The sequence below is a fragment of the Lissotriton helveticus genome, chromosome 2_1, assembly GCF_964261635.1.
Source record: "Lissotriton helveticus chromosome 2_1, aLisHel1.1, whole genome shotgun sequence".
In the NCBI taxonomy this organism is placed as follows: Eukaryota; Metazoa; Chordata; class Amphibia; order Caudata; family Salamandridae; genus Lissotriton; species Lissotriton helveticus.
Window position 1 is genome coordinate 305,311,149 of NC_136059.1, and position 144,179 is coordinate 305,455,327.

Here is a 144,179-nt window from a genome sequence, read left to right on the forward strand (position 1 = left end):
TAGACTCCACGGAGTCTATTAAGAAAGCCAAGAAAACTATTTTCTGGGAGGGAGACAGAGTGGACTTGGACTCGTTTATCACGAACCCCAAGTTCTGAAGGAGGTCCACTGCTGTCTGTAACTGTCGCAAAAGGGTCCTGGGATCCGGCACCATCAGCAGGATGTTGTCAAGGTAAATGATAAGCCGTATGCCTGATGCTCGAAGGCGCTCCAGTACCGGCCTCAAAACATTGGTGAAACACCAGGGATGAACTCGTAGAATTTATCTCGCCAAGGAAACTGAAGGAGCTGGCGATGGGAGGGGAAAATCGTTATGGACAGGTAAGTGTCCTTGAGGTTGAGGTGGACCATCCAGTCGCCCGGCCTGAGAATGTTCCGAAGGAGGTTTATACCCTCCATCTTGAAGTGGCGGTACACCAGCCACTCGTCGAACTCCCTCAAGTTTATTACGGGACGTTGACCACCGTCCACCTTGTCCACCAGGAAGAGGTTGCTGCAGAAAACCCTGGGGTGGGGCCGTGTTTCCACAATCGCCCCCTTGAGGAGAAGGGCCTAGACCTCTTGATCGATCAAAGCAGCTTCTGCCTCGGAAAAACAAAGTGGCCGTGGAGGAGTTACCTGCAAAGGAGTTCCCAGAAACTCTATATGAAAGCCCTGTACAGTCTGTAGAACCGAAGCTTCTCTCGTGGCAGAAGTCCACATTGGGAAAAAAAGCGCCAGACGGCCCCCCACTTTTAGAAGGGAAGAAAGGAGAACACTCACCGGAGGAATTGGAGCCGCCTCCTCCTCTGCTACCACGGTTCTTGCCACGTCGTCCATTGGTGGGATAGAAATTTCCAAAACGGCTTGACCTTGGTTTTGTCCGTGGTTGGAGCCTTGCCCTCTGTTCTGATTTGGTTGGCCGGACGAGCGGCCCCTACCTCGTCCGACCCCTCGGAAAACCAGAGGGTAAAACACTTTCCGAATGGAGGTTTGCGCCCTGTCCAGGGAGGTTAAAAGTATCAACAAACCTCCCGAGCTCCTTGATAAAGGGCTCACCAAAGAGGCCTCCTTGGGCCACTGGGCCCGCTTCGGTGTCAGCTAGATCCCCAAGCTTAGGGTCAACCTTAATGAGGACGGATCTGCGCCTCTCAGTAGAGAGCACGCAGTTGGCAGTCCCCAGGAATATCACCACCCTTTAGGCCCATGAGGAGAGATGTTTGGGAGAAATGAGGGAGCCTGAAACATTTGCTTCTTCCGCCATATCCAAAATGTTGGTGGCAGGCCCCAAGACGTCTAACAATTTATCTTGACAGGCACACCAGGAACTGTCAATACCCTTCTTGGGGTCCTTGACAAACTTTTGTAAAAAGGTAGCCCTCCTGGGGTCAATTTCAGAGCTGGCGGCAACTTTCCCTTCTAGGGAAGGGCGGGGACATTCTGCCCTAAGGCAATTCCTAGTGGCAGGCTCAAGAGGGCGGCGGATTCTGCTGGCCACATATTGGGCGACTTTTTCGGAGGGGGTCCAGTCTGAGGAGTGCGGGTGGAGGACATCGTCCGGATCCAGCATGTCCGCACATAAATAAGTGTCACCAGCAGGTGACGGCTTCGAAGGCAGCCAGGGACAGGACTGTTCAGGAGAGGTGTCTACATCTCCTGGATCTCCGAGGTCCCCGCCCACAGAGGTGGGGGGTAAAGGCAATGGCGCCTGATGGGGGGTGGATGGCGGAGCACAACTGGCCAGGAAAGCTTGTTTAAGGCGAGAGAAGGTGTCGGTACTCGTGCCAGTGTCTCTAGCCCGCGAGGGTGGAGGGGGTTGTGGGTCAGTGACTGAAGCACCGGCAGAGGTACCCGCAGAAAAATTCTGCGTGGCCCTGGCCAACCATTCGCACGCTTGATCTATTTTGCGTGACAACCGCTCCTCAAGAGGAGTCATGGCCTGCTCTACGGCCTTGTGGATAGACTCATCAACAGCGTCGTAGAAGTCATCCCCCCATGGAAGGGCCGCTAAGGGGTCCTCTTCCCATTGCTCATCTTGGTAAGTATCATCATAGGAGGCCTCCATGCTGAATATATAGGGAAACAAGGCCCCAGAGGTAGCTCACAATACAAAAGGCTGGGTGTCAGCTGGGATGTGCATGAGCAGTGCTCACGATTAAGGCTCGAGGCCTGGGACCCAACAGCCCTGGTGCTTATAAAATATAAAAGACAACCTGCTCTGAAATGGTCCCTTAAATAAAAACCTGCTGACTCTGCTCACAGAGCGTTATCGGCCTAATTTATTACAGACCCCCACAGCAGAAAAATATGCGCAGCACTGTCTGACAGCAGGTACAGACCCTTAACCGGGGGTTCAAGGGGGGAGTGAGGGCAGTCACAAGGAACCTGCCTGAAAATGCACGGAGACCCGATGAGGGTGTTAGCGCAGGCAAGAAAGGCTCCCGCAGCGATGCTGCGCTGGGTTCCGTCTGAAGCTTTGAAGCGCGGAAACCCTGACGCGCTTTCCGCGTCGGGACGTTGGCAGACTCCCTCTAGCAGTGCCGACAGAGCACCGCGATCCAGTATCGAGACGGCCACTAGGAAGTTAAGGCGCTCCCACGGCCCAAGGGGGTTGCCGAGTAGCGGTGCCCCGCTAATGGAAAACAAACAAGGATTAAATAACAACAAAGGATCAAATAAATCAGCCGCAAGTACAGGGAACCTGTAAGCGAACTTCAACAAAGTCGGGCGACGCAAGTCAGTAAAAAATTGCGCATGTGCACGTAAGAACCGCGCTGAGGAGACGGCAGTGCAGATCGTTACCACAGCGAACCCCCGAATAAAGAATCACAGCATAGCATTCAGATTAAGCAAATAAACAGTAAATCAATTATCACCAGAGAAATGCTGAGAGAGTAACTCATTAAATACACAGTAAATTATCATTTTTACAAGAGAAAAAGAGGTGACTTATCATGGCTGCAAGCAGCAAAGAAAGAGGAAGCATGGACGTGCACAGAGGACTATCAGAACCCTGGGGTCTCCTGATTGGTGCTCTGGATGGGACGTTCTATATGTGGGCACTCTATTGTTTTTTGTTGCTTATTCCCTTTGATTCATGGGAATAGTAGTTTTTTTTTATTTTAAAGTGGCTGCTGTTAAATAAAGTGAAGAAAGAAAAGCATAATCCTCGCCTCCGGTCCTGACATAGAATTCAACAAACCCGTTTGTGAAATCTCAACCCTACTCCAATACTACCTCTAGAATCCTGAGGGTTACAGAACACCTATCTAATGCTGACATATACGTCCTTATGCTATCATATCACAAAACATTCAAGGATTCAACACCCTAGCACAGCATCATCCAGGTTATTCCCTCCAACCCGCATAGATAACCCAGCCTCAATAACAGATCCATGAACAAGCACAATCTGCTTCAACTCCACATGACACACCATGAGACATTAATTACCAAATTTCATCTCAGATCTTTACTCCTTAATTGCAGATCGGCTATAAAGAATGCAGCTGGCATCACTGATCTCATTCTTGTTCAAGACCAAGACCTCCTTATCTTAACTGAAATAAGGCTCAATGATTCATACCCTCCCATTTTGTAAATACTAGCACCACCCAACTACGACATCATTTGAATGACAGATCTGGAAGAGCTGGGGGTAGCATAGCATGCATTTCCCACTCCAAGCTCACCCTTAAACAATCACAAATGGTTACAATGACATTGTGTGCATACCTAGGTACAGCAATATGGAGGAATAATAAACTTGTCTGTAAACTGCACATAATTTACCACTCTCTGGATAATAACATACCTTTTATTGCACAAATGAAGGAGACCATCTCCTCTAACTCAGACCAACACACCAATCACATCTTCCTTAGGAATCTCAACTTCCAATGGAATTTTTTTAATGTCCCCATTCTTAACATCTTCAAGACCACCCTCATGGACATCAACCTCACCCAATAATGAAATGGCCCAATACACAATAAAAGCTCCACCCTCGACCTAATCATTACCAAGGATAACTTGCATCAACTTGAATCTATAACACCTTGCGACTGGTCTGATCGCTACTTAATCTCCTTCCTTATCCTGGAAAAGGTGTTATCTAGAAAGGGTTGACTACTTAAACCCAGACAATGGTCTAGAGACCTAAGAAATGTTAATCCTACTCAGCTATCTGCTATTAGCAACAACATCCTAACTCCTCCCAGAAACATGATGAATGTAAATGAGCTTACACCCAATCCATGACAGACATGTTGGAATGAATTGCTCCGAAGCAGCTTAAAAGAATAACTAGCAGACAGTCTAAGCCCTAGTTCAATGGCAGTTTAAAGGAGGCAATAGTTTGGAGAATCTCTTCCTCTGGCTCTCATCTCAAGCAATTGAGGGCACTAAGAAGCTCCTACAACAAACACATCAGAAGGTCAAAAGCAAAATAATTTAGATCACAACTAGATAATGCTAAAAACAGACCCCAAAAACTTTTTGAAATCATCAAACAACAAGCAACTTGCCATTCTAAACATCAATCGGTTGACAAGGAGACACTACCTAATAGTGATGAGTTCTCCACACATTTTATCGATAAGACAAGGAAAATTGAATTAGAATTACAACTCACCTCTCAGAATTTGCTCAACATGGCCCAGCCCAGTCTTCCCCTGGTGCAGTTCCGGGACAGCTTTCCTCATATTGGATATACCACAAAAATAAGGGTACTTGATCATCCTTCAAAATCCCTGATGAAACCAACATGGTAGTGTTACCCTGGTGGGCCTCCCGAAAACTTCACTTGCTCCTCTTAAGGCAACACTTAGTGCAGCAGCTAGGCTCATCACAGGTTCTAAAAAGAGTGATCACATCACCCCAGACCTTCGAGCTATGAACTGGCTACCTTTCGAGGCCAGGATGCATTTAAAAATAACTTGCATGACTAATAAAGTGCTGCACCACAACACCGCTTCCTACCTATCCCAGAAATTGACCCTTTCAGGTGGAAACAGAGCCACTAGAAATACAAACACCTTACTCCTCAAGCCACAAAACCGATCCTTCTCTGGAACACAGTGGCTGTTCTGCCGCTAAGGCGGAGGAGCGTTGTTCCACTACTTCTAAGCAGTATAAATAAAGGAAATAAAGGAAAAATAAAATGATAATAATTCTGACAGAGCAGGGGAGGGGAGGCGTGGTTTACACTCCCTAAGTGTGCATGAATGTTTGGCCGACCTTCTAGTGCCAGGAAAATAGCCATGTGCACTTTGCATGTTCTCCACCCAGGTTGCATTACAGCCTGGGTGGCGAACATGCCCACACCCATAATCTCCGTCTGAGCTAGAACCAAGGCGCTCAAACCAATCACAACGCTGCATTTCAGCTTTGTGCTTGCGTGTTACCTGGGTGATCTGTTCCTGTTCCGGAGATGTTAGTGGAGAGAGCGACGAATAGGTACTTTTTTTTTCTTTTCCATTCTTCCCCCACCCTCCTCCTTCCCAACCCGATCTGTGCTAGCCACCACTGCTGGAATGGCCCCAAATCTCTGGAACTCCCTTCCTACTGAGATCAGATGCAACCCATCCACATCCTCCTTCAGAAAATAAGTGAAAAATGTTCTTTCCAACAAAGTCCTCTTTCACTGAGGACTCCCTATGTTACATTTCCGGCGCCTCCCTCCAAAAGAGGCATACATAATTTTGGGCCCGATGTAGGTAATTTAATTTTACCACTTCTTAAATACCGAATCATACCGATTCGGTATTTAAGAAGTGGTAAAATGGAGGGGGGGCGGGGGGGATGTAGGTATTTCAGAATCGTTAAATACCGAATCATTGAGATTCGGTATTTACCGATTCTGTAAATACCGATTCGGTAATGCCCATTGATTTCTATGGGCATTGAAGCCCATAGGAATCAATGGGCATTACCGAATCGGTATTTACCAATTCGGTAAATACCGATTGCAGCAAGGGTGCAGGGGGTGTCACTTTGACACCCTCTAGCACCCCAAATACAGGCATGTGTGCCATGTGGCACACAGACATGCCCTAAGGGCATGTCTGTCTGTCACATGGCATAGGTGTGCATGCACACATGTGCATGCACACCTGGATTCGGTATTTTACCACCCAATTGGATTGGGTGGTTAAATACCGAATCTGAAAGGCCTATGGGACTCAGAAGAGTCCCACCTACATCTGGAAGTTACCGAATCGGTAAAAATACCGATTCGGTATTTTACCGATTCGGTAGATTTACCGTATCGGTAAAATAGGCCCCTACATCCCAATATCCCATTTACCGGTCGGTAACGGCCGAATCGGCCGTTACCGGCCGGTAAATGGCCACCTACATCGGGCCCATAGTATTTTAATACTGTTACCAATGGATTCAATGAGATGACTGAAATTCAGAACCTGCCATCATTGTACATGTATATGGTGCCATAAGTAGATAATCGTTTCTGTTACATTTCAGTTTTCTGCAAAGATTCAATTTATATTCCATCATACCTAAATCCAGTGACACTTGGTTAGAAATACATGTTGAGTCATTTCGAGCAAGCAACCAATTGGCTGTGAAGGTGGACCAAACGGACTACATATCCCACAATGCCTTATTCCAGTAACACACGGTTAGAAATACACGTTAAATTATTTGGAGCAAGCAACCAGTCAGCCTTGATGCTACCAAAAAATAAAGCATATTAGTTCTGGTAGTTTGAAGGTCGAATGAGAGAGACTGAAGATTAGAGGCTGGAAAGATGAAGCCAGTTCTGTGCAAAAGCATTGAGCATGATGGAAAAAGTATGTTTGTATTTACATTTCTGACAGTAGTAGTCATGTTCTCAACGGACAGCAATTCATGCCAATATTAGCTGAAAGCGCTTAAATACATCAAAACAAGATTCCCCCTGAGGTGGAAGGTGTCTATTGTTGTTAATTTTTATATGTGGTAATAGCGCATAACCGATGGGCTTGTCGGTTTGAGCTGTAACACACTTGTTGGAAAACGAGGCAGTATCTGTGAGCCCTGCACAAATAACACGTCACATTTGTCTTTCACTGGGAACCACAGACCCTATTATAGCACTTGACTCTCAGAGGGTAGTGTTGCAGAGCAGTCTAAGGCCTACTCAAGGGAGGTGGTGTGGGCTAGTAATCGCCATTACAAGTACGCAGAAATAACACTCAATAATTGATTGTCCAGTCTATACTTTGCTTCATAAATGTAAGAGTACATTTATTAAACACACACACTACCTAATACTATGCAACAATTTACAAATATACATAAGCTTTTGGAATTATTTTGTGACATTGCATAACATCTCCACCCCTCCCGCAGGGGTGGGTGGGGTCTAGTACCACCACTCCCATGTATGCACATTATCTTGCCCCCTAATGCAGTGGGTTGACATAACCTGGAGCGAGGGCCTTGCCAACTGGCACCATCCCAGTGGTGACGCACCCCATCATCTCAACAAGCATTAAAAATAGATACACCTGCCCTGAGGACACATAACCCTGACTGAGCCTCTCATACTGACCATACAGTATGCACCTATACATCTTGTGGCTAACAGCCTGGGTTGTTCCTCCCCTAACACAGTAGCAAGAATACATGTTTGGGCATTGGTGTCACAGTTAAATTCACAGGATTAAGCAGATACAGCCTGAGGTTCCGTGGTTCTCGGGACCGGACTCCATTTTGTTTGCGTTGTTCGTGACGCCATTTTGTGTTGCCCTCACGTAGGCCGTGGAGGTAAACGAACGAACAAAGTTGCATGGGCCTCATTGTTCATGTATGCATTAACTAGGCCTTTTCGACTTGCGAGTGAACTGCAAGATGCTGACCCCGTCACCTGAAACTGACCCTTTCACAAAGCCAATTTCTCTAACTGATCGTTGTCTAAAATTGCCAATCAATGTTCAGGATATCGTTAACTTTTAGTTTCTTGCACATATCTTATCCTATTCAACATCTGAATTGTTTCTTTCCTTATGACTTTTCATTACATGGGTAGTGCTTTCAATTATGGGTTTGTCCGGCTTGTGGTAATCGAATTTGGGACAGTCCTAATAATTAACTTGTGGGTTGGTACGATGTAAAGTGAGCTTTTTGGAATGTAATAATGTGTGTGAAAATGTATTTCATTCGTCAGAATTTGTCGCAGTGGGTGTGCATTTGTAATGAAGTAAATTCTAGATAAAAAGTGATGTCTTGCTCTACGAAAGTTGAGCAGTCTCCTGAGTTGTACACCGTGTTGTATTGCTTGGCTTACTGTTACTAGCTGCAGCTAATACATTTGATCTCTGACGCCACCTAGAAGTATTCCGTGTCTCTGTTGGCCAGGACAGGGGAACTCGAAGACTTTGGGCGCGTCCCTGGCGCCGCTGGGTTCTGAAAACCCGGTTCTTCAAGCCAGACACCCTAGCAGTAATGTCCAGCAACATAACCCTACTTTGCTTATGACTTCACCTTACACAGGTATTTCACATTACACATGTGACTTTCATTCCTTGTAAAAATAAATAACATTGGTAAATGCACTTCATGTGCAATTGCACCTCTTCACCTCAAGGAGATGCCACTCTCCAGACATCCCCAACTCAGACATTCACACATTGAGGCAGTCCCTAATGTACCCCCAGATGTAGAATAAAAGTTCCAGCCCCAAGATGCTTTGGCTGTGGGCTGACACTGTAGGGGTTATTTCTATGGAGTCCCCAGAGACTCAGGGCGGGAGTTTCCATTTTTGTGGTGGGGGAGAATGCATTGCTCCTGCAGCTCCCCCTGCATCTTTGCACACCAACAGAGGTGGCCCCATCCTCCTGGGGCCACCACACGCCGAAATATGCAGGTTCCCTTGCAGGCTTCTCCATGCCTTGCAAGGCATTATGGAGCGCTTCCTCTATTCCTATGAATATTATAGTTGCGGCTCTCCCTCTGCTTCCGGGAGAGCCCTGGTCACACCGCTGTCGGCCTCATGCCACTTCCAGGCCTCGTGGGGGACCCGGTTGTACCCAGACCCCCAGGTGAGTTATGCAGCTCAGGGAGCCCACCCCAGGCTGTTCATGCTGTCTTCGGGGACCCGGTCCCTCCCGGGCCCCTCGCACCTTCACTTTTACCATTTGTTGGAGAGCCACCTGGGGAGCCCACCCCCGGTTGCTCCCACTGGCTCCCCGCTCAGCCCGCACCCTCTGGTGCGGCTGAGGGAACCGGAGAGTCCATTTCGGTCTGCCTGCTCTGGCGGCCAGACACAGAGGCGGCCTCAGTCTTGGCGGGTCTTCGGGGGAGTGTGACGGCACTCCCCCTCCCTTCACGCTGTTGCGGGGGAGTGTGGCAGCACTCCCCCTCCTCCTCCTTCCATTTGGGGCCCAGAGATGGGGCACAATGGCGCTCCCCAGCTTCAATTTTGATGGGGCCCGGAGTTGGGGGTCCCAGGCCCCTGGAGTACACTTCACGGGAAGCTTGACAGCGCTCCTCGGCTTCCTCTTCTTCGGGGGCCAGGGTAGGCTACTGGTACCCCCAGGGAATCTTCCCGGGGAGCGCGACCGCGATCCCCGATTTTCTCTTCGTCGGGCCCAGGGTGGGCTCCTGGCACCCCGCTGAGGCATTTTTCATGGGGAGCGCAAGTGCGCTCCCTGACTTAACATCTTGTGGGGGCAGCCCCAATGACGTGACCCACTCTGGGGGCACATCTAGGAACGGCAGCGGAGCCCCCGTGCTTCGTTGCTGGTCCCTTGGGAGGTCAAAGGTTGCCTACCTTCTGGGGGGCGTTGCTCGGCCCCCAGGTGGCCAATTTTCATCATGTTGGCCTCTTCCTGCTCCTGGGGGTGCTCTTTAGCCACTGGGAGCACTTTCCTTTGCCCCCCCTCAAGTCAAGGAGGGTGAATTCAGCAGGGGGGTGTCTTCATTGACTCCCTGCACCAACCTTTTGCCTGGCTCTCCTCCTGGGCCTCTCTCCTCCTTGCGCAGAGGCCCAGGCTTCTGCGAACTGGTCCTGGTCTTCCCTTGTGGCGCAAGGCATGGTCCTGGGCCAGTCTGGCGGTTCTTCCTTTCAGCTGCCCATGGTGCCAGGCTCCAGCACCAGTTGTCCTCAGCAGACCACACCACAGAAAGAGAGCTCCTCTTCCTGGGCAAACTCTTTTGAAAGAATTTGGAGGGGGCGGGCAGGAAGTCTCTGTTTGCCCTGTCACACAGTGACACATCACTTCTCTGCCCCTGCTCCCTCCTTCCTGTCCAGGCCTCTGGGGTGGTTCAAGATGGCGTCGTAGAGGGGTCTCATGCCACAAGGTCTCTGAAAGCCCGTTCCCCCCTTTCTGCCTTCTCTCCAGAGGAACTTGGTGCCTGGCACCAGATGACAGCTGCTGATCGATTAACCTGTAGCTGTACCCATCTTCTCTTCTTGGAGAGGAGGCCTTCGCCCTTGGAATGCTTGTCATGCAGGGCTAGGTCTCTGATGGTACAGCTTGGGGAGGAAGGTCATTAATCTGGCCTGGCAGGGTCAGCCCCAGCCATGCTCTGGTTATGAGCGGAGTCAGAGCAATATGACATTTCTGGATGACACAAAAGCAGTACAGATATGGCTTTGGACTCTGCAGACTACTTCTTCTCACGTAAGTTACAGTGAACTTTAATGCATGTCTGGAGTTTGTAGGCCCTAGGAAAGTGAAACAAGCCTATGTGCTCCCCATCCTCATAGGAGAATAATGGAGTGAGAACAGTAAGGCACATTGACTTTCCCTCAAATGTTTCTTCCCTTTGTAGAAAGCCTATTCCATGTCACCACCCAGCGAGTAAGTCGTGCCACACCATTCACTTTGTAGCTGCTCCTGGGCTGCGCACGCCAGGAATTTCCCCTGTGCAGCCTTTACTCTTGTGCACCTTCATTTATACCCGTGTCTGCATGTAACCAGCCCGGTGCCCCTTCCTCCCGCTGCAGCGCAGCGGCCTCGTCTGATCAGGGTGACACGGGTAAAATTCCAAGTGCAGTCTCTTTCATCATGAGTTCACTGTGGGTGAGTCCCAGCTTATGAGGCTCTCCCACAGTAAAAGCTCAACAATTAGGTGTTCAAAAAGCTAAAAATCTGGGTGGCTCAGATGGTCAGAACCTCCTTCTAACAACACTGCATAAGTTGCATTGACCAAGCAGGTGGCAATACACTGTGTAAATAATCGTTTGAGTGCAGAAATTGTAGCAGCTTCCCGTTTTCATTCATGGTTTTTCAATTTTAGAAAAGCATGGTCCAGAGTAAGTTGACATCCATGGCTCACCTTTAAGTGCACAAGAAGTATTGACTTCTGATGACTCGGTGAGTAATACTGGTTTGATTATGAGATTGGTGGAGGCTTTTCAGTATAATGGAGTTCAATGGTAATAAAGCCCATGTGTTTTTTTACAGGCCATTCCATTTTGAAGGGCAAGGAATATTTTCGTTACAGATCATCACGTAAACATCAAGTAGATATGAGGTAAATTTATCAGTAGTCGTAAGTGTATATCAACTTTTTAAACCCTCTAAAAATGTTGAGACGTAAAGACATATATTGTTTGCTATTTTTTTCTTTTTAGGTGGAGCATTCGAGACCTCTTGTATATTCTTTAGTATATACTTATATGTGTACGTACCTTGTGGGCTCTGGAGACCAGCCCTAGGACTTGTCTGTTTCCGCTTAGGGACTTTCTTTTTCTGTTCAACTGCCTCTATTTAACAGTCTTGATAGAAAACGACCAGTAGTGGTCAGTAAAATACCAGAATTGCTTTCTGCTGAGGGACTTTTTATTTTTATTTTTCTGGCAACTGCCTCTATTTTACTTTCTGGATAGAAAACGACCAGCAGAGGTCAGTAAAATACCAAAATCACTTCAGCATTCTCTAAATTCCAGTCCATAAAAATTGTCTTCTCCGAGCACCCGTAGACAATAAAAAAAAATTTAAATCTTGTATTTTTCAGTGATATTACCACCGAAGGCCCTGAATTTATAATAAAAACAGAGCTTTGGACTATACCATTTCCTGCTGAAAGGCAATATTTCTCACCATGTGTTCCCATACCTGGCAAGTCACGCAGTTTGGTGCTTACTTTTTCTCCATGTCAAAGAACAGTAGATGTTTCAGCACCCAGGCTAATGGACTGCATAGCTAAATACATATAAGGTCCCAAAGGCAAGACCGATTGCATTGTAAAAGCTTGTTTCCTAGTGGGAAACAGTTCTGAGTCCTGAGGAGAACCCAAAAATAAGTTCAGGGTTCTAAACGCGTTGACAACTCTGCAACCAATAAAGCACAAAACAATTGGTACTGGTAAATAGGGTGCAAGGGATTTAAAAGAAAGCAAACAATATCCCTGGTTCTATCAGTGCATCATTGTTAGGCTGCTTTACCCTTTGAATAAGGAGTGTATAAATACTTGATGGTTTTTGTGTAAATGACTAAAACCCTCCTATTTGGGCTTTTACAATTCAGAACTGGTATAAATTGTTTGCATATTGTTATTGTTTTTGTCAAATGTTGTGGATGAACAGTAATGTTGGGTCGGTGTAATGTTTTGTAAATAATCAGATATGTTTATACTGTTCTTTTGTGTATGATGATTTTCCCCCCAAAATGCTAAAAGTAATGATTGAGAAAATAAATGGTGACCACCGCTATTGAATATAGGGGTAATAAAAGCAACTAAGAATGTACAAAAGGCAAGTCACTACTGACAATTCTTTTGTGTTTTGAACTTTCTAAAATTGGCATTTTCAAAATGATACTGAAAAATCCAACTTTACCATTAAAGATGGTATGTAATTACAATTGTATAGGCATTAAACATGATATATCTACCAGCTCCCATTTGGAAATTACAATGTATGAAATGTAATAAGGAATCCCCAATGTCCTATGCAAGGGGATTCTTTGCATAGGACATTGGGGCCTCAAAGTAGTGAAAAATTATTTGGCCATTTTTCACTATCAGGACATGAAAAAATTAAAAGTACATGTCCAACTATTTAATGCACAGCACCCTGCCCTATGGCCACTTAGGGTCTACCTTAAGGGTGACTTAAATGTAATAAACGGGAATTTTATGGCTTGGAAAGGGGGCTGAAATGCAAAGTCGGCATGGCAATTTCATACCACCTTCAGGCTGCAGTGCCGGGCCTGGGACATGTTACTTAAGTGGGTGGCACAATAAGTGCTGCAAACCCACAGGTAACATTAAATGTACAGGCCCTGGTTATATGGCTTATATGGTATGACACTTTAAAAGGGACTTTTGAAGTGTCATACCAGATGTAAGCCAATCTTAGCATGTTTTAGGGAGATAGCACAAGCACTTTACCACTGGTTAGCAGTGGTAAAGTGCACAGAGTCCTAAGGCCAACAAAATGAGTTCAGCAAAAATGGGAGGAGTGAAGGCACAAAGTTTGGGGGTGACCCTGCAGTGAGTGCCAGGTCCAACAATGCTATTAGACTAAAATGGGTGGTTCAAAATAAATTAAAGCCATAAAGCAGTTATTCTATTCTATTCTAGTCGATTCTATTCTGTTCAATTATTATAGCAACCATGAACATGCTGATGTGAGGGCCTAATGGCCCTCAAATCTGGGAAACTGGTTTCGAGTCTCGGCGGGGACGCTCAACATCCTATGATTCTGGGCAATCACGTAATCTCCCTGTGCCTACCAAAGCGATAGTGCCCGTCTGTAATGCAACTGGTGCTCTTGTAAAGCGCTCTAATACCTTTGGGTCGAGTTTGCACTATATATAAAACTCAAACAAAGCCAGAAGAACTGCCTGAAGATCTAAAACTCATACAAAGTACTGGATTTGAGCCAGGTCGCAAACTGTTGCCAACTACTTAGAGAATTGATTTCTAGATGGGAAGTGAATCAAAAACTCCTGAAATAAGAATCATTAAATACGTTTATTTTACCTACTGATTAAAAACATATATCAGCAAGGACAACCTCTGCCTGTAATTTCATTTCTTGCTGTTATGTCTCAGATAGTTCTTAGATAAAATAATAGAACTTCATCATCTAAAAAGATAGAAAGTAGTTACAAAGTTTGTAGGAACATATGCTTTCATTCATAATTAAATCAATCTGTTTAATCCTATCTAGCTTCACAGAAATGTTTACACTGGCTTTCATACCCTTTTTGCATTTTGACCCTTTGCAGGAATGTCCAAGAATATGGAACAACATTATCAGAATCATCTAGACCTGAGCGCTAGTAATATTATAAAATTAGTACAAACACAATATGTCCCCCTAGTGCACTAGATGTAATAACGTTTACAAAACAGTTATAAATGATATGTGTGCCGGTTAGTCCCTGTTTGTTGTGCACAGGTAATTATCGGGTGCAAAAACACACCCAATACCCGAAACAATTTTTTTTTGCGTCAGTTACCGGTTTTGCACACAGTATTACAGTCTTGATCTACCCTTTATATGTACATATCACTTAGGCCTTGATTTAATTATTGGCGTAAGGATCCTCCCCCGCGGCGGTGATGGAGTATCCTTAAGGCCGAGAATGCGGTCCTCCTGCCAAATTTATATGCAAGCAGACCTTAGGATCAATCATTTCAGAGACTACTCCGCCTCCGCAGCCATTAACCTCCTCCGACTGCCCTGCTGAGTAAGGGCCATTGGATGCTGACCTGTCATTCCGCCCACCTAATTTAGATGGGCGGAATTGCAGGTCAGTTTTCACTCCCTGTCACCAGCTTGGCATCATTTATAATGTTGACGGGCATAGCAGTCTCTGCCTGGTGGACATAAAGTTATTCACCAAGCCAACGGAGATTACTCCATTCGCCAACATCAAAATTGGGCCCTTAATCCGAATGTACATTCATGTATTACGTCATAGTATTGATTTCATCATTAATGTCACAAAGCAAATTCTAATGCTTGCCGGTTTGGTGAACATTTGAGGAAGATAGGGGGATGGGTGTAGCTGTAGGAATCTTTATGTGACCCCTGATTTCCCTTTTTTTTAGGTCTCCCCTATTCATATTCATTGTGGCACCCATTTCGTCATCCCACAGCAGGGCCGGACTGGGAACCCACAGCAGCCCTGGCACATTTTGTCAGACCAGCCCTCATACGGTCCATAGTGAGTGCAGCGAGTGAGCCTGTCCACTACAAGAAGGGGTTGGGGGTTTCCCCGCCAAGAAAATTTGGGCATGAATGGTGCATTCTACAACACATTTTTCTTTATATGTTCAATTGTATTAGCTTTTAAAGCATATTAAATCATTTTTAGCACCTCTCATACCGTTTTAGGGTGTTGCAGCACTTTACATCAAAGGTGAATGCAGAGACAAGGAATAATACGTGTGTAAATCAAATCAGTGGACAGAACATGTTACAAAGACAAAGGGAACTACAAGGTGTAGGAGTCATATATCATCCATACTGGTAGGCATTTTTAAGAGTGTCTGGTGTAGAGACGCACAAACCCAGGATTCAGAATGTAACATTGTGGTTAGGGTTGGATTTGCAAATAGGAATGTATTTCTACCCACACAAACCCTTATTAGCAATGTTAGTATAATAAAATACTTTTTACCTGTACCATGTAGTTTGCATGTAGCTCTTTGATGACATTTCACTGCTCACTGTGCTCTCTGTGCTAGATTATGATTGTAACTTGCGAACTGCACATTAACCCACTAAGCTATGCACATAAAATACTGTTCTGAGATCTGCAAGGTACATGTCCTTTGTAGCAGGCAGATTAACCCTCAGTGCTACATTAGATGAGTCAAAACTGCCACAAGACAAAACTCTGATCTCTCTCCAGAAGGTTCATTAATCACCAGAGTTATCTTGACACTTTATTATAAACTACTACATATACAAGGAACTCTGCAGCTGGTGCTTTCAGAACTGCAGCACTGCTACAAAAACGCCCCCCGTGACAAAACCAGAGCCCCCACTCTTCCAGCCGCCCGGGTAAACTGCTGATGCCCCATACAGCCAGTCCGGCCATGGTTACAGGCCGGGCGTATTGGTATTGCCAATGCTTGTTATACATTTATTCTGTTCTTCAATTTATAATAGCATTGTTCCCAATACCCAGTGCATTGTCCATAATGCAGGATCCAGCATTCCAATGTTAGAATTGATTTTAACAAGACTAGTGCTATGCTACCATGACTATTGGTGCACAGCAAAGATTGCCTAATCTTTGCATGTCACAAATGTCACAGACCCTTGAGAAACACACCGTATGAAAGTGCACTTAGCATATGATTCTTGTATGGTTTAACAAAGTAATGTAAGTGTTTCACTTGACATTTAGTAAAGAGTGCCTTCACTGTAGAATTAGAGAAATGTACCTACATACGTGTTTTTTCTTAATTTAAGTGATTAATAAAGTATCATTTTCATTTAGTAAAAAATGTATTCACCATAGAAATGAAATGTGACTTTCAAAACGTGAGTGCTACTTCTTGTGAATAATGGGAAACAGTCGGAACACCGCGGCCTCAGCCATGTGTGTTCCGACATCGCAGGCGTAACCACATATATGCACGACCAAAGAATAGCCGTACACTTCAGGGACCATACAGGTCGGGAATCTCACTAATGGACCACACTATGGTCATAAAGACGCTGCGATACTAAGACATCAGGAAGAAACCTCGATGATCTACCAAAAAGATACCTGTTTCTGATTGTTAAAGTAACATCTTTTCTCATAATATAAATTTTTATGATCACCAACAAGAACATTAGAAGAAAGACGTGCATTTTTGTGTTACAATACTATAAAAAAGCCCTGAAGAAATCCCGGATGTGATGAAACGCGTTGGCGACAAGTAATCCTGTCATGTTTTAATGAATTTTGAGAAATAAAGAATGAATTAATCTACAATCAAGTCTTTGAAATTGTCTATCCTTAAGAAGCCATTTTTTCAATACTGTGTTGGGCATTGAAATTTAAGATACACAAATACTTCTATTTACTTTTGATATAAGTAATCTGATGCTGGGTCATCTTGTGTGTTGTAACCACATATATGCCTTAACCATGCACATGCGTGGTTAAAGCAGTGCGCAGTCTAGCTGCTGCCTGCAGCAGGGACGGAAGTAGGAAGACCTCACCAGGAAGTGAGCCGCGGTGAGGTAAGTGGGTCTGGGCTGCGTAGTTTTCTGGGCTGGGGGGTCGGGTAGTTTTCTGGGATGGGAGGTCTGGGCTAGTTTTCGGGGTAGGGCAGAGGCAGTTTTCTGGGCTGGGGCAGTCAGGATTCGTTTTCTGGGCTGGGGAGTCGGGGTAGTTTTCTGGGTAGGGGGATCGGAGGTAGGTTTTCTTTGCGGGGGTCATGGTTAGTTTTCTGGGTGGGTGTCAGGGGTAGGTTTCTGGGCTGGGGCAGTCAGGATTTGTTTTCTGTGCTGAGGGTCTGGGTAGTTTTCTGTATTGGGGGGTCGGTGGTAGTTTTCTAAGTGGGGCTGGGGCATTTTTCTGGGATGGTGGGTCGGGTGTAGCTTTCTGGGGGTCAGGATGTTTTCTGGCCAGGGGGGTCAGGTGTAGTTTTCTGGGCTAGGAGATCGGGGTAGTTTCCAGGGCTGGGGAGGGTCGGGTAGTTCCTTTAATTCGAGGTTAGGGTATTAGGCCTCAGGGCAGTAGAAGGGGATCGGGTCATTTTAGGGACAGCATATGGGGTGGTCGGGTAGTCTTTGGGATATGGTTGTAGGCCTCAGGGGAGGGGACTGGGTAGTCAGAGTAGTTTTTAGGGCTATGTGGAGGACAGGGTATTTTTTAGCGCAGGGGCCGGGTAGTTGTTTTTAAAATAGAATTTGGATTTAAAGCCTATGGGCAGTGGAAGGGGTTGGGATAGTTTTAGGGACAACGGAGGGGGGTGGGAGGGGTTGCATAGTGTTTGTTAAGGGTTAGGGGCTGAGTGGGGTGTGAGAGGGGGTCAGGGTATTTGGACCTCAGCGGGGGGCAGATAAGGAGTTTGTATCTTAAGGAGGGAGGTAGTGACTTTAGCCACATATACCCCTTTACCATGCATGCTTTTACCACAAAATTACGTGGTAAAGGCATGCATGGTAAAGGAATACGTGGTTAAGACACATTTGTGGTTTAGGCTGTGTGGTAGAGGCACTCGTGGTTTAGCCATGTGTGCCTCTATCATACAACTGTGAATAACATGTAACGTCTTGACACTGCAATTAAACACTTCCTAATATATGTAGGCTGTAATCCTACTAGAAACGATCGTTGATTTATGTAATGTGTGCATTGATATTCCATATACTTGCTTTAGTTCTCAGTTATACTTACTATCGAATATTATGATGACTTATTGAATCTAAGGTATTAGAAACATATTCATTTGTGTTTAAATGTGCACACGCATATTAAATGTGCACCATTGAAGTTAATGCTAAGCTTAACATGAGTAGGCCTGTATTTCGCCATGCTGTATAAAGCTGATTTCATTTTTCTGCTATCTCGATTTTTTTTGTGTGTATGTAGATGTATTGTTAGTTTAGAACAGATACGTTACTGTACTAAAGATAGGGGGGACAGGGGCCTGAAAAAGGTAAAAGGAGAAACTGAGTGCTAAAGTTGCAACCTACGAGTGTTTGAGGGAAAGATGTCATTCCCATGTCAAGTGTGGGATAAAGTGGAGATGTTGCAGTCTGCAACATTGAGATTTGTCGATTTCAATGGATCCCTGATGGTGGGATTGAGGGGGTGTCGCCCAATGGACTTTGCATGTTTTAATATACCGTTCCCCTTGGACTGTCACCCAGATCCATTCAGATTCGCTTGCACATGTTTTTCTGATTCCTCACCGACCCTTTAAGATTCTTGCAGACACCTTACCTTACCTTGATTCGCTCCTTCATTGAGACATTGCTAACTTGATGGACTTTGAGAGGTCTTATGCCCCAATGCTTTCACTGATTTTTGCTTGAGTGTGGCTTAGACTCACACTTAATATTGACCCATAGAAGACTCTTGATGGAGCTTCTGAGATGCTAACGTTTTCTTTTTTGATTCCCTTTTTTCCTGGCCTGACCTCCTTCGTGGAGTTCCCCGAAGTTGCTAGAATCACCTTTTTCCCAAAGCATCCTCTAAACTTTGAATATTAGCTTTCTAATGTTTAGGAGAGAGAGTCTTAGATTGTTCCCTGAGCATCAGATCTTAATGTTATTGTTCTGCATCGCAGTCATTGAACAGCTTGTTGCTTGATACTAATTCGCCTTAATTTCTTCCGGCATCTTGGGATCCCTGTTGTTATTCTATATCTTTATAGCATGATACAGAGAATTGTTTATTTGAATTTGATTAATAACTTACAATACACCTATTAACTTGACTACTGATTCCTGGTCCTGTTAATTGAAATTGTGATTGACTGCTAATGCTAGACCCCCATCACCACTCAGATGGACAAAAAGGTCCACCGGAGGACCAATGCTAAGTGTTCTAGATAAATAATCCAAGTTGTAGACCAAGTGGTAAGTTCCAAGTAGTTCCTTTATTAGTTTCAATTGTAGAAGTAGGAGGATAAGAATAAGATGGTAAATAAGATTGAAGTATAGCCCCACCAGGAGCAGTCTCCCTCTGCTCAGCCTCTCATCCTCCAACTGACGCTCTCCACCAGTCCACACACCAACATTCCATTACATCATACAGCATTCTCCAGCCATGCAGACTGAATAGAAGAGAGAGGATTGATGTAAAGAAAGAAGAGAGGAATTAACCATTACAACACTAAGTGGGCCCAGAAAACGCTGGATCACCTGCTTCTCTTTAATTCTTGAGTGTAGAGGTCACATCAGCCCACCCACTGCAGAAAGATTTGTATGCATTATAGTAATGAAAGTTCTGACAATGTACACAGCAGGCGCTTGTGTGCCGCAAAGAGATACAAAGCATTGCAGCAATTTACTTACCAATAAAAGGGCCTATGATGTGCCACGGAAAACTGTGCAGTGCTGTGCGAGCATTCCGGCAACCCTTAATAGCCCTTAGTAAATGTAGAACTTGGTGAATTACTTTAATTTAGTTGGTATAGTATTGCAAATCGAGATGAGAAACATATCCACCCACTTTCTTTGCCAACCAACACTGCGGTTGAAATTGCCATTAATGTGTTACATAGCAATAGCCAGGTCAGGATTTAAAAACATGATTGGTGTAGAATAGTTATATGTGAAAACATAGCTTGAGGTCTTTTCTGTTAATGATGAGAAGGCGGATAAGGCAAACTCAGGACAGAGCCTGCAAAGCTGGACCACTCGGCAGCATGTGGGATTTCCAATTACCTTGGCATTGATTAAAATGTGACTGATGGAATACAGATGAGAGGCATGAAAAACACTAATGAGCATCCTGGCATTTATTCTTGATGGAGTCTGCTGCAGGCATGCTTGATGGGAACGCTATTCAAACTCGCAGTTATGCATCAGCAGTGATGAAAAGCCCTTGCTGCTCCTTGTTTTACACTAGCAACTTGCAAAGCACATTAGAAAATGACTGCGCTGTCAACTAAGGGGCTGCCACAGTATTGATGTGTTATGGCACAAAAGGCTGCTTATGAATAGAAATGGAAGAACTCTACATATTAATTCTAGCGCCCTTTTATGTTATGCTCACTCGAATTTGTTTTTAAAGCACTTTACTAGTGACTGTAAATGTTATTTTATCTTATTTCTATTTGTATGGCAACCCTATCACCCGGGATGCCTTACAAAGGAGGGGAAGCTCCACCTGGGGCATATTGGAAAAAGCAGGTTTTCAATTTCTTGTGAAGTTCAAGGACTGAGCTGGTAGCTCGGATGTACAGGAAGAGGTTATTCCAGGCTTTAGGAGCCAGGTTTGAGAAAGCCCTCCCGCTGGCTTTGGCTTTTCAGATGAAGGGGATCTGGGCAAGTAGGAGGCTGGCTGATTGGGGGATTCTGGTCAGGGTGTGGCTCCTGTTGTGGTGGTTCAAGTAAGTGGCATCTAGATTGTGCAAGGCTTTGAATATATTTGTGAGGAGATTGAAGAGTGCGCATTTGTGAACTGGGAGCCAATGGCGGTTTTTGAGATGTGTGGACATGTGGGCGCAGAGTGTGAGTGTAGCTGCTGAGTCTTGTATGACCTGGAGTCTCTTGGTGAGCTGAGTGGTGATGCTATAGTCTAGCCTGCTGATGATGAGGGCCTCTGTGCTGGTTCTTTGCATGTTGAGCTGTAGCCATTTGGATTTTTTTCTAATTAGCTTGAGGGTATGAAAGCATGAGGAGGCGATCATGTTATTCTGGCTGGTCATTGAGAGGTGATTATCCACCAGTCCTAGTTAGGATGGCCACCGGTCTGAAGTCCACAGAGAGGTGTCTTTTCTGAAGAGTACCACCTCTATCTTGTTGAAGCTGAGCTTCAGACATTTTGTCTTATATCCAGTTGGAGACTTCTGACATGCAAGTAGCGAACAGTATCTGGGTGTTGGGGGTGTTGTTGGCGAGGGAGATGATAAGCGGTGTGTCCTCCGCGTATGAGAAGATGCTGAATCCGTTGGGTCAGATGATCCTGGCGAGCGGTGTAATTTAGACATCGAGCAGGTATACTGCAGATCAATTTGGCAGCAGAGAAGTGTACAAGTTCAGGCTGACGGACTAAGTGCGCCAAATGAGGAAGGAGCTGATCCTTTGGAGGCAGGGTCCACGTATGTCTGTTTCATATACAAGTTGGATGAGAATCAGGTTGGAGACAGTGTTGAATATGACTGAGAATTCGATCGGGATGTCTCCCTTATCCATGATCAGCCAGATGTTGATGGTGGGGGTGACAAAGGTGGTTTCACTGCTGTTATTGGGCTTGAGTCCGAATTGCGAGGGGTCCAGGAGGTATTGTCATTGAGGTGGTAGGTCTGTAATTTATAGACACGTTTTTCCAAGACTTTTGCAGTGTAGGGCAATCAAGAGAATGATCTGTTGCCAGCCAGAATCTACCAGTGTGCTAAAGGTTTTATCTGAAGAGTTGGTATGGTGGTGTGTTTCTAGGCATCCGGCAATATGATGCTGATGGGGTAGTCCCTTGGAGAAGATGAAGTGTGGGCAAGGGCCCTGTGGGCTTGCAGTGGTAAGAGCTCATGGTGGAGATGGTGTTTGTCTGGGTGATGGTGGGTCAGTTGATCATAGCATTGTCTGGAGTGCCCGTATTGTCTAGTTGGAGGGCGGCAAGGATGGAGAGGTCCTGTTGGAGAGCAAAGTTGTTGCATATTATGTTACTTTTGTTGATGAAGTTGTTGAATAGCAGGTTACAGAGATCCTGTGATAGGGTGACAGTTGTAGAGCTGGAGGCGAGGGACTTGAATTTCTTCACTATGGCAAAAAGGTTTTTGGTGTTGTTGGAGCTGTTCTCAGTCTGTTCTGTCAGGCTGAACGTTTGGTGGATCTGAATTGCTTGAGGCAGAGCCGGCGGGCTGATCTGTAGATGCTTGTCACAAATATGACTCGTGTCTCCATTCTTATTCCAGTTGATTTCAATAGTGCTGCGGGACGGGCTGACTTCTTGCCTGTTTGCTTTGTGGCCGAATTCCCCATTGACTCTGTCTACTCTGCCTACTTCTCGCGGCCCCCGCTTCGCGGGAGCCGCTCGAGCTATCGGACCATCACAGGACTCCTAATAACAGCGAGAGGAGCCTTGCAGCGACGCCCAACCCCTGCGGGACTGCGAGGACCAGCGGGCGTTGCGTCTGGAGACTCACCACAGCTGGTCCTCTTCCCGCCACCCTCCCGCCTGGATAAATCTGCGGAGGGCGTTGGTGCTGTGTGTGCTGCGGGACGGGCTGACTTCTTGCTTGTTTGCTTTGTGGCCGAATTCCCCATTGACTCTGTCTACTCTGCCTACTTCTCGCGGCCCCCGCTTCGCGGGAGCCGCTCGAGCTATCGGACCATCACAGGACTCCTAATAACAGCAAGAGGAGCCTTGCAGCGACGCCCAACCCCTGCGGGACTGCAAGGACCAGCGGGCGTTGCGTCTGGAGACTCGCCACGGCTGGTCCTCTTCCCGCCCCCCTCCCGCCTGGATAAATCTGCGGAGGGCGTTGGTGCTGTGTGTGCTGCGGGACGGGCTGACTTCTTGCCTGTTTGCTTTGTGGCCGAATTCCCCATTGACTCTGTCTACTCTGCCTACTTCTCGCGGCCCCCGCTTCGCGGGAGCCGCTCGAGCTATCGGACCATCACAGGACTCCTAATAACAGCGAGAGGAGCCTTGCAGCGACGCCCAACCCCTGCGGGACTGCGAGGACCAGCGGGCGTTGCGTCTGGAGACTCGCCACAGCTGGTCCTCTTCCCGCCCACCTCCCGCTATAAACAGAGAGTGCCGGACGCGCAAGCGGGACGCGCGCGGGGCAAAGCGCGGAGCGAAGCCCAGGCAAAGGGCGGGCCGTTTGAGGCCGTTCGAGGACCGGAGAGACCGGGCCCAGGCAACTCCCCCTGGCCGGTCCCACACCATCGCCTCACTTTCAACGGATTTGGCCCACCGGGAACTCATGATGTCCAGCAGGGAAACGAGAAGCAAATCCGCACTGGCTGGAGCTGGAGTTCCCAAAGGTACTATTGATAATTATTTCGTTAAAGCTGGCTCGCTATTGATAGATGAAATCTCCGTATTAGAACGACGTATCTCTCAAGAGATCGACTGGGTGAGGAGATCATCAATGGGGCCACTGGCTCTGGCTAAGACACCTGAAGGAAGGCCAGAACCACATAATATTATCCAGAAGGGCGCAGAGACAAACCACTCTGTCTCCAATCCAGACCTAACTATGGAGGGTTTAAGGGACTTAGAGGATATGAGCCTCTTGACCTTACCAACGTCTCGGATATCATCTGTTCCACCTCCAACCTCTAGCAAGGATTTGGCTACCCCTTGAATAATCGAGAATACCCCAGATTTACAGAGGGGGGCAAGGGAGGGAGCCATTCAAAAAAAGAAGAAATGGGGATACACTAAAGGCGGTAGTAAGTTAAAAACATCAGAGCCCAAACCTGTGGGCGATGCTGGCATCCTTGGCGGCAACACCCCGGGGCAACCGCTTATGAATATCAGGAACGCTCAAAAAACCGCCTCTCGACCTATAGACCTACCCTCCGCCCAAGTTGACATTTCCATAGACTCCGCAAATGAGGACATTACTCTTGCTGATATAGATTCTCTTATAAGGTCACTTCTAAGCCCATTGGAAGCCCGACTAATAAAGATCGAAGCAAGACTGGTCAATATCGAAAAATCAACAGTCCAGCTTGCAGACAGTCTTAAGTCAGAAACCAATGGAACCAAAATAGGGTTAGATAGTATGTCTAAAAAGACTATAGATCCCACAATCCCGTTGAAGAAAACTGGTCCATCCACCTTGCAAAATATAAAATCTAAACCCAACCAAAATAAGATGATGCAAGCCCCTGTTAGTGGAAGTAAAGCCAGACCACCTACACAAACCCAATCACCCACACAAACTAAGACGCCAACTCCTACGACTTCAAACGCAACTAGCAAATCCACAGATAAGCCCGACCCACCAGACAGAGTTAAGAGCGCTATGAGGCCGTTAGACAACGCCCAGACCAACCTCCGGAAATTCAAACCCATAAACTTACCACCGGAGGCGTCCCCCTACACAGTGATCTTAGCGGGAGTGCCTGAACTATCTCCCAACTCCATCGAGACGACAGCCTCGCTCAAAAACAAAGTTATTAACTGGCTGTCCATATACAGACCCCTCCCGCATGGAACAACTAGCGATGTACTCATGGTGAGACGCGTCGCATGGGTGGGTAACTTGAGAAAGACAATCAGGGGTGACTGTATCGTGGTTAGCCTTGGGGATCCAAGGACAGTTTTGCATATTTGCAGCTGGGCCTCGGACGACCAAGGGAATTTAATCCAGGCTCTCCCCCTCTCGTTCTTCTACCCATCTAGTATCTATTTATCAGAGGATCCTAGATGGGGGCACCATCAGGAGTTATTAGGAGAGTGGGAAAGCAACAGTGCAGGGAGGAGGGAGCCTTATTACCACAGGAACACGCTCCCTGAATACCCACCTTTATATGAAGAGGGGGAGGGGTGGGAGTCTAGCACCAGAAGGAGAGGGGGATGGGGTGGAAGACCGAGAGGAGTCCCTGGCCCATATAGATTGCATCCCCCAGCCTATCTTACAACTTCAAACAGGTATAGCACTTTGGAAATGGTTGATTGACTGTCTAATTCCAACATCAGGGGGGTGGACCACTCTGCTATAGTAAATCACGGCGAGGATAGACCTATCATTGGACGCCAATCCTGGCCACAAATTCAATTAAAAACCACTCCTGACACACTTAACCATCCTCAAGACCACGCTAGTTGCATAGCTGATGTAGGGGACAATATTTTTGATCTAGAGGTTGAACAAGGAGAACTGCCACAAAAGTTAATGGTAAACCCTATTCTTACCCCCACAGAGAACAACCTGTTTAACATCGAGCTACCACCTACAAGACCTGCTGCGCTTAACTTAATTTCATGGAACGTAGCAGGTATTGGCAACAAAATCGAATGCCCCGATTGGCTGTCATTCATCAGCTCAAAAGGAATTTGCCTTTTTCAGGAAACCTGGGCAAGAGAGGAGTTCACATGCCCAGGTTTTGAAGTTTTCTAAAAAAAAGCAAAATGGGGGGGAAGGGACGTCCGTCAGTAGGGCTGGCAACCTTGATTGCCTCCCACCTCGGCTGTAAGGCCAAGTGTTTAGACGAGGATTCTGAGGATATTTTACCCGTCCTCTTAGAATGGCCAAATCTGGCCAAGTTGTTGGTCATAAATGTCTACTCAAGACCCGTGCCCACTTCAGGGGAATCGAAAACGATTGAGGATCTCTCAGCCTTCTTGAGTGATATCCCAAGGGATCTCCCACAGTTGGTAGCAGGAGACCTCAATTCCCACTACGAGCCACTCCCTGGCTTGCTGGATGGAGCTTCCTTAGAGGAGGATGCTAGTTGCCTGATACCAGATACGGTGGCTCCCCCACCAAGAGCCTGGTCACCCCTTGCATTACAGATAACAGCACTGACCCTTAATCATGGCCTAAGAGCGTGCAATGGGCGGACAAAATCAGACAACCCCAGTAAATGTACTTTCAACAAACCAGGCAGTGAATCCAGAATAGATTATATTCTAGTCCAAATATCAAACTGGACACGAATAATTGATTTTAGGGTACTGAGCAGAGAGGATAGTGACCACAACGCCCTTATACTTGAATATGCTATTCCTGGTATAGAGGATACGGATTTGAATAATGGAAATGCGACCACTGGGTTACTCTTAGAGAATAATAGGAGGAGAGTGAGGTGGGGGAAGCTGGCAACAAATGACGTAAAACTATCTAGCCTTTACGCCAGAATTACCCCAGTACTTGAAAAGGCATTTGGTCTTGTGGATAAATTAGATGATCAAGGGAATATAGAATTACTGGGACAAATCCACAAAGAACTATTAAACACATTAGAGTTAGACCTATTCTCAAAAGCACCAGCAAAAAGCAGTGCGCTAAACAAAAAATCATGGTATAATGCCGCATGCCGGGAATCAAAACGAGAACCTTTAGCTGAAATAAAGGCGCATGGATGCCGGGAGGCAATACAAGGGAAAAGACGGGCCTATAGGACACTGCTGGCAAATGCCAGAGCCGAATGGGATTGGAAGCACTGGGAAGATTTATCTGAGGCACTAGTTAACAAAGATTCACGTAAATTCTGGCGAGTGGTTAACCACGGGTCAGAGGATCTTCCCTCTGCTGTTGAACCCAACATTGCTCCTGGCATATGGCAGGAGCACTATCAATCCCTATATTCAATGGATGGCATGCCCCAAACTAATACTATTAGCATTCCTATGACTAGTCAGGTGGGTGAACCCTTCTTGCTAAAAGAAGTCCGTGCCGCAATCGCGGGTCTGGCAGGAGGTAAAGCACCGGGGTTGGACGGGGTACCTTTAGACCTTTTTAAGCAGGAACCAGGGATATGGGCACCGTATCTATTGCTGATATTTAACGCGGTCCTTGGGGGAATGGAGGTTCCAGATACTTGGCTGGGCGCAGAGGTGGTCCCTATATTCAAAAAGGGATCCCCTCTGCTCCCAGCCAACTATCGCCCCATAAGCCTCATTGACGTCTCACAAAAGCTTTTTGGTAGATTAATACTGAATCGCTTGCAGAATTGGCTGGAGGAAACGTGCATTCTCAGCCCGTATCAGGCAGGATTCAGGAGGGGAGTCTCCACAATTGATCAGGTATTTAGACTGAATCTCATATATTGGAGGAGGGCGCTTATCGAGGGCGGCACCCTATACACGGTCTTTGTGGACCTGCGTGCCGCCTTCGACTTAGTGCCAGAGCAAAATTGTGGGAGGTAATGATAGAACTAGGCGTCCCGAAAGATATCCTTGCTATTTTGATTAAATTACATCACAACAATTTCGCAAGGGTCAGATGTGGGAGAAGTGGGAGACTGACTGAAAGTTTCCCCGTTCGCAGAGGGGTGAGGCAGGGTTGTGTGCTCGCACCCACCCTGTTCTGCCTCTTTGTGAACGGGGTAATCTCACATCTGACCGGGATTGCCAATACCGACGCCCCAAAACTGATCGGCAGCAGGGTGCCCGCTATTATGTTCGCGGATGACACCCTGCTGCTATCCAAAACTCCGATGGGCATACAGAGGGTGCTCGATGGCTTCCAGGACTTCTGCACTGAAAGGGGCCTTGAAATTAACCCCCAAAAAACCAAGTTTAGGATCTTAAATCCCAAGTCCCCAAAGCGTCCAAACCCCTTACTTGGTTCAGTACGTCTGGAAAGGGTATACAAAGGGAACCCAGAACAGAAGAACCTGTTCAAGTGTGCACTGTTCCTAGTGGACCCAGTCCACTGCATTTATATCACACTGAATTCCAATTTCAAAATTTATTTAAATTAAATATACCAACAAATCAAACTTGAGTTTATACTGTTTTTTACTTGGTTCTCTGTTTGGAACTTGTACTCATATGACTTATTTTCATAAACATTTCCAATTGGTCAGCATACATTTACATTAAATGAACATCTTATATTCTTGCATTATACATTTCGTCATGTAATCCTATAGTATCATCATTTCTCATATAAACCACAATTTGTTGCTGGCCCAATGCATTTCGGAACCGTGGTTCCTTCCTCAGGGGCTGTGTTCTGAAAATTAAAAAATTGCAATTACTAACACATATCACAACAATAAATGCTGTTGCTTCTTAGGATCTAACAATGCATAGTTAAACATATCACTATGAATCCTGTTATATGTCAAATTCTCTTATTTAGCCATATGTCAAGTATAACCACACTACTATACAGTCTACCTTCAAATTTCCTGCATTGTAAATTCTCTCATGGCAAACTCCTGCCCTGCTTTACAAACAATGTATCTACTATCAACCTCTTTTGCATTTAAACAATTGGCGCTAGATTGTCTAACATATATACATAAAAGAAACAAGTAAATACAAGGTTGCTATGTACGTTAACTACCTATATACATAAATCATGAGAACTTCTATCTTCCCCGGTTAATCCATTACTGTTGTTATTATCATACAGAAATCCTTGTTTAATTTATCATGACGCCCTATATCCACATGCTACAACTGTGTATAGTGTTCTACTCTCACAGTGTGAGTTTCAGAGTCGATAGCCTATAAATCGATCACTTACTCTAATGGCGGGAATACGACTTTTTGTTCGAACTTCACAAAAACTGTGGACTGTAGAAACCCCTTTTCTTGCTTCACGCTGTTCGCGTCCTATCGGGAATAGACGTCAGTATGTAACTATATAGCTAGTTCCTCTTTTTTTTAAAAGAAAGACACGATAGTTTTGTCTCATTAACTTTGCACTTACTTGAGTGCTACAATGTAAACAGACCAAGGATTGGGAATTCCACTGCTTCTATACTCTTGCCGAAAATCGTAAATCAGGTCACTGTTGTATCTGTAAGCAATGAATGCACGTGTGCATTAACATAAGTATAAGTGTGTTTGTAGTGATGTATACCTAAATGCATACTACCATCACTTACTTACAATATCGCTTGAAAGAATCTCTAAGACCGTGCTCTTCACTGCCCTTCGTTAGATGTATTGGAAATTCTGGAACCTCCAAATAATGCGAGTTCTTAAAAATAAAACCGAGAAAATTCCTTAACTCCCTTGCGTGACTAGTTTTAAAACACGACAAGTGTTTTACTATGCAAAATGTAACACTTACTTTCTAGGTTTCAACCGCAGTGATGCTACCGTTCACCCTCCGATACGCCGAATACATCCCATCTTCCTGAGTTCTGCGCCCAACGATGTCGGCTAGACCGTGCTCTTCGCTCCCCTTTGTTAATATGTTGGATATTCTGGAACGTTCAAAACGCTCCGAATTCTTAAAGATAAAACCACAAAGGTTCCTGTAGTTAATTTCCGTCTCCAAATGTAAACCCCGGCTCGTGTTTTAATCTGTTTAGTGTTAACACTTACTTTTTCAGTTAAATCGCGGCGGAGCTAGTTCGTTCACCCTGTAGTACGCCGACTGCCTCCCGTCTTCCTAAGTTTGGCGCCAAACGATATCGGCTTCTATATCCTAGGTCGTATTTGTAAACCCCAGGAATGCTGGGAAATGTAGTGTGCTCGGTGAGGATACTCTACACTCGATAGCAGTGTCTTGTGTCTCCACTGTAAGACCCGGTAAAGCCTAATAAAGTTCACGATACAAACGGATGTATTCCGTCTGATGCTGTGTGCAAACGTTTACGCGGAAGGGTTGGTAATTAAACTAAAGTAGAGATTGCTAACTTTTTAGTATTTCGTAACCCGTTACACTCCCCATGGATCATTTTTACTCATCATTTACAGGGGGTTAATCGGAAGGGGTATATAATGTATGCTAACACCTAAACATGTTTCTATGAGTTCGTGGGACATGGTTGTGCTATGAATAACACAAGTACTAAAGTTACTGTCATCATATAATCCTAACCATACACTGTAGTGCACATTATGCTCATTACCCAGTCTAACATATACACCAGAAACTTGTATCATTTTACCAAAAATGAAATATGCATCAAACTGTACATGAATTGTCCAAAATCACAAGCCACATATATTAGAGTACATCAATTAATTTTTACTGGTGATTATTCAGCCTATAGTGCCAAAAATGCGCATCAACCTAATTCTAAATAAAAGTACTGATTATCTAAGGTTGCAGCCTAGTAAATTGTAATAAACTACTATGTGCACCTGGCACCCCCATTGTTACATTGTATGCTACGGTGGTTGTTACTATTTGATTCCACCTTATGTGGCAATATACAGTGATAAGTTACAGGAAACAACTCATGTCCATTTTTTCATTAAGTCCCTTCGGCTGCATGGTTTCTAGAAACTCAATCCAGAATATTTCCCGCTGTAACAATTTTTGAGTGTTGTCAACTCCATCCACTTTTTTGACTACTTCCACTATTTGTGCTCGTAGTTGGGCTATGGTATGGTTCTCTTTTGCCCAGTGAGTAGCCACACTAGATGTTAAACTCTTCAGTCTTATAGTGCTCTTGTGCTCTGTTAATCTCAATTTGAACTTTCTCTCTGTTTTGCCTACATAGGCCTTGCCACATGGGCATTTCAAACTGTAGATTATATTAGAGGTATTGCAGTCCGATGTATGTCGTAATGTAATTTTGGCTCCTGTGCTTGGATGTGTGAGAAATATCCCAATAATTATATTATTGCAGTGTATGCAATTGTGACATTTTTGAGTACCTTTGTGTTGAACATTTTTATCTTTAGTGGACCCACTCTGTATCATTTCTTGCAGATTTCTGGCCCTGCTGTATGCAAAGGTAGGTAGTTCTTGGAAGATGCCATTAAACTCGGGTTCATTGACCAGCAATTCCCATCTTTTCTTGATAATTTTCTTGATCTGCATAGACTTGTTAGAAAATTTAGAAACGAAGGTGGGAGTCTTTGAGACTTTCTCAGGTCTTTTTTCAAACAGTTCATCCCTCTCCTTCATTTGTATTCTCGCCATATTTCTCTGTAGTATGGTTTCAGGGTAAGCCCTATTCGCAAATTTCTCCTTGAATTCTTCAATTTTTTGTTCTGCAATACATGGATCGGAACATATTCTTTTGATCCTGATAAATTGCGAATACGGAAGATTCTCCACCAGACTACGCGGATGGAAGCTTGAGTGCATCAATGTGCTATTTCGGTCTGTGGGTTTGGTAAAGATTTCCGTGCTTAATTTGTTTTGCTTTTTCTTGATCAGGACATCCAGATAGTGGATTTCATCTTGACTAATGGAAAAGGTGAATTTTATTCTAGGATCCTTATTATTCAGTTGATCAATAAGTTGGATTAGCATCTCCTTTGGCCCAGTCCAAATCAGAAAAATATCGTCGATGTATCGACAGTACTGTGCTAAGCTTTGTGTCCATTCTTTTTGTGTGAGGATATAGTCACTCTCAAATTTTGCCATATAGATGTTTGCGTAGGCAGGTGCCCCCGAAAAACCCATGGAGGTCCCTGTCAGCTGTCCAAAGTAATGTTCCTTCCACTGGAAGTAACTGTTGTGTAGACAAAAAAATAAAAGTTGTAGCAAAAAGATGTTGTGTTCTTGTGTTGTTTCCATCTTCAGTAGTGCCCATTCTACGGCTTCCATTCCTTGGGTGTGTCCTATTGAAGTGTATAGTGCTGTCACATCAATAGTGCATAATAACCATTCATCTTTAACCAAGTATTCAACTGTGCGAAGCTTTTTGAGGAAGTCAGTGGTGTCTTTGACATAAGTACACCAATTTTGCACAAATTGTTGTAAATAGTAATCTAGATATTTCCCTAATGGTTCAAAAATAGAGCTGCATGCCGATACTATTGGTCTGAACGGCGGATCAACAGGATTCTTGTGTATTTTAGGGGTCATGTATATCCTTGGTCTCCTGGGGTTATGCGATGTTAACAACATTCTTAAGTTAAGGTCAATTATACCTTGCTCTTCTGCTTGTGTTAGAATATCTTGTAGAATACTCTGCAACTTCTGGGTTGGATCTCCATCAAGTGCTATGTATGTGTTGCTGTCAAATACATGCTCATTGACTTTTCTCTCGTAGTACTTCGTGTCCATTACTACCCAAGCTCCACCCTTGTCTGCAGGCTTTAGGGTCAGGTCTTTGTTGTTAGAAACATTATATATCAATTGCATTTCATGCTTCGTTACATTGGATGCAGGTTTTTCTTTGTAGTTGATTCGTGCAATATCGTGTTTTACCAGATTCTCGAACATATCTAGCGTTTTGTGCGAACTTGGTGGTAAAAACTTGCTTATTGGTTTCAGTCTCTCATGTACCTCTGAGCGCTCTTTGCCAGGGTCTTCGACGATGTTTGTGAAGTAATGTTTAAGTCTCAGTTTTCTCATAAATTTAAATATTGCCGTGTCAGTTTCAAGTTTTGTTGTTGTGGCGGTTGGCACAAATGTTCTTCCTTTATTCAAAATCTTGAGTTCTTGTGTGGTTAACGGATGTGATGAAATATTGATGATTAAACTAGATTCTTCCCACTTCTTAGTTGTTTTCCTCCCTTGTCCTCTCCTTGTCTTGTAATTTCTGGACCTGTCACTCTTGGTGGACTTCTGTGGATTTGTGGAAGACTCATGGGTGTTTGTTGTAGATCCGTCGCCTGTGACAAAAAAGACGATGTAGATGACGATGTTGTAGCTATTGTGGCCAAATTGTTTGTTGGAGGTTGGTTCGATGACGATTGGGTCGTCACTACCATAGTTTTGGTGACTGGTGGCCTTGTCATAGATATATCCTGTTCCGTAGCTACACTTTCCTCTGATGACGATGTAGTTTTTTTATTTTGAGTAAATCTTTTCCTCGCATAGATCTCCGCCCATGTGTAAACTTCATTGAGCTTGTAGTCCACTGTATCTCTCCGATACTTTCTGATTTTTCCTTCTTGGAGCTCCTTACTGTATTTATCAAGTCTAATCTTCATTTCTTCTGGAGTGGTGTTCCATACTGCAGTCTCCAGTTGGCGTTCTAAATCCTTCTTTACATTAAAGATCTCCTCTTCAAGTTCCCGTATGGTTTTAGACAATTCTTCAACTATCAATAGTATTAAATCTAAAGAACATTTATTTAGAATTGCGAACCATTTGTTCATAAATCTAGCATTTAGGTGGAATCTAAACAGCATCGGACGAATTGCCAATCTTAAACCTCTCGGTATCCGCTGTGCCCTGTGATATTGTATCAAGGTGGAGGCATGTAGCCTTTGGTTCACTTGTCGTCTTGTAAGGTATTCTAATTGTTTTAGTTGTTGCATTGTAGATCCTCCATGTGTATCAATTAATTTAACTTCATCTATTAAAGCATAAATATCAGTTGCTTCAGCGTCTGTGTAGACATGCGTTTCTGCTCTATTATCTGTGATGTTGGTTATAGAATCAAACGTGGCCATTTTAAGAATAATATCTGGAAGGTGCTACCTCTGTTGCCAAAAATTGAGTAACAGTAAATCTACCCACCCGGGGTGAAGAGGCGCACTCTAGTGTTATACTCTTTTTGAACTATTTTAACAAGGGTGCTACACTTGTAACATGTGTTGGCTACACATGTGTATACAAAGGGAACCCAGAACAGAAGAACCTGTTCAAGTGTGCACTGTTCCTAGTGGACCCAGTCCACTGCATTTATATCACACTGAATTCCAATTTCAAAACTTATTTAAATTAAATATACCAACAAATCAAACTTGAGTTTATACTGTTTTTTACTTGGTTCTCTGTTTGGAACTTGTACTCATATGACTTATTTTCATAAACATTTCCAATTGGTCAGCATACATTTACATTAAATGAACATCTTATATTCTTGCATTATACATTTCGTCATGTAATCCTATAGTATCATAATTTCTCATATAAACCACAATTTGTTGCTGGCCCAATGCATTTCGGAACCGTGGTTCCTTCCTCAGGGGCTGTGTTCTGAAAATTAAAAAATTGCAATTACTAACACATATCACAACAATAAATGCTGTTGCTTCTTAGGATCTAACAATGCATAGTTAAACATATCACTATGAATCCTGTTATATGTCAAATTCTCTTATTTAGCCATATGTCAAGTATAACCACACTACTATACAGTCTACCTTCAAATTTCCTGCATTGTAAATTCTCTCATGGCAAACTCCTGCCCTGCTTTACAAACAATGTATCTACTATCAACCTCTTTTGCATTTAAACAATTGGCGCTAGATTGTCTAACATATATACATAAAAGCAACAAGTAAATACAAGGTTGCTATGTACGTTAACTACCTATATACATAAATCATGAGAACTTCTACCTTCCCCGGTTAATCCATTACTGTTGTTATTATCATACAGAAATCCTTGTTTAATTTATCATGACGCCCTATATCCACATGCTACAACTGTGTATAGTGTTCTACTCTCACAGTGTGGGTTTCAGAGTTGATAGCCTATAAATCGATCACTTACTCTAATGGCGGGAATACGACTTTTTGTTCGAACTTCACAAAAACTGTGGACTGTAGAAACCCCTTTTCTTGCTTCACGCTGTTCGCGTCCTATCGGGAATAGACGTCAGTATGTAACTATATAGCTAGTTCCTCTTTTTTTTAAAAGAAAGACACGATAGTTTTGTCTCATTAACTTTGCACTTACTTGAGTGCTACAATGTAAACAGACCAAGGATTGGGAATTCCACTGCTTCTATACTCTTGCCGAAAATCGTAAATCAGGTCACTGTTGTATCTGTAAGCAATGAATGCACGTGTGCATTAAGATAAGTATAAGTGTGCTTGTAGTGATGTATACCTAAATGCATACTACCATCACTTACTTACAATATCGCTTGAAGGAATCTCTAAGACCGTGCTCTTCACTGCCCTTCGTTAGATGTATTGGAAATTCTGGAACCTCCAAATAATGCGAGTTCTTAAAAATAAAACCGAGAAAATTCCTTAACTCCCTTGCGTGACTAGTTTTAAAACACGACAAGTGTTTTACTATGCAAAATGTAACACTTACTTTCTAGGTTTCAACCGCAGTGATGCTACAGTTCACCCTCCGATACGCCGAATACATCCCATCTTCCTGAGTTCTGCGCCCAACGATGTCGGCTAGACCGTGCTCTTCGCTCCCCTTTGTTAATATGTTGGATATTCTGGAACGTTCAAAACGCTCCGAATTCTTAAAGATAAAACCACGAAGGTTCCTGTAGTTAATTTCCGTCTCCAAATGTAAACCCCGGCTCGTGTTTTAATCTGTTTAGTGTTAACACTTACTTTTTCAGTTAAATCGCGGCGGAGCTAGTTCGTTCACCCTGTAGTACGCCGACTGCCTCCCGTCTTCCTAAGTTTGGCGCCAAACGATATCGGCTTCTATATCCTAGGTCGTATTTGTAAACCCCAGGAATGCTGGGAAATGTAGTGTGCTCGGTGAGGATACTCTACACTCGATAGCAGTGTCTTGTGTCTCCACTGTAAGACCCGGTAAAGCCTAATAAAGTTCACGATACAAACGGATGTATTCCGTCTGATGCTGTGTGCAAACGTTTACGCGGAAGGGTTGGTAATTAAACTAAAGTAGAGATTCCTAACTTTTTAGTATTTCGTAACCCGTTACACTCCCCATGGATCATTTTTACTCATCATTTACAGGGGGTTAATCGGAAGGGGTATATAATGTATGCTAACACCTAAACATGTTTCTATGAGTTCGTGGGACATGGTTGTGCTATGAATAACACAAGTACTAAAGTTACTGTCATCATATAATCCTAACCATACACTGTAGTGCACATTATGCTCATAACCCAGTCTAACATATACACCAGAAACTTGTATCATTTTACCAAAAATGAAATATGCATCAAACTGTACATGAATTGTCCAAAATCACAATCCACATATATTAGAGTATATCAATTAATTTTTACTGGTGATTATTCAGCCTATAGTGCCAAAAATGCGCATCAACCTAATTCTAAATAAAAGTACTGATTATCTAAGGTTGCAGCCTAGTAAATTGTAATAAACTACTATGTGCACCTGGCACCCCCATTGTTACATTGTATGCTACGGTGGTTGTTACTATTTGATTCCACCTTATGTGGCAATATACAGTGATAAGTTACAGGAAACAACTCATGTCCATTTTTTCATTAAGTCCCTTCGGCTGCATGGTTTCAAGAAATGATACAGAGTTGTTTCCTGTAACTTATCACTGTATATTGCCACATAAGGTGGAATCAAATAGTAACAACCACCGTAGCATACAATGTAACAATGGGGGTGCCAGGTGCACATAGTAGTTTATTACAATTTACTAGGCTGCAACCTTAGATAATCAGTACTTTTATTTAGAATTAGGTTGATGCGCATTTTTGGCACTATAGGCTGAATAATCACCAGTAAAAATTAATTGATGTACTCTAATATATGTGGCTTGTGATTTTGGACAATTCATGTACAGTTTGATGCATATTTCATTTTTGGTAAAATGATACAAGTTTCTGGTGTATATGTTAGACTGGGTAATGAGCATAATGTGCACTACAGTGTATGGTTAGGATTATATGATGACAGTAACTTTAGTACTTGTGTTATTCGTAGCACAACCATGTCCCACGAACTCATAGAAACATGTTTAGGTGTTAGCATACATTATATACCCCTTCCGATTAACCCCCTGTAAATGATGAGTAAAAATGATCCATGGGGAGTGTAACGGGTTACGAAATACTAAAAAGTTAGGAATCTCTACTTTAGTTTAATTACCAACCCTTCCGCGTAAACGTTTGCACACAGCGTCAGACGGAATACATCCGTTTGTATCGTGAACTTTATTAGGCTTTACCGGGTCTTACAGTGGAGACACAAGACACTGCTATCGAGTGTAGAGTATCCTCACCGAGCACACTACATTTCCCAGCATTCCTTGGGTTTACAAATACGACCTAGGATATAGAAGCCGATATCGTTTGGCGCCAAACTTAGGAAGACGGGAGGCAGTCGGCGTACTACAGGGTGAACGAACTAGCTCCGCCGCGATTTAACTGAAAAAGTAAGTGTTAACACTAAACAGATTAAAACACGAGCCGGGGTTTACATTTGGAGACGGAAATTAACTACAGGAACCTTCGTGGTTTTATCTTTAAGAATTCGGAGCATTTTGAACGTTCCAGAATATCCAACATATTAACAAAGGGGAGCGAAGAGCACGGTCTAGCCGACATCGTTGGGCGCAGAACTCAGGAAGATGGGATGTATTCGGCGTATCGGAGGGTGAACGGTAGCATCACTGCGGTTGAAACCTAGAAAGTAAGTGTTACATTTTGCATAGTAAAACACTTGTCGTGTTTTAAAACTAGTCACGCAAGGGAGTTAAGGAATTTTCTCGGTTTTATTTTTAAGAACTCGCATTATTTGGAGGTTCCAGAATTTCCAATACATCTAACGAAGGGCAGTGAAGAGCACGGTCTTAGAGATTCCTTCAAGCGATATTGTAAGTAAGTGATGGTAGTATGCATTTAGGTATACATCACTACAAACACACTTATACTTATGTTAATGCACACGTGCATTCATTGCTTACAGATACAACAGTGACCTGATTTACGATTTTCGGCAAGAGTATAGAAGCAGTGGAATTCCCAATCCTTGGTCTGTTTACATTATAGCACTCAAGTAAGTGCAAAGTTAATGAGACAAAACTATCGTGTCTTTCTTTTAAAAAAAAAAGGAACTAGCTATATAGTTACATACTGACGTCTATTCCCGATAGGACGCGAACAGCGTGAAGCAAGAAAAGGGGTTTCTACAGTCCACAGTTTTTGTGAAGTTCGAACAAAAAGTCGTATTCCCGCCATTAGAGTAAGTGATCGATTTATAGGCTATCAACTCTGAAACCCACACTGTGAGAGTAGAACACTATACACAGTTGTAGCATGTGGATATAGGGCGTCATGATAAATTAAACAAGGATTTCTGTATGATAATAACAACAGTAATGGATTAACCGGGGAAGGTAGAAGTTCTCATGATTTATGTATATAGGTAGTTAACGTACATAGCAACCTTGTATTTACTTGTTTCTTTTATGTATATATGTTAGACAATCTAGCGCCAATTGTTTAAATGCAAAAGAGATTGATAGTAGATACATTGTTTGTAAAGCAGGGCAGGAGTTTGCCATGAGAGAATTTACAATGCAGGAAATTTGAAGGTAGACTGTATAGTAGTGTGGTTATACTTGACATATGGCTAAATAAGAGAATTTGACATATAACAGGATTCATAGTGATATGTTTAACTATGCATTGTTAGATCCTAAGAAGCAACAGCATTTATTGTTGTGATATGTGTTAGTAATTGCAATTTTTTAATTTTCAGAACACAGCCCCTGAGGAAGGAACCACGGTTCCGAAATGCATTGGGCCAGCAACAAATTGTGGTTTATATGAGAAATTATGATACTATAGGATTACATGACGAAATGTATAATGCAAGAATATAAGATGTTCATTTAATGTAAATGTATGCTGACCAATTGGAAATGTTTATGAAAATAAGTCATATGAGTACAAGTTCCAAACAGAGAACCAAGTAAAAAACAGTATAAACTCAAGTTTGATTTGTTGGTATATTTAATTTAAATAAGTTTTGAAATTGGAATTCAGTGTGATATAAATGCAGTGGACTGGGTCCACTAGGAACAGTGCACACTTGAACAGGTTCTTCTGTTCTGGGTTCCCTTTGTATACACATGTGTAGCCAACACATGTTACAAGTGTAGCACCCTTGTTAAATAGTTCAAAAAGAATATAACACTAGAGTGCGCCTCTTCACCCTGGGTGGGTAGATTTACTGGAAAGGGTATACACCATAGAGTATTTAGGGATAACGCTAAATCAAAACCTGACGTGGGGGGCCCACCAGATAAAAGCTAATATGAAGTTAGCCCAGAAGGCGGGGGGCATTATGCGAATTGTGTCAAAGTCAACTTTCTGCCCCTTGTCCTCCGCTATCCAAATTTACAAAATGCAGGCTCGGGGTGGTGCTATTTACGGGGGGGAGATGTGGGGCCACACGTCATCCTTTAATCTACAGGTGACGGAAAATAAATTTATAAGGCAGTTGACCGCCCTACCATCAAGCACTCCACTCCTGCCTCTGAGATTGGACTTGGCTCTGAGGCCCATTACAGAAGAACTAGGGCTAAAGCCCCTAACATTTTGGCGCCGCATATGGAGCAGCCAGGACCTTATTTCTTATCGTTCTGAGCTGCAGGAATTTTTAACTCTACCCAACGCTGCCAAAATACCTTGGCTAAATTACATTAAGACAACATGGGAGACCCTCGGAATACCAGAACTGTGGTCACACCCAGAAAACACAAGTACCAGGATTCCAAGGAAAGCCCTCTCCAGAGTATACCATGAAAAAATGCTTACTCAAGTCCTGGCCAGTGTACGAGAGGGTTCTCTGACACATTGCTTTACTGTAATTAAAGACTCATACAACTATGAATGCGTTTTGGATGTAATGGCTCCTGCTCTAACAAGGAAACTTTTCTTGCAATGGAGGTATGGGACTCTTCCTCTTAAGACTTTTACTAAAGCATGGGCGGGGCAGTCGTCTACTGAGCTGTGCCCTGCTTGTGCTCATACCAAAGAGAGTGAAGTCCACGTCATCTTTTTCTGCCCAGCCTACCGTAAAAGCAGACAATACTGGTTGGTCCCATTACTGAGAAACCTGGGATTCAGAAGTTTTCTCCCTGCATTCAGAGTTTTAAAAACAGACTTATCCCCGTCAATGGTGTTTGCCCTGGCCAAATTTTTAACAGCAATGTGGCATGCCAGAACCCGGCTTGTAAAGATGGCAGGAGACCATTGAAAATCCTTCATTCTGATACAGTGTTACCCTTGTTTTAATACCTTTTAAAATTTTATATGATTGATTGTTGTATATCTTTTATGATCAATTCGATCGAAATAAAGATTTAAATGAAATAGTGTTTGAATAGTCACGTTTTTTTCTGTATATCATCTGGCTTGCGGTTTGGCTCTTGGGGTGGTGATGGTATTGAGCAGGGTTAGGGTGTTCGCGCAGCTGGTGATCCAGGTATGAAGGTATGGAGCCTACTGGTTAATTATTCCCCTTGTACTAAGATAAAAATGTTGCTGCTTTGGTAAAGTAATTATAGATAGATCTGTAAGATGTGGTAACATGGCCAAGTCTTCCATTTTAACAGGAATCTTTCATTAGTTGACAGAAGTGCACTGCATAAGGGATATAAAGGTTGCAGTACAGCAGTCAACAGAGAAATACATGACAAAACAACAATAAAATCTGGAAGTGAAGAAACTGAAATCTAAACCAAGTCTAGTCTTTGTACATAAAATACAATAAAAGGAATCAGGAGCACCGTCCTACACAAAAACAATCCAGAGATGCGTTTTCCTCTTTCTATGTGTGCTGCAGAATGTAGGATGCAGCACAGATTGAAAGAGTAATAATGAGAAGAAAGAAAAAGATTTCTCCTCATTAGGCCTGCTCAGGGGAGGCGTTAGGTTTTGGTGCTGCCCCAGTTTACGTAATTAAGTAAATCTGTGGCAGTGTCAAAATTCATGGATGTTGCATGGGAAAATCCATTGCAACGCCAATGGAATGCCTCCTTGATGAAGAGTAAGGCAAGGCAGCAACGTGCACTGATTTGTCTTGTTCCATATCTATGGGGCCATGCTAAGCCAAGAAGAGTGGCTTTGTGCTGCCTCATAGATATGTATGAGAAGCTTGCACCACCGGAGCATGAAAGAAATTGAGGCTCCAGCGGTGCAAGCCTCTCATAAATAAGCCCCATAGGTCCTTTACATAAAATTTCCACGCAAGGGGGAAGTGATGGTATTGAGTGCACATTATAGGTAGATGCAGACAACCACTTGAAGCTAGGAAGGGATGATGAAAAATTAGTTATCTGGATAGAAATGACGTTGTCTCATGCTTTTTACATGCTTCTCTCAAATACCTCCGTACACTAAGATGTTGTACCTGAAGTAAAGTACACCAATGATTTCTGTTACCACCTACATATAGCTGAGGCTGAAACAATCGCATAGATCATCCTTTAAACTCTATTTGCACCATCCTGTGTTATAAAAGAAGTGCGGTGTCAGGTCCTTGCATGAAAATCTAACACAAAGAAAACATTGGAATTTGTCACAGTGGTAGCATTTTGTTCATTTAGGAATAATGGTCATTCCACATCTGTTCTTTCAAACTGAATAGCTCTACACACAGATACAGATATTTCAATCAATCTTTTTCGTGTTTCCTTTTCGAGTCAAATAATCTAAAATGTCTGTGGGTTCTGTGATCTATGTTTCTATGTGATTTTTATAGGGTACAAACCCAGCCAAAAGCGAGGTGGGGGTGCTGTCCAGGGTTAAGGCAAAGACACAATATTTGTAGTTTAATCCACAATCTCACTACTCGTTGTGACTGACAAACAGTCTTGATCACATGAGAATACAATCAAACAAATGCAGATAAATAGCTGTGTGACAAACATCAGCAAAGGACATACAAGGTCTACAATGCTCAAAGTCACACAACCTGGCGGCCATGTTGAACTGGGGTCATAATGCTAGGAGTTTTACAAAATTGCATATAATAAAACACAATTACACAGTCCTGAACATTATAGCAACCTGGTATCTGTCTGTTCAGGACTGTGTAATTGCCATTTGTTTCCCAGTATTGGTGCCAATGCCGTTCACAGGTTGTGGAACCCATAATTATTTTTAGCTACCAAGTTCAATAAATCCAAAGCCCTCCTCATGCTGTAAAGATATTTATTACCACAATTTCAGGGATAATATTATATATACATCGATGTTTTCCTGATGGAACATGTCATCATGCTCCCCTCATACCTAAAGGACACTACAGCCTTTTTGAACAGACTGAAAACTGTTGATTGGAATGACCATCAAATTACGGTCACAATAGATGTGACTTCATTGTATACATCAATTGTTCATGGAGACAGTCTAGCTGCAGTAAACAAATTCCTGAAAACACAATCCCTCAGCTATCTAGAACATTCAGAAATGATTATGGACATGTTGGACTACTGCCTATCACACAATGTTTTTCACTTCAACGGGGAGACATTCCTCCAGAGGCAAGGGACGGCAATGGGGACATCATTTGCTCCAACATATGCCAACCTATTTATGGCAGTCTGGGAAGAGAACATCTTACTAAGTAGGCACATGCTGAATATTAAATTGTGGATGAGATACATCGATGATTTATTCGTAATATGGGAAGGGGACCAGCAGTCACTAGAAAATGTCATCCAAAGCTTGAACCAAAACAACTATAACTTATCCTTCACATCCACCTGGAGCCAAGAACAAGTGACCTACCTTGAAGTAGAAGTGTTTGTACAAAATCGGATGCTCTGTACCAGAATACACAGGAAACCCACTGCCACCAACAGTATCCTCCAGGCGAACAGCGGACACCCACAACATGTGAAATGGAGCATTCCGTATGGAGAAATGCTCCGTATAAATAGGAACTGTTCGGAAGCCAATGATATAGATAAAAATCTTGATGACACTGGAAATAGATTTCTAGCAAGAGGCTATCCCTTGAATGTGATTGAGGAAGCAAGGAACAAAGTAATCGAGAAACCAAGCTCAGAGTTACTGAATGAGAGAACAGATGTGGAAAATGAAGATACTATCCGAATCATTCTGGATTTCAATGTGGAAAATGAAAGCTTACGAAATATCCTGAAAAAGCATTGGAACATACTATTGATTTACGAGTCACTGAAGAGGAAACTACCATCAACACCTAAAATAACCTACAGGAAGACTGCATCGCTTGGCGATATCCTAACACAGAGCCACCTAGAAACATCAGAAAAGGAAAATGCAACTTGGTTAACAACTCCAGGATTTTGGAAATGTTCCAAATGCAAGGCCTGTGAACACGGAACAAACACACAATCATATGTACTATTCAATGGAAACAAGCATTTACAATGCAATGGTTTCGCCTTTGGAAAAGTTAGAGCTATTGGCATTGTAAATGACAAATTTTGTATTTATGTGTTGGTTTTGAAAACAGATAAATAAATGGCATTGTCATTTACATTGCCATTAGCTTAATCTCTTGCAAATGTGAGACCTATTGTACCCTACGGACGAGCTCAGCAGACAGCAATTACTACCACACACACACACCCAGAGCCACACACACACACACACCCACCCAGAGCCACACACACACACTCAGAATATTAATATTTGGCTTTTAAGGACTAAAAAGAATGTATTTACGATAACCAGGATTCCGATTTATGTACAAGGTAATGTGAGAATCTGTATTACTTGATCGAAAATCAGGTTCTGAAATGACCAAAGGGGTAAATATTCATACTAATATTCTCCTAGATTATTAGATTACAAGCTTCATATCTATTACCATCAAGACCTGTACCTGATATACTGGATAAGACAGGACATAAAACTCTCGCCGTCCGCTAGCCGTCTATCAAAGTGTTTGTATTAGCAGAGTGGATTACTGCAATGGCCTTCTTTTGGGAGCAAATGAAGGGCAGCTTAAAAAACTGCAGGTAATCCAGAACACGGCAGCAAGGATTGTCCTCAACGTCCCCCCCAGGACCCCCTCCCTCCCACTGCTGACTAAACTCCATTGGCTACCAGTGAGGAAGCGAGTGCACTTCAAGACCTTATGCACAATCCACAAAAGTGTGATAGGCAAAGGCCCTAAATATCTGACCAACATCTTCCTGCCATACGCCCCTGGGCGAACCCTGCGCTCCGGTAGCCAGCAGCTTCTGCAGGTGCCTAGAATAAAAAGGGCCAGACAAGGAGGGCGAGCCCTGGCTTATCTTGGACCAAAGCTTTGGAACTCCCTACCCCTTGAGATGAGATCATTGACCAACCATCTGACCTTTCGTAAGGTCCTAAAAACACACTTATTTCCCCAGTAACTGATCCCCCTCTCTCATAACGCACCATACAACTCTTCACTACCACCCAAGGCTATTCTCACTGGCAAAGCGCGGAGATACCCCTCCGGGGGTCTAGTCTTGCGCTATAGAAGAATATAAAATAAAAATAAATAAATAAATAAATAAAATAAAATATTTCACTGGATAAAAGACTAATATACCACTACATAAAAACACAAAATTAAACAGAATCGATTAAATTACTCAAATCGTATATCGGATATTATGATCGTTTCAAAGAATTAAAGTTTTAATCTACCTGTATGGGTATGCTTGTGTCCTCTGTATAGGGACGATTCCTCCTGATGTGGGGAAATTCTTTCTCTTTTTTGTGTAAAAGATAGGGACCTGTAAAAGGTATGAACACTAATGTTAACTCTAGCTGGCTAAAAGGTATGAACACAAATGTTAACTCTTGCTGGCTAAAGGGTTAGACCGAATGATTTGGTCTTAGCTGTTCTGGTTGACCTGGTTAAGGGCGGCAATATGCTCTTACCTTTTAGCAAAGTTTTAAGCTGCTCTGACGGTCTGTCGGCGAGATTCGAAGATCCTACGGCTGCAAATGCGGGATACAAGGCGACGCAGACATCGAAAACGGTCGCATTTTTATCCTAGCGTGTGGATTAGTTATTGGTTTCAGCTGCAAGTATTTTCGTCTCGTCATTAATAATGCGACCGGGAGTAAGGTGGACGACTAAAAATAAAGAGCGGACTATTCCAGCCTCCTTGTGGTATAAACATAGTCGTCAGTGATAGTCGAAGGGTGAATAGACAACGGACTACTATACTGTGATATGACTGGAAGTAGAGAAGACAACTAAAAATAACAAGCACCTACGAGGACACAGGGGGCGGGAGGAGGGCGGGAGAGGACATGGACGGCGGGAGGGGGCGGGAGAGGACACGGACGGCGGGAAACGTGCACAGGACAGCGAGGGGGGGGGGCGGAAAGAATTATATCACCACGAAAAACAAAAGTTAAATTTTACTTGGCAGCTGCTTCCACAGTCACTCATAGCTGACATTTATTCCCCACTGCTCTGACGTCACAGCTCGAGATCCCACAACGAACAATTATTTTTCCAGGTCCTGTTTCCTAACACAAACAAGCACCTACGAGGACACAGGGGGCGGGAGGAGGGCGGGAGAGGACACGGACGGCGGGAGGGGGCGGGAGAGGACACGGACGGCGGGAAACGTGCACAGGACAGCGAGGGGTGAAAGGGGAGGGAACGGAAAAAACGTAACTCCGCCCAGGGAAAAAATCTCGGGAACGCCCCCGAATCTGGTCCGGCCTTGACGGACAGATCCGGCACTCAATGGCTAGCCTCCATTTATGGAGCTAGCCAATGAGAGCCGGGGGACGGTCCCGAAGTCCTTATTGTCAACAAAGGATTTCACCTGCGCCGAAAAGCTGCGCAGAGCGCAGCCTTCGGCAGGCGAAACCCAAAAAGGAATGGATTACTGCACACATCACGTGTGAATCAAAGCACGTGGTGTATGTTTTAGAATGCCCTTGTAAACAACTTTCTGTCGGGAGTACCATCAACAAACTAAAATTACGGATTTTACAGCATCTGAGAGCAATTAAAAACAAATATCTGGCATATCCGATGGCAAAGCACTTTTCCAAAAAACACCAAGGAAATGCTCAAGGGTTGAGATATTATGGAGCTAAGATGATAAAACTAAAAGAAAGAGGGGGTGACAAAACCCTGGAACTCAGAAGAGCAGAGTCAAAACTCATATTGGCCCTTGGGACTGAAAAACCCTTTGGCCATAATCTGGATTCTGAATTACATGTACACCTCTGAGATATGACTCATTTTTAATCTTTGTGACATGCCTAGAACTTATGAATATAACAGATGCAGATAAGAAAGTAAAGAAGATTGATAAAAGAGTGAATAAATCTCCGTTATGGTACTCTACCGAACTATTGGAAGTTTTTAACAACTGGCGAGGGAAGAAACAAGTTTCTGGGTACTCAAAATGACATTGTTGGGGACACAGGTGAAGATAACCACCATCATCATGTTGAATAAAGAGGGAAACTATCGAGGTGTGAATACAAACTGGGAAAGTAACTGAAGTAACGCCCCAAATGAACACTGATTACAAGTTCCTTAGAATAGAGGAAAGATGGAATATCTGGAGAAAGAGACATTTCTTAAAATTGCAAATTTGCACAACATGTTTGCACAATGCACTTGTCACTTTATATACTGGGTCTTAAAAGGTAACCCACGAGATTGATGAACCACTAGAGTACAGGTCCCGGAAATGTCAATTTGCACAATGTACTTTACAAAAATAATTTTATGATCAATTAATCTGCTTACCTGATCAACTAGAATTTAATATGCAAACTGATGGACGATTACCTTCAAGACCCATGAATGCATATTTTTCACTTAAGCACATGACACTTTCTCTTTCTCCAATGAACAATGAAAATTGTAATCATCTGGTGTCAACTACATTTAACACATGCCCTGAATTTGTACCCTAATTTTACACAATATGATTTTATATATCTTTTATCTCAGAATTGTCTCAAAGTTAATACCATGGGAACAGGGTCCTACACATAGTACTTTACATAGATAGATATGACCCTCCATACCCCATTGAGACATACAAACCTCAGAGATATACACATATATATATAAACATATTTATAAATCCCAGTCACGGCCTGCCTAACAAACATTTCCACTCTACCTGTAACAAAAGAGTACTTTACTAAGAATGGCGCCAATACTGCCCTAAATATAATAAATTATTTAATGAATGCTCTTAGAAAATGGCAACAATCAAACTGCCAACTCACAAATGTTTTTGAGTGGGTGAGTGGTCTAGTCTATTTTTTCAAAAACAAACAAGGGATCAATTGCACTTGTCACTTTAAATAGACTGTCTAGACGGTGGGACTCTATGGTCCAGTTGAAGGCATCAGCCGAAACGCGTCGATCGTCCTTTTGTTTTGCACATGGTGTAGAGAAGAAAAAATAGTAAAGATACCTTAAAGGAAACTGCTGTGCTGTGGATGCTCTGCTGGGATCTGCCGAGTTGCTTTGTAAATATATATATTACCTACTGGCAGTCGCCAGTAGGTATATATAGTTAGGATTTTTTTGAATAGGGATTTCTGAAAATTCTATGTTGAATAACTTTGGCGTTGATGGACGGAATTGGCTGGAATTTTCAGGAAAATGGCACATTTTGTTTCTGAGCGTCCCCTGAAAGTTTGGGGGGGTTTCGTCAAGCGGGGGCCGAGAAAAAAGGGGGGTCCCAAAACGTGTTTTTAACATTGAGTTTTCCATAGGGCGGTTGGATTCACTTTTAGCTCGAACGGCTGAATGGATTTCCACAAAACTTGGCAAAATTGTAGGGACTGGTAGCCCGATGTGCCTTTGCTATGTCTCAAGATATATGCTCCAGTGGTTTTTACGAAAATTAACTTTGAAAAATATATATTGGGCTACATTGGGCTATATATATGTTAGAGCCCAAATGTAGCCCAATGTAGCCCAATGTAGCCCAATGTAGCCCAATGTAGCCCAAAGATGGCCACCAGAGACAAAAAAAACAAATGTAGCCCAAATATCAGCCAGATGTAGCCCAACTATAGCCCAATGACAGAATGTCCCAGAGTGTTCTAAAGAACAACTAGAACGCTAACAGTCTTACTTATGACAAAAGTATGGCACACCTGAAGTCATCTTGATTGGAATAAAGTGGTAACACTTAATACATTTAATTTGAAAAGGAAGAAAATGAGGGGTTTCATTTTGCCATAGAAATGTTATATATATATATATATATATATATATATATTACCTACTGGCGGTCGCCAGTAGGTATATATAGTTAGGATTTTTTCTCTATGGGTTTTTTGAAAATTCTATGTCTAATAACTTTGGCGTTTGTGGACGGAATCGGCTGAAATTTTCAGGAAAATGGCACATTTTGTTTCTGAGCAGCCCTTGAAAATTTGGGGGGGGTTCGTCCAGTGGGGGCCGAGAAAAAAGGGGGGTCCCAAAACGTGTTTTTAACATTGAGTTTTCCATAGGGCGGTTGGCCTCACTTTTAGCCCGAACGGCTGAATGGATTTGCACGAAACTTGGCAAAATTGTAGGGACTGGTAGCCCGATGTGCCTTTTGTAGGTCTCAATATATGTGCTCCAGTGGATTTTGAGAAATTAACGTTTAAAAAAAGATATATATCTGTAACAGCGGACCGGTTAGCGCTCTGGTTCGCGGACTTTTCGCGCAACGGAGCTTTGTGAAGCGAAGCTGATTGGTTCTCCGGCGTCTGTCAACATTCCAAACAGTCCGTAGCGGCCGCCATCTTGTCTCTCGGTAGGATCGAGAGACAAGAGGAGGTCAAAACAAAGGGGGAAATAACTATAAGGGGGCATAGTAGATCCTCGCTGACCCCCTAGGTTTGATGTGGAGGTTTTAAAAGGGCCCCGCGGGGCAAAAAAAAAACAAAATAATAATAATCGAACGGCTGAATGGATTTGCACGAAACTTGGCAAAATATTAGGGACTGGTAGCCCGATGTGCCTTTGCTAGGTCTCAATATATGTGCTCCAGTGGATTTTGAGAAATTAACGTTGAAAAAAAGATATATATCTGTAACAGCGCTCCGCTTCGCGTACTTTTCGCGTTACGGAGCTTTGCGATGCTGATTGGTTCTCCGGCGTCTGTCAACATTCCAAACAGTCCGTAGCGGCCGCCATCTTGTCCCTCGGTAGGATTGAGAGACAAGAGGAGGCCAAAGCGAAGGGGGAAATGACCATAAGGGGGCATAGTAGATCATTCCTGACCTCTTAGGTTTGATGTACCATTTTGCCAAGTTTGGTGTAATTCCGTTCAGCCATTCAGGCTGTAGACGTATGTAAATGTCCTATGGAAAATTGCATGGGGAAAACACATTTGAAAGTGTTGAAATTTAGAACCAATTAAAATGTTACTTTGGTTTCGTATTTGTGTGTGATGAAAGTTAATTGGTTATGTATATATGTCAAATGAGAGGAAACCACAGCCATTTTGTGATACTACTGTCTGAGGTACATTTGTGAGGAATTTTTGGTGGTGAATTTCTGGTGTTTGATTTACACAGTACTAACACTTCTGCTACTTTTAAAAAGGTGAGTTGTTAATTTGTAAGGGGAACTATGTTGTACACTTGAAGATAATTTGAAAAATGTTTTCTGTTATTTATTTGCAGTCCTTCTGTTATACTAAATACTTGATGAAGTTAGTTTTATATTATGTATTACTAAAAACGATAAATGAAAGTGATTATTTTTTTCTGCAATTTACAGCAAGCAATTTCAAAATAAAATGGCTCACAATGAAGAGACCGTGGCAATTTCTTTTGAATTGTCCACTACATTGATTGAAATTGAGAGCACCAATAATGAAATATTGTCACAAGGAGGACATGACTTGTATGATTCCATTAGATTGATTGAAATGGACAGCACCAAGAATGAAATATTGTCACAAGGAGATGACTTGAATGATTCCACTACATTGATTGAAATTGAGAGCACCAATAATGAAATATTGTCACAAGGAGGAGATGGCTTGTATGATTCCATTAGATTGATTGAAATGGACAGCACCAATAATGAAATATTGTCACAAGGAGGAGATGACTTGAATGATTCCACTACATTGATTGAAATTGAGAGCACCAATAATGAAATATTGTCACGAGGAGATGACTTGAATGATTCCACTACATTGATTGAAATGGACAGCACCAATAATGAAATATTGTCAGAAGGAGGAGATGACTTGAATGATTTTTTTGATCAATCTCTTGATGGCGAATTTATCGAGTGTTTGGAGACCATAGAGTTACAAGAATCATCATTGCAGACTTTTAATGAGGAGATTCCAGATGAGATGATTGAAGAGGAAATTACTGATGAGGACATGTTACTAGTTGTTTCAAATTTAGAAAATTCTGAAGAATAAATTTATATTTAGAAATCAAAAATTGTTTGAGACATTATTTATTTTTATTTTTAATTTATGAGGTTGTAGCGAAGTGATTGTAGTATAAAATGAGACTTATAGTATAGAGTGCAACATTTTTATGTTACATGGTAAGTTTACTCATATTTACTTCCCTTCTGCCACTATATTATCTCCAATGTGTATTTGACATGTCTTCTTCATCTCCGGCCTCCTTTCTCTCACTGTGTGTCTCCGATGCATCTTATCGCTGGTATTTTGTGTAATTACAGAAGAGAGTAAAATAAAATAGTTCGGAACGTGAAAAGGGGGCAAAGTAGAGTACTCCTCACCCCCTAGGCCTTTTTAGGCGGTCCCAAAAGGATCAGTTTCTGCTTTCCTGAGAGATTATGGTATGAGTTCCATATACCACAATAACTTGCATTACAACATGCAAGATATCTATCTCCTATTACCAACTTTTGGAGATATTCGCGCTAAGCGCGAATATCTCCAAAAAGTAACACCTGCCCTGAGCAGTTCTTAGCCATGTTATCCAATGGGAGGTGGATAACATGGCTAAGAGTATTAGCTCGGTAATGCATGAATATCGCTGACTTTTTAGCGATATTCATGCATTGCGGCCGTTTATTATCGCATTTGCGATAAACCTTGATAATAGTAAGGTTTATCTTCGATAATTTCTGACGATGCTTAGTGGTAAAAAATTGGTTGGTAAGCATCGTTAGCGATAAATATCGCTTAACTTTGGTAATATGCCCCAACGTCTGTTAACGTTCGATTCGAAGGAAATGAGGAAGTGTTGAAAAACATTGTCTGCGCCATCTTGCCTTTTTTGAAATGCCACACTTTTGTCGTGCACGGCAGCCATTTTAGATGTCTTGACCAGACCCACTCTCTGCACGCTGTCGATTCGTAGCATGGCTCCTCACCCTCGTAAGCATCTCCCCCAGGCACTGGTCACCACCGCTCTCTGTCTTATGCATGGGCAATAAACCTTCCCCCATCTGCGCTGCTCTTCCCTGAGAATCACACTCTGTGCCCGCCCGACACCTCCCTTTCGCCCTATTCACTACCGCACCCTCTGACACTCCTCTTCCTCTGTGTCCGAATGTCCAGGCCGGTCCTAGGCTATCAGCTAGCCCTGCAGATGTAGTTTATGGCCCCAGCTGTAAAGAATCACCCCTCTTCAAAGGAGTTATAGTAGATCAAGGCCCACACCCGATGTGATCCGTCACAGCACACGCGTTCCTACTATCTGAAAACCATCCTGTATTGTGATTGGGGAGGGGACCGAGCCTGAAGCGGAAGATTCCAGGAATGACTCTTTGTACATCAAAGTTTTTACAATTATGTGTCACATTAAAAATATATAGCACTCCAACAAAGTAGTAGGAATATAAAACTTTAATAACATATAAATATATACAACAAAACAAAAACAGTAAAAACATTTAAACAACGAAGAGACCGTGGCAATTTCTTTTTAATTATCCAATAGATTTATTGAAATTGACAGCACCAATAATGAAATATTCTTGTCAGTAGCGGTCTGTTGTGCGAATAGTTCCAAGGCAGCAGAACGCGCTGAAATCTAGATGGCACGAAAGTGATGTCTAGTAAGTTGCCGCCCAGCAAAAAACGGCGTGGGGCGCCGCGGGGGTGAGTGAGTCCAGTAGGCACCACAGCTATTCTTACCGGCATTGCAGAATTACTGCTGGGGACAATGCCTGTGCTGTAGCAGGGTCACAGCAGAAACAAAAAGGATTCTGTTGAAGATGTTGTTGGTTTTCAATTTGAAAACAGTTCTGGTGTCAACTGCTATGCTAATGTAGTGGTTAATGTTTTGTTTTCTCTAGAAAATGTAAAAGAGGGGGAGGCAGTCCAAAGTTCCGTTAAAAGGGCAAAGGAAAGGATCGGTGGTTTGAACTATCAGTCAAAAAGGGGAGGGGGTGCAATAATTTTTCCTACCGGGTCACACTGTGCTTTCACCGGAAGTAAGGTCTGCAGGATTGTAGTAATTCAAAGTGAGGCTGGCGCCAGCATGGGAGCGCCGACGTCCCGCGGATACAGTTTCGTCACTCCACGGGCGATCATGGCAGTCATTCCCCATCGGGGGTCGGAGACTCCCGCGGCTCCTCTAGAATCTTCAAGGTCGTGGAGGACTACGGTGGTGGAGTCAACCAGTGACCGGGCCATTTCTTTATGTTGGGCCCGCTCTTGCCAGGTCGACCGCCATTTTGAGAGTTCGGCAGCTACCGGCGATCGCGGGGTCACATGAGCGGACGGGCTCCACCCTGCCGGGCGAGACGTTGCAGCATGGCCACAGTGGAAGAACCGTTATCTAGGTCGTTCCGAAACTGTGCAGCACTGTAGTTGTTAGGATGCCACCGCCTGGAGCGCTGAGGGTGCAGCTGGGAAGCCTCCACCTGGGGAGGCGGGAGAGGCCTGTTCGCACCGTCTCTCCCTCCCAGTGCACCCCACGGCGTCTCGCTTGAGATTTGTTATGGCCGGACCAGGCGATGAGGACGAGGGGGGGGTCGGAGGCATGTGCAAGACATCCCCCTCCAGTGTTGTCGCAGCCATTATAAAAGAAAGAAGTGTCCCGTCCGTCTTCGGGCCGGGCTTCCGGTGGATGTCGGCCGGACGCCCCTGGCTCTGGCCCCATGAACGGGTTTCTTGGTTTATCGGCTACAGCCGGATCCCGTCGGCCTCGGCCCCCCGACCGTTGGTGGTCGGACCGGAAGAGCATGTGGCGGGACTACCTGCAACTCTCAAGGGCCACCGCGGCCGGACTGGGAGAGAGAGGGGAGGGTCGAGGAGACATTCCCCCCCCCTGCAACTGTTCAGCGTTGTAAAGGCAATCCCCTGGCCGGGTCCCGCTGGTCTCGGCCTCTCCTCCGGCTACACCCTACGTTAGGATCTCCTGGCCGAGGCGTGGCAGCAGGACCTGCCTTATATGGGCTGCTCCCGGCTGGGCGTAGCCGGAACCCTGCCCCACCTTGGAAGTTTCCAGAGTGGGGGTGGATGTTCTACTGACTTGCATTTTCCCTAGTCTATCGATTTTTTTGGCGTGGCAGGCGGTGGGACAGCGAGGGGTGATTTGGTTTCTCTTACTGTTTTTCTGGTCTCTCACCACTGGCATATTTTAACGTTTTCTTGTTTCTAGGACATTAATAGGTTTTATCATTACGTTATGTTATCGTTTCTTTGTTCGTTGTTTAATAAAAGTTCATGTTCATCAGTGGCCTACTGATTTTCGTTTTCCTATTTTTTTCTTTCCAGGTTGTTTCATGGTAAAGTTTCTGTTAACAGGATACAGTGATCACTTCGTTATTATTGCATATGTCCTTTTCACTAGGGGTGCTCTCTGGTCGGGCCAGATGACGTATCTCTAGTAAATGGTCCGGGTGAAAAAGGTGCATCAATCAGTGGGGAGTAGATAGGCATGACAGATTACAACGGGGGAGAACGGTCCGCATTACGTACCCTTTCACTACTTGCAAAGATTTTCCTACGTTTATTTGCAAACAGGGAATACCTCCAAAAAGAACTAATTCCCAAACAGTCAATGTTCGGACAATCAATCAATCAATGAGGAATGAAATAGGTACGACGTGTTAAAGGCTTGCGTTACCTACCCTTCACTATCTGCAAAGGGAGATAGAATATTCCTATTCTTCCTCGTTTGCAGGTAGAGAAGATCGTTAAGAGAATTAACTTCGAACAATTCAATGCTCGATTGAAACAATCAACAAGGGGTACTGTGAACACAAATGAACGCCGCTTATATACATACGCATTGCTATTTTCAACAGGTTGTTCCTAATGTTTCTATTTTAGCGAGGTCAAAAGAGATCCCATTAGTGGCCTACTGATTTTGCTCGATTCCTTTTGTTTTTTTACACGATTTTTCGCTATCTGCAAAGACTAAACAGAGTATTGCGACTCTGTGCTTGTTTGTAAATAGAGAATGAACCAAAGAGAACAATCAATCAAATTGAGAGAGAAGCAGGCACGACGGATTACAAAGGGGGAAAGGGCTGCGTTAACTACCCTTCACTATCTGCAAAGAGAGAGTACTCCTAATAGAAATGAGGGGTGGGGGGCAGCAATCAAAGCAGATCAGTGTGCATAAACACGAAAAAAAAAATACCCCGCGATCGCCGGTAGCTGCCGAACTCTCAAAATGGCGGTCGACCTGGCAAGAGCGGGCCCAACACTGGTTGACTCCACCACCGTAGTCCTCCACGACCTTGAAGATTCTAGAGGAGCCGCGGGAGTCTCCGACCCCCGATGGGGAATGACTGCCATGATCGCCCGTGGAGTGACGAAACTGTATCCGCGGGACGTCGGCGCTCCCATGCTGGCGCCAGCCTCACTTTGAATTACTACAATCCTGCAGACCTTACTTCCGGTGAAAGCACAGTGTGACCCGGTAGGAAAAATTATTGCACCCCCTCCCCTTTTTGACTGATAGTTCAAACCACCGATCCTTTCCTTTGCCCTTTTAACGGAACTTTGGACTGCCTCCCCCTCTTTTACATTTTCTAGAGAAAACAAAACATTAACCACTACATTAGCATAGCAGTTGACACCAGAACTGTTTTCAAATTGAAAACCAACAAATCCTTTTTGTTTCTGCTGTGACCCTGCTACAGCACAGGCATTGTCCCCAGCAGTAATTCTGCAATGCCGGTAAGAATAGCTGTGGTGCCTACTGGACTCACTCACCCCCGCGGCGCCCCACGCCGTTTTTTGCTGGGCGGCAACTTACTAGACATCACTTTCGTGCCATCTAGATTTCAGCGCGTTCTGCTGCCTTGGAACTATTCGCACAACAGACCGCTACTGACAAGAATATTTCATTATTGGTGCTGTCAATTTCAATAAATCTATTGGATAATTAAAAAGAAATTGCCACGGTCTCTTCGTTGTTTCAATGTTTTTACTGTTTTTGTTTTGTTGTATATATTTATATGTTATTAAAGTTTTATATTCCTACTACTTTGTTGGAGTGCTATATATTTTTAATGTGACACATAATTGTAAAAACTTTGATGTACAAAGAGTCATTCCTGGAATCTTCCGCTTCAGGCTCGGTCCCCTCCCCAATCACAATACAGGATGGTTTTCAGATAGTAGGAACGCGTGTGCTGTGACGGATCACATCGGGTGTGGGCCTTGATCTACTATAACTCCTTTGAAGAGGGGTGATTCTTTACAGCTGGGGCCATAAACTACATCTGCAGGGCTAGCTGATAGCCTAGGACCGGCCTGGACATTCGGACACAGAGGAAGAGGAGTGTCAGAGGGTGCGGTAGTGAATAGGGCGAAAGGGAGGTGTCGGGCGGGCACAGAGTGTGATTCTCAGGGAAGAGCAGCGCAGATGGGGGAAGGTTTATTGCCCATGCATAAGACAGAGAGCGGTGGTGACCAGTGCCTGGGGGAGATGCTTACGAGGGTGAGGAGCCATGCTACGAATCGACAGCGTGCAGAGAGTGGGTCTGGTCAAGACATCTAAAATGGCTGCCGTGCACGACAAAAGTGTGGCATTTCAAAAAAGGCAAGATGGCGCAGACAATGTTTTTCAACACTTCCTCATTTCCTTCGAATCGAACGTTAACAGACGTTGGGGCATATTACCAAAGTTAAGCGATATTTATCGCTAACGATGCTTACCAACCAATTTTTTACCACTAAGCATCGTCAGAAATTATCGAAGATAAACCTTACTATTATCAAGGTTTATCGCAAATGCGATAATAAACGGCCGCAATGCATGAATATCGCTAAAAACTCAGCGATATTCATGCATTACCGAGCTAATACTCTTAGCCATGTTATCCACCTCCCATTGGATAACATGGCTAAGAACTGCTCAGGGCAGGTGTTACTTTTTGGAGATATTCGCGCTTAGCGCGAATATCTCCAAAAGTTGGTAATAGGAGATAGATATCTTGCATGTTGTAATGCAAGTTATTGTGGTATATGGAACTCATACCATAATCTCTCAGGAAAGCAGAAACTGATCCTTTTGGGACCGCCTAAAAAGGCCTAGGGGGTGAGGAGTACTCTACTTTGCCCCCTTTTCACGTTCCGAACTATTTTATTTTACTCTCTTCTGTAATTACACAAAATACCAGCGATAAGATGCATCGGAGACACACAGTGAGAGAAAGGAGGCCGGAGATGAAGAAGACATGTCAAATACACATTGGAGATAATATAGTGGCAGAAGGGAAGTAAATATGAGTAAACTTACCATGTAACATAAAAATGTTGCACTCTATACTATAAGTCTCATTTTATACTACAATCACTTCGCTACAACCTCATAAATTAAAAATAAAAATAAATAATGTCTCAAACAATTTTTGATTTCTAAATATAAATTTATTCTTCAGAATTTTCTAAATTTGAAACAACTAGTAACATGTCCTCATCAGTAATTTCCTCTTCAATCATCTCATCTGGAATCTCCTCATTAAAAGTCTGCAATGATGATTCTTGTAACTCTATGGTCTCCAAACACTCGATAAATTCGCCATCAAGAGATTGATCAAAAAAATCATTCAAGTCATCTCCTCCTTCTGACAATATTTCATTATTGGTGCTGTCCATTTCAATCAATGTAGTGGAATCATTCAAGTCATCTCCTCGTGACAATATTTCATTATTGGTGCTCTCAATTTCAATCAATGTAGTGGAATCATTCAAGTCATCTCCTCCTTGTGACAATATTTCATTATTGGTGCTGTCCATTTCAATCAATCTAATGGAATCATACAAGCCATCTCCTCCTTGTGACAATATTTCATTATTGGTGCTCTCAATTTCAATCAATGTAGTGGAATCATTCAAGTCATCTCCTTGTGACAATATTTCATTCTTGGTGCTGTCCATTTCAATCAATCTAATGGAATCATACAAGTCATGTCCTCCTTGTGACAATATTTCATTATTGGTGCTCTCAATTTCAATCAATGTAGTGGACAATTCAAAAGAAATTGCCACGGTCTCTTCATTGTGAGCCATTTTATTTTGAAATTGCTTGCTGTAAATTGCAGAAAAAAATAATCACTTTCATTTATCGTTTTTAGTAATACATAATATAAAACTAACTTCATCAAGTATTTAGTATAACAGAAGGACTGCAAATAAATAACAGAAAACATTTTTCAAATTATCTTCAAGTGTACAACATAGTTCCCCTTACAAATTAACAACTCACCTTTTTAAAAGTAGCAGAAGTGTTAGTACTGTGTAAATCAAACACCAGAAATTCACCACCAAAAATTCCTCACAAATGTACCTCAGACAGTAGTATCACAAAATGGCTGTGGTTTCCTCTCATTTGACATATATACATAACCAATTAACTTTCATCACACACAAATACAAAACCAAAGTAACATTTTAATTGGTTCTAAATTTCAACACTTTCAAATGTGTTTTCCCCATGCAATTTTCCATAGGACATTTACATACGTCTACAGCCTGAATGGCTGAACGGAATTACACCAAACTTGGCAAAATGGTACATCAAACCTAAGAGGTCAGGAAGGATCTACTATGCCCCCTTATGGTCATTTCCCCCTTCGCTTTGGCCTCCTCTTGTCTCTCAATCCTACCGAGGGACAAGATGGCGGCCGCTACGGACTGTTTGGAATGTTGACAGACGCCGGAGAACCAATCAGCTTCGCAAAGCTCCGTAACGCGAAAAGTACGCGAAGCGGAGCGCTGTTACAGATATATATCTTTTTTTCAACGTTAATTTCTCAAAATCCACTGGAGCACATATATTGAGACCTAGCAAAGGCACATCGGGCTACCAGTCCCTAATATTTTGCCAAGTTTCGTGCAAATCCATTCAGCCGTTCGATTATTATTATTTTGTTTTTTTTTTGCCCCGCGGGGCCCTTTTAAAACCTCCACATCAAACCTAGGGGGTCAGCGAGGATCTACTATGCCCCCTTATAGTTATTTCCCCCTTTGTTTTGACCTCCTCTTGTCTCTCGATCCTACCGAGAGACAAGATGGCGGCCGCTACGGACTGTTTGGAATGTTGACAGACGCCGGAGAACCAATCAGCTTCGCTTCACAAAGCTCCGTTGCGCGAAAAGTCCGCGAACCAGAGCGCTAACCGGTCCGCTGTTACAGATATATATCTTTTTTTAAACGTTAATTTCTCAAAATCCACTGGAGCACATATATTGAAACCTACAAAAGGCACATCGGGCTACCAGTCCCTACAATTTTGCCAAGTTTCGTGCAAATCCATTCAGCCGTTCGGGCTAAAAGTGAGGCCAACCGCCCTATGGAAAACTCAATGTTAAAAACACGTTTTGGGACCCCCCTTTTGTCTCGGCCCCCACTGGACGAACCCCCCCCAAATTTTCAAGGGCTGCTCAGAAACAAAATGTGCCATTTTCCTGAAAATTTCAGCCGATTCCGTCCACAAACGCCAAAGTTATTAGACATAGAATTTTCAAAAATCCCATAGAGAAAAAATCCTAACTATATATCCCTACTGGCGACCGCCAGTAGGTAATATATATATATATATATATATATATATATATATATATATATATATATTACCTACTGGCGGTCGCCAGTAGGGATATATAGTTAGGATTTTTTCTCTATGGGTTTTTTGAAAATTCTATGTCTAATAACTTTGGCGTTTGTGGATGGAATTGGCTGAAATTTTCAGGAAAATGGCACATTTTGTTTCTGAGCAGCCCTTGAAAATTTGGGGGGGGGTTTGTCAAGGGGGGGGCCCGAGAAAAAAGGGGGGTCCCAAAACGTGTTTTTAACATTGAGTTTTCCATAGGGCGGTTGGCCTCACTTTTAGCCCGAAGGGCTGAATGGATTTGCACGAAACTTGGCAAAATTGTAGGGACTGGTAGCCCGATGTGCCTTTTGTAGGTCTCAATATATGTGCTTCAGTGGATTTTGAGAAATTAACGTTCAAAAAAAGATATATATCTGTAACAGCGGACCGGGCAGCGCTCCAGTTCGCGTACTTTTCGCGCAACGGAGCTTTGTGAAGCGAAGCTGATTGGTTCTCCGGCGTCTGTAAACATTCCAAACAGTCCGTAGCGGCCGCCATCTTGTCTCTCGGTAGGATCGAGAGACAAGAGGAGGCCAAAGCGAAGGGGCAAATGACCATAAGGGGGCATAGTAGATTCTCGCTGACCCCCTAGGTTTGATGTGGAGGTTTTAAAAGGGCCCCGCGGGGCAAAAAAAAAAATAATAATAATAATCGAACGGCTGAATGGATTTGCACGAAACTTGGCAAAATTGTAGGGACTGGTAGCCCGATGTGCCTTTGCTAGGTCTCAATATATGTGCTCCAGTGGATTTTGAGAAATTAACGTTCAAAAAAAGATATATATCTGTAACAGCGCTCTGCTTCGGAGCTTTGCGAAGCTGATTGGTTCTTCGGCGTCTGTAAACATTCCAAACAGTCCGTAGCGGCCGCCATCTTGTCTCTCGGTAGGATCGAGAGACAAGAGGAGGCCAAAGCAAAGGGGCAAATGACCATAAGGGGGCATAGTAGGTCGTCCCTGACCCCCTAGGTTTGATGTGGAGGCTTTAAAAGGGTCTCGCAGGGCAAACAAAAAAAATATTGTTTTTTTAGTTTTTTTGCGTGGAATGCGCCCGGTTCGCGAACCGGGAAGCGTTCTGGGGAGCGTACTTTCTTGAAAATTAGTGAAAAAAGTTAGAGTAAAATAATAATTGTGAGTGATCAGATGTAGGGTAGCTCTGAGAAGAGCTTTTGGGTTTATGGTACATTTAGGTACTTATAAGTAGGTACCAATGCACAGTCTTAAATTCAAAATGAAAACTCTGTTGCCCTCATCTGAGAAGTGAACTCCATCTCCTCTGTAGATATCTTGCATGTAGTAACGCAAGTTATTGTTGTACAGGGAGCCCATTCCATGGTCTCTCATGTAAGCTGAAACAGATTTGTTTACATGCTTCCTCGACTTCTCAATTTGTGGACAAAATTGGTTTGACCACCTCCATTTCTGTCTTTGGCATATATTTGAATATACCAAGGCAGTCTGAGGAAAAAGTGCCATCAATTGCTCAAAGGTGTCCTTTAAAAGCATTTCCAGACCTACCCCAGTCAAAGTGCCCAAATCATTACCGCCACAGTGCACAATTAACAGGTCAGGTTTTGGCAAATGCATAAAGGTTTTCACCAATGGTATCAATTGGTGACATTTTAATCCTCTGTGGCCAAACCACTTAATTTCCACATCTTGTAAATTGAGGTTAGGTAAATTCCTGTTCTCAGCATACCTCTGAGCCCAATAGATGTAACTATGTCCAACAATCCAGACAGAAAACATGGTGAGAGAAGGTTCTCCTGCAGTCAGATGAAGTGTGGCAATGAAATGGCAGTTGAAAAAATAAGAGTTTAAAATGAAAAAAACTGTGGAGTTTCTGTGTTAATGAAGCAGTAACAGTGATTGGTGGATTTTGATTGCTGAAAACAGAAAGTTAGGGTGCATGGATGAGTTGTTTGAAAGATGTATTTTGAGTGGTGAAGAAAAAATCATTAAATGAAAGAATGCAGTGGATATGAGGTGCACTGAGAGTTCAGAGTTCAATTGCAACATTGTTGTGTGAACTTGCAAACACCAGAGGTCTTCCAAGACGTGGTTGCCATGCAGAAAAGGCATGAAATGGCAGAGGGGGGAAGGGTTTTCATTTGAAAAAAAGTGAGGGAAGAGTTTTGATTGGGTAACATGAGAGATATGTGTGAAGAATTACAGCATTTCTGTGCTTTTGATAGCTGCAGACTCTGGAGTGCATACCTTTTGCTCTGCTGAAGACAAATTGGTGTGTTTCTGAGACTGTTTTGAAACTCAAAGTATTTGCTAAGGTGAGAAAAGATTTCTTTAATTTAGATAGAAAATAGTGTGCTTTAAGGAGAAAATTATGAAGAAAGTTGTGTTTTTCAAATGTTGCTTTGTCTCAAGTGTTTTACAAATAGATTTTGTTTCTTTGAGAAATTGTAATTGGAGAAAATGTGAAGTATTAGTACTGACAGGGTTTTTATGTGCATAGGAGCTGTGGAGTGTTTTCAAATTATGACTTGTAAATCGTTTTTGAGAAAAAGCAATGGTTTTAATATTGATGACAAGGACATAATGGTGTCTGCTTCTTTATAAGGTAATTGAGAGTCTCTGATGTTATTTTTCCCATTTCAATGTAAGAAGTTTGTCTGTGGAGCAAATTGCTTGTAAATATGCTCCCACCTGTGCATGGCAAATTTAGATTTTGAATGTTTGCGTTACATAGGCATGTTAAAGGTGACTGAAACATGCTGCAAAGGCAATCAAAAAACGCTTTTATGTGTCTTAAGGACATTTTAAGTCATTTCCCCATGTTTTCAAATTATGAGTTGAAAATCGTTTTTGAGGTAAAGGAATGTTTTCAAAATTTATGTGCGCCATATGCCCCCAAATTTCTTTTTCAGGGGTGCAGCAGGGTGTTCTTGAGACACCCCTGCACCCTCGGAAAAATTCGTAATTTGCGATGAGGTAATTGCTAATCGCAAATTGCACCTTCATTCCTATGGGCCTCCTGCTGCATGGAAATGAATGGGTAATTTGTAATTAGCAAATAGCTCATCGCAAACTAGGAATGGTAAAGAATCGCTATTTATTCCTTAAAGTTCGCTATTTAGGAAATGCAAAAAACTTTGATGATACATATGGCGGTTCATCTCTAACAAGATAAGAAGCATAGGGATAGATTTATGATGACTGGCGCATCACCAGGGATGTGTTAGTCATTCTGTGCCGCTGTTCCGCCACCTATGGTGTGCTGCATTTACAATGCGGCGCATCATGGGGCAAAAACAGCACAGATGCGTGACGTATCTCTGCCGTAAAGGTGGCGCATTGCTGGAGTTGTATCGCAAGTGTGATGAAGCTCCAGCAAGGCTCAGGGGTGTCCCTGTCGCAGGGTTTCTGTTCTCACACAGAACTGTGGACAGAGGATTGGAACCTCGGCGAATTAGGGTGCCCCAAAACTCACCTTAGTAATCAAAAACCCCTTAGCAAGCTAGGTACAGTGTCACATTGGATATAACAAACTCTCAATGTTTAGACAATCCAGAATATGAACTTATAGTATCTCAGGATACGTGGAACTCATGAACAGTCGGTCGTTATATATTTCTTAGAAACCAGAACATGGAGTTAAGAAGAACACATGTGTATTTGAAATGTTTATTTACTAATGCCGTCTTCTCAGGCGTAGTATCTTAGATAATAGAAGTACACATATTATCAGTAGCAAAATTACCAGCATAGTTACTAGTACATAAAAAGCGAACGGTGACAGTATGTTAACATGCTGTAAATGAATAAGAGTTAGCAACACTTATAAGCAGCCGCGGGCCGTGGAGGGAGTTACGGTGGGGCAGGGAGGCGGGGAGGGGGAGGGGCAGGGTGGAGAGGGCTCCACCCTGCCCCTCCCCCTCCCCGCCTCCCTGCCTCACCGTAACTCCCTCCACGGCCCGCGGCTGCTTATATCTGACCCTCCCTAATACACATATTATATTATTTGCTAAGAAGGTCTCTTTGTGTTGGTTTAGGGCGTGCCCATACTTTAGTGTCTTAGATTTGAAGGAATCACATCAGCATACACCAGCTCTCTCTTCATGTGAACCGCATCAAGTGTTGTGTATGTGTGTTCGGCAAAGCAATATAAAACCCGCCTCATGCCCAGAATTGGCAGAAGCTGCACTTATGTTATGAGTATGAAGTCGTGGAGATCAGACCTCATAACAATTCTGTATCGTGTTGTTCTTGAAACTTCAGCAGTCGCTGTACAGATATAGTTTAACAAGCAAAGCAGATAGTAGAGCAATAACATATTATTCTCATGTAAACCACGATGAAATACTAGGTTGAAAGCTAAAGCAACAACTAAGTGTCGTGTGCAGAAGTTGCAAAAAAGAAAAAATGGTGTTTAAACCGGTAATGAGCCCATGCTAACTTAACACGGTGTAAAGATATCCAGGATCTAGATGACACTTCCCCATGATCCGGAAACGAACTGAATAAGATAATAGAAGTGGCATCTCATGAGAGCAGATTGCAACTTTATATGTGGACGGTCCGCAAGGTAAAACATTAAAAACTAGGAAAATTTAATGCTAAAGAAAAATAAAACAGCCAACTACTTTATCGAGGCTTAAGCCAATAGGCAAGCTAAATAATAAAAACTTGACAAATAAGTCAATGAATTGTCAATGAAATGCTAGTACTCAGCATATCAAACATGAAAAAGGTCTATGACATAACTGTGTATGCAAAATAAGCTGCAACAGCCTCCAATAGGAAGTCACCGTCTTCATCCGAAAAGAGTTCAGCCATCCAATTTAAAAGCGGAAAAGAACATACGTGCTCTCCCAGCACCGGATCCTCTATCACCATCAGAGGACAGCTCGGTGGGTTTTCAAGAAAGCTCTGTTCCAAGAAAGACTGTGTGCCGCCAGTAAATTCCAGGGACCAATTAGTCCATGCATCAATGCCACAGCCATAATCCTTTCGCCAGGACAAACCAACTCGTGAGTAATGATAGGAGTCATCAGCTGATTAAAGTCGACGTCAGGAGAAACCGGTCCGCAGAGACACAAATCAATGGCCCAATCGAAATCACAGGTCAGGCAGTGAAATACAGGCTGGACACAGGTGAAGTAGGAGAATCGAAAAGATAATCCATATGCCGTGCTTAATATCGCCAACGGCATTGTGCCATAATATTCAAGCATGCGATTGCGGAACAGCGTCAGCAGCTGCAGGGCGGGAGCTTGCACAGGAGGGACATCCATATTTAAAAATGTAAAAAAGCACAAGAGCGTCCGCTGGTAATGCAAGTAAAAATGGGAATCCACCAAACACAGTGGAAAAAATAGAATGAAAGAAAGCAGGGATGACTCCAAAGATTTTCTCAAATGAAGTCACGAGACCACTGGTAACAACTTTAAAAAAGTGCGCCAGGCCCTTTGTGGAGGACGCGTTAAAGATAGTCCGAACCATCTTGCTGAAATGGAAAGGCAAATCTGTATTTAAAAGGGTCTGCACCTCTGTACGGGTGTTCGCTATGTGAAGCACGAAAGATTCACGGGCCGAACTCAAGGCCACCTCTCTCTGAGACAAAAGAGCTCTTATTCTTGCCATGCCGTTGAAATCTGTTCCCAAGGTTGGTATTTGTGGCCAGATTGAAAACTCCCTATGTTCATGTGTGGGAGGAAATAGAACATTTCTGCAGCAAATAACCCGTTCACTTACTGTTACGATAAAAGGAATACTTTTAATTAACCCAGAACAATCTTCATTATTGAGCATCAAATAACTACCATTTTCCAACAACTTGAACGTGGGGATGATAGCAGGAACTGGCGTGCCTTGCAACACGCAAGCCATATTTGGTCGGTGTTTGTTGCATGAACCGTGTAACTGTATGTGCCTACACATTAGTGAATGATCTGGCATCTCAGTGCATTCCTCTCCATTCAGATAAACTTCTTGATCATCTTTGAAACATCTGTATGTGTATGGAAGCGACCAGACCTCATGAAGAAAACCACTACCTAAAGGTGCATAACGACCTATTGGTATATATTTCATACAATTTGAAAACTTATATAAAGCAAAAGGCAGCGTTATTAAACCGTGGATAAGGCACGTTGCCAAAGCAGCCAACCTTTTGGATTTATACTGGAAATGTTAAAGGAAGAATTATGGAGTAGGGCCTGTAAATCTTTAATGGACAACCGAGTAAAATTACTCCAACCATCATATTCCTCTAACTCCGGGGTGTTTAATTTTTTAGAAGTAGCCAATCCAAAGCATTTGGTCTGGGAAATTGTTTCATTCACAAACAACATATGATTTGGGATGAGATATGCACGGTGCAAAGCCTCAGTGCCTTTTACCTGCCAGGTTCGTGAACCCCAAACTGATGTAGATCCTGGATATCTTTACACTGTGTTAAGTTAGCATGGGCTCATTATTGGTTTAAACGCCATTTTTCCTTTTTTGCAACTTCTGCACACGACACTTAGTTGTTGCTTTAGCTTTCACCCTACCTGCGTCAAGATCTATGCCTGCTTCAAGCAGGCGCAGGGTTTTGATGCAGCTTTGTCCTATCTGATTGTAAATGCGGCAGACTGTGGGTGGTAGAGCAGCGGTGCACGTTAACTGGTGCATCTCTGGGGATGTGCTAGTTAATATAAATCTGCCCCTTTCCATACATACTGAGCATGTCATGAATGATGTAATATGTGACATCATCATCATCAGCAGTGGATTACGGGTAATAGTATCTCTAGTTTACTCCCCTATAGCTGTCTTTCTTTTAACATAACTGTCTGTTTCCTTCCCTTATACTTACTGGTTTTTTGGTTCGCTTCCTGTTCGCGTACCGGCGAGCGAACTGGGAAGCGAACTAAGAGAAATAGAGGTTGGCACAGTTCCAAATATTGTACCAATTTTTTAATACCGGGGAGGTAGTTCTGAAAAGAACTTTTTTTTTATTGTTTTTGTTGTTTTATATTTTTTTAATTATTTTTCTGAACTTTTTTTACTTTTTTTGAATTTTTCTGAACAGTTTTATATTTTTTTTGTTTTTTTTTGGAGGGGGCAACGAAAACGATTCATTGTAAAGGGCTCAACAGGAGCAACAAAAAAAAAAAGAATTTATTGTTTGGGGCGTTTCGGACAAACATGAGCATGATTGTCAATAGCTCTGTTGATCAGAGTGATGCTACTTTCTCCGTAGCAAATGAATCCACTGCAATGTACGCAGACTTGTTTTACTTCACGAAATCTCGTTTGTATATTTGGCACCATCTCCCTGCCCTCTGGTCCCGTTACTTCCGGTACAACAGATCTTCTGGCCATAATAGGGAGATTATGTAGGTCGTTACGAAACTGTGCAGCACTGTAGTTGTTAGGATGCCACCTAGTCATATGGCGATGCATTGTGTAGTTTCCGAAACTGTATTTTTTGTCGGTCCCTCTGGACAGTCTATCTTGACATATAAGGCAAGTTACCTATCTTGCATTTACTTTTTTCTGACCTTTGGGAATTTTAAAAAATTGCCAAATGAAGTTTTCTTTCCGGTGAGACGTCCTGGGCTCCTCAGGCAAAAAGTGCCTCTCTTCGTGCTCTTCGTCCTGTTCCTCTTCTTCCTCTTCTTGCTGAATTATAACTTGAGCAGGTGGTCCACTCTTCCTTGGATGTGGTGGAGGTGGTGGGGAAGCACCAGCTGAAGCTACTAAAGAAGCCATTGCTCACTGGTAACAAAGGGTCTTTCTCTCACAATGATGAAAGTCAGAGTGAGGAAAGAAGGAGGGATTTTCATCATTTGGGAAAAACAATAGTTCTCAACCAATGAAAAGTGTTCATTTTAGATTATATGACCTAGTCTTACATCATTAGGAAACCAAAAGTGAAATGAACCAATGAAAAGTGTTATTACCAAGTCACATGACCTGCTGTGTTTACGTTACGCGCTTTGCAGGGCCTCACGGTTTTGCTTCCAGAAACCTGCGCTTTGCGCCTCGCGTACCAGTTCGCTAACGTAGCACGTCATATGACGTATCACGCGACAACGCGAAACGTCATGTGGACTGGAGGCGTCACGATGTTGTTTTCTAACGCGGCAGTTGCGGTAAAGAAACGTTTACCGGCTCGCGGTCTATTTCGCGGTATCAAGGTCAGCTAACGGGAAGTTTCCCGATTCGCGAAGCGGGAACGAAGAAAAAAAAATATTTAAAAAAAAATTATTAATAAACATATAAAATATATTTTTGGATTTAAAGAAGAATACATTTTACAGCTACAGATATTAGCTGTTAAAAAACCAATGAAATTCACTGAAAAAACCATAGGTTATAGACCATATATAGTTAGGAATTAGCATTTAGAAAACCTTATTTTACTCACACAAAACCATTGAAATTCCATATATAGTTAGTTGCACTAACTATATATTGCGCACCCGCAATCCACTGCTGATGATGTCACATATTACATCATTCATGACATGGTCAGTGACATCACTGATGACATCACTGATGACATCTCAAATGACATCACTGATGACATCACTGATGACATCTCAAATGACATCACTGACTTGCATGCTTCGAATACATCTATATACAGCGTTTTGTGAACTTTTTCATTACATGGTTTAATCTTTATACAACTAAATGGGGGGGTTATCCGCATGTTTGTTGTAATCATGAAGCTCGAATTAACTTCATCTGACATTTTCACGCTCTATTTTGCCATTTATGCATTATGTTTAAAAACTCGCTCGCGAGTTGAGGATGTAAAATATTAATGCTGCGGCGTACACATAGTTGTTATACACAGCATGATTGTATTTGAACATCGTTAAAATTTCTGAAAGGGTGGCGGGCACGTGACCATGTCGACAGCGTATAAGATTTGAACTAGCAATGAAGACTGTTGAACGTGATGTTTACCCGAATGCTATTGGATAGGAGTTGAAGCGGGCTGCTACATTCTAATTCCCGTGAGTAACTGACACAGAACGCCGGTCGTTCTGATCTTAGAAATGCATAGCGATATTAATGTTACTTTGATCACAGACATGGCAGACAATAAGTAGAAAGGTTTAGATATAAGTTGTGAGAACGCATTTAATCGTACAAAGTCAAGAAGGCTGTTTTTGTTTAATACTGTTTTGTTGATCAGATTTAACATAGCTCTGGGCTCATATTGTTTCCTTTGGCTCTCTCCATAGAGACCCCTGATGAAGGGTCCAGGTGTACCCGAAATGCATTGGGTTTGATGTAAAATCCTTTAATACAAGGACGTTGTGGATACTTTGAAAAAAAAAAACCGTAATGAAATGATGAGAACATAATTTTCATTAATAAAAAGCACATAATCATGATCTACAAATGGCTTGGATGAATTTGTGAATGGATTTTGATGCAGATCAGGACCATTAGGTCCACAGCAAAATGTGCACACCTTGAAATCGGGAGCAGAATTTCTACCCCCACCTATATATTCATCACTGATGATATCTCATTTGACATCAATGGTCACATCAATGATGATATCATTAATGTGACAATACAATGCATCTCCTCACACTTTAATATAACCTCTGTTACACCCAGTGTTAAATACAGAGTATAATTTTTGAAACCATTGACACACCAATACTAGTTACTACATACGCACTCACTGATTCCTACGTCTACACACACATTCACTCATTCACCCATACAATCATTCATACATACAATCACTCATCTTTACAACACTATCATATGCACTCATACACCTATACAGACACTCACACTCTGCCACTCATCCATGGAGTTACTCACACACCTAGTCAGTCCTGTAAAGAATCAATCACACTTCCATTTTCTAATCTACACAGTTAAACATAGAGTACCTTACATTTTCAAACATATACTAACACATACTTACTCTCTTATAGAATCACTGATACAAGTACACATTGATCTGCACAGAGTCACACACCTCCCAGCCAGCCATACACACACTCCGTCTCCCATACAAATACTTGTGCAACCAATCAATAACCCATATAGCTACTTATATAGCTACTGATCAACACATGCAGCAGCTTGCACAACAACAGACATACTGATGCACACTTTCAGACAGTTTAGTCACTAACCCGTGCATTTAGTAAGACGCATTTAATCACTCACTCATACAGTCAATCACGCACCTACTAAAACCTTCATTCAGACACTTATACATCCACTCATTCTTCAATATGTAAAACATATTTAAACTTTACAGAAACACATAATCACTGGATGTTGTCATCAGTGATGTCATTTGAGATGTCATCAGTGATGTCATCAGTGATGTCACTGACCATGTCATGAATGATGTAATATGTGACATCATCAGCAGTGGATTGCGGGTGCGCAATATATAGTTAGTGCAACTAACTATATATGGAATTTCAATGGTTTTGTGTGAGTAAAATAAGGTTTTCTAAATGCTAATTCCTAACTATATATGGTCTATAACCTATGGTTTTTTCAGTGAATATATATATATATATATATGTATATATATATATATATATATTACCTACTGGCAGTCGCCAGTAGGTATATATAGTTAGGATTTTTTTGAATAGGGATTTCTGAAAATTCTATGTTGAATAACTTTGGCGTTGATGGACGGAATTGGCTGAAATTTTCAGGAAAATGGCACATTTTGTTTCTGAGCGTCCCCTGAAAGTTTGGGGGGGTTTCGTCAAGCGGGGGCCGAGAAAAAAGGAGTGTCCCAAAACGTGTTTTTAACATTGAGTTTTCCATAGGGCGGTTGGACTCACTTTTAGCTCGAACGGCTGAATGGATTTCTATGAAACTTGGCAAAATTGTAGAGACTGTTTGCCTGATGTGCCTTTGCTAGGTCTCAAGATATGTGCTCCAGTGGATTTTGAGAAATTAACGTTCAAAAAAATATATATATCTGTGACAGCATCCCGGTTGTTGTGTTGTGTGGGTGATGTAAGAACCAACATGTAGGTACCAATGAAGAGTCTAAAATTCAATGTACACCGTCTCCTCTGTAGATATTTTGTATGTTCTAATATGGGTTATTTAAATGTAAATGCGTGGAAAAGCACTTCATGCTTTAAAGCAATTGTATTTTTGAACTGATTGTTCTTTCCTCTTAGTCCTCCTCTTTGTTTTTTTTTCCCCACACTCTTCTTCAGCATGATAGTTGATAAATTCGTTCCCTCAAAAAATTTATATACATAAAAAAATTATATTAAATACATATAAAATATATTTTTCCTTTAAAAGAAGAATACATTTTACGGCTTTTGATATTTGCTATTAAAAAACCATTGAAATTCACTGAAAAAACCATAGGTTATAGACCATATATAGTTAGGAATTAGCATTTACAAAACCTTGAAAATTCACTGAAAAAACCATAGGTTATAGACCATATATAGTTAGGAATTAGCATTTACAAAACCTTATTTTACTCACACAAAACCATTGAAATTCGCATATATAGTTAGTTGCACTAACTATATATCGCGCACCCGCAATCCACTGCTGATCATGTCACATATTACATCATTCATGACATGGTCAGTGACATCACTGATGACATCACTGATGACATCTCAAATGACATCACTGATGACATCACTGATGACAACATCCAGTGACTGTATGTTTCTGTAAAGTTAAAATATGTCTTACATATTGAAGAATGAGTGGATGTATAAGTGTCTGGATGAAGGATTTAGTAGGTGCATGACTGACTGTATGAGTGAGTGATTAAATGTGTCTCACTGAGTGCATGGGTTAGTTACTAAACTGTCTTAATTTGTGCATCATTATGTCTGTTGTTCTGTAAACTGCTGCATGTGTTGATCAGTAGCTATATGAGTAACTATATGGGTTATTGATTGGTTGCCCAAGTATTTGAATGGAAGACTGAGTGTGTGTGTGGGTGGCTGGGAGGTGTATGACTCTGTGCATAGATGTGTGAGCAGTTGATTCACTAGATGTATGGGTTCAAAAGTGCATGTGGAAACAGCTGTATGGGCGGTTGACTGTGTGCATGAGTGTATTGGTGAGTGAATGGATATCTCAGTGCTACATGTCAAAGTAAGTACATATGTAAAACACAGTACATGTGAGAGTTGACATATATAAATAACTGTGCATAAGAGCCAGTGAATGTGTGAGTGGCTGTATGGATCATTGTGAACTTGTATCAGGGATTGTATAAGAGAGTAAATATGTGTTAGTATATGTTTGAATAAGTAAGGTGTGTATAACTGTATAGTTGAGGAAATGGAGGTGTGATTGATTCTTTGCATGACTGACTAGGTGTGTGAGTAACTCCATGGATGAGTGACAGTCTGTGAGTGTCTGTTTACACTGAGTGTATCTAAGGTTATATTAGAGTCTGAAGAGGTTCATCGTATTATCACATGAATGATGTCATCAGTGATGTGATCAGTAATGTCAAATGAGATGTCATCAGTGATGTCATCAGTGATGTCATTTGAGATAACATCAGTGATGTCATCAGTGATGTCATCAGTGATGTCATTTGAGATGTCATCAGTGATGTCATCAGTTATGTCATCAGTGATGTCATTTGAGATGTCATCAGTGATGTCATCAGTGATGTCACTGACCATGTCATGAATGATGTAATATGTGACATGATCAGCAGTGGATTGTGGGTGCGCGATATATAGTTAGTGCAACTAACTATATATGCGAATTTCAATGGTTTTGTGTGAGTAAAATAAGGTTTTGTAAATGCTAATTCCTAACTATATATGGTCTATAACCTATGGTTTTTTCAGTGAATTTTCAAGGTTTTGTAAATGCTAATTCCTAACTATATATGGTCTATAACCTATGGTTTTTTCAGTGAATATATATATATATATATATATATATATATATATATATATATTTCCTTTCACTTCGTCCGATGCTTCTGCATCCCAGTCACTCTGCTTGGACTGATGTAAAGAACGAATAAGTCAGACCCAATTTCTGGTGCGTAATTAGTGTTTTATTCCGTAAGGTAGAATAACACCCAGCAAGGCCGCATGACGTGTTTCGCCTCTAGCCAGAGGCTTGATCACATGATACATTGCTTGAAAGTGATGATGGTACTTATTGAGCTCAACAATGGTGGGTGGCGCTAGATGTTCCGCAGCCTACCCACATTAACCCTATAATGATCAGTGTTATTACTGGTCTTTCTTTCTGTTGAATCAATGGCACAGTGCCATGTTTACATAACTTAAACAATCGAATGTGCAACATTGTACAGTGCAAAATATGCAAGAAATAATTTAGCATATTACATACACTATTACATTGTTTAGACAAATAGGAGGGAAATATATAAAACAGTATAAAACGTTATTATATATTCATTATTTACAATAAAAGACAAAGTGTCTGTAATTGGTAAAAAACACCTCCTATTTAAAAAAAAGGGAAACTTTTCTTTTTGTGCAAATCAGCCGCAGTTAGTATGTGCAAATTTCGACAATATAAATAAAGTTCTATAAAAACTTCAATAAATATCAATTAAAAAAATTATCTTGATACATATCAATGTCCAGTTAGAAAACAACAATTCCATAATAGGGTATACAATGGTTGTTAACCAAAACAATTCATATAGGCTCAAAATTGTATGTTAAAAGTTCTCATCACGAATCCCATCCATAAAGTGCTAAATAGTGCAAATCTGTGTATAGTAAATCATAAATTGAATTATAAAATCATGTAAGGGTGTGGAGGGAGGTAGTTGATCATTTTTTATGATTATTACACCACATTGATTCTAACAATTGCTATATCCCTTATCTATTATATTGTTCAGTACACTGTTGTTTGTATTTGATTTCCAATTCCAGGGAGATAATGGGTATAAAGTGCAAAGATAATTAAAACACAGGAGCAATGGAGAAACTTCGGTATGTTACACCTTCAGACTTAAAGAAACGTGTATAAATCTTCACTTGCGTTCAGACCCCATGGGTTCTTGCTGTCCAGCTCTATTATATACGGGGTCTCCAATAATCAAAGCTTTGCATCTCTATCACCCCCTCTCTTGAGTGGCATGACACAGTCTATAGCATAGTATTGTAGAACTGATGGGTCACTGTTGTGTAGGCTTTCAAAATGACGGGCCACCGGGTATGCCTGATCCTTCCCTACGATGGCCCTTATGTGCTGCAGTATACGCTTGTGAACAGGCAGGCGGGTACTACCCACATACCGAAGTTCTCAGGGACACTGCAGCACGTAGACTACAAATTCAGTCCTTTATGTCATGCGCTTTTTGATTTGTACAGGCTTGTGTTTAAAAGGCACTGTGTATTGGGTTTTGTTACATCCATGTCTACATGCCTTGCAGGTGGAGCACTTCTTGAATCCCCCACTAAGGGCCCCCCATGTAGCGGAAACCGGTTTCTCAAGTAAATTGCTTACTAATTTGTCTTCCATAGATGTGGATTTTCTAAATGTTATATTGGGTTTACTCTTGATGTATTTACCAATAACAGAGTCCCCTGTGATTAAATTCCAATTTTTATAGAAAATCCGCCGTATTTCCTTATGCTGTTTGCTATACGTGGTAATGACTCTGGGCCTGATTGTCGGATCTTTTATTGAGGAAACGTTAGATTTATCTTTGACAGCTAATGCTTCTTCCCTATTTATCGATAATGATCGATTAATTGCCCGCTGGATGGTTTTGGCAGAATAACCCCGGGACAAAAAGCGTGCCTTGCTTTCCTCTTGTGCTTTCAGGCAGTCTGTATCTGTACTGCTGATCCGTCTGATCCGTAGCATCTCCCCAAAGGGGATACTATTGATCAGGTGGTGAGGGTGCTGGCTGGAAGCGTGTAGTACGGTGTTCCCAGCCGTGGGCTTCCTATGTATTCTAGTAGCTAGACCAATATCTGTGACATATACTTCTGTGTCTAAAAATACCACTGATCTGGCATCTATGTGTGAAGTGAATCTTAGATTTAGGCCATTCTTGTTTAATTCCTTCACAAAATCATGGACTTATGTCAACGACCCTCGCCAGATCATAAATAAGTCATCAATATACCTTAGGTAGATGGGTATATGTTCCTGCATAGTTTCCCTCAGGGTGCCCCCTAGGACCTGCTCCTCCCAGAATCCCATGTGAAGACATGCTAGACTCGGGGAGAAGCAGGCCCCCATAGCAACACCCCTAACCTGTTGGTATATTTGGTTATTGAAAAGGAAATAGTTATGTTCTAGGCAGATTTGGATCATAGATAACAACATCCTGTTGTGTGCCGAGCAATTCATTGGTCTTTTGTTCAGGTAGAATTCTACAGCCTTCATACCATCAGAATGTTTGATTGATGTATATAACGAAGTTACATCGAGTGTCATTAGTAAACAATCTGCGCTCCAAACAACATCATTTATTTTTCTAATAAAATCAGAAGTGTCCTGTACATAAGATTTAAGGCATTTGACCCATTCCTGGAGAAATAAGTCTATATATCGTGAGATACTCTCAGTTGAACTTTTTATGGCAGATATGATCGGGCGTCCAGGTGGTACATTACTGTCTTTATGAATTTTCGGTATTAAATAGAAAGTCGGTATTACGGGGTGATCATTTTTCATGTAGTTGTACTCATCATTGGATAACAGTTTGGCGCTTCTCCATGCCATGAGTTTCAAGTTTTGTTCCTGCCAAAAAGCTTTTAAAGCTATTAAGTTGCTTTTCCTGTAACAAGAAGAGTCCAACAATTGGCTCTCCGCTTCTGCAACATACATTTCCCGTGGCCATAGAACAATGTTCCCGCCCTTGTCTGCTTGGCGGACAATTATGTTTTTATCATATATATATTACCTACTGGCGGTCGCCAGGAGGTAGTTATAGTTAGGACCTAGTTTCCATAGGAAATCCACAACATTCTACCTTTGTGAAATTCTCCAAGAAGACGGCCTGCTCAGTTCCGGTCATTCCCTGAAAGTTTGGGGGTGATTCGTGAAGCGGGGGCCGTGAAAAAAAGGGGGTCCCAAAACGTGTTTTCCCCATGCAATTTTCCATAGGGACCGTTAGACACGGCTATAGCCCGAACTGCTGAACGGAATTACACCAAATTTGGCAAAACGGTAGAGTTTGGTCTGTAGATTGTGCTTTTTGTTTAAAGGTGTAAATCCGTTCAGTAGTCCCTGAGAAAATCAAAAGTAAAATCATAGATATATATGCAAAGTTGTACTGTACTGGTACTGTCCGAGGCCTTTTCGCGTACCATTACGAGCACGAGCTGCATGCTAATTGGCTGTAAACTGTCTGTCAACACATCAAACCAGGAAATGTTGGCAGCCATCTTGTGCCTCGGTAGAACCGAGGCACAAGAAAACAGAAAAAGAAAGGTGAAAAATGCGAAAAGGGGGCAGGGTAGAAACACCCTGACCCCCCTAGGCCTGCTTAGGGGCTCTGAAAAAATCATGGGATACGCATAGGGTACGCGTACCCTGCCGATAAAAAAAAATGACGGATAGCACCACTCTGCAAACGCGCCCCCTGGCGCATTTGCAGACGGGGAAACTAATTCCCCTTGAATACTGGGGGTCCCTGGGGGCCAACTAGCCCACCAGGAACCTCCAGTATGTGACAGGGGGCTGCGTTGCAGAGAGGTGTAATGAGGCCATGCCCCTTTTTACACCTCTCTGCAACACAGCCCCCTGGCGCATACTTGAGGTTCCGGGTGGGCTAGTTGTTCCCAGGGACCCCCAGTATTCAAGGGGAATTAGTTCCCCCTTAGCAAAAGCGCCAGGGGGCGCGTTTGCAGAGTGGTGCAATCCGTCACCTCAAGCCCCGCCCCATTCCTGCACCACTCTGCAAACACGCCCCCTGGCGCATTTGCAGAGGGGGAAGTAATTCCCCTTGAATACTGGGGGTCCCTGGGGGCCAAATAGCCCACCAGGTACCTCCAGTAAGCACCACGGAGCTGCGTTGCAGAGTGTTGTAAAAAGGGGCTGGCCTCATTACACCTCTCTGCAACACAGCCCCCTGGCGCATCCTGGAGGTTCCTGGTGGGCTAGTTGGCCCCCAGGGACCCCCAGTATGCAAGGGGAATTAGTTCCCCCTCTGCAAACGCGCCAGGGGGCTGCGCTACAGAGAGGTGTAAAAAGGGGCGTGGCCTAATTACACCTCTCTGCAAAGCAGGCCCCTGGCGCTCACTGGAGGTTCCTGGTGGGTTAGTTGGCCCCCAGGGACCCCCAGTATGCAAGGGGGATTAGTTCCCCCCCACTGCAAACGCGCCAGGGGGCTGCGTTACAGAGAGGTGTAAAAAGGGGCGTGGCCTCATTACAACTCTCTGCAACGCAGCACCCGGCGCATACTGGAGGTTCCTGGTGGGCTAGTTGGCCCCCAGCGACCCCCAGTATGCAAGGGGAATTAGTTCCCCCTCTGCAAACGCGCCAGGGGGCTGCGTTGCAGCGATGTGTAAAAAGGGGCGTGGCCTCATTACACCTCTCTGCAACGCAGCCCCTGGCGCACACTGGAGGTTACTGGTGGGCAAGTTGGCCCCCAGGGACCCCCAGTATGCAAGGGGAATTAGTTCCCCCTCTGCAAACATGCCAGGGGGCTGCGTTGCAGAGAGGTGTAATGAGGGCACGTCCCTTTTTACACCTCTCTGCAGCGCAGCCCCCTGGCGCATACTGGAGGTTCCTGGTGGGCTAGTTTGCCCCTAGGGACCCCTAGTATGCAAAGGGACTTAACCCCCAACTTAGAACGCGCTACGGGGCGCGTTTGCACAGTGGTGAAGGTAGGGGGCAGGGCTTGAGGTGATATGTGTGCAAATATGCCCTGTGGCGCGTTTTAAGTTGGAGAATTAATTCTTCTTCAATCCAGAGGTCCCCTGGGGCCAACTAGTCCAACAGGTACCTCCAGTAAGCGCCTCGGAGCTGCGTTGCAGAGTGTTGTAAACAGGGGGCGTGCCCTCTGAACACCTCTCTGCAACACAGCTCCCTGGCGCATACTGGAGGTAGCTGGTGGGCTAGTTGGCTCACAGGGGTCCTTAGGATTGAAGAGGAATTAATTCCCCAACCTAAAACGGACCACAGGGCTTGTTTGCACACTTGTCACCTCAGGCCCCGCCCCCTTCCTTCACTATTGAGCACAATATTCCTCTAAAATCAGCGGAACTACGAACAAATTCTGATGTACTCACCTGTTATCACAAGAGACGTCAGTGCTGCATCTTTGAGCCCAGTACGGACCCTGAAAAGTAAATCTAAGCGTACTTACCAGTAACTTGTATTTCCTTCCATAGGAATCTATTGTGTGACGAGGCAAGATGGCCGCCATGCTGCTGTAGAGAATAGCCGCACATTCTCTTTCTCCTGACCCATAGGACATGTAGCTGGAATCGGGGGGAAAAAGGATATGCCGATCCTTGCGATCCCAAGCAAAGTTTATATTGCTGGTGGTACTGCGTTACAGAAGTCCCTGGCAGTGCTCCTTGTCTCACTGGGAAGACACCTGAGGGAGGCTTACAAGCGAGGCGTCAGCACAGTTGCCGAGATGGCACAGCGCATGGGAGCGGTGCCAAAACTGACGGGCGCGAACAAGCGATCAGCCCCGGTTAGCACTGGCTCGCAATCGAGGAAAGGAGAGAAGGCAGTGAAACCTGCCAAAGAGAAAGCCGGGGATAGAACAACGGCGCAAGCTGGTACCCCTGGATCTAAGGGGCAGCAACTTCAGAAATGCTCCCAAGCGTGTAGCGGAGCTGCAAAACAGCAGATCACTGTTCTAACCAAGGACTTGAGGCAACCCACCGTCTCAGATGCTTTTGCGGGGAAACTTCAGCCCGCGATCACGGTCTCCGAGGTCTCCGAGGCTCCGGACGAGGCAGATGCGGGAACAAACACCGAGGCAGCGCTCAATGACCGCGAGGGGGAAAGCACGGCGGCGGTTGCTAGGCAGCAGGGACACCAAACGTGCACGCCTCATGCGGAAACCGCGCTGGTAGACAAAGACGCTGGAAGCGCAGGCAGCGCTCTGAACGCTGAGAATGTCGATGCTGACACACACACTGACACGGAGCCCGGAGAAGACCAGGTGAGCGGGGAGATGTTAGGACAGCCAGGGGTAGAGCTTGGAGGTTCAACAAACTTCAACAATGCCCAAATGTTAGAAGCATTAATGCAGGTGAATCTCGCTCCTACCCCGGGGGACCAAAAAACATTAATGGAACCTACTACCTGGGGAAGCATGAGGAGCATGGAGGGTTGTGCCTTGAAGGGGACTAAAGCGGATAGAGGAAGGAGAGTGCGCTCCCCTGAAGGAGAGAAATTCTACTCTGTAACCGAAGGCTCTGGCTCTGACTCTTCCTTATTGGGCACAGAGGATGAGGACGGAATGTCAGATTCCTCATTAGAGACAGAATCAGAAAGGTCACATACTGGTAATTCCGGAAATAAAGAGACACAAAAGAAAAAAAGAAGTACTATGATAAAACGAGATAGAGACATAGATAGATCTGCTTCAAGTACAAATAGGAAATTACTTTGGGACTATGGTAACACCACTAAGATGTACCAGGAGGAAGGAGGAGATGATAATTTTGCTGCAAGTACCAGTCAAGACATTACCGAACCACCGCCTCGAGCAACCTTAGACGGAATGTTTAATATGTTAAAACAAATGCACGCGGAGGCTAGGATGGAAAGCAGGAGAGCAAGGCAGGACACTAAAAAAATACAAGCAAGCATCAGGAAAATGAATAAAAAACATGAAGAGGTGGAAGTAAGAGTGGTTCAGGTGGAAGAGAGAACAGGCAGACTGGAGGATGAAGTTACAGACTGGCAGTCTTACAGAACGGAGCAAGGGAAGGTGGTCGAGGACCTACAATGGAAACTAGAGGATTTTGAGAACCGCCAGCGGCGTAATAACCTGAGACTTCTTGGCCTGGAAGAGGGAGTGGAAGGGAAAGATCCTAGGGGTTTTGTGGTTAAACTACTGAAAGGTGTATACCCAGAGGCACAGTGGCAATGGGAATTAGAGGTCCAGAGGGCACACAGATTTCCTTTGATGCAGAAAAAACAAGAGGCGCTAGTCAGGAAGCTCTACCAAGGGCAATGTTAGTCTTTTTTCGGAATTTCCTGGCTAGGCAAGAGGTTATGGATTCTGCCAGGCCAGATAAAAAAAAGTCATTCGAAGGGACCACATTCTTTGCCAGGCCTGATTTCTGCCACGCGACTGTTGAAAGGAGGTGGAAGCTTAGGCAGCTAATTACTCCGTTCCAGCGTCAGGGCTCTGAAGCATATCTGATGTTCCCAGCGAAGCTGAAAGTCATTACAGGGGGCCGTGTTAGAATGTTTTTCTCAGAGATAAAGGCAGGTGAATTTCTGGCAGAAATAAAGGAGAGGGAAAGGGGCAGGAAGAGTAGGGACGTTGAACCAGCATAAGAGGCATACTGCAATATTCAAGAAGTATTGAATATGTCAGCACTATGGGTAGTTTGGGCAGGAGAAGGAGGCGGCACTACAGCAGTAAGTAGCCACGCATAGGTCATGCTTGACCTATTTGCCTGTAGAATGGGGGGGTAGGCAAGGGGAGGGGGGGTGACCGGGGGGTGGAGAGGGGGGGGTGGAGGGGAGGTGAAGAAGTTAGGATAAACACAGCACAAAATAGGAAGACACACAGAAATGAAAAAGTGGTAGCATATTCTAAGAGGAGGATTTCTGGTAGTTCAATTATCAAGATAGGATGGCGCTAAGGCTTGCGACTATTAATATTTGTGGACTAAACGATGGTGGGAAAAGACAGAAGGTAGCGGCTATGCTTAGACTGTTGAAGCTGGATGTTATATGCCTCCAGGAGACGCATGTGAGGGGTAAGGATAAATACCTTATGGATCAACTTGGGTATGAGGTATTAGCATGCACACAACAAGATTTTAAAACAAAAGGAGTGGCGATTCTTGCTAAGAAAGGGATTGTACAGGTAGGGAGGAAAAAGGAGGATGAGGAGGGGAGATGGGTTATAGTAGAAGGGGAGACAGCTGGGGGTCGATATACATTTGTTTCAGTATATGGCTCTAATGAGGATGAACCTGACTTATTTGATTTTCTGGACATTGAATTGGCACTTTGGGCAGAACCGGTGATATTTTGTGGGGATTTCAATGTCAATGGGTTATCAGGGTTGGGTCTGTCGGGTGGGGGGATGCAGGGTGATCGGAAAAAGAGAACACGACGGGCTATTGGTAATCTAATGTGTCACAACGCACTGGTAGATGTTTGGACAGTCAATAATCCCGCCGGCACAGGTAGCACCTTCTATTCCGCCCCTCATAGGGTAGTGGCCAGATTGGATTACTTTCTGGTCTCTAGCTCCCTAATACCGGGTACAAAAATTGAAAGACTTCCTCGGGTCTTCTCAGACCACAACCCTCTGATATTATCTATCCCTCAAAGCAACAGTACAGTATGTAAGGAGTGTAATTGGACGTTTGAAAGAGGGCTACTCAGGGAAGAAGAATATGTAAAAAGGATGAAGATATGGATTAAAGAATTTTGGGAAGTAAACAGAGGCACAGCTGCCGCAGGGGTGGTCTGGGACACATGTAAAGCCGGGATAAGAGGAGAAACAATGGCATATACTTTTAACAGATGTAAAAAGGAAAAACTCGAACTAACTGGCAGATTGCGTGATTTAATGGAGTTAGAACAACGGCTTATACAAGCGGCCATTACCCAGGAACCTTTAGATGAGATTCTATTGGAAATAGAATTAAAAAAAGCCGAGGCTAGCGAGAGTCTGGCAAACAAAGCGGCAAGCAATTACTTAATGAGGAAAGAAAAATGCTACGAGTTTAATGAAAGGGTTGGGCACATGCTAGCAGTGCGTACCAGACAAAATATGGCAGCAGGAGAAATAAGGGAAATTAAGGATAAAGGGGGGAAAACTGTGACTAAGGCAGAGGAAGTAAGAGAAGTATTTAGGGAATTTTATACCGACCTATATGATCAAGATCTTGGGAATGTTGATACGGAGATAGAAAATTACTTAGTAGGAACCGTACACAGGGAACTGGCTGAGGCGGATAAGGAGACATTGGAGTTACCATTGACATTGGGGGAAGTGCAGAATGCAGTATTCAAACTCCCCTCGGGAAAGGCAGCAGGGCCAGACCAAATCCCGGCAGAATTTTATAGAATTTTTTGGGATACCCTGGGGAGCGATATGCTGGAAACTTTAAGACAATCACAGAGGGGGGAAAGTATTCCACAGTCTTGGGCCGAGGCAAACATTATAGTAATCCTGAAAAAAGGCAAACCACATCTGGATCCTGGGTCATATAGACCAATAACTGTAATGAATGCCGACGCAAAAATCTATTCCAAGGCACTTTCATACAGATTAAGTAAGGTAATTGAGGGCTTAATGGGTACAACACAACATGGATTTATCCCCGGGAGAGGGACCACTCAACATACAAGGCAGATGGTTACCATATTGGATGCAGCGGACGCCACAGGGGACCCTGTCGCGGCTATATTCCTGGATGCAGAGAAGGCCTTCGACAGGGTCTCTTGGAGATATCTGTGGAGGGTCTTGGGTTGGTTTGGCATAGGAGCAGGCTATATTAAGGCTATTCAAGCACTATATTTTGAACCAAGGGCTAAGGTGAGAATAAATAGAGGGTACACCAACGAAATACGCATAAGACGAGGCACACGACAGGGCTGCCCGTCTTCGCCACTATTATTTGCGCTATATATTGATCCCCTCCTGCGCAAACTAGAAGGAAATATCAACATATCCCCGATGAAACTAAATGGGGCGGAATACAAAACACTTGCATATGCAGACGATGTGGCGGTGGTTACCCCTGAACCTAAGCTAGCTATTATAGAAATAGAACAGGAGGCGGCTGCATTTGGGATAGTTTCGGGCTATTCATTGAACAAGGGAAAGACGCAAATCATACAAAATAAATGGGTAAGCCATCAGGATATAAGAGTAGCTCCGGAAGCTATGTATTTAGGTGTTAAAATTACAGCCGACCTAGATAAGCTAGTAGAAATTAATATGACTCCACTATTGTCAAAAATAAAAGTAAATACAGAAAGATTGAATAATCTGCATCTGACCTTGATGGGACGGATTAACGTAATAAAGATAACGTTCCCTAAGCTTCTATACTTGTTTAGATCAATTCCATTGTTTTTTGATAGCATGTGGTTTAATAAACTAGAAACAATTCTGAACAAATTTATCTGGGTCAAAGGAAAGACAAGGAGAGCCTACAGACATCTATCAGTATCTAGAGAAAAAGGTGGCTGGGGGGCACCAGACTTTAGGCTCTATTACTGGGCTGCTGTACTGCAGTACTGCCAGGGGCTGCTAGGTGGGGGAGGCACAGCTCATTCATCGGAAGACGACCCAGGATATGCTAATGTCTATACTACATTATTGGGAGAGGGGGCAGTAAATGGGTTCCTAAATACAATCGACTTTAGCTATTTTAAGCACACACGGTTCAAAACACTAAAAGCGGCCTATAGGGTCTGGAAAGGGGTCTCAAAAAAATTTGGCTTGGGAAGATACAATAATTATACACGACTGTACACAAACGGCTCATTACCAAAGGACATTTTTGGGGATGCTACTATGAGGGATTGGCATAACAAGGGCATAGTGAAAATAGGAAATCTGCTCGATGGTCAGGGGAATATGTTACAGTTCGGGAGGCTCCAAGCAAAATTCAGTTTAGAACACCATAGCTTCTATAAATACCTCCAAATCAGAAGCTTCTTAACGCAAAAGCAGGGTGGCATTGCGGGGTTGGGTCAATGTAGAATTATGGATTATATTGAATTAACAGACAAATGCACAATAAGGAAGCTATATGCAGAACTGAAAGAGACTAAAACTGATGAAAGGGGGAAATATGCACAAAGATGGACAGGAAAACTGGGGTCAGAGATAGAAAGTTTTCAGTTGTCTCTGGATCTGGGCAGAACAGTACTATGCTCGGCCAATCTGCAATCACAACATTTTAAAACTGTGTTCTCACTATACCATACTCCAGCTAGAATCGCCCAGTGGGGGGGAATAACTGGAATAACATGCCCCCGTTGTAACTCAAATCAAGCAGATATTGTACATATGTTCTCACAATGCCCCAATTGCATACCCTGAAAAAGGCTATTGAAGAGTTTTTCGAGAAATCACTCAAGGTTAAGATAAAACTTACAGACGAATTAATTATACTAGGCGTGGGGGATATGTCAGGCAATTTTCCATTAGAATTTGTGTTTGTTTCAATGGCAGTGTACCGTATTTGCATAGCAAGAACCTGGCTGGATAATGCTACCCCCCCGTTCCAAGTGTGGATCTCAAGACTTCTGTCTATTTATAATCTGGAAAAGGCAATCTATGACAGGAAAGGATGGAGAGCTAAGCTGCTTGGCAAAAGGATATGGCAGCCCATTACAAACTGGAAAAACAGTAGATTAAACCCAGGATAAATAGATGGATGGTTAATATTACATTTTTCTCCTTTCCTTTACACTTTTTTCTTTTTTTGTTTATCTTATTTTTGTTATTTACGTTTACATGCACCAGAATAATAATTGTATACGTGTAATATATGCATAACCACTGGCTACATTGATGTATGCTGTAACTTATATAGGAATATACAGAAAAATGTTAAACTGTTTAATAAAAATATTTAAAAAAAAAAAAAAGGAATCTATTGTGTGGTTTTCACCAGAAAAGTTTCTAAGTGTCTATTTTTGAAATGTACAAAAATTCCTCTAAAATCAGCCGAACTACGAATTCCGATTTACTCACCTGTTATCAGGAGAGACCTCAGTGCTGCATCTTTCAGCCCACTACTGATCCTGAAAAGTACTTCTAACCATACTTACTGTAACTTGAATTTCCTTCCCTAGGCTAACATTGACTGGTTTCACTTGGAAATTCTTCACAGTGTGGAGTTTTGGAACTTTAACAAATTCCTCTAAAATCAGCCGAACTACGAATTCTGATTTACTCACCTGTTATCAGGAGAGACCTCAGTGCTACATCTTTCAGCCCACTACTGATCCTTGAAAGTAATTCTAACTTACTTACAGTAACTTGAATTTCCTTCCATAGGCTAACATTGACTGGTTTCACTTGGAAATTCTTCTAAGTATAGAGTTTGGGAACTTTAAAAAATTCCTCTGAAATCAGCCAAACTACGAATTCCGAATTACTCACCTGTTATCAGGAGAGACCTCAGTGCTGCATCTTTCAGCTCACTACTGTTCCTGAAAAGTAATTTTACCCATACTTACCAGTAACTTGAAGTTCCTTCTATAGGATATCATTGCCTGCTATATAATACATATATAAATTAAAACAATATTTCAAAAATATATATATTCAGCAGATGGGATACTCTGTCACATACGTGACGGATATCCCGTCCGCCGTATCATAAGTGCATTATATACTGTGCTACATGTAATTCAATAGAGGCGATATCTGTCACATTTGCGACCGAGTATCTCGTCTGCCAAACTCTAAATCAGGCACAAGATTATTATATTCAGACTTGGAGAGCTGAATAACAAAACATTTTTGACTGGGTCTGTTTCACATTCTTGGTGGTAAGGCAGTGCTTGGTGCAAGCAACTTTTACCACTGTATTATAATAGAAGTTTTCAAGCGCTATTATGTGACAAAAATGTTTGCCCATATTTGTTGTGTGCTATTTTCTTGTGCTGTTGTTTTGTGCTGCAGTGATGTGCTGCCTGATTCCAATGTGATTTGTGTTATGGCTGTTGTGTTGCATTCCTGTTTTTTATGGTTTATTTTGTTGTGGCCTTTTTATTTTTTTAATTGTGTTGTTATGTCGCTTTGTATATGACATTGTGTTCTGTTGTTTACTTCAAATATGTCAATCAATACTGCTACATTTCCAACGAGAAGCAGCATATGACTTTAGAGTTCCTGTGACAAGCAACCATTTCATTTACCACTATTTATAGTGGCAAAATTGTGGTGCTTCAGGTCATCTATTATTTATACCAGTGAGCCCAAACGCGAGGCAAAGACTATGGCCCACCTTTACTATGATTTTGCAATTGTTGTTTTTTACTTTTGTAGTGCAGCCCTGATCCAAATTCGTTTTTTGCCATTTTGCGTGGCTTTGATTGGGTAAAGACGTGCAAAGTAAGAGTTGCTTTGCGTTACTTTGCGTTGGGTTAGCATTCCCATGCAGGCAGGCTGTTCTCATGCATCCACCCATGTATTTTTCGCACAAACCCAGTTTTACTAAGACTTCTAAACCTGGGTTTGTGCCAAAATGATGTGCCTACCCAACAGAGGTGTAATGAAGAGAAATATTTTTATTTCTCCTCGTTACGTCCTGTTTCCATGAGTGCTGTATTCCGCAACAACCATGGAAAGAGGTATATGTCTCTAAGGACTGTTTTTTTTGCAGGAAGGTGTCCCTTCATGCACAAAACCAATTCTGCCCGTAACTTAGACACCCCTGAACTATAGTGAAAGTGTGCCTGCGTTAATGCTAAGCAGCACATAGTGCACCAGAGCAAGGAGAGAGCAGAAATGCTCCACATCGTTGTAAGTATGGAGCATTTCTGCTCTCTCCCTTCCACACAGTGCAGTAAGTTCCCTTGCTGTAAAAAGTTGAGTGAAATGATATTAAATGTGCCCCTTCTTCTTAACTTACAGCTGCAAGTGCTCACTTTGACCCAGGTTTAAAAAAAACTATGCAATACAGCGCAGCAAGTAAAGTTGCTCCATTGTGTATTGTGAACAAGAGAGATCAGAGTAACGCCATATCAACCAAGATGTGTGCTGTTCAGCTCTCTCTCTTTCTCTGCACTAGTGCACTTTATTCTGCTATGAGCCAAGCAGACATACATTGCTACATTGCAAGAGGGTCTGTGTTGTGGGAATCATAGTTTTTGTACAGGAAGGGGTGCCTTCCGGGTAAAAAAAAACTATGCTTTAAGGTGTTTCCCTCTATGTATGGGTACTGCAGAATGAAGCACACATACATAGAAAACATTTCTCCTTGTTACGACGCAATGCTTTAAGGAGGCACAGGATTTTGGGGCAAATCCCTGTCTACAATTCTTTGCACATAAGGATTTGCATCTTAACCAGTTGGTGGTACCATGGGAATGTCATGTACCACTGACGGAATGCAGAGTATCGCAAGGCAACACATTGCACAGCTTTGAGATACTTTTAGTCATATAATACAATGCAAATTGTAATTTGTATTGGATTGTAAATATCAAAAGAACACTTTGCGTGGGTTTGAATTAAAAAAAGTAAGGCAAACTCAACGCAAAGTTTTTGTAAATCTGGCCCTTTATGTGATGCAGCCCAGGCTGCCCCAGACCCTTAAGAAATGACTGCTAGGTATTTTGTTAGCCAAAATTACATCAAGCAATATTGTGAAACATAAAAACATATCTGCATGTAAATTGAACTACACTCCCATTATTTTGTAAACTATAAGAAAAGGACTTTGCTGCAACTCTTTCAATGAACCTTGATTTATATTTCCTCTAATTTTATTTAATGAAGGTCTTCAAGTGAAGGGAGAGCTGCTCTGGGAGAAGCAGCTCCTTTAACATGTAACATGAAAAACAGTTTGCACATCATATAACTCTTCAGTACACTTCTGAGAGAGCGCAAATCAAGAAAATATAGAAGTGCACCACATTTACAAGCACGTTGTATTAGTTTAGTAAACATTATATAAGAGTGTCGAATTTATAGAGAGAAAATATATGAGTGTTTAATTGAAAATAGAATACTTATATCAAGTGTGAAGAACTAATGTAGATGTTTGTAGAGATGTTAGAAGATGTTGAAAAGCCATGTTGTATGGTTGTGGTAGGGGAAAATGTAATTCTGCTAATGTAGAAATGTGTAGGCCACATGGCAGTTCACATAGAGTACAAGATGCTGTTACACTCTTACACGATGATGGATTTTGATGTTGTTATAATTCAAGGTATTTTTGATCATAGAACTGAAATATATGTTTTATAGATGTTTCATATAATCATTGTGTGTAATAAGTTAGAATACTGTTTAAACTAAGAAATTAAAGGTTTGCAGAGTGCACAGGCCCGTTCATGTATTTTTAATAGGCCTGAATAGACAAAGTCGTTTCTTTTGATCTGTATGTGCTCGTTAGAGAAAGGTCGTGCTAGGCACAATTTGTGGAGCTTGCTCGATGGTTTACGACTTAGAAGATACGGTGGAGGCCGGAATTTGGGGCCCACAGTACAAGTGTCTGTTTGCAGGTGCGAGGAGGTTCCAATCAAGAGAGTGATGAATAGACTTTTGTTCAAGAGAACCAGGCACAGGCCTGGAGGAGGCTTCAGGAATTTCTGGGGGGTACCGTCCTGCCGGAGAGGAGCCTGGGTAGCAAGGTCAACGCTAACGATGGGCCCAGAGGAGTATCATCATGGAAAATGCCAGAACCAACACCACGTGAGGGGCGTCTCTAAAGGGCGTTTCTATTGTAAATGTGATTTTGTATTAGGGACAGCACCCCTGGGTGGAGTTAAGGCAGATGGTCTGAGGAACCTGAGAGAGCGGATGGGTAGGCAGTTAGGGAACTGTGAGACATCGTTTTGCAACAAAGACTTAGAGAAGTGTGTGATCTTTTTTGGAAGTCACCACAGCTGACACCTTTTTAGGTTAAGATCTTGCTAAATAGGGATGTCACTTAGTCTAGAGTAGGGACAGTCTAATCTGATTTTATTCCTTTCTGTAATGACTCACAGGCTACAGCTTGTATCTATTCTTGCAACTTTGATGATTTTTGAATTGGTTTTGGTAATATTCTTCTGCCGACTAAGAGCATTTAGAAAATGTATGTTTGTATTGATACCCGTATATCTTTTGAACCTTATATTGAGATGTTTGTATCTTCAATTAGGTTTGGCTTTGTAATAAACTTTTAAACTTATTAAGAGTAAGTGGTTCATTAGAGTGATGTAAGTCATTAATTGATTGACCTAGTAGTGGATTGCCTTTTACTCTATGACAGGTACCAACGGTTCAGTCGACCTGAGTTGGGATCTAGATCTATAACAATAGACCAGAAATCCCGCGTTAACAGTTGGTAGCAGAGTGAGGATGGTTACCTTCTTGAGGAAGGTGATCTAGACTAGGTTAAGTTTACCCCAAGGTCCCTAGAGATCGAGAGGTGGCCTGCCGAAGAGGGTGCTGACGGCGCGAGAGAAAAGCAGCAGAATCGGACGAGAGTGAGTATAACAAGGGTCATGCGTGGACAGATTGCGGTGTTTTGTGTTGTATCTGTATTGTAATGTCATGCGGAGTTGAATGCCTGTAGTGTGAATGAGAGAGGGTTGTGAGCGCGCGCAACCTGGCAGACTGATAAACTGGTAACCTGGGAAACGGGGGAACCGGTGAACTGGTGAAAATCTTAAGTTCAGGGAAGAGCTTAAGTGGTTCGGGTGTATCGAACATCCAGAGTAGTTGTCGACCAGAGAAAAGGGGGTCATGAGGTACCATTGATCGCCCGCAGGACCGAGATAGGGGAAATGCAAGAGTGAGTGTGTGGGTAACGGACGCAGGTCAAAAGTTACCGGGTGCAAGTAACCTATCAGAGAAGGCGATTGTCTAGACCAACGGAAAGACATTTCGTCAGTTAAGGTGACAATTACAGTTAGACTGTGGGCGTACAGTCAAGGAAAGTGATCGCTTGGACGGAAGTAATCATTTTTCAGAGTATGAATGGGACGCATGCATGATCGGGAGGCGAGCGGAGAAAGGAGGGGAACTGCTGGGAAGGGGAGACGAGTGACGTCAGCGAGAGCCGCGCTGTGATAGGCCGGTCGGTGTGAAGCCGCGCTGAGACGAGTGACGTCAGCGAGAGCCGCGCTGTGATAGGCCGGTCGGTGTGAAGCCGCGCTGAGACGAGTGACGTCAGCGGGAGCCGCGCTGAGATAGGTCGGTTGGTGTGAAGCCGCGCTATGATAGGGCGGTTGGTGTGACGTCAGCAAAGAGCCGCGCAGTGATAGGCCAGTTAGCGAAAACCGCGCTGAGATTGGTGGATTGTCATCAGGAAGTAAACGAACGCGGAGAAAATAGAAATTCGTAAATTTTGAACATGAAGTGTTTTAAATGTTTGAGAGGGATTTTTAAGAGAAAAAGAAGAGAATCTTATTACGGGGAAGAGGCACCGCCGGAGGGTACACCAGCTCACTATATGGCAACGAATGTTGGGTTACATACTATACTGTGGCTGGATGCTTGGAGTAAGATTACAGAGGGGAATGAGGAACTGACTTTTCCGAAATACGGAACGTTTAGACTAGAAGTGTTGCATCAACTGAAAGCAGTTATGTCCTCATTGAGACCTTTGCCTAGACCAACACAGTTTGAGGCCCTTAATGCATGGATTAGGGCGGCGCACGACAGGAGTCAGAACAGACGCCAAGAAAGGGTACGGCGATCAGTAAGGGCAGTGCAAGATGCCAAATGGGATGCGGAAGCCAAGAAATGGAGGGTACAGACGATTGAAGTGGATAAGTTGTATCCAATGAGAGAGATTACAGGAAAGAAATCCATGGAAGAGGATGAAGAGAGTGAGTCGGAGGATGGCCTAATAAATAGGTTATTGATAGATAGACCGCCTCCGGACTATAGGGAGATAGAAGGTACTGAACTCCCAAGGGGAGATAGGGTTGACACGGAAGGAAATAGGCCACTCCCTATAACGAATTGGGTACCTACCAAAGGTGAGGAGATACCTCAACATAGTCCTGTACAGGGAGTAGTCGGAAGGGTTGTGGTGCAGAAGATGCCAGCAACAGAGAGGGTTGAGTCTTATGGATTGCCAGATGCTCTTCAAGTACCCGTTACCATAGGTCCAATAGTGTCGGTTTATCACCCGGAGAAAGGGAGAGAGGAAGAACAGGTACGGCTAGACAGAGAAAGAGTCGAGATGGAAAGAAGGAATAACACGACATTTGCCTGTAGGAAATTGCCAGGACCGATAACGTGGAGCACCCCATTGGATTCAGCAGTGGGTCCCGTAACAGAACAGGGGGGTCAAAGAGGACCGATGGACCTGAGGGGACCACGGCCGAAATCCTATAAAGAGTTGAGGGCTGACTTGAGGGAATGGGATGGGTCCACAGAAGTACAGAGCAACAGGTCAAGAGCAGGAGCAGGATGGGGAAGTCAAGGAAAAGGGACATTATCTCACTGCGGGGCTAGCGAAAGCGGTCAGGAGTGGGACGGTAAAAGTCAGGAGAGTAGAAGAGTTACACGTCATATTGACGGAGGAAATGGGCAGGAGCAAAAAGGCAGAAGTACGGAGTGTGGAGAGACATCTCGTCTCATTCAAAGTGAGGGAGACCAAAGGACCCAACAATACAGAGATAGGTTTAGGTGCACTCACCACGCACCTAATGATAACGTACAGCACTGGAATCGTGAGAACACGGGGAACAGTGAAGGATCTTGCCATGCGTCGAGTGATCAGAGGTCACAGGCGAATTGTGGGACTATGGGAAATAGAGGAGTGTTTCACCATACACCCAGAGAGAATGGAACTGCATGGGACCTGGAGAGATGGGAGCATGGGAGGACTCCCCATAACTCGCCTGAGCCTAGACGTAGGACTCAGAGCTGTGATGGGAGAGATGTAAATAGACTCCCTAGAGATGGCATACTGAGAGCTGTAATAAAAGCCAAAAGACTCGATGTGACCAGCTTAAGATCTGATCTGAACGATATAATAGATGGTACATTGTCTTTAGAAAGGATCGACATGTACGAACAAGATGAGCTGCTGTTTATAGCAAAGGATATTACTCGGAAGGCTAGAGCAACTCATGAGAAACTGTCTGAACTGGCAGACAAGTATATGGTAGATTTGTCCAGAACCAAGGCATTACAGGGTAACCACAGGTTGCATTATTCAGATCAGGACTTAGATGAGAGGAGGACAACTGGATTAAAAACACACATAAGGGAGCTGATCACAGGAATAAGAGCATGGAGAGATCTGGACAAATGGGAAGAGAGGTGGTCCAAAAAGGGAACTGTTAGACGGAGTGCGAATGTGATGTCTCCGGAGGGAAGGCTAATGCAGATGGAGGCATTCCCTTTGCGAGAAATAGCGAATGGAAGTTATGTACACGTGCCCTGGAGTAGGGGAGATTTGGCTGCATTTACAAACTCATTTCCGAAGTTAAGGGAGAATCCTGTAGAGTGGTACGAACAGGTAGAGAGGTTTGTCAAGATTTCAAAAGTATTGTGGATTGATTTGAACACCTTGTTTGATATTGTGGTCCCAGGAGATTTGTGGCTAGCATGCAAGGTTAGTGTCGAGTGGCCAACTGCAGAACCAGAAATGGATACTCGCACTAATGGACCGTCAGAAAGTGTAATGGTAAAATATGAAAGGGTGATGACATGGCTGAAGGATAAGGTGCCACCACAGGACATAGATTGGGTAAAAATAGACCAAACAAGACAGGAACCCAAGGAGACAGTTCATGAGTATTATGGACGATTGCTGAAAACGTTCAAACAATATAGTGGACTTGATGTAATGGATCCCAAGGATATAGGACAGTTTGTATCGAAGTTCGTTTTGGGGTTGAGACCCGATATTTGTTTGATGATTCAGCAACATTTAATTTGTTGGCAAAACAAACCATTGGATGAGATTTTGAGATACGCAAGGTATTGCAGTGATGAGAGTCCAAAGCAAAGAAACTAAAAGAGAAACTGATGATGGTGCAAATGCAGTCAGCTGGAAAGGGAGGACAGCAGCAACAGGGAACAGGGACAATGGGACGGAAATTAAATAGTCAGAATAGGGACAACGAGGAAAATCTGAGACCTAGAATAGACTTTGCTACATTGAAAAAAATGACAAAGTGCCACCAGTGTCACCAGGTGGGACATTGGAGACGCAAGTGTCCCTATAACCCTGAAAACGGAGAACTAGAAGTTCTAGAGGAGGAAGTTCAGGAAGTTCCAGCCCAAAGGGTGACAGTGACAAAGGGTAAGGTGGCCAAAGGGGGGACTTCGGCTCCACGAGCTCAGTTCCCGCAGCCACCAAAGATTACGACAGGGGGAAAGGTCTATAGACAAATGCCTTTTTTCACAGGTGAAGAAGAGTGTTACTACGTTGATCCATTGACGGGACGACATGTAAATAGAGAGGAGGACTGTACCCTCGGGGCAGTACTAGAGGTGGATCAAAGAGGACCGTTTGTTGAGGCTGAAGTGGCAGGGTGTCCTACAACATTCTTGGTGGATACTGGAGCTACTCGATCAACTTTGAGATCGGCAGTGGTTCCAGATCTACCAATGTCGGGGGAAACGATTCAGGTGGTAGGGGTTGCAAATAGAAGGATGAATAGCCCTTTGACGGAACCAGTATCAGTGAAAATAGGAAACTACACCGATGAACATCAGTTTGTGGTATGTGATTCTAGTCCTGTGTGTCTGTTAGGAAGGGACTTATTGTGCAAACTGAACTGCACAATATACTGCACACCTCAGGGAGTGGAGGTACAGACTACAGACGATGATGCTACCTTTAAAGTTGCAAATTCGAGAACATGCATAGAACTGTATCCTACCCTGACAGTGGAGTAGCTCCCATGGGATTTACGAGATGCAGTGTCATCAGAAGTATGGGATTTTACTGGAGAAGAGATAGGACTGATCAAAGGAGTAAAACCAGTGAAGATTATGGTAAAGCCAAATGCTGAATATCCAAGAATGCCCCAATACAAACTGACCCCGGAGACGATTGCAGGAATAAAACCTGTAATCGACTCTATGATAAAACAGGGAATACTGAAGGAAATCGTGGGAAGTCCATGCAACTCCCCGATTATGGGTTTGCAGAAACCTAGTGGGAAATTCAGAATAGTACAAGATCTTCGAAAGATTAATAACATAGTTGTTTCATGTTGTCCAGTGGTACCGAATCCATCAGTGATATTGTTTCAGATACCATTCCAAGCTGAGTGGTTCACAGTGATAGACCTTTGTCAGGCGTTCTTTTCAATCCCATTAGATGAGGAGAGCCAGTACCTTTTTGCTTTTAAGCTGGACAATCGCGTTTTAACATGGTGTCGTATCCCACAGGGGTATACAGAAAGCCCATCAATTTTCAACCAGCTGTTGAAGAAAAATCTTGAAAGTCTGGTACTGCCGCAGAACTCGGTTCTGGTCCAGTACATAGACGACCTACTTGTTGCGTCAGAAACGGAAGAGGCTTGTAAGATAGATACCATTGCCTTGCTGAACCATTTAGCTGAAAATGGACACAAGGTATCTCCGAACAAATTGCAGGACTGTTTGACAGAAGTACAGTACTTGGGTCACCGGATAGAGAAAGGAAAGCGCAAAGTGTCACCAGATAGGATAGAGGCGATAATGAAGATGAACGCGCCTACGACACAGAGAGAAGTCAGGATGTTCCTAGGAATGGTTGGTTATTGCCGACAGTGGATAGCTAACTTTTCACTGAAAGGAAAACCTTTACAAAAACTGACGCACAAGGAGGTGAGTGATCCGGTACCATGGGACAAGGACTGTTTGATGGCGTTTCTACAGCTGAGAAAGGACTTGTGTCGCGCTCCGGCTTTGGGGATGCCTGACTATGAAAAACCATTTTCACTTTTCTGCTGCGAGAGAGAGGGTTGTGCTTTGTCAGTTTTGGTACAGATTCATGGAAATGCCCGTAGACCAGTTGCATACTTTTCAGCTACTTTAGATCCGGTAGCCGCAGCGTTGCCCGGATGTCTCAAATCCGTTGCTGCAACAGGTGTCAGCATTGAGCAGTGTGAAAATATTGTCATGGGACACCAGTTAGTGGTGTATGTACCTCATTCTGTAGAACTGTTAATGACCAGGACCAAGACACAGCACTTGACCAGTAGTAGGCTCACGCGCTACGAGCAAGTTATACTTGCTGCGGAGAACGTGACCCTTAAGAGGTGCTCTGTTTTGAATCCTGCTACATTGATGCCACTTCCTAATGATATAGAAGGCGAGGAATGTGAAGACCACGATTGCCTTGATGTGACTGAACTATGCACGAAGCCAAGACCAGATATTGTGGATGAGCCGTTGATCGACCCTGATGAAATTTTCTTTGTTGATGGCTCATGTTTAAGAGACGATACTGGTCGGTTGAGAGCAGCTTATGCTGTTTGCACCATTACTGGAGTTGTAGAAGCCGCTTGCCTGGAAGGAGTACACTCCGCTCAGGTGGCAGAGATCATTGCATTGACACGTGCTTGTTTAGCAGGAAACAAAATTAGAGTCACCATTTATACCGATAGCCAATATGGTTTCGGTGTAGTTCATGATTTTGGGCAGTTGTGGTCTCAGAGAGGTTACATGACCTCCTCTGGTTCGCCTATTCGAAATGGGGAATTTGTGCGACTGTTGTTAGAAGCATTACAAGGTCCAGCAGCAATTGCAATTGTCAAATGCGTAGCCCACACCAAAAATACAGATTTTGTGTCGCAAGGTAATAGATATGCAGACGAAGTTGCCCGCTACTGTGCGGAGCAAGGATATTCTTTCACGGAGGTGGAAGTGGGTGGGGCTCAGGAAAGGACCGAGTTAAACATGATGCTAGAAACAGTTGATACTTGCATGATGCTAGAAACAGTTGATACTTGGGAGGATTTAAAAAACATGCAAGAGAACGCACCTGATTCTGAGAAAAAGGCATGGGAAACAGCAGGTTGCGTGAAAAGTGAAATGGATTTTTGGGTTTCAGCAGATGGAAGGGCAGTGTTACCTGAGGAATTGGTGAGTCCAATGGCACGACAGATACATGGTCCAGTACATTTAGGAAGAGATGCTATGCTGAGGGTATTCACGCAGACCTGGTATTGTCCTAAATTCAGGATTGCAGCAGAAGCAGTGTGTAAGAGATGTGTTACATGTCAGCAATTGAATGTAGGGAAAAGAACACCAGTTACAATGAGTCACATTGGGAGGTCTGGGGGGCCTTTCAACAGAATGCAATTAGATTTTATTGAGATGCCAAAAAGCAACCGCCTCAGGTATGTTCTGGTGGTTGTATGCATATTTTCCAGATGGGTCGAAGCATACCCTACACGCAGGTGCGATACACTCACAGTAGCAAAGTTGTTGCTTAGAGAGTTGATCCCGCGCTTCGGGGTGCCGACCTCCCTGGAATCAGATCGAGGAACTCATTTCAACAGTGAAGTTGTGAAGATGCTTTGCTCTGCATTGAACATTGATCAGAAGTTGCACTGTAGCTATCGACCAGAGGCTTCAGGTATTGTGGAGCAAATAAATGGCACACTCAAGTCCCGAATAGCCAAAGTATGTTCATCGACGTCCTTAAGCTGGCCTGATGCTCTGCCTTTGGTACTCATGAGTATGCGTAGCACACCAGACAGGAGGACAGGTCTCTCTCCACATGAAGTTTTATTGGGGAGGGCAATGAGACTTCCGTCTGTACCAACTACAGCTTTGTTGAATATTACAGATGACCTGATCCTGGATTACTGCAAGGGTCTGTCTGACGCCATTCATTCTGTGTCTCTTCAGGTGCAGGCTGCTGAAGTTCCATCTTCAAGAGATCTATGTCACGACTTGTGCCCAGGTGACTGGATGCTGCTGAAGAAGCACGTCCGGAAGAACTGCCTAGATGTGCGTTGGAAGGGCCCCTATCAAGTTATCCTGACAACGAATACCGCTGTGAAGTGTGGAGGGCTGACAAACTGGATTCACGCTTCCCATACTCGAAGAGTTCCAGCACCCCTGGAAGAAACAGCTCCCCTCGCAGATGAAAATACAGCTGTAGACGGTGAACCACTAGAGGGGATCAGTCAAGCTGTGGGGGTGTCGGAAGAAGTTGGGAGCGCTACAGAACAAGAAGAAGAAGGACAGGACGGCAGTGAAACTGAAGTTGCCACAGAAGGAGAAAGTTGCTGTGAATGCGGCTCAGACACAGATCAAGTCCAGAGTGATCAAGAACCGAGTGTGAGGACGAGATATAGGAGAGTGAGGCGTGGAGAAGCTAGTTGGCCAAGTGAAAGAAGAAAGAGGCCAAGCTTGAAGCCAGCTCCAGAGAAAACTTTTGCCCCTATATCTGAAGACTCGGATTTGGACAAAAAGTGCACAAGGACAGGAACAGGAAGGTCCGAGAAGATCGAGGAGGGTGCGAGTGCCTTGCAGAAGATACGCTACTCCTGAGTGGACCTACCTCGCTGCAGATGTCCAGTGTACAGAGATCCGGGAGGGTGAGGGAAGTGACCCTGACCAGTACTGACCCCAACAGTGGAAATAGTGTTTCTGATACCGGGAGTGGAGGTCGAAGGGTTGCTGACACTCAATATCCCCTATCCTCCTTATCTGAGCGGAATAAGAGACCTGGTTTTAAACAGAATAGAATTTCCGATTTGTTGTTCAAGGAGATCAATACTTGAGGAGGTCCTTCTTTGTTTGGAAATATTAGAAGCCGTGATTAGAGTCGCTGGAACACGTATAATTTCGGATTGCTAAAAGACTGTGTGAAAGACTTTGTAAATAAACAAATTGAGAGATAACCTAGCGCCAAGTGGAAGAAGAAGAAACTAGGGACTTCCATTTAGTGGACGGAGAAGGGCTAGGGTTGTCCGTTGCTATAGAACACAAAGACTGATCTTGCGGAGAAGATTATCAGCTTCCAGGTGTGGTTCGAAAAGAGACATTGTACAAAGGAAAGAGACATTGTGCTGTGAAAGAAATCCAGAGCTATACTGACTTGAGATCATGGAGGCTGGCAACCCGAACCGCAGGACCAAATGTATAGTAGGCACACTTTTAGTGGGAGTGATTTTTCTTATAGTTTTAGTAGTTACTATATCTTATGTAGTGGGACATGAAAATGAAGGGAAAACATCAAAGGAAGCGAAGATTGCATCGATACAGAAACCTACTACTGCTGGTCAAAAGGGGAACAATACAGGGAAAGACAAAGCTTTACTAGCAGCTGAGACTCGTAGGTTACATGTAGATGAATCACAGGGAAATTTTAAATCAAATGCATATGCTAAATTGCTTTATGAATACATTGATGCTATGGAGGCCAAGAATTGTTATGTTTGCTTGAAATTGCCAGCCTCTGTAGACAAAGGTATCAGATATCATCATCTTCCATTGACTTATGGAATCACATGTAGTTTGTTGCTTAGTATATTCTATGAACGTGATGGGTTTGAATACTATTTTTCAAACTTCGATGCTGTTTTACCAGAAGTGCCGAACTACAAGCATTTAAATAAGTGGGATTATTATAAGAGTGAAGACAGATTACAGAAATTATAGAGGGAGGAACTCAAGCTAGAGGAAGAAGGGATGTAAGCAGTGAGGAATAGTTTCCTATTTTAGGGATAGCACTAAATGATGTCAAGATTAGAAGATTGGCAACAGTTGTAGATAGGTTGTCCGCCAGTACTGCTAGATCATTAATGCTGGTGGAGGGAGAGATGCAATCGATAAGGGCAATGGTCCTTCAGAACCGACTTGCTCTAGATGTTCTGTTAGCCAAAGAGGGAGGAGTCTGTAAGGCTTTGAAGGTCCAAGAATGTTGCACTTACATTCCAGACAATTCAAAACCTTTCGAAAAGTACATTCGGAACATTACTGAAATACATCATGAAATTGAGGATTTGACAAAGGTAACAGTGTGGGAGAAAGTAGGTCAAGGAATGGGTAAAGTTGGAGGTTGGTTTGCCAACTTAGGAAAGAGTTTCATTTGGTACATACTGAAACCTATCATCATAATAGTGATTTGTATAATCACCTTGTGGGGATTGGTGCGGCTGTACCAATGGTATAGATCAAACAGGTTGCAAAGAACCATGAGAGAGCAGGAGAGGAGATTGACTGCGATGCAGGATAATCAGTACAGGAGTCTGAAGGCTCTAGAGATGATGAAACAAGGGGGTACTGCAATGACTTCAGTTTGACTCAGTCCATACCTCAGGGATGGTGTTGTGATGGTGATGACTACTAAAAGTCATCAAAGGGGGGATTGAGAGAGCGCAAATCAAGAAAATATAGAAGTGCACCATATTTACAAGCACGTTGTATTAGTTTAGTAAACATTATATAAGAGTGTCGAATTTATATAGAGAAAATATATAAGAGTGTTTAATTGAAAATAGAATACTTATATCAAGTGTGAAGAACTAATGTAGATGTTTGTAGAGATGTTAGAAGATGTTGAAATCCCATGTTGTATGGCTGTGGTAGGGGAACATGTAATTCTGCTAATGTAGAAATGTGTAGGCCACATGGCAGTTCACATAGAGTACAAGATGCTGTTACACTCTTACACGATGATGGATTTTGATGTTGTTATAATTCAAGGTATTTTTGATCATAGAACTGAAATATATGTTTTATAGATGTTTCATATAATCATTGTGTGTAATAAGTTAGAATACTGTTTAAACTAAGAAATTAAAGGTTTGCAGAGTGCACAGGCCCGTTCATGTATTTTTAATAGGCCTGAATAGACAAAGTCTTTTCTTTTGATCTGTATGTGCTTGTTAGAGAAAGGTCGTGCTAGGCACAATTTGTGGAGCTTGCTCGATGGTTTACGACTTAGAAGATACGGTGGAGGCCGGAATTTGGGGCCCACAGTACAAGTGTCTGTTTGCAGGTGCGAGGAGGTTCCAATCAAGAGAGTGATGAATAGACTTTTGTTCAAGAGAACCAGGCACAGGCCTGGAGGAGGCTTCAGGAATTTCTGGGGGGTACCGTCCTGCCAGAGAGGAGCCTGGGAAGCAAGGTCAACGCTAACGATGGGCCCAGAGGAGTATCATCATGAAAATGCCAGAACCAACACCACGTGAGGGGCGTCTCTAAAGGGCGTTTCTATTGTAAATGTGATTTTGTATTAGGGACAGCACCCCTGGGTGGAGTTAAGGCAGATGGTCTGAGGAACCTGAGAGAGCGGATGGGTAGGCAGTTAGGGAACTGTGAGACATCGTTTTGCAACAAAGACTTAGAGAAGTGTGTGATCTTTTTTGGAAGTCACCACAGCTGACACCTTTTTAGGTTAAGATCTTGCTAAATAGGGATGTCACTTAGTCTAGAGTAGGGACAGTCTAATCTGATTTTTTTCCTTTCTGTACTGACTCACAGGCTACAGCTTGTATCTATTCTTGCAACTTTGATGATTTTTGAATTGGTTTTGGTAATATTCTTCTGCCGACTAAGAGCATTTAGAAAATGTATGTTTGTATTGATACCCGTATATCTTTTGAACCTTATATTGAGATGTTTGTATCTTCAATTAAGTTTGGCTTTGTAATAAACTTTTAAACTTATTAAGAGTAAGTGGTTCATTAGAGTGGTGTAAGTCATTAATTGATTGACCTAGTAGTGGATTGCCTTTTACTCTATGACAGGTACCAACGGTTCAGTCGACCTGAGTTGGGATCTAGATCTATAACAATAGACCAGAAATCCCGCGTTAACACTTCTGTACCTGTTTATAATCTGCCAGGAAGAAGGACTGTTGTGTTGCTACAAAGACTGCCACACCGTTGCTCTAAAGGAACAGCTGCCTTGCTGAGCTGACCTTCTGGATGCTGCCCTTTTTCCTGGGGAAGAAGAACTGGACCTGTAACTGTATCTTGAACCCAGGACCCAAGAGTGACTAAAAGGGCTAAACTGCTGGCCTCTTGATCTGAGCCTCGGGACATTAAAGGCTCCCCAACCAGCTGCTGGTCCTGTCCACCAAGTGGTGCCTCTCAGGTCCTGAACCCTAGATGTGGCTCACAGGCTCTTCAAATCAAGCTTTTGGGCTCTTCAGCAGGAGCCACTGCCTGGCATCTCTTTGCACCTTGGAATGCCCACGGGGGACCACCAATGCAAATCACCAGCCCGCCCGGCTGCAATGCCAGGCCTGCTCTTCGCGTCATATCGACCACCACCTGCACTCTTTCCTTGCCCTCTATGACCTGCTCCAACGCGAACAGGACTCTTGGCACAAAACTTGAGATGGTAAAACTTCAGCTGGAGTAATCAGGAACTGCATCCGACCCACGCTCCAATATGGTAGTGTGAAGTGTGAGTGTAAGTGAGTTAAAAAAGATACAGCAGTGGGAGAGACCTCCCCCTGCCTCAGGACACCACCAGAGGTATCGACGGAGAGGGCGGTGCCTCCCTTGACCTGAGTCAGAGCCAGGTGAGGTGAGGCTGGTTACCTCTCACAGGATAGGTATGAATAACCATCCTTCCTGCATAGATGTACTGTGATTGGTCACATGTAATAACATGGTGATGATTCTTAAGTTTATTTCATTTTGCTTTTTTGTTCCTACTGTTTTCAAAATTGCACTTAATGCAGCAGCTATTACAACTAGGTCCTGAAGAAAGCCGGGGTCCTGTTGCCCACTACGGCTGAAACTAGTAGACCATTTTTATCGGTAGATTAATTTCAAAGCCGACACTGTGTTTTTTAGTAAGTTCATCAGTGGTCACCAATAAATGTGTTTTGGACCACTGCTGTATCTTTTTTTAACTCACTTACACTCACACTTCTGTCTTTGCACTGCATCTTTGACTCGTTTGGTCAGTATACCTTTGAGATACTCAGCCTGTCATTTTCCCTTCTTGTATCATTGGTCTCATAACACGCCTAGTCCACCAGCTTTTGACTTGCTGCCAGAAGAACTGAGGTGACAGGGGTATCTTTGGAGTTCCAAATGATGACACTGGCCACGAAGGGCAGTTGATGGAAATCCTTACACTTTTTTTCCCCTCCTTGGGGTCTCTTCTGTCATGGAGTTGTACTTGTGTCAGAATTTTCTACTACCACTAGTTGCCATATAGGCAAGTGATTTGTTTTGGGTCCTGCTTCTACCCTTGTTCTGTGACTATCTTTTATATTTCCTCACCAGACCACCAGTTTTCATGTGTTAGATTTACGAACATCACAAAATGTTTTTATAAAACATTAACATTTAAAAAAGTGTAATTTCAAGGGATTTTATTGATATGAACCAAAACAAACATTGAAATTCGCCAGTGATTGAGGAATATGCAATGAATTACAAATGACGTCATCATATAGATTCTGCCGGTTGTGCTCCCAGTCCCAGGAACCCGCGCTCAGCTCAGGAGGAGGGACCTGCCAACACCACAAGAGTGCGCGGTATCTGCCGCGGCACAGGGTGTAGATTCTGCCAGTTGTGTTATTCCGTGCTGCTGCAGACTCTGGCGATACAAAAGGGGATGATGGACGGAGCGTTTGAGCAAATCAAACACTCACCCCCAGTCAACTGATCTGGGTTTAATCCATCACCATTCTTTAGCCCACTCAGCCACCCCATTTCAGACATGGCTATATGCAAATCAGTCTGACCCTGTGCCTCATGGGAACAGTCCAGCCCGAACTGCCAAGCCATGTCTTCCATGGACCGGAAACAAGCATCCTGGGACCGGTTTCGGATTCATAATCCTCATCAGCCAGGCTATCTTGAATCCAGTGGCCAAGTGAGCAAGGGACTCACGTCTCAGCATACCCTGCCACACTTAGGGCGAACAAAGCGATACAAAAGGGGATGATGGACGGAGCGTTTGAGCAAATCAAACACTCACCCCCAGTCAACGGATCTGGGTTTAATCCATCACCATTCTTTAGCCCACTCAGCCACCCCATTTCAGACATGGCTATATGCAAATCAGTCTGACCCTGTGCCTCATGGGAACAGTCCAGCCCGAACTGCCAAGCCATGTCTTCCATGGACCGGAAACAAGCATGCTGGGACCGGTTTCGGATTCATAATCCTCATCAGCCAGGCTATCTTGAATCCAGTGGCCAAGTGAGCAAGGGACTCACGTCTGAGCATACCCTGCCACACTTAGGGCGAACAAAGCGATACAAAAGGGGATGATGGACGGAGCGTTTGAGCAGACTCTGGCAGCACAGGGTGTAGAAAAACTATTGCCAAACTATTTTTGCTTGTGAAGCGTGCTTTGAAGACCCGCGGAAGCGAGAAAGCCGACTCACGTTGGGCAGACCAGAATAGGACGGCTGGTTCCCGCGGCAGCACAGAAGAGTGCACGGGGAGCAGGTGGGGGCAGCCGGGAGTGGGCTCCCTGGGCTGCCCTCCAACGAAGCAGGCATGCAGGGGTCCCGGGTGGGACCAGAGCCCACGAGGAAGACATTCAGCAGTGCGAGGGGTCCAGATGGGACCGGGCCCCAGAAAAAAAGCATTACCTGGAGCTGCAGTGGGGGGCAGGGTGGGGGGGTGCATGGGCGGCCAATCCTGCTAAGACCGGCGCTGCTTTGAAAATTGCCTGCTGCTGAGCACTACCTGACCTCAAGACGGCGGTCGGACTAAAACTATCTGTCCTCATAACCAAGGCCAATGATGGTTTAAGTGCGAGCGGTTCCCCTGCAAGGTAGAAGTTAGCCTGTGGGGCAAATACATGTCTAACTCGAATTGTAGGGGCTTGGGGGGCTTGGATGACAGTGCAGACATCTAGGAAATCCCTGCCTGACTTCAAGATGGCACCCAAGATGAGACATTGGATTCCATCCTGCCAACCTTCAGACATTTCTCTTATGCTGGACTGCCTTATCCCTTTCTCCCCCTCTCTCCTTTCTCCTCTCACCAATCTCAGCCTCCGACTCTTCTCCCCCACCTATTGCTCCCTACCCCTTTTGATTTTTTTTTTTAATTTCTCTGTTCACTCTGGGCCTGATTCACAAAACTAACTTCAGACAAAATCCTAAACTTACTACCATTTTGGTATTCACAGAAGGCACTTACTCATTTTGGTATTCACAGAAGGCACTTACTCATTTCGGTATTAACATAAGTTAGGAGTCCTAACTTTAGGACTCCTAAATGCTTTCTGTGAAATCCGAAAGTCTTGAAGTTAGGATTTTTCTCAATTTAGTAGTAGTAAAGTTAGGACTCCTAACTTTCTGACTCCTAAATGCCTTCTGTGAATACCGAAAGTCTTAAAATTAGGATTTTTCTCAGTTTAGTAGTAGTAAAGTTAGGACTCCTAACTTTAGAACTCCTAAATGCCTTCTGTGAATACCGAAAGTCTTAAAATAAGGATTTGTCTCAATTTAGTAGTAGTAAAGTTAGGACTCCTAATTTTAGGACTCCTAAATGCCTTCTGTGAATACCGAAAGTCTTAAAATTAGGATTTATCTCAACTTTACTACTACTAAACTGAGAAAAATCTTAATTTTAAGACTTTTAGTATTCACAGAAGGCGTTTAGGTCGTCCTAAAGTTAGGAGTCCTAACTTTACTACTCCTAAACTGAGAAAAATCCTAACTTTAGGACTTTCGGTATTCACAGACGCCATTTAGGAGTCCTAAAGTTAGGACTCCTAACTTCTGTGAATACCGAAATGAGTAAGTGTCTTCTGTGAATACCAAAATGAGTAAGTGCCTTCTGTGAATACGAAAATGGTAGTAAGTTTAGGATTTTGTCTTAAGTTAGTTCTATGAATCAGGCCCTCTGTAAATATGTGGTATATACTTGTCCAAGCCTAAGCGCTGGTAAAATGTAATCCTGAGAAAATCTATTTGTATATATATGTATACAGAGATAACTCTAACCACTAGTATATGCAGTAGACCTTTGTTCTCACTACCATTCCTATGTGATTCTTAGAGTTTATCCATTTGTATCTCTTCCTTGAGTGACTTTACAACTTGTACATTTGCAATTTTGTTCTGTTTGTATCTTTTATGTAACTCATGTAATCCTAAATCCTTATGTATCGCAACTGGTTCTTTTGTAAAGCACTCTGACACCTTCGGGTAATGTTCGTGCTATATAAATTCGCATTAAATAAAATACAATTGTATTATTCCAGGCTGCTGCAGACTCTGGCGAGGGACTCCCAGTCCCTGGAACCCGTGCTCAGCCCAGTAGGAGGGACCTGCCAAAACCACAAGAGTGTGCGGTATCTGCCGCGGCACAGGGTGTAGATTCTGTAAGTTGTGTTATTCCGGGCTGCTGCAGACTCTGGCGAGGGACTCCTAGTCCCAGGAACCCAACCTCAGCCCAGGAGGAGGGGCTTGCCATCACCACAAAAGTGTGTGGTATCTCCTGCGGCGCGGGGTGTACATTCTGACGGTTGTGCTTCCCAGCTGCTGCAGATGCGGGTTCCTGGGACACCCAGTCCCAGGAACCCGCGCTCAGCCCAGGAGGAGGGACCTGCATCAATCTCTGCATATAAACGAGTTGGACTAATTGTATTATAAGAGATATCAAAACGATTTTCTAATGTTTTGTTAGAATATCAGATGATCATATAATTGTGACTCTAATTATCAATAGGAGGGAATATTGATGTATCAAGTTTGTATATGACAACTTTTTTTATATATGGAAGCTATTTTTGTATATAAAAATAATGATTTTATAATTCAAAAAAATAATAAAATATGAATACATTTACTGATGTTCTTGTATCCATGATATTGACAAAGAAATTTAATATATAATTATCCTGAGTCCTTAAGCCCTTTCCTAAAGGTTAATAAGTACTGTGCCCAGTAATTCTTTTTCAAACTTGGAGGGACCTGCCAACACCACAAGAGTGCGTGGTATCTGCCGCGGCACACGGTGTAGATTCTGCCAGTTGTGTTATTCTGGGCTGCTGCAGTCTCTGGCGAAGGACTTACAGTCCCAGGAACCCGCGCTCACCCCAGGAGGTGGTGCTTGCCAACACCACAAAAGTGTGTGGTATCTCCTGTGGCGCGGTGTAGATGTTGCCGGTTGTGCGGTATCTGTTGCGGCACGGGTTGCGCCCGGGCAAAGCCTGGGCCAAGGGGGAGCCCGTCCTGCTCCCATCAGCATTGGGAAGAGGCCGGGCCACCCCCCTTGGTCTCAAACTGTAAGTACAGCATGCTCTAATATGGTGTGGCGGGCTCTAAAAACGTTTTTGCCAACTCTCTCTAAACGGACACTGGGCTGGGCTCTGACTTAACGAGAAGAACCTATGGTCAAAAGGAAGGCTACAGATTAAATCCAGGGAGCAGGTAGCACAAGAAAAGTTCCAAAACATGCTGTCGACAACTTCACCCTGGATGAAGTTGATGAACTTATTGAGGAAGTGGAGGACCTGTTAGGCAAAAGGTCGGAACCAGCAAGGGAAGGCGACAAAACGGGAAGAGGAAGGAAAGAAATCGTAAACACCAAAAAAGCATTGACTCCTATTTCGACCAACTACCAGAAATTACTCCAGTTATTACTCTAGCTACAAGGGGGGCGTGGCTTGCGCGCCGGCTGTTGAGGACGGACTTCCCGTGAGCTCCGCTTCGGACGACAACGCGGATGCCGTGAGGTCCTTCCCAGCCGCTTCTCGAGCGGCTTTTTTCATCAGCAGTGGCGTCGGAAGGCATACAGAGCATGAAGATGCAACTTTGCAGTGTCTCCCAGCAGCGGAACGGCAGAAATTTGCTCCGGTAAACTGAACTCACTCTTCAAGTCGGGTGGCCGCCATTTTGTTTCATATTTACCGCGAATGCCTCCCAGCACCGGCTTTTCATGCTGCGCTTCTTCCTACATTAAGGCTGGTGATTCTGAATGATTATTTTAACGTGGCATCATCATTTTCTCAGCATTTTAATCCTTGCTTGGTACCAACTGCATTTTGCCTCTGATTTTTGCTGTTCTTACATTTTCTCTGAAGTGATATGGCCGCCATTTTAGGTCTACTACGTATGCTCTGCTGCCTCTCTGTTTGACGGTCTCTCCTGTGCCTTCTTTTGAGACCTTGGTTCTGACTTTTTTGGCTCTTTTTCTTCTTGATTGAGCTCACGTCCTTTGCCTCCTGTGTCTTCCTAGCGCTCTGTTTTTTTTTTTTTTATATAGTGGACATATTTTTTTCCTTCTTGTGTGGAGAAACCACGGCCGCCATTTCTTACTCCTCAGTGTGCCTCTACTATCTTCATTTGGTGACAACATCTTCGAAGTGACTTTGCCTTTATGAACTGCTGTTTTATACTTGTCCTGGCTTTCATTGATGCTCTCTATTTTTGCTGTGGTTCTCATTACACAGTCTTGCTGGTTTTATCTTGCCTTTCGTCCAGTGAGGGTATCAGCACTTAAGAGTAGTGCGCTTTTTTTTTTGGCTCCTCTTCAGATTGCTTCATTTTGAGCCACGCTCTGTCTGTCCCTCTTACTGCCTAAGCATCTCTGAGCCAATTCATTGGACCCTGCTGTTCTCTATTGATACCTACCTGAATACGGTAATTTGTCAGGCGTCCGTCATCATGGCAAATAACTCCACCTCTCCTAAAGTGTCACAAACTGGAACCAAACCTAAGAGGCTTAAGAATGACCCGCCTTCTCCTATTGCATCTTCCTCTAATCCTGTTCTGGACTCCATTCTTGAAGAGGTCCGTGGTTTACAACCTTTTATGTCCGCTACTAATGCAAAACTTCAACAAATTGAAGAGCGCTGGGTTGTTATGGAGGGCAAAGTTTTGAGTCTGGAACAGCGTGTGAGCGATATTCATGATGTCTCAACTAGGATTCCATTGTTGGAACAGGAGATCCTCAAACTCAAACTGCACACTGAGGATTTGGAAAATCGCAATTGTAGAAATAACCTACGCGTTTATGGTGTTCCGGAAAATTTGGAGGGCCCTGATATGGTCTCCTTTATTCGTAAATTTCTTCAGGAACTTTTGGATCTTCAACCAGCTTCTCACCCTCTTAATATCCAGAGGGCTCATCGTCTTGGTCGCATTCATTCCAACTCTTCCAAACCACGTGGCATCATTCTGTTGTTCCTCGAATTCACAGAATGAATGTCAGTCCTGAAGGCTGCCAGGACCAAACGACGACTCCAGTGGTCTGGTCATAACATTTTTATTTCACAGGACCTTTCCTCGGCCACGAATGCACGACGAAAAGAGTTCTTGAATCTTCGACCTTTAATGCGTCAACTGAACATTCAATATGGAATACTGCATCCCTGTTTCTGCAAGATTACGCATAATGGCCGCACCAGACCCTATGATGATCCGCAAAAACTCCACGAATATCTTTTGAGTGTCTCTCCGTCAAATATGGACACTGCTCATTAGTGTTTTTCTTTTCTTTCCTTTGCTAACTGCTGTTACTCGATTCTTTCTAGCCTCTTTTGCTTTTTTGCTTTTTCTCCTTTATTCTAGATCTACTCCTTGAGGTTTTGTCCTCACATCCGTGTGTGTTTCCTTTTCGTGTACGTCCTGGTTCTTGGTAGCTCATGGGCTGAGTTCTTTCTCTGGCGCATCTTCGCCTCAGATGTCTTGGTTACACTCTCCTTCTCTGATCAGGCCTTTCTGCCTTGATCTGGCTTTTCTCCTTACCTGTCTTCCTTCTTTTTCTCTCTTCTTTCTCTCTCTTTGCTATCTTTCTCCTAAATGGTCTCTACTTTTTTTCTCTTCTTCCAATTATTGTTTCCTCGTTTTTTGACTCTTGATGGTTCTATTATTGTGAGCGTCTTCAGAATCCACTGTCTAACTGGTATTTTTTGTCTTCCCTTTTGTAGTGATCTCCTTACAATGTGTCGCCTCCTTTTGTCGCCCATCCTCCCCTCTTCCCAACATGTGTAATCTTGTCTCTTGGAATGTCTGAGGTCTTGGTCATCCTGTCAAGCGTCAGAAGGTATTGTCTCACTTAACCAAATTTCATTCACAGGTTGTTTTTCTTCAAGAAACACATTGCTCGGATGTTGAATCGCTTAAGCTTAAGAGACATTGGGTGGGTCAGGTTCTTTTTTCTCCTGCTGTTCACAAAAAGGGAGGGGTTGCTATATTGTTTCACAAAGCTTTGAATGTTCAGATTATTTCCTCTCAACATGATGATGAAGGACGTTGGGTAATGGCTAAGGTTGTTATACAAAATAAGACGATGGTTCTGCTGAATATATATGGCCCGGTTCGCCCAGATCCAAAATTTTGGAAAGTTATCAAAGTTCTCATTGCATCCATAGATTGTCCTGATTTTATTGTGGCTGGCGATTTTAACCAATGGTTAGATCCTTTTTCAGACCGATTGTCCTCGAGTAAATTTCAGCCTGACAAATCTCATAAGAGTTTTCAATCTGCCATTGCCTCGCGTCCTTTATATGACTCCTGGAAAATGTGTAACCCTGATTTATTGGAATATACTTTTTTTTCTAATGTTCATCATACACGCTCAAGAATTGATTATATTATGATCAGTAAGTCTCTCCTACCCTCCATCCAAAAATCTGTTATTGGCTCTATTTTTATATCCGACCATGCTCCTGTTTACACTACCCTAGACCTCTCCCTTACATCCTCTAAATTTAGTCGCTGGAAATTTAATTCTTTTCTTTTATCTGATGCCACTTTCATGAAAAAATGTACTGAGTTTTTCAATGAATACTTTTCTTTTAATAAGCCCTCAGACACCTCTATTCCCATCACCTGGGATGCTTTTAAAGCTTCTTTTCGAGCCTTTACGATTTCATATGTTTCTACAAAAAAGAAGCTTAATAGACAAAAATATGAAGACCAGCTTAACCAGATTAAAAACCTTGAACACGTATATTTTACTTCTAAATCCTCTTCTGCCCTTCAGGACTTGATTCTTGCCAAAACAGACCTTAACAAAATTATCACTAATGAAGCTTGTCATACCCTCCTTAAAATAAAATCTAAATTCCATGGTGGCCAGAATAAAGCAGGGAAAATGCTAGCCAATTACTTAAAAATAAAGTCAGAACGCAAAGCTGTTGGCCCAATCTTTAATGATTCTCTAAATAAATTAGTTTCCTCTGATGAAGACATTGCTGATGTATTTCACAACTATTACCAAGCCCTATACTCTGATGATACACATCCTTCTGATGCAAACTTAAAGACATTTTTTGATGGCCTTCCTTCCCCTCCTTCCCTTCCGGTGGACTTCTCACACTTGGAACGTGAAATTACTGTCCAGGAAATTACCACAGCCATTCATTCTCTCAAAAAATCAAAAGCCCCTGGCCCCGATGGTCTGCCTGTTGAGTTTTATTCCTCTTTCCAGTCCTTTTTTGCCCCTAAGCTCCTTCAGTTATTTAATTCCTTTATTTCAGATGCTAAAGCCTCTGGCTCCTTTTTGGATGCTCTCATTGTCATTATCCCCAAACCTGACAAGGATCACTCACAATGCAAAAACTATCGTCCCATATCTTTGATTAATTATGATTGTAAGATATTTTGCCAAAATCCTTGCCTCTCGCCTTGATTCCATTATCCCTCGTTTAATTAAAACAGACCAGGTGGGTTTTGTTAAGGGCAGACTTGCTGCCGATAATGCTCGCCTTTTTTCTAATATCATTGCTCATAGTAAGAATGTCAAAGTCCCCTTGGCAGCCCTTTCCCTAGATGCTGAGAAAGCCTTTGATCGTATTAATTGGCAATTTATGTTCCGTACCCTTCAATGGTTTGGTTTTGGTCCAACTTTTATATCCTTGGTTAAGCTCCTTTACTCCTCCCCCCGTGCCAGTATTTTTGTTAACAGCCAATTTTCTAGATTCTTTTCTTTGACCAGAGGCACAAGACAAGGTTGTCCCCTTTCTCCTTTGTTATTTATTTTATGTCTTGAGCCCTTCCTTGAACGCATTCGTTGCAACCCTGCTATTACTGGTATAAAATTTTCCTCTGTTGATACTAAACTATCTGCATATGCTGATGATGTCCTCATTTACATGTCTAATCCAGAATCCTCTCTCCCACCTTTTCTGAATGAAGTTCAGTTGTATTCCTCCATATCAGGTTATAAGCTTAATTTATCCAAAACGGAAGTCCTTCCCCTTAACTCTATATGTTTTCAATACATGTTTAACAACACTGATTTTGCATGGTGTCCATCTAAAATTAAGTACCTTGGTATATGGTTTTCTTCCTCTCTAAAGGATACCCTCAAATTAACTTTTGATTCACTAACTAGTAAGATTCAATCCCTCCTTCAAGTTTGGTCCCCCTTATTTCTATCCTGGTGGGGTAGACTGGACTCCCTCAAAATGATGATCACCCCACATGTTTTGTACACAGTTTCTATGCTACCTTTCAAAATTCCCAAATCCTATTTTACTCGTATTAATTCTCTATGTATAAAATTCTTGTGGAACAATAGACATCCCCGTATTGGTTTGCATAAGTTGATCCGGCCTAAAAATGAAGGTGGTGTTCGATTCCCTGACTTTAAATCATACCACTCGGCCTTTTTGATCAAACAATCCTTCTCCTTGGCTTATGACTTCATTGATACTCCTGTCCCTAAGTGGGTTCTCCTGGAACGCTCCCTCTTGAAAGATTTATCCTTTCAACATATCACCTTTATGTCAAATTGTACCTTTTTATCCAAATATCCCATTTTGAAATATTCCCAATCTCTATTACAAAATGTTTTTTCCTCTACCCTCTCCCCTCTTCAATGTTTTTTATCCTCTGTGGTTTGGTATAACAAATTTCTTAGATACAAAGGAAAGTCGTTCTATTTCAAACACTGGAAGGAAAAGGATATAATGTTTGTACATCAATTTTTTCTTGACTCCTCTCTTATTTCTTTTCCAGTTTTACAAAACATGTTTCATTTACCTTCAACTTTTCTCTCTGAATATACTATTATAACATCTGCTATTCAATCTCACTTGTCTTCCCTATCTTCTTCTTCTGAGTCTTTCTCTTCCTTCACTCCTGTCACTCCACTTTATTCTTTATTTTCTACTCAACTCCCTAAAGCTGCTCTTGTATATTCAATTTTATTATCCAATACCCCTGATCGCTCAAAATCTAATGTGGAGACTGCTTGGGAGACGGATCTTGATGTCTCTCTCGATACTGCAATGTGGGATCGGTTATGGTCCAAGATTTTTAAAGTTTCCATTGCCGCACGCATTACCCAATCCTTGCTTTTTATATATCATAGAGTTGTTATTACCCCGGTTAGTATTCATAAATTTTCTCGTGCCTCCTCTCCTTTATGTTGGTCTTGTTCCGAAGTTCCAGGCACTCTAAAACACCAACTGTACGATTGCTCCCCTGTTTTATCTTTTTGGACTAATGTTTGGAATATTTGCACGAAAATGTTATCTCTCTCTTCCCCATTATCTTTCTTACACATATTTTTAGGCTCTTTATCTGATGATATTGATATTGTTACACCCTCTTCTGCTAAATTATTAGACCTGTGTATTGCCCTTGCATTTAAAGTTATTTTATCGTGTTGGAAAGATAATTCTAAACTGTCTGTCCACACATGGTGGAACCACATCTGTGATGAACACAGAATTTCTATTGCTTCCTCCACCTCTGTACCTCTAAAAATTAAATCTGATCTCTTATGGCTTCCCTTCACTTCATATCTTTCCTCTAATCCCTCCCCCTTACCACGTGCTATTCTTCCCACATGATTTTTCTGGATACCTTCTTTTTCTCTTCTCTTTCCCATCTACTCTTTCCTTCTCTTTAGTTTTCCTCTTTCTTTCTCTTTCCTTCTTTTCTTTCTCTTCTTCTTTTTCCCCCCTTTTTCCCCATAAAACCCCTTTGCACTGCTGTCATTTACTATTATATTCCTATGTACTTTTTTCTACCTTTTCATGACATGTTGTTTGTATTACTTTTTAATGCTTAATAAAAATTTCTTAAACTAAAAAAAAATTACTCTAGCTACAAGTCCATGTACCCGGGGTCCAATTTAATATATAATTATCCTGAGTCCTTAAGCCCTTTCGTAAAAGTTAATAAGTACTGTGCCCGGTAATTCTTTTTCAAACTTGGAGGGACCTGCCAACACCACAAGAGTGCGTGGTATCTGCCGCGGCACAGGGTGTAGATTCTGCCAGTTGTGTTATTCTGGGCTGCTGCAGACTCTGGCAAAGGAATTACAGTCCCAGGAACCCGCGCTCAGCCCAGGAGGAGGGGCTTGCCAACACCACAAAAGTGTGTGGTATCTCCTATAGATGTTGCCGGTTGTGCGGTATCTGTCGCGGCACGGGTTGCGCCCGGGCAAAGCCTGGGCCAAGGGGGGCCCATCCTGCTCCCATCAGCATAGGGAAGAGGCCGGGCCACCCCCCTTGGTCTCAAACTGTAAGTATAGCATGCTCTAATATGGTGTGGCGGGCTCTAAAAACGGTTTACCAACTCTCTCTAAACGGACACTGGGCTGGGCTCTGACCTAACGAGAAGAAGGGATGTATGACGGTACGACACGTACCGTCACAACGCGTGCTTTTACAACGCGACTTTTACTACGCAAGTCGTAACCACGACTTGCGTTGGGAGCGCGGATAGTAAATAATATAATTTACTATTCCAACACCAGTCCCCGTGGATACTAGGGAAGGTGTTGGAATAGTAAATTTACTATTCTCTATCCTCTAGCGCCCTCCAGCGCAAGTCGTGGTTACGACTTGCGTTGTAATGGACGCGTTCTAAAAGTACTGCGGTGTAAAATCCGCGTCAAAAAGGATGTTCACCGAGAAGAAACTATGGTCAAAAGGAAGGCTACAGATTAAATCCAGGGAGCAGGTAGCGCAAGAAAAGTTCCAAAACATGCTGTCGACAACTTCACCCTGGATGAAATTGATGAACTTATTGAGGAAGTGGAGGACCTGTTAGCTCCTAAACCAAAGGCAAAAGGGCGGAACCAGCAAGGGAAGGCGACAAAAAAGGAGTGGAAGGAAAGAAATCGTAAACACCAAAAAAGTATTGACTCCTATTTCGACCAACTACCAGAAATCACTCCAGTTATTACTCTAGCTACAAGTCCATGTACCCGGGGTCCACCAATAGTTCCTGTTCTCTCTTCCAAGCTTAGAGTAGTACAAACAAACAGGAAGGAGGAGCGTATTACTGCTAATGCTGCGCCTTGAGACCCTCACGGGTGAGTAGCGCACTTTATAATCCCCTCATTGATTGATTGAATGTTGAATGCTCAAATCAATACTCAGCGATTGAAAATCTCGAGACTTTGGAACACAACTCCCCACAACTGCACGGGGAGGGAGATATTGTGAGGACCTGTGCGAGCAATTATTCTGCGAGCATAGATGACCAATTATCTGCACTAAGGGATGAAATTAACTCTTTAAGAGAGAGTATGGAAAGGATGGTCAGATTACTAACAGCTAAGTTGGAGACTCTCACTGTTTTAGCCAAACTGTCATCAAACAAACCATCAAGGCCGGGCATGGTGTTCCCCATAAGATCAAGAGCATGACTGCCAATCAAAAAGGATGGCAATATAACCATGTGAATCCTAACTTCTGTGGTCACATCATGAAGGAAAGGTTGCTGGCCCGTACTTTTACAGTAACTGACAATTCTTCTCTGCGAGAACAGACACATGTAAAAGCTAGAGCGATTGACAGGAGCCCCAGACCACATGCGACAACTGCTGGCATTTATAAATCACATGTGGTACAATGTAACTACAGGTACCCTAAGAGGCTCAACATGAAGGGAAGGCTGTCGGCATCCACTCTCCCTAGGTTAAGTCATGGCCCCAGGCGAGTTCAGCTGCATGCAAAACATAGTATGGTAGATGGGAGCTTAAGATCTTGTGCCCAAACTAAAATGGATTAAATAAGATACCCCCTGACAATAGATGTGGCAAACTTTTTGATTTCTTTTTTATTAACATGCCTAAAATCCAAATCCCATGCCGAGAGAGCTATAAGGCATTGTTAAACTAGGTGATCCATTGGATTCAGCACAAAAGGGACTGTAGATCTATAATTCGGGTGGATATATACAATGTCAAACGGTTTTCAGATGATAACCAACAGTGGGATTATATCGGAGTGGCATCTAATAACAAGGTCCTAGCGGAAGGCTTACTTGCACTAGAACTACGTTTCAGAACATCTATTGACACCCATATAAGATTCAAACCTAACCCCCCCAGCCCTTACCCTTGACTAGCCATTCAGAAAGAACTAAAATCTACCCACAATCAATGGGCAACCCAACCCCAGGGAAATTTGTAGCCTCACAAACACTTCAGATATCGAATGACTTAGAAACGAGAGCCCTGATTGCCCTGCAGATCTAGATGGACAGTATCCACCTATAGTTGCAGGAAATCCATCTATGATGTCTCCCATTGCCAACTCTAAGACAAGATTGGTACTCCTAAAAGCAGAGAAGATCATTCGATACAACAGGCCGACTACATTGGCTGTATGTTGACGACCACAATAACGATAAAGACTGACAGTCTAAATATGCTTTCATGGAATGTAGTGGGTATCAAGCCCAAATTCCAAGACCCTGAGTGGAGCATGTTTGTTGACTTGCATCATTTTATACTTCTTCAAGAAACATAAATCAACATCCCAACCAGGTTTTCTAACCGTCTGTGAAAATGCAATCCCATCCCTGGCCGGTCACCCCTGAGGTGGGCTGCTAATTTGGTTTCATCTGAATTTGTTCCCTGTTGTTAGATCAGCTCCAACCAACTCTAGGGACTTACTAGCCATTGAAATCAAAATCGGGACGCAAACAGGTCCAATATGTATAGCCTTGGTGAATATCTATATTAGGTCTGTTCAATCAAAAACATCCAATCCTTAACAGTGGATAAGTTAGATGCCTTGATGGAGCAGTTCAATCGAAAAGCCCTAATGATTGTAGCGGGCATCATTAACACTCGTATACCATCAAATACTGGGTGTAATCCCCCGGAAACTAACAATGTGATAGATATAAGAACTCCTGTGACACCCTCATTCGGCCATAAGAAAAGAATAAAAATAACCAAATTGGGCGCCCAAATTGTAGACCTAATATCAGATCATGGCATAGGAGTTACCAATGGGAATACAAAGATTGCCACCATTGTCATACCTCTAAAAGAGGCTTGAGCACTTCACGAATAGGTCACATACTAGTGGACAGGGAGCTATGGCCAGATCTATACAACATGAAGGTGGTTCCCAGACCCGATAGTGATCTCCAGGCACTCAGCACAACCTTCTCTATGATTGTGTTCACCAATATAAAATTAGAACCTTTAGTGACAATACCCCCTATAGTTCCCACAAGCAAACTAAGGAATATTGGATGGGCAGTCATGGTGACGGACATCAAGAGCATGACACATTTATACAACCTTTTCATACATAAACTCTCTCAGGTAGACCTCATAAATGTAGGCATTATCAACTTTGTCTCTATCCATTGTGATCGTATGGGCATACTAAGATTATGCTTTGTGATGAAGCAGAAAAGAGGTGCTTTCCAAAAATAAATCCTCCTGGTATACAAAATCTTGTCTGGAAAAATCTCTCCTGCTAAGTGCTATCAAAAAGGGCCTAAGACTTGAAATATCAGAGGCCAGAAAGAGGCATCTTAGCCTGCTGGATTTTCTACAGGCAGGTGTTGTTCAAACGTAATGATTGGATAGACCAGAACAATATCCTAGAAGAGGCGCATGTAGGGTTTAGACCAAAGATCAGCACACTGGACCAGGTCCTCCGCTTCAAGGTGATAACTTGGAACTATGTCACCTTGAAGCATTACCATCTATATGTCCCTTTTATCGATCTGAGAGCTGCCTTTGACCTGGTCCCAAGGGAAACCCTATGGAATGTATTAAATGAGTATGGCATCCCCCTAGACCTGTTAAGGCTACTGAAAGTCCTACATGCAAACACGTACACAAAGGTCAGGTGCAATAATGCAGGGGACTTGACAGATAGGATTGAGATCAATCAAGGGGTAAGACAAGGGTGCATCCTTGCACCCACCCTTTTCAGCCTATGTATTAATGGAGCAGTAAGTAAACTGATTGACTGCAAACATGATGCCCCTAAAATAGCAGTTGTGTCTACTCCTATTTTGATGTTTGGGGATGACACCATGCTAATCTCGTGAACACCCATGGGGCTGCAAGCAGAATTAAATGCCTTTGTCTCTTTCTGTGAGGAAAGAGGTTTACCCCACTAAGTCCAAATTTATGACCATTAATCCTCACAGAACATATAGAGAAAATGTGTCCATAGATGGGGTCCCCCTTGAGAAACTCTCGTACTTTGATTACCTGGGAGTTAGGTTAAGTGATAGCCAATCCTGGGGCCCTCAGCTAGAAAAAAGTAAAGCCATCCTCCAAATAGAAACCTCAGCTATTGGGAGAAAATATAGGGCTGCCTCGAGAGGCACTCTGTCACTGGTTACTGATGTATACAGAGCATCAGCTGTAGCATCTGCGATTTATGGAGCTGAGATTTGGGGTTACGCCTCAGCAGAGATGCTGACAAAGATCGAAAATAAGTTTAAACTCCCTCCAAGTTTTCCTTTTACCCTATTGAGACTTGACTTAGCCCTTAACCCAATATATTTAACGATTTTAGTCAAACCTTTGTTATACTGGATTAGACTGTGGTGTACTAGTGAGCTAGCAACTTACAGAGACTGATTAAAAGAGCTTCTGGCTATCGACAGGGACCATAGCACATCTGGGTTGAAGGCTGTAAAAGATGCATCCCACAGAATAGGTACGGTTAATTTATGGAACACCCCGAAGCTGATCATTAAAAGTGAAGTAAAGATTCAGTTCTGGGAGGCAACTTGGCTGCAAACATGGGAAGTATACCAGGATAACAGCATAACTGGCCAGTTCCCCAAACACAAATGTGTACCCAGCCTCGAGCCTTATATGGACCGTATGTATCCATATCGTTCTAAATGTTTATATGTCCAATTTAGTTGTGGTTTATAAGTCGTTAGAACCCATGCCGTAAAATGGGAAAAGGCACCCTCAAATTCCAAGTTTTGCCCAATTTGCCCCAACATTGTAGTATCTGTAGAGCATTTAATGTTTTTCTGACCCCAATACTGGAATGCGCGTTTAAGAAATGGCTGATAGCGTCACTCAAATCTATGGGAGTGAGGCACTGTAGGGAAGCAGTAAGGCTTCTTAAGAGGAACACAAGGGAATTAATAGCCTTAGCAGTCTCGCGCTACTTGCTCTGTGCCTAGTTTCATAGAAAGAAGCCCATGGATAACTCTCCATCTATGATAGTTAGCCCATAGAAAAAGTCTCAGAAGGCCTATTTAGCGTCCTGCCTTCTCCCCTCTTTTATACTTCTAATATAAATATTGGGAATTATGTCATTTGTATGCCTTGTCTATGTAATTGTTCTACTCATATATGAATTTTTACTTCTATGATGGACAGGATAACCCACTTCGCCCTAGGAAAAGTATATACTATCTATAGTGGTGATAAGATCTGTTTTATTCAATAATTATTCATCTTAACTTATTGCTGCACTTGAACTGATTGTGAAAAGGAAGCCTGCATGATGTGTTTAATAATATTGAATGTTATGTTTTATGTGTGTAACTTTTTAATGCGTTCAGCCGAAATACAAATTTGATGATGGTGATGACCTCAATGAGGCTACAAACAAGTGGCCTTTGTCACGTCTATTTGCCTAAATTACAAATACAGGCATTTTATTTTTGGCTACAGATAGCTAAAATGAGACATTCCAATTTCAAGCTAGCCGCCACGTTCTGTTTGCAGTGGCCACCAGGAAATGGAGTATTACTGTTTCAAAATGGCCAATAAATTCTGAATGTGGTAGCCAGAATGCCATGGGAAATTATTGTTTCTAAAGGGTGACTGCATTGAGAGTCCAGTGGCCATTTAAAAGTGAAGTCCTGTTTTAAGATTTAAGATAGATAACATAGTCTGTATATGCACAACTGTCGGAAATTGGTTTATTAATTCGGAGGGGTGACCAAACAAACTTAATAAACACAATCTGGTTTGTCCAAATCACAGGTTTTAGAGAAACACTACTCAACCCCTGAAAACTCTGGCACGAGCACCAGGCAAGCCACTTATTTACTTTAACAATCCACTTTAGGATGTGTTAAGTTACAGCAATCCCCAACACATTTATAAAAATAGAGTAAAAGACAAAGAGGAAAAGGGCGCTAAAATGTAAAGCTTTAAGGCAAAAGGCACCTAGAAAATGTTCAGCACCTTTGAAAACCTAGACTTCCGTGCAATTTCAGGCTGACCACAATGAAGCAGAGAGCGTATATACCAAATGGGTCATCTTGGTTAAGGGTTTACCTTCTGAATTAGTCTCTAAAATGAATGAATTGCAAAATCCTCTGTAGTGGACGGTCCAAAACTGTAGCCAGCAAGGGTCTTTGGAACTATATGCCATCGTCCAGCTACTATTGAAGCCAAAAGTTCCTAATGGGAGGACTAAGCTGGATTTGTAGCCTCCAAAGTGGCTTTGCAAGTTAGACAGATTTGTTATCTCACTCCACTCTAAGGTGCCAACTACAAAATTAATCACTTTTTTAGTCCTCGGATTCCTCCACCGGGGCAAAGTTGTAAGTTGTAGCCAGGAAAGGCTTCAAAATACTAAATACCTGTTTACAGCACCCTGAGAAAGCCTCAGCACCCTGTGCCGAATCCTTTCTGGGCAGTCCTTCAACCCTCACGTCTTGAGGACATGCTTCTAGCTCCTCAGACTGGGCTCATGCATGTCCAGCCCTCTCTGGACAGCTGTGTCCTCTTGGAGTCAGGCATCCACCTGCTCTTTGTGTCCATGGAGCAGGCAAACAAGAAGCAAAGCACCGGAGTCCTGAAGGCAGATTTATCAAGAATGTGCCGCAGTCATGCAAAGCAGGCAACATCTTGAGAACTTATTTGCTTTTCAGCACTGTGTGCTGCTCTTCACTGCTTTGTGGCCCTTTTCTTCAATTAGGCATTCCATCCCTTGTTTTTGGGTATTCCAATTCATCTACCCATTTATTTTAATGCAAACCTAAACTATAAAGATTGTCAGACTTGGTTTTGCATCACAAAATGATGCCTGATTGAGACAAGTGATAAGTAGAATGTATTTATTTCTCCCAACATTCCACACATTAGATGTGTGCTGCACTGTACATCGCACATCCAATAGAAAATACTTAAAAGTTGATCTAAGCAGAGGATTTTGTACTGTAATGATAGTCTGTAATGAACCTATGCTAGGCATCAAGCTCACAACTTTGTATTATGGTGTAACGGGGTTTACGTGGCACTAGGCAGCTTGTTTGTGTGCCAGCATAGAGGAAAAAAGTACCAGTAGGATATATTGAGTAAATATGGCCCAGTGCTGCTTTCTCTCCCTAGAGCTACACAGTGCAGCAACTTTTCAAAATAAACCTACCTCACAGAGAGCAGTTTGAGTACCCTGATGCCAGCAATAACAAGGAGTCCTTGATTCCTCTTCCAGCAGGGGTCTTCTTTCTTCCAGAAAGCTTTACTTACCCAGGTAGAATCTTTCCAGGCCATGAATATTCTGAAGAGGTGGTGATGAGGTGCCAGTCTTATCCTGTGCACTAGCCAATGATTGAATAATTGTCCCTAGTCATTCACCTATTTAAATGAGCTTTCTTTTCACCTGACAGGATCAGAACTGGTTCTCCCTCCTGCTGGGACTGGAACCAAAGGACTTAGGAGGGCTCAGGAAGGGGAGAAGATCTTGTCAGGCCCATTTGGGATTTATCAAGTCAAAAGAAGAGGTATTAAGGCTGCCCTATGATCTAATAACGGTCCTGCACCTCCTCAATCCCCACATGGCTAATCTCTGATAAATGGCCAGCAGTTAACACCACCCTATTCTTCATTGGCTCAGAGCTAGGCTAGTGCCTACAGAGCCTACAGAGCCATGGATGTGAACTATCTCATCTAAGGATGTATATTCCAGCTCTGAAGGTGTGATGACTGGCAGAGCTGTTTTAAGGCAGTTCTACTCCAAGGTGCTGAAAATACATTCTTGTAAGATTACTTTTCAACTCAAGTTATCAAAAATCTGAGCTCACCAATAAATCATATTTTGAACATTAAGGGGAAAATAATTTTGAATAATATTTCTAGCATTTTCCCAAGCACAGATAGAATGTAAATAACACCTAGGTCTGTCTGATGTAAATATAGTTGGATTCACACAGTGGAAACAGTTTTTACGCCTCCAGTTAATGTGAGGGTAAATTTTTTTAAGTACATAGCAGGCCACTCTATAAAAAAAAAAATATGTTTATTTGCATTTTCAACCAACATAAGCACAGCTGGCCAGTCACAGATAGTTAACCCCACATTCAGGCGCCCCCCTGTCCCTCCATCCACCCCCCAGATAACAGCATCGTGAACATTAATTCCACAAGATCTAGCCACCCCATATAGTATGCATGTCTGCAATACTCTGCCTTCCCCCAACAGTACTCCATAAGGTTCAGTCCGGCCGCCCGCCTTCCGACAACTTGAAACATCGCCTCAGTCCTCTGGACTCCCAGTGCGTCAATCTGTCCCCAGACCCCCATCAAGACCATGGTATCTTCTCCATTTACCCCACACTCTACGGAATTTCCGAGGGCATCCTCTCGCTTTGTATGTGACCCTTTCGGCCGCCAAGTACATATCCATCCCCCTCCTCCATTCCTCAACCTGGGGTGGTGCAGGAGCTCCCCTCGCTCGCGCCACGCCTCGTTTCGCCACCACTAAAGCTAGCATTGTAAAAATCAAATGTGGGCGGCTCAAATCTACATCTGTAGTTATCCCAAGTAAAACAAATTTTGAGTCCAGTGGGAGCACTGCCTCTAGCACCTCACTCAGTTCTCCCAATATGTGTGTCCAATAGGCGTGTACGATAGGGTAGTCCCAGATAATATGGTAGAAGATCCCCTGCGGGTGTCCACATCTAACACAACAGGAGTTACTGGCTCAACCCATGCGGTGCAGTCTGGCCCTGTCGTAATATACCCTATGTAGTATCTTATATTGTATGAGTCTTAGTCAGGATTTAATCACAACTTCTCTGTGGTGTATCAAGGCTGCCTCCCAGTCTATTGTGTCCATCTCGCCCAAGTCCTGTTCCCATGTTGCTCTCAGTTTCCCTAATCTGTCCGGCTTGTTATTATTCAAAGTCTTATACGTCAATGACACTAGTTTACTGGGTACCCGTTCTTGCAGCAAACAACCCTCCAGTGGGGCATATTCTGGCAAAGCAGAGGCGAGCGCTGTCTCAGCCTTCCACGCATGGCGCAGTTGCGCGTATTTGTGGAACTGAGTGGGGCACAGTCCATATTCTGCTGCCAGGGTCTCATAGGGTTTAAGTTTCCCCTGCGCTGCCAGGTCCCCCAACGTGAAGACCCTGATATCGTCCCATCCCCCAAACCCTGATGGTTTGTGGAGCTCCTTCAACCATGTACAGGTCCATATCGGTGTCTGTTTGGCAGGTTTGTGTGACCATCCCATCATCTTTGTCGCCCTGTCCCAGATCTCTATAGTTATCTGCGTAGCTGGGAGTAGTCGCCTCTTACCCACCCCCCCATATAAATAGTGAAGAATAGTGCGACAGGACATGGTGTCTCTTTCCAACCTGTATGTCGGGTCATCCGCAGGTACATGGAGCCAGTCATTTATCGGTGCCAAGTGTTCCGCCCAATAATATGCTTCCACGTCTGGCAAGTAGTTCCCCCCATTGTATTGATTTCTCTGTAACATATCTAGGGCTATTCTTGGTTGTTTCCCTAACCACAGCAGGAGTGCAGTTCTGCGTTTATCACCTTGAGCGTCTGTCCGGGGAGGGGAGAAGTACTCATTCTGTAGGGCATACAGCAAGCGGGGAATTGTGATCATCTTAAATATTGCAGCCAGGCCTAAAATCATAGGAGGGAGGGCCTTACTAAGGGCATCATCTCCAAAATTCCTGATCACTCGTTGGATGTTTGTTTCGTAGGAGACGTGTCGGTCCGTTGTGAGATAGATCCTCAAGTATTTAAATCCCGCCCGTGTGACCTGAAGGGCCGAAGCCAGAGGGGACCATTCCTCCTCCCCACGTGGGCTATATAAGACCGATTTATGCCAGTTGATCGTGTATCCCGAGAAGGAGCCATACCTACCCAGGAGCTTGAACAGCGCAGGCATCGTAATGGCCGGTTGAGCCACATATAAAAGAATATCATCCGCATATAGCGAAATTTTTAATTCCTGCATGTCGGCCTGTGATATACGAAACCCCCGTATCTCATCTGTTTGCCGGACCGTCGCCAATAGCTTAGCCTCCACATGCAGGAGGGAGATTGGTCTATAAGACGCGCAGTCCTCGGGAGGTCTGCCCTGCTTATATATAGGTATGATTGTGGCCATCCGCAGGACCGACGGGAGAAGAACCTCCTGGGCCGTGTCTTTAAAAAGAGCGCCAGGAGGTGGGGCGTCAGCAGGTCTACACCATTTTTAAAGAATTCCGCCGGAAGTCCATTCAGGCCCGGTGATTTCCCTGGCCGAAGTCTGACTATTGCCTCTCTAATTTCAGTGGTCATTATGTCAGTTTCAAGGGCGTCCTGGTCCTCATCCGTTAAGACTGGGGTTTGGACAATAGACAGGTAGCCCATGATTTCGTGTGACCCCCCCAATGCTCTGGCTTTATAAAAGTCCTGAATGTAGGAAGCAAACCTCTGGACGATCTGAGCATCTCCTTTCTGCATCTGTCCCGGTCATCCACCACCCCTTCAATCCACCTGGCATCCCTTTCCTTACAGCTTAGCCAATCCAGCAGTTTGCCGGACTTGTTCCCAATATCATATAGCCTGTGTAAGGTCGCAAGCGCCTGTGCTTTGGCTTCCTCTGTCGCTAAATCTTTATACTGCTGTTGGGTATCTGTCAGGTGCCGAAGCACCCGCGATTCCCCTCCCGACAAATACCACCATTCCTGGTCCAATACTTGGGTTTACAAGGTATTAAGCTCCAACTGGGCTTTCCATTTCTCCCAGGATATTCTATTTTGGGCCCTGTTGTGGAGTACAGTCTTGTAAACCTCCCAGACTGTCACACAGGACTGCACTGAGCCCACTTTCTCTGCAAAGTACACTTTTGTGTCCGCCCTCAGGCCCTGCACTATCTCATTATTTTGTAAGTCCGATATCTTCAGTCTCCAGCCTCCGTCACTGGCTCGAGGCCTCCCACCCAGCCAGACCAAAAGCGGCGAATGGTCCGAAAGGTCCCTTGCCAAATACTCTGCCTCATCATCAGCCCCAAGTGCATGTCTAGAGAGGAAGACATAGTCTAGTCTGGAATTTACCCTATGTGCCCCGGAGTAATATGAGTACATTCTGGTATCCGGGTGCAGCCGTCTCCACATGTCTGTCAGGCCTAGTGTGGTCATAACCCTGGCTAGGGGCGTAGTCTGGGAGCCATCTTCGCGGTACCCCGAGCGGACAATAGGGATGGACATAACGTCGTTGAAGTTGAAGTGTGTAGCGTGTCCGGTGTGTCTAGCAGGACATCAACCAATCCTGAGAAAGTCCTGGCTTGGAGTTTCGGGGGAGCGTATATCGATGCTATTGTGACCCTCTGTCGCCCCCAAGTTCCTGACACCCCTACTTAAGTCCCCGGGGGACTGTCCAGGTCTGGGTCACTGTAAAAGGTGGGGATTTTTTAATCAAAATAGCTACCTTCCCATGAGCCAGCATTGTACCCCGCATGTGCCAGTACCTTATAGGCTCCTCTCGCCAGGAACCCGCACTTTGTTCCTTTAAGGTGGGTCTCCTGGAGGAGGACTATATCTGGGTGTAATTGCTTAATACGTGCCATCACCAGTCCTCTCTTAATTTTGTCCACTAGACCATTACGTTCCAGGTGAGAACCTTATAGGGGCCGGTTTCCGTGCATCGTCACAGAGGCCTTGGGGTAGCATGTGTCTGGTCCATCCCTGGCGGGGGTGGACGGAATGTGCGCCTACCAGTGCAAACCTGCACTCAGTGTACCAAGCAAACTTGAAACAAAACATAACCCAAAACATTCCCAACCATAAAACAAGCGGAGCCCCCTTTCCCTCTCCCCCCACTCCACCTCCCCCTTCCCCATGACTCCTCCCCGGCAATATGTCGGTGTGGTCTTTAGGGCGGGCAGAGGTCTGTCGCCCTCCCGTGCCTAACTTACGCCACAAGCGGCTGTCCCAGAACCATCAAGACAGAGTCCAGAAAATAGAAGGCCAAAGACTTCAATGGAAGAGAGAAAAGGAAGAAAAGTAGGAAAAGTGTCAAGATCAGCAGAGAAAGATCAGAAAGGAGAGGGCGTGCATGTCCAGCTTGCCAGCTCCAGCATACTAGTGCGAACCACGGTCGTCCCCGCAGGCCCCTGTTCAGGAGTTGGAATCCAGTCTGGGATGCCCACGCCTCAGTCAACATTGCCTGCTCCATCGCCAGTATTTCAGCCGCCAAGCGGTGCATCGAGGAGCCTACCACCTCCTCTCCTCCGGAGGTAGAGTTTCCGCTTTCAGTCCCATTATCTTTCTCAGTGTTGTTCCCCCTCTGAAGTCGTCCGGAGGGTCGGAGCACATGAGCGCACACCGAGAGCCGGGAGTCGAGGGATCCATCCATGCACCATCTTCATCTGCCTGTGCCCCTCTGGGCATACGGGGTGGCCTCCAGGGTGCGGCCCTTTCCCAGCTGCCGGGGCCGAAGCGAGCGCTGCAATCGTAGGGGTCGGTTACCAGCTCCACCGGAGGGCAACCCACCGCCCGTCTGTATTTCCAGGCGCCCCAGAGGGGGGCGCTCCTCCAGACATTGCCAAGCCTCCTCTGGCATCTGGAAGAAGTGGGATTTGCCCAGGAAGAGGACCTTCAGTTTCGTGGGGAAGAGCAACATATATTGTATCTTGCGTTCTCGCAGTTTCGCGTTCACGGAGTCAAAAGTGCGCCTTTGTTTTTGTACTTCTCTACTGTAGTCTGGAAAGATCATTATGCGGGTATTCTCGTATCGTATCTCCCCTAGTTTCCGGGCCTCTCTAAGTATCATATCTCTAGCCAGGAAATTCAGGAATCGCGCTATTACGGGCTGTGGCTGGGCCCCCGCAGGTGGTCCTGCCAGCAGCGCTCGGTGGGCTCTTTCTATGACAAAACAGGAGGAGAACTTGTCCGCTGGGAAGGTGTTCTGTAGCCAGGTATAGAGAAATTCCAGTACATTTGTCCATTCAATTCCTTCTCTGAAGCCCACAAAGCTGCCTGTACTGAGTCTTCCGTCTCACCCAGCCACGTCTCTGTTTCCGTGACCCTTCCAGCCAAGTTCCTAAGGTCTTGACGTAAGAGTGCTAGCTCCGACCCAACAGCGCCAATCTGTCCTTCTAGCACCGTCCTGGATGCCTGTATTGCCTGGAGGAGGGTATCCGTATCCGAGCGGGCGCCCGGGTGCTCCTCCTACGGGGGGGGGCCATGACCTTCGTATACTGGTCCATCTTGCCCTGGCGCGGCTGTTCCAGATCTCTGTCTCTCCCCATGTCGAGTTCGTACAGACTCAGATGTTAGACCGCCTCCACTGCCCCGTGGTTGTAATCCCAGTCACCCATTGTCTGACGTGCGCGTGATGCTGGCCAATCGTGTCCATAAGCGGGTACCTTCACAGGGATGGAGCACCGCAGGGGGGGGTCAAATTCAGGCAAATAGGCAAGTACATGTGGCAGGGAGAAGGGGAGAAGACGGCCAGCTTGGCGCGATAATCATCCACCATGCATCACCTTATTAGCTCGGGGGCCTGTTCCTCTGGTGGCCACCTCCGCCCCTCCTCAGGCGAAGAGGCCCTGCCACAGTCTCTCCAGTCACCTGCAGGCGTCACGTTCTGGAGTGCCCCTTCCTGGTGGCAATATCCCGGGCACCTTCTCTCTCAGACAGTAAAGCTATCTTTAGCAAGCAGAGGTTGTGCCACTCACCAAGGGGCTCCCGCCCTGCTTACACTGCTAGGCCTGGCAAGGATGCCAGCTTCAATATGTCGCCAGTAGATCCGGGGGAGAGGGGAGAAAGGCCCCCTCTGTCACTGCCCTCCCCGGGGTCTTATCTGTCTCCTTCGTCCTCTCAGGGGCAACCCCTCACACAGGTGCCGTATGACGCACCGGGAGAGGGGGGCAGCGCCCCCCGTTGCTGTCTCAGTCCAGGCACTCGCCTCCTCCCCCTCGCACCTCACCTCCACCTCAGCGTTGTCCTGCTGCCCCATCTCTGCTCCTAGGGCCAAGTCATAGATGCGGGGGGGGGGAAGCGTCCTGCATCTTGGGGATTGTCAGCTTGTCCGGGCGAAGCTTATTACCAGCCCCTCAGGCTCAATTAACGAGCATTTCTCCCGATTTCAACGGCAGGCAACCGCGGGGCACATCATCTAGCAATTGCGGTGTTCTCAAGGGCTGCAGGGCACCGGAATCAGTGGCGGATGTTGCTTTCAGCCAGAGCTCGGCGAAAGCACGTCTTACTCGGGCATGCTGCTGGCCATGCCCCCCCGCAGGCCACTCTTTTATATATATATATATATATATATATATATATACATATATATATATATATATATATATATATATATATATATATATATATAAATCTACTCTGCTTTTTGGGCACAATTTAAGGGTGACTTATTGATACATACAGATAGTTTTTACTACATAGCAAAGGTACTTTTCCTTGACATTTGTTACTGCAGTCCAGTCAGAGAAGACTAGTGTCCCGAGATGTCATATATTTTGTCATACGGGTGGTGTAAACACTGCAACCCAACATGGGGCATATTTACGAGAAAGTGACTCAGTGCATTCTGCAAAGCTGCGCTGCACCATGTCACTTTCAGAGCACAGGAATGCGACATATTTACAATATGTCGTATTCCTGTGCTCTCCCCTGCGAGCAGGCAGGAGCACCTTCTTGCACGAAAACAATCCCTACAGGCATTTTCCTCTTTCAAAGCGTGCTGTAGAATGCAGCATGCATTGAAAGAGGAAAAAACAAGGAGAAATTAAAACATTTCTCCTCATTGCAACTAGCTACGCCACCCTTAGGGTGGTATTGCATACTGACACATGTAGGACTTGTTGACTAAAGTCCCTAAACTTTTTGCTATCCCCCTAGACATTTTCTTTGACATGGTGTTGCCAACTTAGATGCTTTGGACACTTTGTCATTGCTAAACAGTGTCAAAGTGTAAGTGTTCCCTTATAAAGTAATGGTAATTCATTGTCCATAATTGGTATGTTTGCCTTACTTGTAAAGTCCCTAGTACAGTGCACTATGTGTGCCAGGGCTGGTAATGCAAATGCTACTAGTGGGCCTGCAGCATTGCAGGGCCTGCTCGCAGTTTGTTACACTGCCATGTTGCTCTGTCATGTGCACTCACTTGCCAGACCTTCCCCTTCCCTTTCTAGGCACATCAGATACCCCTATGTTAGGTCTACGGTACCCCCTGGACAGGGGGTAGGACATGTACTAAGGTGTGTGTCATGTCCTGACAGTGAAATAATCTCCATTTACGTTTTTCACTGTTAAAAGGCCATCTTGCCCATAGGACAGAATGGGAAGGCTGTTTAATATGTTTTCCAGCCTATCTTCCCAAAGGCTTATGATGGAAAGGTGAAGTTTAGTATGACTGAACTCACAATGTAATAACACATCTTTTTATGCAGTTGGTTTTTGCATTAGGTGTTCAGAAGCCACTTTTTAGAAGTGGCTGAGTTTTTGTGCTCTGACATTTCAGTGTGTCTCTGCCTGACTGTGGATTGACTGTCTGGATTTTAAAGTGATACGATCTGGGGAATGTCTTGATCCAGTGGAGGAGGTGAGACAGCAACAGGTTGGCCTGCATCTGGAGTGTAGGGGGAGGAGAAGCCCCTAGAGGTGAAGAGGCCTCGGTTGCTGCTATAAACAAATTGGCTAATCGCTGCTGAGTGATTGAGAATCTAGACCCCCACTAATCAAAGGAAGAAAGGTGTCACTGGTAGGGAGGGACCCAGAACTGGTTTGAACAGGGGTCAGTGCCCCCTGAAACACAAAACCTTCAAAGCCATTGAGGAGAATAACCATGAGAGCTGAAGCCCCTGAACTTTGGAGAATGGCTTGATCAAGTGTGAACAAGACTGGGGCTACTTCGTGGTCAAGAGGACCTTTGCCAAGGAAGAAACAACTGAAGAGACAGAAGGATAGGACTGACCCTTGCTGTGTGATCTGGGGCTGGCCTGTAGTTTGCTATTTCAATCAAGGAAAGACTAAAGGGACTTTGCTGTGTGCTGTGTCCCCTTGCTTGAAGGGCTTGCTGTATTCTGTCTCCTGAAGTAACTTACCGCAAAGGGCCTGGGGTGAGCTGGCTCCCTGTTCAGACACAAAGGAACACAAACGTTTCCAGGAGAGTCTCAGCGGTGCTGTGTGAGCTTGCCTGTTGCAGTCTGAGATCCTCGTAAGAACTACCCTGTGATCGTGGGCACCTGGAGTCCAAGTGAGTCTCAGCGATGTTGTGCGTGTGTGCTTTGTGCAGCCTGAGACCTTCATGAGGATCGGCCTCTGTTCGGGGGCACCTGGAGTCCAAGCAAGGATCAGTGATGCGATGTGCGTGTGCTTTGTGCAGCCTGACCCCTTTGTGAGGATGGTCCAGTGATCGTGTGCACCGGAATCCAAGGGAGTATCATCGCCGCAGTATGCTGGTGCGTTGTGCATCGGGAGACCTTCGTGAGGATGTGCTGTGTTATCGTGTGCACCGGAATCCAAGTGAGTCTCATCGCCGCTGTGTGCGGGTGCGTTATGCACCAGGAGACCTTCGTGAGGATTTGCCTTGTTATCGTGTGCACCGGAGTAAAGTCTCAACGACGCTGTGCGTGTGATCTTCGTGCGGCCTGAGACCTGTGTGTGGAGTGCCCAGTGATCGTGCACCCGGAGTGAAGGAAGACTCAGCGACGCTGTGTTCGCGTGCTTTGGGGCAGCCTGAGATCTTTGTAACTGAAGCGGCCCTGACCGGCAGTCCTGGAGGAGCTTAGTTGCCAGCCCAAGCCACCGTTGCCATTTCACAAAGCTGCATTGGAGGCCCAGCCACTGGACGAGGAGAGGAGAGTGAGTTTGCGCCCCCCAGGTAACATGTGTCGACTCCTTGGGCGGGGCGTGTGCTCAGAGGCCTCTCTCTCGTGTTGGCAGCACGAGCTTCTGCATCGGCTCATATCGCACCCGTATTGCCAAAGGAGTGGCGGTACAGGGGCCAGAGTGCAAAGCTGCACTTTGGGATTACCTCTTACTGTGTTGGAGTCAACTGTGAGAGGCTGACTGCAAGTCAGAAGGAGAGGCGGAGAGACCGCCTAAAACCCGGTGATCGAGGCCTGAGTGTACTACGTAGTATTCAATTTCTGCAGAACGGAGTACCTGACTGTCGTATTGTGTATGGCGCATTGCAGAATGACATATCTGGTGGTTGTATTAAGCATTGCATTATTTTACCATGCAAAGTGTCTGATTGTTGCGTTACGCATTGCATTCTTTTCATTGCAGAGTCTGATTGCTACGTTGCGCATTACAGTATTTTTACATTGCAAAAGTGCCTGATTCTAGAATTACGAACTATATGTCATGATATTAGGAGTACAGGAGAATGTTTAGAAGCGCTCATTGACATCGCCAGAACTTACAAGGGCTAGCTGGCCTAACAACCGACCAGGAGAAATATTACACAACCTCATATATTGGTTTCATACTGTGTGGTCTTATGGTATATCTTTTTACATAAAGTTTATACTCTTTTTATAAAACTAGTATGGAGTCTATTTGTAGTGTCATCATTGGATTATTGTGAGCGTGGTTGTGACTACTTTACACATTTGCCTTGAAGATAAGCCTGGCTGCTCGTGCCAAGCTACCAAGGGGGTGAGTGGGGCTATCTCAGGAGGTGATTCCTTACCCTGACGTTGGAATGCGGGTCCCTACATGGCCTAAGGTACCTACCTCAGCAAACCAGGGATACCGGGTCCAACAATGCCTTTCCAGATTTACGATTCCTCACTAAATCTGGAAATGTGTCTGGTTCCATGAGTGTTGCGTGGGAACATCCACAGCAACACCCATGAAACGTCTCTTTCACGCAAAGTGCTGCATGTAAAGGGGCCATATTTAAAAGGACAGGAATAGCCACGCAGGGTGACTTTTCCTGTCCTTGTAAATTTGGAGCAGTTTTTGGAGCAGTGAAATACGCCACTAGTACGTCACAAAAAGTGACATACTTGTGGCCCTTGGATGCTTGATTCCGGTCTGGGAAAGACATGGCTTGGTAGTTCGGACTGGACTGTTCCCATGAGGCACAGGGTCAGAGCTGATTTGCATATAGCCAGTATCTAACCCAGGGTGGTGTGGAGTGCAAAAAAACGATGGATTTAGGCCCAGATCCTTGTACGGGGGTGAATGTATGACATTGTTCTACATTCTGTCCATCAACTGTGTTTTTTGCAATTTCCACCCTGAGTGGGCTGGGTATGCTCAGACGTGAGTCCCAGGCTCTCCACACCACTGGAGTCAAGCTATCCAGGCTGATGAAGGCTGATAGCCAGAAACCGGTCCTTGGATGCTTGATTCCGGTCTGGGAAAGACATGGCTTGGTAGTTCGGACTGGACTGTTCCCATGAGGCACAGGGTCAGAGCTGATTTGCATATAGCCAGTATCTAACCCAGGGTGGTGTGGAGTACAAAAAAACAATGGATTTAGGCCCAGATCCTTGTACTGGGGTGAATGTATGACATTGTTCTACATTCTGTCCATCAACTGTGTTTTTTGCAATTTTCACCCCGAGTGGGCTGGGTATGCTCAGACGTGAGTCCCAGGCTCTCCACACCACTGGAGTCAAGCTATCCAGGCTGATGAAGGCTGATAGCCAGAAACCGGTCCTTGGATGCTTGATTCCGGTCTGGGAAAGACATGGCTTGGTAGTTCGGACTGGACTGTTCCCATGAGGCACAGGGTCAGAGCTGATTTGCATATAGTCAGTATCTAACCCAGGGTGGTGTGAAGTGCAAAAAAACAATGGATTTAGGCCCAGACCCTTGTACTGGGGTGAATGTATGACATTGTTCTACATTCTGTCCATCAACTGTGTTTTTTGCAATTTTCAGCCCGAGTGGGCTGGGTATGCTCAGACGTGAGTCCCAGGCTCTCCACACCACTGGAATCAAGCTATCCAGGCTGATGAAGGCTGATAGCCAGAAACCGGTCCTTGGATGCTTGATTCCGGTCTGGGAAAGACATGGCTTGGTAGTTCGGACTGGACTGTTCCCATGAGGCACAGGGTCAGAGCTGATTTGCATATAGCCAGTATCTAACCCAGGGTGGTGTCGAGTGCAAAAAAACGATGGATTTAGGCCCAGATCCTTGTACTGGGGTGAATGTATGACATTATTCTACATTCTGTCCATCAACTGTGTTTTTTGCAATTTTCACCCCGAGTGGGCTGGGTATGCTCAGACGTGAGTCCCAGGCTCTCCACACCACTGGAGTCAAGCTATCCAGGCTGATGAAGGCTGATAGCCAGAAACCGGTCCTTGGATGCTTGATTCCGGTCTGGGAAAGACATGGCTTGGTAGTTCGGACTGGACTGTTCCCATGAGGCACAGGGTCAGAGCTGATTGGCATATAGCCAGTATCTAACCCAGGGTGGTGTGGAGTGCAAAAAAACGATGGATTTAGGCCCAGATCCTTGTACTGGGGTGAATGTATGACATTGTTCTATATTCTGTCCATCAACTGTGTTTTTTGCAATTTTCACCCTGAGTGGGCTGGGTATGCTCAGACATGAGTCCCAGGCTCTCCACACCACTGGAGTCAAGCTATCCAGGCTGATGAAGGCTGATAGCCAGAAACCGGTCCTTGGATGCTTGATTACGGTCTGGGAAAGACATGGCTTGGTAGTTCGGACTGGACTGTTCCCATGAGGCACAGGGTCAGAGCTGATTTGCATATAGCCAGTATCTAACCCAGGGTGGTGTGGAGTGCAAAAAAAGATGGATTTAGGCCCAGATCCTTGTACTGGGGTGAATGTATGACATTGTTCTAAATTCTGTCCATCAACTGTGTTTTTTGCAATTTTCACCCCGAGTGGGCTGGGTATGCTCAGACGTGAGTCCCAGGCTCTCCACACCTCTGGAGTCAAGCTATCCAGGCTGATGAAGGCTGATAGCCAGAAACCGGTCCTTGGATGCTTGATTCCGGTCTGGGAAAGACATGGCTTGGTAGTTCGGACTGGACTGTTCCCATGAGGCACAGGGTCAGAGCTGATTTGCATATAGCCAGTATCTAACCCAGGGTGGTGTGGAGTGCAATAAAACGATGGATTTAGGCCCAGATCCTTGTACTGGGGTGAATGTATGACATTGTTCTACATTCTGTCCATCAACTGTGTTTTTTGCAATTTTCACCCCGAGTGGGCTGGGTATGCTCAGACGTGAGTCCCAGGCTCTCCACACCACTGGAGTCAAGCTATCCAGGCTGATGAAGGCTGATAGCCAGAAACCGGTCCTTGGATGCTTGATTCCGGTCTGGGAAAGACATGGCTTGGTAGTTCGGACTGGACTGTTCCCATGAGGCATAGGGTCAGAGCTGATTTGCATATAGCCAGTATCTAACCCAGGGTGGTGTGGAGTGCAAAAAAACGATGGATTTAGGCCCAGATCCTTGTACTGGGGTGAATGTATGACATTGTTCTACATTCTGTCCATCAACTGTGTTTTTTGCAATTTTCACCCCGAGTGGTCTGGGTATGCTCAGACGTGAGTCCCAGGCTCTCCACACCACTGGAGTCAAGCTATCCAGGCTGATGAAGGCTGATAGCCAGAGACCAGTCCTTGGATGCTTGATTCCTGTCTGGGAAAGACATGGCTTGGTAGTTCGGACTGGACTGTTCCCATGAGGCACAGGGTCAGAGCTGATTTGCATATAGCCAGTATCTAACCCAGGGTGGTGTGGAGTGCAAAAAAACAATGGATTTAGGCCCAGATCCTTGTACTGGGGTGAATGTATGACATTGTTCTACATTCTGTCCATCAACTGTGTTTTTTGCAATTTTCACCCCGAGTGGGCTGGGTATGTTCAGACGTGAGTCCCAGGCTCTCCACACCACTGGAGTCAAGCTATCCAGGCTGATGAAGGCTGATAGCCAGAAACCGGTCCTTGGATGCTTGATTCCGGTCTGGGAAAGACATGGCTTGGTAGTTCGGACTGGACTGTTCCCATGAGGCACAGGGTCAGAGCTGATTTGCATATAGTCAGTATCTAACCCAGGGTGGTGTGAAGTGCAAAAAAACAATGGATTTAGGCCCAGACCCTTGTACTGGGGTGAATGTATGACATTGTTCTACATTCTGTCCATCAACTGTGTTTTTTGCAATTTTCAGCCCGAGTGGGCTGGGTATGCTCAGACGTGAGTCCCAGGCTCTCCAAACCACTGGAGTCAAGCTATCCAGGCTGATGAAGGCTGATAGCCAGAAACCGGTCCTTGGATGCTTGATTCCGGTCTGGGAAAGACATGGCTTGGTAGTTCAGACTGGACTGTTCCCATGAGGCACAGGGTCAGAGCTGATTTGCATATAGTCAGTATCTAACCCAGGGTGGTGTGAAGTGCAAAAAAACAATGGATTTAGGCCCAGACCCTTGTACTGGGGTGAATGTATGACATTGTTCTACATTCTGTCCATCAACTGTGTTTTTTGCAATTTTCAGCCCGAGTGGGCTGGGTATGCTCAGACGTGAGTCCCAGGCTCTCCAAACCACTGGAGTCAAGCTATCCAGGCTGATGAAGGCTGATAGCCAGAAACCGGTCCTTGGATGCTTGATTCCGGTCTGGGAAAGACATGGCTTGGTAGTTCGGACTGGACTGTTCCCATGAGGCACAGGGTCAGAGCTGATTTGCATATAGCCAGTATCTAACCCAGGGTGGTGTGGAGTGCAAAAAAACGATGGATTTAGGCCCAGATCCTTGTACTGGGGTGAATGTATGACATTGTTCTACATTCTGTCCATCAACTGTGTTTTTTGCAATTTTCACCCCGAGTGGGCTGGGTATGCTCAGACGTGAGTCCCAGGCTCTCCACACCACTGGAGTCAAGCTATCCAGGCTGATGAAGGCTGATAGCCAGAAACCGGTCCTTGGATGCTTGATTCCGGTCTGGGAAAGACATGGCTTGGTAGTTCGGACTGGACTGTTCCCATGAGGCACAGGGTCAGAGCTGATTTGCATATAGCCAGTATCTAACCCAGGGTGGTGTGGAGTGCAAAAAAACGATGGATTTAGGCCCAGATCCTTGTACTGGGGTGAATGTATGACATTGTTCTACATTCTGTCCATCAACTGTGTTTTTTGCAATTTTCACCCCGAGTGGGCTGGGTATGCTCAGACGTGAGTCCCAGGCTCTCCACACCACTGGAGTCAAGCTATCCAGGCTGATGAAGGCTGATAGCCAGAAACCGGTCCTTGGATGCTTGATTACGGTCTGGGAAAGACATGGCTTGGTAGTTCGGACTGGACTGTTCCCATGAGGCACAGGGTCAGAGCTGATTTGCATATAGCCAGTATCTAACCCAGGGTGGTGTGGAGTGCAAAAAAAGATGGATTTAGGCCCAGATCCTTGTACTGGGGTGAATGTATGACATTGTTCTACATTCTGTCCATCAACTGTGTTTTTTGCAATTTTCACCCCTAGTGGGCTGGGTATGCTCAGACGTGAGTCCCAGGCTCTCCACACCACTGGAGTCAAGCTATCCAGGCTGATGAAGGCTGATAGCCAGAAACCGGTCCTTGGATGCTTGATTCCGGTCTGGGAAAGACATGGCTTGGTAGTTCGGACTGGACTGTTCCCATGAGGCACAGGGTCAGAGCTGATTTGCATATAGCCAGTATCTAACCCAGGGTGGTGTGGAGTGCAAAAAAACGATGGATTTAGGCCCAGATCCTTGTACTGGGGTGAATGTATGACATTGTTCTACATTCTGTCCATCAACTGTGTTTTTTGCAATTTTCACCCCGAGTGGGCTGGGTATGCTCAGACATGAGTCCCAGGCTCTCCACACCACTGGAGTCAAGCTATCCAGGCGGATGAAGGCTGATAGCCAGAAACCGGTCCTTGGATGCTTGATTCCGGTCTGGGAAAGACATGGCTTGGTAGTTCGGACTGGACTGTTCCCATGAGGCACAGGGTCAGAGCTGATTTGCATATAGCCAGTATCTAACCCAGGGTGGTGTGGAGTGCAAAAAAACAATGGATTTAGGCCCAGATCCTTGTACTGGGGTGAATGTATGACATTGTTCTACATTCTGTCCATCAACTGTGTTTTTTGCAATTTTCACCCCGAGTGGTCTGGGTATGCTCAGACGTGAGTCCCAGGCTCTCCACACCACTGGAGTCAAGCTATCCAGGCTGATGAAGGCTGATAGCCAGAAACCGGTCCTTGGATGCTTGATTCCGGTTTGGGAAAGACATGGCTTGGTAGTTCGGACTGGACTGTTCCCATGAGGCACAGGGTCAGAGCTGATTTGCATATAGCCAGTATCTAACCCAGGGTGGTGTGGAGTGCAAAAAAACGATGGATTTAGGCCCAGATCCTTGTACTGGGGTGAATGTATGACATTGTTCTACATTCTGTCCATCAACTGTGTTTTTTGCAATTTTCACCCCGAGTGGGCTGGGTATGCTCAGACGTGAGTCCCAGGCTCTCCACACCACTGGAGTCAAGCTATCCAGGCTGATGAAGGCTGATAGCCAGAAACCGGTCCTTGGATGCTTGATTCCGGTCTGGGAAAGACATGGCTTGGTAGTTCGGACTGGACTGTTCCCATGAGGCACAGGGTCAGAGCTGATTTGCATATAGCCAGTATCTAACCCAGGGTGGTGTGGAGTGCAAAAAAAGATGGATTTAGGCCCAGATCCTTGTACTGGGGTGAATGTATGACATTGTTCTACATTCTGTCCATCAACTGTGTTTTTTGCAATTTTCACCCCGAGTGGTCTGGGTATGCTCAGACGTGAGTCCCAGGCTCTCCACACCACTGGAGTCAAGCTATCCAGGCTGATGAAGGCTGATAGCCAGAAACCGGTCCTTGGATGCTTGATTCCGGTCTGGGAAAGACATGGCTTGGTAGTTCGGACTGGACTGTTCCCATGAGGCACAGGGTCAGAGCTGATTTGCATATAGCCAGTATCTAACCCAGGGTGGTGTGGAGTGCAATAAAACGATGGATTTAGGCCCAGATCCTTGTACTGGGGTGAATGTATGACATTGTTCTACATTCTGTCCATCAACTGTGTTTTTTTGCAATTTTCACCCCGAGTGGGCTGGGTATGCTCAGACGTGAGTCCCAGGCTCTCCACACCACTGGAGTCAAGCTATCCAGGCTGATGAAGGCTGATAGCCAGAAACCGGTCCTTGGATGCTTGATTCTGGTCTGGGAAAGACATGGCTTGGTAGTTCGGACTGGACTGTTCCCATGAGGCACAGGGTCAGAGCTGATTTGCATATAGCCAGTATCTAACCCAGGGTGGTGTGGAGTGCAAAAAAACGATGGATTTAGGCCCAGATCCTTGTACTGGGGTGAATGTATGACATTGTTCTACATTCTGTCCATCAACTGTGTTTTTTGCAATTTTCACCCCGAGTGGTCTGGGTATGCTCAGACGTGAGTCCCAGGCTCTCCACACCACTGGAGTCAAGCTATCCAGGCTGATGAAGGCTGATAGCCAGAGACCAGTCCTTGGATGCTTGATTCCGGTCTGGGAAAGACATGGCTTGGTAGTTCGGACTGGACTGTTCCCATGAGGCACAGGGTCAGAGCTGATTTGCATATAGCCAGTATCTAACCCAGGGTGGTGTGGAGTGCAAAAAAACGATGGATTTAGGCCCAGATCCTTGTACTGGGGTGAATGTATGACATTGTTCTACATTCTGTCCATCAACTGTGTTTTTTGCAATTTTCACCCCGAGTGGGCTGGGTATGTTCAGACGTGAGTCCCAGGCTCTCCACACCACTGGAGTCAAGCTATCCAGGCTGATGAAGGCTGATAGCCAGAAACCGGTCCTTGGATGCTTGATTCCGGTCTGGGAAAGACATGGCTTGGTAGTTCGGACTGGACTGTTCCCATGAGGCACAGGGTCAGAGCTGATTTGCATATAGCCAGTATCTAACCCACGGTGGTGTGGAGTGCAAAAAAAACGATGGATTTAGGCCCAGATCCTTGTACTGGGGTGAATGTATGACATTGTTCTACATTCCGTCCATCAACTGTGTTTTTTGCAATTTTCACCCCGAGTGGGCTGGGTATGCTCAGACGTGAGTCCCAGGCTCTCCACACCACTGGAGTCAAGCTATCCAGGCTGATGAAGGCTGATAGCCAGAAACCGGTCCTTGGATGCTTGATTCCGGTCTGGGAAAGACATGGCTTGGTAGTTCGGACTGGACTGTTCCCATGAGGCACAGGGTCAGAGCTGATTTGCATATAGCCAGTATCTAACCCAGGGTGGTGTGGAGTGCAATAAAACGATGGATTTAGGCCCAGATCCTTGTACTGGGGTGAATGTATGACATTGTTCTACATTCTGTCCATCAACTGTGTTTTTTGCAATTTTCACCCCGAGTGGGCTGGGTATGCTCAGACGTGAGTCCCAGGCTCTCCACACCACTGGAGTCAAGCTATCCAGGCTGATGAAGGCTGATAGCCAGAAACCGGTCCTTGGATGCTTGATTCCGGTCTGGGAAAGACATGGCTTGGTAGTTCGGACTGGACTGTTCCCATGAGGCACAGGGTCAGAGCTGATTTGCATATAGCCAGTATCTAACCCAGGGTGGTGTGGAGTGCAAAAAAACGATGGATTTAGGCCCAGATCCTTGTACTGGGGTGAATGTATGACATTGTTCTACATTCTGTCCATCAACTGTGTTTTTTGCAATTTTCACCCCGAGTGGTCTGGGTATGCTCAGACGTGAGTCCCAGGCTCTCCACACCACTGGAGTCAAGCTATCCAGGCTGATGAAGGCTGATAGCCAGAAACCGGTCCTTGGATGCTTGATTCCGGTCTGGGAAAGACATGGCTTGGTAGTTCGGACTGGACTGTTCCCATGAGGCACAGGGTCAGAGCTGATTTGCATATAGTCAGTATCTAACCCAGGGTGGTGTGAAGTGCAAAAAAACAATGGATTTAGGCCCAGACCCTTGTACTGGGGTGAATGTATGACATTGTGCTACATTCTGTCCATCAACTGTGTTTTTTGCAATTTTCAGCCCGAGTGGGCTGGGTATGCTCAGACGTGAGTCCCAGGCTCTCCACACCACTGGAGTCAAGCTATCCAGGCTGATGAAGGCTGATAGCCAGAAACCGGTCCTTGGATGCTTGATTCCGGTCTGGGAAAGACATGGCTTGGTAGTTCGGACTGGACTGTTCCCATGAGGCACAGGGTCAGAGCTGATTTGCATAATGCCAGTATCTAACCCAGGGTGGTGTGGAGTGCAAAAAAACGATGGATTTAGGCCCAGATCCTTGTACTGGGGTGAATGTATGACATTGTTCTACATTCTGTCCATCAACTGTGTTTTTTGCAATTTTCACCCCGAGTGGGCTGGGTATGCTCAGACGTGAGTCCCAGGCTCTCCACACCACTGGAGTCAAGCTATCCAGGCTGATGAAGGCTGATAGCCAGAAACCGGTCCTTGGATGCTTGATTCCGGTCTGGGAAAGACATGGCTTGGTAGTTCGGACTGGACTGTTCCCATGAGGCACAGGGTCAGAGCTGATTTGCATATAGCCAGTATCTAACCCAGGGTGGTGTGGAGTGCAAAAAAACGATGGATTTAGGCCCAGATCCTTGTACTGGGGTGAATGTATGACATTGTTCTACATTCTGTCCATCAACTGTGTTTTTTGCAATTTTCACCCCGAGTGGGCTGGGTATGCTCAGACGTGAGTCCCAGGCTCTCCACACCACTGGAGTCAAGCTATCCAGGCTGATGAAGGCTGATAGCCAGAAACCGGTCCTTGGATGCTTGATTACGGTCTGGGAAAGACATGGCTTGGTAGTTCGGACTGGACTGTTCCCATGAGGCACAGGGTCAGAGCTGATTTGCATATAGCCAGTATCTAACCCAGGGTGGTGTGGAGTGCAAAAAAACGATGGATTTAGGCCCAGATCCTTGTACTGGGGTGAATGTATGACATTGTTCTACATTCTGTCCATCAACTGTGTTTTTTGCAATTTTCACCCCGAGTGGGCTGGGTATGCTCAGACGTGAGTCCCAGGCTCTCCACACCACTGGAGTCAAGCTATCCAGGCTGATGAAGGCTGATAGCCAGAAACCGGTCCTTGGATGCTTGATTACGGTCTGGGAAAGACATGGCTTGGTAGTTCGGACTGGACTGTTCCCATGAGGCACAGGGTCAGAGCTGATTTGCATATAGCCAGTATCTAACCCAGGGTGGTGTGGAGTGCAAAAAAAGATGGATTTAGGCCCAGATCCTTGTACTGGGGTGAATGTATGACATTGTTCTACATTCTGTCCATCAACTGTGTTTTTTGCAATTTTCACCCCTAGTGGGCTGGGTATGCTCAGACGTGAGTCCCAGGCTCTCCACACCACTGGAGTCAAGCTATCCAGGCTGATGAAGGCTGATAGCCAGAAACCGGTCCTTGGATGCTTGATTCCGGTCTGGGAAAGACATGGCTTGGTAGTTCGGACTGGACTGTTCCCATGAGGCACAGGGTCAGAGCTGATTTGCATATAGCCAGTATCTAACCCAGGGTGGTGTGGAGTGCAAAAAAACGATGGATTTAGGCCCAGATCCTTGTACTGGGGTGAATGTATGACATTGTTCTACATTCTGTCCATCAACTGTGTTTTTTGCAATTTTCACCCCGAGTGGGCTGGGTATGCTCAGACATGAGTCCCAGGCTCTCCACACCACTGGAGTCAAGCTATCCAGGCTGATGAAGGCTGATAGCCAGAAACCGGTCCTTGGATGCTTGATTCCGGTCTGGGAAAGACATGGCTTGGTAGTTCGGACTGGACTGTTCCCATGAGGCACAGGGTCAGAGCTGATTTGCATATAGCCAGTATCTAACCCAGGGTGGTGTGGAGTGCAAAAAAACAATGGATTTAGGCCCAGATCCTTGTACTGGGGTGAATGTATGACATTGTTCTACATTCTGTCCATCAACTGTGTTTTTTGCAATTTTCACCCCGAGTGGTCTGGGTATGCTCAGACGTGAGTCCCAGGCTCTCCACGCCACTGGAGTCAAGCTATCCAGGCTGATGAAGGCTGATAGCCAGAAACCGGTCCTTGGATGCTTGATTCCGGTTTGGGAAAGACATGGCTTGGTAGTTCGGACTGGACTGTTCCCATGAGGCACAGGGTCAGAGCTGATTTGCATATAGCCAGTATCTAACCCAGGGTGGTGTGGAGTGCAAAAAAACGATGGATTTAGGCCCAGATCCTTGTACTGGGGTGAATGTATGACATTGTTCTACATTCTGTCCATCAACTGTGTTTTTTGCAATTTTCACCCCGAGTGGGCTGGGTATGCTCAGACGTGAGTCCCAGGCTCTCCACACCACTGGAGTCAAGCTATCCAGGCTGATGAAGGCTGATAGCCAGAAACCGGTCCTTGGATGCTTGATTACGGTCTGGGAAAGACATGGCTTGGTAGTTCGGACTGGACTGTTCCCATGAGGCACAGGGTCAGAGCTGATTTGCATATAGCCAGTATCTAACCCAGGGTGGTGTGGAGTGCAAAAAAAGATGGATTTAGGCCCAGATCCTTGTACTGGGGTGAATGTATGACATTGTTCTACATTCTGTCCATCAACTGTGTTTTTTGCAATTTTCACCCCGAGTGGTCTGGGTATGCTCAGACGTGAGTCCCAGGCTCTCCACACCACTGGAGTCAAGCTATCCAGGCTGATGAAGGCTGATAGCCAGAAACCGGTCCTTGGATGCTTGATTCCGGTCTGGGAAAGACATGGCTTGGTAGTTCGGACTGGACTGTTCCCATGAGGCACAGGGTCAGAGCTGATTTGCATATAGCTAGTATCTAACCCAGGGTGGTGTGGAGTGCAATAAAACGATGGATTTAGGCCCAGATCCTTGTACTGGGGTGAATGTATGACATTGTTCTACATTCTGTCCATCAACTGTGTTTTTTTGCAATTTTCACCCCGAGTGGGCTGGGTATGCTCAGACGTGAGTCCCAGGCTCTCCACACCACTGGAGTCAAGCTATCCAGGCTGATGAAGGCTGATAGCCAGAAACCGGTCCTTGGATGCTTGATTCTGGTCTGGGAAAGACATGGCTTGGTAGTTCGGACTGGACTGTTCCCATGAGGCACAGGGTCAGAGCTGATTTGCATATAGCCAGTATCTAACCCAGGGTGGTGTGGAGTGCAAAAAAACGATGGATTTAGGCCCAGATCCTTGTACTGGGGTGAATGTATGACATTGTTCTACATTCTGTCCATCAACTGTGTTTTTTGCAATTTTCACCCCGAGTGGTCTGGGTATGCTCAGACGTGAGTCCCAGGCTCTCCACACCACTGGAGTCAAGCTATCCAGGCTGATGAAGGCTGATAGCCAGAGACCAGTCCTTGGATGCTTGATTCCGGTCTGGGAAAGACATGGCTTGGTAGTTCGGACTGGACTGTTCCCATGAGGCACAGGGTCAGAGCTGATTTGCATATAGCCAGTATCTAACCCAGGGTGGTGTGGAGTGCAAAAAAACGATGGATTTAGGCCCAGATCCTTGTACTGGGGTGAATGTATGACATTGTTCTACATTCTGTCCATCAACTGTGTTTTTTGCAATTTTCACCCCGAGTGGGCTGGGTATGTTCAGACGTGAGTCCCAGGCTCTCCACACCACTGGAGTCAAGCTATCCAGGCTGATGAAGGCTGATAGCCAGAAACCGGTCCTTGGATGCTTGATTCCGGTCTGGGAAAGACATGGCTTGGTAGTTCGGACTGGACTGTTCCCATGAGGCACAGGGTCAGAGCTGATTTGCATATAGCCAGTATCTAACCCACGGTGGTGTGGAGTGCAAAAAAAACGATGGATTTAGGCCCAGATCCTTGTACTGGGGTGAATGTATGACATTGTTCTACATTCCGTCCATCAACTGTGTTTTTTACAATTTTCACCCCGAGTGGGCTGGGTATGCTCAGACGTGAGTCCCAGGCTCTCCACACCACTGGAGTCAAGCTATCCAGGCTGATGAAGGCTGATAGCCAGAAACCGGTCCTTGGATGCTTGATTCCGGTCTGGGAAAGACATGGCTTGGTAGTTCGGACTGGACTGTTCCCATGAGGCACAGGGTCAGAGCTGATTTGCATATAGCCAGTATCTAACCCAGGGTGGTGTGGAGTGCAATAAAACGATGGATTTAGGCCCAGATCCTTGTACTGGGGTGAATGTATGACATTGTTCTACATTCTGTCCATCAACTGTGTTTTTTGCAATTTTCACCCCGAGTGGGCTGGGTATGCTCAGACGTGAGTCCCAGGCTCTCCACACCACTGGAGTCAAGCTATCCAGGCTGATGAAGGCTGATAGCCAGAAACCGGTCCTTGGATGCTTGATTCCGGTCTGGGAAAGACATGGCTTGGTAGTTCGGACTGGACTGTTCCCATGAGGCACAGGGTCAGAGCTGATTTGCATATAGCCAGTATCTAACCCAGGGTGGTGTGGAGTGCAAAAAAACGATGGATTTAGGCCCAGATCCTTGTACTGGGGTGAATGTATGACATTGTTCTACATTCTGTCCATCAACTGTGTTTTTTGCAATTTTCACCCCGAGTGGTCTGGGTATGCTCAGACGTGAGTCCCAGGCTCTCCACACCACTGGAGTCAAGCTATCCAGGCTGATGAAGGCTGATAGCCAGAAACCGGTCCTTGGATGCTTGATTCCGGTCTGGGAAAGACATGGCTTGGTAGTTCGGACTGGACTGTTCCCATGAGGCACAGGGTCAGAGCTGATTTGCATATAGTCAGTATCTAACCCAGGGTGGTGTGAAGTGCAAAAAAACAATGGATTTAGGCCCAGACCCTTGTACTGGGGTGAATGTATGACATTGTTCTACATTCTGTCCATCAACTGTGTTTTTTGCAATTTTCAGCCCGAGTGGGCTGGGTATGCTCAGACGTGAGTCCCAGGCTCTCCACACCACTGGAGTCAAGCTATCCAGGCTGATGAAGGCTGATAGCCAGAAACCGGTCCTTGGATGCTTGATTCCGGTCTGGGAAAGACATGGCTTGGTAGTTCGGACTGGACTGTTCCCATGAGGCACAGGGTCAGAGCTGATTTGCATAATGCCAGTATCTAACCCAGGGTGGTGTGGAGTGCAAAAAAACGATGGATTTAGGCCCAGATCCTTGTACTGGGGTGAATGTATGACATTGTTCTACATTCTGTCCATCAACTGTGTTTTTTGCAATTTTCACCCCGAGTGGGCTGGGTATGCTCAGACGTGAGTCCCAGGCTCTCCACACCACTGGAGTCAAGCTATCCAGGCTGATGAAGGCTGATAGCCAGAAACCGGTCCTTGGATGCTTGATTCCGGTCTGGGAAAGACATGGCTTGGTAGTTCGGACTGGACTGTTCCCATGAGGCACAGGGTCAGAGCTGATTTGCATATAGCCAGTATCTAACCCAGGGTGGTGTGGAGTGCAATAAAACGATGGATTTAGGCCCAGATCCTTGTACTGGGGTGAATGTATGACATTGTTCTACATTCTGTCCATCAACTGTGTTTTTTGCAATTTTCACCCCGAGTGGGCTGGGTATGCTCAGACGTGAGTCCCAGGCTCTCCACACCACTGGAGTCAAGCTATCCAGGCTGATGAAGGCTGATAGCCAGAAACCGGTCCTTGGATGCTTGATTCCGGTCTGGGAAAGACATGGCTTGGTAGTTCGGACTGGACTGTTCCCATGAGGCACAGGGTCAGAGCTGATTTGCATATAGCCAGTATCTAACCCAGGGTGGTGTGGAGTGCAAAAAAACGATGGATTTAGGCCCAGATCCTTGTACTGGGGTGAATGTATGACATTGTTCTACATTCTGTCCATCAACTGTGTTTTTTGCAATTTTCACCCCGAGTGGTCTGGGTATGCTCAGACGTGAGTCCCAGGCTCTCCACACCACTGGAGTCAAGCTATCCAGGCTGATGAAGGCTGATAGCCAGAAACCGGTCCTTGGATGCTTGATTCCGGTCTGGGAAAGACATGGCTTGGTAGTTCGGACTGGACTGTTCCCATGAGGCACAGGGTCAGAGCTGATTTGCATATAGTCAGTATCTAACCCAGGGTGGTGTGAAGTGCAAAAAAACAATGGATTTAGGCCCAGACCCTTGTACTTGGGTGAATGTATGACATTGTTCTACATTCTGTCCATCAACTGTGTTTTTTGCAATTTTCAGCCCGAGTGGGCTGGGTATGCTCAGACGTGAGTCCCAGGCTCTCCACACCACTGGAGTCAAGCTATCCAGGCTGATGAAGGCTGATAGCCAGAAACCGGTCCTTGGATGCTTGATTCCGGTCTGGGAAAGACATGGC